General features: G+C 67.3%; 8 protein-coding genes and 2 long non-coding RNA genes across 23 annotated transcripts; 6 read left to right on the forward strand and 4 right to left on the reverse strand.

Moving 5' to 3' along the window:
* Window positions 1–3,395: 3,395 nt before the first annotated feature.
* On the forward strand, window positions 3,396–6,785 carry CXCL16 (C-X-C motif chemokine ligand 16). The gene is given in 5 exon segments (XM_050933635.1): window positions 3,396–3,520; window positions 4,197–4,337; window positions 6,125–6,207; window positions 6,446–6,580; window positions 6,583–6,785. Coding segments are annotated over 5 exon segments (618 nt in total). The 5' UTR covers window positions 3,396–3,464.
* Window positions 6,786–8,720: 1,935 nt separating this feature from the next.
* On the reverse strand, window positions 8,721–13,373 carry MED11 (mediator complex subunit 11). The gene is made up of 3 exons (XM_050933640.1): window positions 13,235–13,373; window positions 9,309–9,439; window positions 8,721–9,219 (listed from the first exon to the last, which is right to left on the reverse strand). Exons 1-3 carry the CDS (start codon window positions 13,317–13,319, stop codon window positions 9,082–9,084), a joined length of 354 nt encoding a protein of 117 aa, XP_050789597.1. The 5' UTR covers window positions 13,320–13,373; the 3' UTR covers window positions 8,721–9,081.
* A 56-nt stretch (window positions 13,374–13,429) lies between these two features.
* Window positions 13,430–19,174, forward strand: LOC127039762 (autophagy-related protein 16-like). Its single transcript, XM_050933619.1, has 9 exons — window positions 13,430–13,532; window positions 15,778–15,859; window positions 16,033–16,108; window positions 16,182–16,255; window positions 16,337–16,546; window positions 16,775–16,840; window positions 17,128–17,185; window positions 18,875–18,947; window positions 19,051–19,174. Exons 1-9 carry the CDS (start codon window positions 13,430–13,432, stop codon window positions 19,095–19,097), a joined length of 789 nt encoding a protein of 262 aa, XP_050789576.1. The 3' UTR covers window positions 19,098–19,174.
* A 1,091-nt stretch (window positions 19,175–20,265) lies between these two features.
* ARRB2 (arrestin beta 2) lies at window positions 20,266–32,554 on the reverse strand. Of its 3 annotated transcripts, XM_050933637.1 has the most exons (15): window positions 32,451–32,554; window positions 29,571–29,601; window positions 28,665–28,725; window positions 28,231–28,275; window positions 26,307–26,503; window positions 25,499–25,558; window positions 24,985–25,052; window positions 24,266–24,401; window positions 23,987–24,071; window positions 22,849–22,921; window positions 22,424–22,561; window positions 21,903–21,986; window positions 21,736–21,815; window positions 21,320–21,374; window positions 20,266–20,971 (listed from the first exon to the last, which is right to left on the reverse strand). In XM_050933637.1, the coding sequence occupies exons 1-15, from the start codon at window positions 32,471–32,473 to the stop codon at window positions 20,878–20,880; spliced, it is 1,230 nt and encodes a 409-aa protein (XP_050789594.1). In that variant the 5' UTR covers window positions 32,474–32,554; the 3' UTR covers window positions 20,266–20,877. The 3 variants fall into 3 exon arrangements, with proteins under 3 accessions (XP_050789594.1, XP_050789593.1, XP_050789596.1); XM_050933636.1 differs by lacking the exons at window positions 29,571–29,601; window positions 32,451–32,554 and adding an exon at window positions 28,869–29,517; XM_050933639.1 differs by lacking the exons at window positions 25,499–25,558; window positions 26,307–26,503; window positions 28,231–28,275; ... (1 more) ...; window positions 29,571–29,601; window positions 32,451–32,554 and having other exon boundaries at window positions 24,968–25,046.
* Window positions 32,555–34,457: 1,903 nt separating this feature from the next.
* Window positions 34,458–48,966, forward strand: PELP1 (proline, glutamate and leucine rich protein 1). Its single transcript, XM_050933641.1, has 17 exons — window positions 34,458–34,560; window positions 36,138–36,202; window positions 36,578–36,683; window positions 37,083–37,232; window positions 37,993–38,064; window positions 38,156–38,215; window positions 38,587–38,737; window positions 40,797–40,929; window positions 42,379–42,466; window positions 42,743–42,831; window positions 44,357–44,473; window positions 44,554–44,704; window positions 45,391–45,532; window positions 45,712–45,767; window positions 46,714–46,920; window positions 47,004–48,284; window positions 48,778–48,966. Exons 4-17 carry the CDS (start codon window positions 37,104–37,106, stop codon window positions 48,865–48,867), a joined length of 2,766 nt encoding a protein of 921 aa, XP_050789598.1. The 5' UTR covers window positions 34,458–34,560; window positions 36,138–36,202; window positions 36,578–36,683; window positions 37,083–37,103; the 3' UTR covers window positions 48,868–48,966.
* Window positions 48,967–50,006: 1,040 nt separating this feature from the next.
* On the reverse strand, window positions 50,007–51,962 carry LOC127039783 (uncharacterized). Its single transcript, XR_007771320.1, has 2 exons — window positions 51,420–51,962; window positions 50,007–51,357 (listed from the first exon to the last, which is right to left on the reverse strand). It is a non-coding gene; the product is annotated as an uncharacterized LOC127039783 (long non-coding RNA).
* A 30-nt stretch (window positions 51,963–51,992) lies between these two features.
* On the forward strand, window positions 51,993–55,496 carry RNASEK (ribonuclease K). The gene is made up of 3 exons (XM_050933645.1): window positions 51,993–52,070; window positions 53,809–53,888; window positions 55,276–55,496. Exons 1-3 carry the CDS (start codon window positions 51,993–51,995, stop codon window positions 55,412–55,414), a joined length of 297 nt encoding a protein of 98 aa, XP_050789602.1. The 3' UTR covers window positions 55,415–55,496.
* Window positions 55,497–57,676: 2,180 nt separating this feature from the next.
* Window positions 57,677–61,012, forward strand: C23H17orf49 (chromosome 23 C17orf49 homolog). 3 transcript variants are annotated; one of them, XM_050933642.1, is made up of 6 exons: window positions 57,677–57,791; window positions 58,332–58,426; window positions 58,630–58,731; window positions 58,824–59,029; window positions 60,192–60,296; window positions 60,802–61,012. In XM_050933642.1, the coding sequence occupies exons 1-6, from the start codon at window positions 57,771–57,773 to the stop codon at window positions 60,864–60,866; spliced, it is 594 nt and encodes a 197-aa protein (XP_050789599.1). In that variant the 5' UTR covers window positions 57,677–57,770; the 3' UTR covers window positions 60,867–61,012. The 3 variants fall into 3 exon arrangements, with proteins under 3 accessions (XP_050789599.1, XP_050789600.1, XP_050789601.1); XM_050933643.1 differs by having other exon boundaries at window positions 60,806–61,012; XM_050933644.1 differs by lacking the exon at window positions 58,630–58,731.
* A 10,226-nt stretch (window positions 61,013–71,238) lies between these two features.
* On the reverse strand, window positions 71,239–78,394 carry ACHE (acetylcholinesterase (Cartwright blood group)). Of its 2 annotated transcripts, none has more exons than XM_050933509.1 (3): window positions 76,739–78,394; window positions 75,394–75,560; window positions 71,239–71,663 (listed from the first exon to the last, which is right to left on the reverse strand). In XM_050933509.1, the coding sequence occupies exons 1-3, from the start codon at window positions 78,226–78,228 to the stop codon at window positions 71,542–71,544; spliced, it is 1,779 nt and encodes a 592-aa protein (XP_050789466.1). In that variant the 5' UTR covers window positions 78,229–78,394; the 3' UTR covers window positions 71,239–71,541. The 2 variants fall into 2 exon arrangements, with proteins under 2 accessions (XP_050789466.1, XP_050789467.1); XM_050933510.1 differs by lacking the exon at window positions 71,239–71,663 and adding an exon at window positions 74,562–75,092.
* Window positions 74,130–74,942, forward strand: LOC127039680 (uncharacterized). 9 transcript variants are annotated; one of them, XR_007771286.1, is made up of 5 exons: window positions 74,130–74,237; window positions 74,275–74,428; window positions 74,466–74,542; window positions 74,580–74,693; window positions 74,808–74,894. It is a non-coding gene; the product is annotated as an uncharacterized LOC127039680 (long non-coding RNA). The 9 variants fall into 9 exon arrangements; XR_007771287.1 differs by having other exon boundaries at window positions 74,617–74,693; XR_007771291.1 differs by lacking the exon at window positions 74,466–74,542 and adding an exon at window positions 74,543–74,579 and having other exon boundaries at window positions 74,617–74,693.
* Window positions 78,395–122,286: the final 43,892 nt, after the last annotated feature.

Genomic DNA, 122,286 nt, shown 5'->3' on the forward strand with positions numbered 1-122,286 from the left:
GTTGGGAGGGGTGGCAGGTACGGAGCTGGGGGAGGGTTGCAGGGAGCACTGGGGGGCAGGCAGGGAGCCGGGGGGGGTTGCAGGCGGCGGGGGGTGCAGGCAGTGGGGGGGAGGCAGGGAGCCGGGGGGTGCAGACAGCGGGGGGGGGGCAGGAGGGGGTGCAGGCAGTTGGGAGGGGTGGCAGGTACGGAGCTGGGGGAGGGTTGCAGGGAGCACTGGGGGGCAGGCAGGGAGCCAGGGGGGGTTGCAGGCGGCGGGGGGGGGGGAGAGGTGGGGGTGCAGGCAGTTGGGAGGGGTGGCAGGTACAGAGCTGGGGGAGGGTTGCAGGGAGCACTGGGGGGCAGGCAGGGAGCCGGCGGGGGTGCAGGCAGTGGGGGGGAGGCAGAGAGCCGGGGGGGAGCAGACAGCAGGGGGGGTTGCAGGCAGCGGGGGGGGGGGTGCAGGCAGTGGGGGGGAGGCAGGGAGCCGGGGGGTGCAGACAGCTGGGGGGCAGGCGGGGGTGCAGGCAGTTGGGAGGGGTGGCAGGTACGGAGCTGGGGGAGGGTTTCAGGGAGCACTGGGGGGCAGGCAGGGAGCCGGGGGAGGTTGCAGGCGGCGGGGGGTGCAGGCAGTGGGGGGGGGCAGGCAGGGAGCCGGGGGGGTGCAGACAGCGGGGGGGGGGCAGGCGGGGGTGTAGGCAGTTGGGAGGGGTGGCAGGTATGGAGCTGGGGGGAGGATTGCAGGGAGCACTGGGGGGGCAGGCAGGGAGCCGGGGGGGGTTGCAGGCGGCGGGGGGGTGCAGGCAGTGGGGGGGAGGCAGGGAGCCGGGGGGGTGCAGACAGCAGGGGGGGGCAGGCGGGGGGGCAGGCAGTTGGGAGCGGTGGCAGGTACGGAGCTGGGGGAGGGTTGCAGGGAGCACTGGGGGGCAGGCAGGGAGCCGGGGGGGCAGGCGGGGGTGCAGGCAGTGGGGGGGCAGGCAGAGAGCCGGGGGGGAGCAGACAGCAGGGCGGGCAGGCGGGGGTGCAGGCAGTTGGGAGGGGTGGCAGCACGGAGCTGGGGGAGGGTTGCAGGGAGTACACTGGGGGCAGGCAGGGAGCCGGGGGGTTGCAGGCAGCGGGGGGTGCAGGCAGTGGGGGGGGAGGCAGGGAGCCGGGGGGGGTGCAGACAGCCGGGGGGGCAGGCGGGGGTGCAGGCAGTTGGGAGGGGTGGCAGGCACGGAGCTGGGGGAGGGTTGCAGGGAGCACTGGGGGGCAGGCAGGGAGCCGGGGGGGGTGCAGACAGCAGGGGGGGCAGGCGGGGGGGCAGGCAGTTGGGAGGGGTGGCAGGTATGGAGCTGGGGGAGGGTTGCAGGGAGCACTGGGGGGCAGGCAGGGAGCCGACGGGGGTGCAGGCAGTGGGGGGGAGGCAGAGAGCCGGGGGGGTGCAGACAGCAGGGGGGGCAGGCGGGGGTGCAGGCAGTTGGGAGGGGTGGCAGGTACGGAGCTGGGGGAGGGTTGCAGGGAGCACTGGGGGGCAGGCAGGGAGCCAAGGGGGGTTGCAGGCGGCGGGGGGTGCAGGCAGTGGGGGGGCAGGCAGGGAGCCGGGGGGGTGCAGACAGCGGGGGGGGGCAGGCGGGGGGGCAGGCAGTTGGGAGGGGTGGCAGGTACGTAGCTGGGGAGGTTGCAGGAGCACTGGGGGGCAGGCAGGGAGCCAGGGGGGTTGCAGGCGGCGGGGGGTGCAGGCAGTGGGGGGGCAGAAGGCAGAGAGAGCCGGGGGTGGGCCAGACAGCAGGGGTGGGCAGGCGGGGGTGCAGGCAGTTGGAGGGGTGGCAGGTAGGGAGGGACTGGGGGAGGGTTGCAGGGAGCAATGGGGGGCAGGCAGGGAGCCGGGGGGCAGGAGTGGCGGGGGTGCAGGCAGTGGGGGGGCAGGAACGGCGGCGCCGGCCCTGGGGGGGTGCAGACGCAGGGGGGCAGGCGGAGTGCAGGGCAGTTGGGGGGGAGGCGGTGGCAGGTCACGGGGATGGGGAGGGGGGTTTGCAGGGAGCACTGGGGGGCAGGCAGGGAGCCGGGGGGGCAGGCGGGGGTGCAGGAAGTGGGGGGGCAGGCAGAGAGCCGGGGGGGAGCAGACAGCAGGGGGGGCAGGCGGGGGTGCAGGCAGTTGGGAGGGGTGGCAGGTACGGAGCTGGGGGAGGGTTGCAGGGAGCACTGGGGGGCAGGCAGGGAGCCGGGGGGGGTTGCAGGCGGCGGGGGGTGAGGCAGAGAGCCGGGGGGGTGCAGACAGCAGGGGGGGCAGGCTGGGGTGCAGGCAGTTGGGAGGGGTGGCAGGTACGGAGCTGGGGGAGGGTTGCAGGGAGCACTGGGGGGCAGGCAGGGAGCCGGGGGGGTTGCAGGCGGCGGGGGGTGCAGGCAGTGGGGGGGCAGGCAGAGAGCCGGGGGGGAGCAGACAGCAGGGGGGGCAGGCGGGGGTGCAGGCAGTTGGGAGGGGTGGAGGTACGGAGCTGGGGGAGGGTTGCAGGGAGCACTGGGGGCAGGCAGGGAGCCGGGGGGGTTGCAGGCGGCGGGGGGTGCAGGCAGGGGGGGGCAGGCAGAGAGCCGGGGGGGGTGCAGACAGCAGGGGGGGCAGGCGGGGGTGCAGGCAGTTGGGAGGGGTGGCAGGTACGGAGCTGGGGGAGGGTTGCAGGGAGCACTGGGGGCAGGCAGGGAGCCAAGGGGGGTTGCAGGCGGCGGGGGGTGCAGGCAGTGGGGGGGGAGGCAGAGAGCCGGGGGGGATTGGAGTCCGGGAGGGGGACTGCAGACAGCATGGAGGGGGACAGGCCGGGAGTGGACTGGAGTCGGAGGGGGGGGGCAGTTGCAGCAAGCCAGGGGGAGGTTGCAGGCAGTGCCGGGGGGGGCAGGCAGGGAGCCGGGGGGGTGCAGGCAGTTGGGAGGGGTGGCAGGTACGGAACTGGGAGAGGGTTGCAGGGAGCACTGGGGGGCAGGCAGGGAGCCGGGGGGGTGCAGACAGCGGGGGGGGGTGCAGGCAGTGGGGGGGAGGCAGAGTGTCGGGGGGGTGCAGACAGCGGGGGGGCAGGCGGGGGTGCAGGCAGTTGGGAGGGGTGGCAGGTACGGAGCTGGGGGAGGGTGCAGGGAGCACTGGGGGGCAGGCAGGGAGCCAGGGGGGTTGCAGGCGGCGGGGGGGTGCAGGCAGTGGGGGGGAGGCAGGGAGCCGGGGGGTGCAGACAGCGGGGGGGGGCAGGCGGGGGTGCAGGCAGTTGGGAGGGGTGGCAGGTACGGAGCTGGGGGAGGGTTGCAGGGAGCCCTGGGGGGCAGGCAGGGAGCCGGGGGGTTGCAGACAGCGGGGGGGGCAGGCAGTGGGGGGGCAGGCAGGGAGCCGTGGGGGTGGGTGGAGCCGGACGCACCGCCCCCTCTCCGGCCGGACCCGTCCCGGCCTCCCCGGAAAGTCCCGGGCGGCTGAAAACTTCCCGGTCCCGGGCGGGGCGGCGGCAGTTTCGGTTCGTGCCCGGCCCCATGGCAGCGCCCCCCCGCCTCGGAGCGACCCTCCTGCTGCTGCTCCTGCTGCGGGCCCCCCCCGCCGGGTAAGGGCCCCCCCGAGCCCAGCTGCGCCCCGCGTCCCCCAGCTCCGCCCCGAGACCCCCAGCTCCCAGCTGCGCCCCGAGACCCCCCAGTTCCCAGCTCCGCCCCGAGACCCCCAGCTGCGCCCCGAGACCCCCAGTTCCCAGCTGCGCCCCGCGCCCCCCAGCTCCGCCCCGAGACCCCCAGCTCCACCCCGAGACCCCCAGTTCCCAGCTGCGCCCCCCCAGTTCCCAGCTCCGCCCCGAGACCCCCAGATCCCAGCTGCGCCCCCCCAGTTCCCAGCTGCGCCCCGAGACCCCCCCGAGCCCGGCTCCCTCTCCCCCGGGGGGCACCAGGCTGAGACCCGCCCCCGCCCGCTGGAGGTTCTGGGCTAACCTCCCCCCCCACTGACCCCCCCCATAGCTCCTCGCTGCCAGTGGGGGGTGTGACCCCCACCCTGCGGCCCATCCCTTGCTCCAGCTGGGATCCCCAGGCCAGGCCCCCGGGGGGGCTGGGGCCCCCTCCGATCTCTCCCCTGGGGGGTTGGCTGGGACCCCCCCCCAGATCTCTCCCGGGGGGGCTGGGCTGGGACCCCCCCCAGATCTCTCCCGGGGGGGCTGGGCTGCGCGTTTCAGGGGTCAGACCCAACACACCCTATGCCCAGTGGCTGACCCCTAACCCCGGCTGTCCCCCCCCAGGCTCGGGGAATGAGGGGGGCGCACTTGGGCTCTGCAAATGCCAGAGGCTGAAGAGGGCCCCCGGGGGCCGGCTCCAGGACCTCGCCGACAAAGTGAAGGGCTACCAGGCCTGCGGGAGGCACCTCGTCCGGTACGTACCCCCGCCGCCCCGAACGCCCCCACCAGCCCATAATACCCCCCGGCGCCCTGAATTCCCCTCCACCAGCCCATAATACCCCTCGCTGCCCCCGCCACCCCGAATGCCCCCGCCAGCCCATAATACCCCTCGCTGCCCCCTGCCAGCCCATAATACCCCCCGCCGCCCCGAATGCCCCTGCCAACCCATAATACCCCTTGCTGCCCCCGCCACCCCGAATGCCCCCACCAGCCCATAATACCCCCCGCCAGCCCATAATACCCCCCGCCACCCCGAATGCCCCCGCCAGCCCATAATACCCCTCGCTGCCCCCTGCCAGCCCATAATACCCCCCCGCCGCCCCGAATGCCCCTGCCAACCCATAATACCCCTCGCTGCCCCCGCCACCCCGAATGGCCCCGCCAGCCCATAATACCCCTCGCTGCCCCCTGCCAGCCCATAATACCCCCCGTCGCCCCGAATGCCCCTGCCAACCCATAATACCCCTCGCTGCCCCCGCCACCCCGAATGCCCCTGCCAGCCCATAATACCCCTCACTGCCCCTGCCGCCCTGAATTCCCCTCCGCCAGCCCATAATACCCGCCACCCTGAATTCCCCTCCGCCAGCCGATAATACCCCTCGCTGCCCCCGCCAGCCTCAACACCCCCCCGCCAGCCCATAATACCCCCGCCGCCCTGAATTCCCCTCCGCCAGCCCATAATACCCCTCGCTGCCCCCGCCGCCCTGAATTCCCCTCCGCCAGCCCATAATACCCCTCGCTGCCCCCGCTGCCCCGAACGCCCCCACCAGCCCATAATACCCCCCGCCACCCTGAATTCCCCTCCGCCAGCCCATAATACCCCCCACCGCCCCGAATGCCCCTGCCAGCCCATAATACCCCTCGCTGCCCCCACCCGCCCATAATACCCCCCACTGCCCCCTGCCAGCCTCAACACCCCCCGCCAGCCCATAATACTCTCTGCTGCCCCCTCCCAGCCCCTAACACCCCCCGCTGCTCCCCCGCCAGCCCCTAACACCCCCTTCTTCCCCCCTGCCAGCTTATAACCCCCCTGCTGCCCCCTGCCAGCCCCTAACCCCCCGCTGCTCTCCTGCCAGCTTATAACCCCCCCCGCTGCCCCCTCCCAGCCCCTAACACCTCCCCGCTGCCCCCCGCCAGCCCCTAACACCCCCTTCTTCCCCCGCCAGCTTATAACCCCCCCGCTGCCCCCTGCCAGCCCATAACCCCCCCCGCTGCCCCCCGCCAGCCCCTAACACCCCCTGCTGCTCTCCTGCCAGCCCATAACCCCCTGCTGCCCCCTGCCAGCCCCTAACACCCCCACTTTCCCCCCACCAGCCCCTAACCCCCCCGCTGTCCCCTGCCAGCCCCTAACATCCCCACTTCCCCCCTGCCAGCCCATAACCCTCCTGCTGCCCCCTGCCAGCCCCTAACACCCCCGCTGCCCCCTGCCAGCCCCTAACACCCCCACTTCCCCCTGCCAGCCCATAACCCTCCTGCTGCCCCCTGCCAGCCCCTAACACCCCCTGCTCCCCCCCCCACCAGCCCATACTACGCCCCTCAGCCGGTGACAAAGTTCTCAAAAAATTCCAGACACCCCCATTTCCTAGTGCTGCAAATTCCAGTCCCGGAGACACCCCCGGACCCCCCAGCCAACCCCTCCATCCGCATCCTCCCCACCAAACCCTCCCCCTGCAAGCCCCCCTGACCCCCCCTTGGTCCCTGCCCCCCGCCAGCCTCCCCCACGCTATCCTTCCCCCCTCACTTCTGCCCCCTGCCCCCCAGGTTCGAGCTGCCCCGAATACAGATCTGTGGGCTGGCCAGCGCCGACTGGGTGACCGAGCTCCGGGGGCTCTGGGAGAAGAAAGGTGGGTGCGACCCCCAACCCCTCCCGCTGGGGGTGGGGACCCCAGATCCTACAGGTTGGGGGGGTGGGTCTCACAGGGGGGCACACGGGGGAAGAGGGGGAGGCCCTGCGCTGGGTGGGGCGGGCAGGGCAGCATGGCAGTGGGGTGCTGGGGGGTGGAGCTGACACTGCCGGGGGGCAGGGGGGCGAGGGCCCTCCCGTCTGGCCCAACCAGGTCACCAACTCACCATGTCCTGCAGAAGCCGGAAGGATTGATGCCCGCCAAGGGGGCGGGGGGCCGGCTCCGAACCCCCCCAATGCGCCCCTGGCCCCCAACGCCTACCCCCCCATGCCCAGCACAGCCCGACCCCTAGAATCCCATGGATCCACAGATGGACCCCCCCGGAGCCGCCTGCAGCCCCAGAGCCCCACGGCCAGACCCCCAGAGCCCCACGGACCCACGGCCAGCCCTATGGAGCCCCACGGACCCTCAGACGGACCCCCAGCGCCACACGGACCCACGGCCAGACCCCCAGATCCCCACGGACCCTCAGACAGACCGTCGGCACCGCACGGACCCACGGCCAGCCCCACGGATGAAGCCCTGACCACCGGTGAGCTCACAGCTGGGATCCCCCATGAGGGGGACTCTCTGTGGGGCTGGGATCCCCCAAGGGGGAAGGGATCCTTACCCCCCCGAGTTTCTAACCCCCTCTCCCTTTGTCTTGCAGACCCCGTTTGGGGGCCTGGCCTGGCGCCCCGGAAGGGGGAGGGAGCAGGCGATGGGCCCCCCCCCCCCACAGCCCCGTCACTACCTCACGGCCGTGCCGGTGCTGGTGGGCATCATCCTGGTGCTGGTGGGGGTCCTGACCTACATGCTCTGCCGGAGGCACCAGCGGGCCCCCCCGGGACCTGGCTCCCCCCACAGAGACTCAGGTGAGCAGGGCAGCAGGGTTGGGAGGCCCTGCTTCCATGGGGGGGACTGACTATTTACCCCGGTCTATGCCCCCTGCACCCCCCACAGCTGATCCACCCCCACCCCTGGTCTGTGCCCCCCTGCACCCCCCATAGCTGATCCACCCCGGTCTGTGCCCCCCTGCACCCCCCACCGCTGATCCATCCCCATCCCTGGTCTGGGCCCCCCTGCACCCCCCACAGCTGATCCACCCCCACCCCCAGTCTGTGACCCCCTGCACTCCCCACGGCCGATCCACACCCCCTTCCTGGTCTGTGCCCCCCACGTTCCCCCCCATGGCCGATCCACCCCCCTGTCTGTGTCCCCCACGTTCCTCCCCCAGATAATCTACCCCCACCTCCGATCTGTGCCCCCTGGCTAATCCACCCCCCATTCTTGATCTGTGCCCCCCACATTTCCCCCACAGCCGATCCACCCTCCTCCCTGGTCTGTGCTCCCCACATCCCCCCCACAGCTAATCCATCCCCCACCCCCAATCTGTGCCCCCCTGCACCTCCTATGGCCAATCCACCCCTATCCCTGGGCTCTGAGCCCCTCCAGGTCATTTTCCTAGACACTCCCCCGCTGTGCCCCATCTCTGCCCAGTCTCGTCCCCCCACCACTGGGCCCCCCGACTACTCCCCCAGACCCAGGGCGTGGGGGTTGTTTCTCCTCCCGATTTATCCCCTCCACCTTGCCCACTCTTCTGCTACCCGTGGGGAGCTCCTCAGAGTGGGCCCTGGCCGGGCTGGGTTGGGGGGGTCCTTGGTTTGCTCTTACCCCCCTGTTTTATTGCCCCCCCCCCCCAGGCACCGGGACGCTGTACTATCCATGCGAGCTGGGCTGATGGACCGCTACCCCCACGAACGGACCCCAGCACCGAATCCCCACTGATCTCCTTGGGGGTGGGGGGGTGATGGTATGCAGGGGAGGGGGTTTGGGGGTCTAACAACCAGCCTCCTACTTGATGAAGGACCCCGGCTCCGGGGGGGGGGCCCCCCGCAGAGCTGCCCCCCACACTAAGCTAATCTCTAACCACAGACGAGGTACACTGGCTCTGGGGAGATGCACGCGTCCTGCCCCCGCCCCGCAGAGCCCCCACTAATTTATTCCCCTTGTACAGAATGTCAGAGCTTTAATACAGAGGTTTGTAGGAGGCTGCGGCTGGTTATTCATGGGGGTGGGCACGGTTTTGGGGTGTCCCCCCCGGTGCCTCCCAGATCCCTGCATTTGTGCCAGGAGGGCTCTCCAAGGGTCTCTCTGGGGGGAGGGGGCGGCACCTGGAACTGGCCTGAACCCCCAGTGTGCAAGGGGGGCCCCCCTGAGACTGATGGGGGGGCAACTCTGGAGAGAGACCCCCCCCATCCCGCCTCCAGCTACCAGACACTTTCACTTCCTCTGTGCGGAGGCCGGAGCGGGGGCGGGATCGGTGTGGAACCCGGACGTGTGTGTGGGGGGGATGGGATTTACACTGGGGGGGAGACCCAAATGGGGGGCTCCCTGCTCCTGCACTTCTAGGCATGGGGCTGCCCCACTGCCAGCTCCTGCCCCATCCCCCCCCCCAGGTGCGCAGCATGGGACAATTTGGGTATTTTCCCCTTTTATTTAACACAGGCAGTAGAAAAAACAGCCCCCGCCTGCCCCCGAGCTGAGACTCGGTGACTGTGTGGGTCAGAGCATGTTCCCGGTACGCCCGGGGGGTGGGAGGACACCAGTCCATATGTTGGAGCGTGGCCCAGCCGCCGTGTTGATCCCACGCCACGCCACGCCTGAGATCCCGTCTCATCCCAGGGCTTGCCTGACCCCCAGCGCGTGCTGCGGCGTGTCCCGGGGCCTCTTCACGTGTCCGACGGGTCACAGCTGTGGCAAACGGCAGAGCCCAGCGGCGATCCCGTGTCCTTGGCGTGTCCTTGGCGTGTGCCAAGCTCCCGGCGGCGCCCCCTACTGCTCCAGCATGTGCTCGCAGGTGCGGGCCAGCTCCCCGAGCTTCACCCGGGCGTAGTCGACCCGGTTAAGCGCCATCTGGCAGCCCTCGCGGGCCGAGTAGCTGGAGCCTTCGTGGGGCTGCCCCGTGGCCACCTGTGTGGGGGGGAGACGGCAGAGAGAAGGGGTGAGCCTGAGCGCCCCCGCGCCGGCCCCGCCCCCCCGTGCTGGCCCCGCCCCCTCACCTGGGTGAGGTAGCGGATCTGGCCCGAGAGCTCCGACTCCACTTTCTGCACCGAGGCGGTGAACTGGGCGGCCTGACGCTCCAGCAGCCGCTCGTTCGGCTTCTCCTTCGACAGCTCCAGGATCACGATCCCTGGGGGGCGGGCGGGGGTGAGGGGGCGCCCCGATTAACCCCCCCTCCTGGACGGGGCGGGAGCCTAGTACCAAAGCGCCCCCCTGTTCCAGGCCTGACACGCTGGCTGGAACTGCCCTGGCACCCTGCCCCGCCCCAGGGGATCCCCCGGCTCCCCCTCCCCCCGGGGGAATTCCCCGGTTCCCCCCAGGGGATCCCGCACCCCCACCCCAGGGGAATTCCCTGGTTCCGCCCAGGGGATCCTCCAGCTCCCCCTCCTCCCGGGGGAATTCCCCAGTTCCCCCCAGGGGATCCCCAGCACCCCCACCCGCCCCAGGGGATCTCCCAGCTCCCCCTCCTCCCAGGGGAATTCCCCAGTTCCCCCCAGGGGATCCCCCAGCACCCCCACCCCAGGGGATCTCCCAGCTCCCCCTCCCCCCAGGGGAATTCCCCGGCTCCCCCTCCCCCCAGGAGAATTCCCCAGTTCTCCCCAGGGGGATCCCCCAGCACCCCCACCTGCCCGAGGGGATTCCCCCGCTCCCCCTCCTCCCAGGGGAATTCCCTGGTTCCGCCCAGGGGATCCCCCAGCACCCCCACCCCACCCCAGGGGATCTCCCAGCTCCCCCTCCCCTAGGGGAATTCCCCGGCTCCCCCTCTCCCCGGGGGAATTCCCCAGTTCTCCCCAGGGGGATCCCCCAGCACCCCCACCCGCCCCAGGGGATCCCCCAGCTCCCCCTCCCCCAGGGGGAATTCCCTGGTTCCCCCCAAGGGATTCCCCAGCACCCCCACCCGCCCCAGGGGATCCCCCGGCTCCGCCTCCCCCCAAGGGATTCCCCAGCACCCCATCCCTGCAGCCCCTGCCCTGCCCTTTAGCCACGCCCCCGCCCTCAGCGGCCCGGCCCCGCCCCTGCCCGCGCTCTGCGGCCCGGCCCCGCCCCCTGGAGCTGGCTCCGCCTCTCCCCACGCTCTGCGGCCAGGCCCCGCCCCCTGGAGCTGGCTCCGCCCTCCTCGCGCTCTGCAGCCCGGCCCCGCCCCCCGGCGCTGGCTCCGCCCCTCCTCGCGCTCTGCAGCCCGGTCCCGCCCCCTGGAGCTGGCTCCGCCCCTCCCCGTGCTCTGCAGCCCGGCCCCGCCCCCTGGAGCTGGCCCCGCCCCGGCCCCCTGGAGCTGGCTCCGGCCCTCCCCACGCTCTGCGGCCAGGCCCCGCCCCCTGGAGCTGGCTCCGCCCCGGCCCCCTGGAGCTGGCTCCGCACCTCCCCGCGCTCTGCGGCCCGGCCCCGCCCCCTGGAGCTGGCTCCGCCCCTCCCCCGTGCTCTGCAGCCCGGCCCCGCCCCCTGGAGCTGGCTCCGCCCCGGCCCCGCCCTCAGGCGCTGGCTCCGCACCTCCCCGCGCTCTGCGGCCCGGCCCCGCCCTCAGGCGCTGGCCCCGCCCCTACCCGCGCTCTGCGGCCCGGCCCCGCCCCCAGGCGCTGGCCCCGCCCCTACCGGCGATCTGCGGCCCGGCCCCGCCCCCGGCCCCGCCCCTACCCGCGCTCTGCAGCCCGGCCCGGCCCCCTGGGCGCTGGCTCCGCCCCTTCCCGCGCTCTGCAGCCCGGCCCCGCCCCCCGGCGCTGGCCCCGCCCCTACCCGCGCTCTGCAGCCCGGCCCCGCCCCGCCCCCCGGCGCTGGCCCCGCCCCTACCCGCGCTCTGCAGCCCGGCCCCGCCCCTACCCGCGCTCTGCAGCCCGGCCCCGCCCCGCCCCCCCCCCGGCGCTGGCCCCGCCCCTACCCGCGCTCTGCAGCCCGGCCCCGCCCCCTGGAGCTGGCCCCGCCCCTCCCCGCGCTCTGCGGCCCGGCCCCGCCCCCAGGCGCTGGCCCCGCCCCTCCCAGCGCTCTGCGGCCCGGCCCCGCCCCCCCGGCGCTGGCCCCGCCCCTACCCGCGCTCTGCGGCCCGGCCCCGCCCCCAGGCGCTGGCCCCGCCCCTACCCGCGCTCTGCGGCCCGGCCCCGCCCCCCGGGTTCTGGCAACGCCCCTCTCCGCGCTCTGCAGCCCGGCCCCGCCCCGCCCCCCGGCGCTGGCCCCGCCCCTACCCGCGCTCTGCAGCCCGGCCCCGCCCCGCCCCCTGGCGCTGGCCCCGCCCCTACCCGCGCTCTGCATCCCGGCCCCGCCCCGCCCCCCGGCGCTGGCCCCGCCCCTACCCGCGCTCTGCAGCCCGGCCCCGCCCCCGCCCCCGGCGCTGGCCCCGCCCCTACCCGCGCTCTGCAGCCCGGCCCCGCCCCGCCCCCGGCGCTGGCCCCGCCCCTACCCGCGCTCTGCAGCCCGGCCCCGCCCCGCCCCCCGGCGCTGGCCCCGCCCCTACCCGCGCTCTGCAGCCCGGCCCCGCCCCGCCCCCCGGCGCTAGCCCCGCCCCTACCCGCGCTCTGCAGCCAGGCCCCGCCCCCCGGCGCTGGCCCCGCCCCTACCCGCGCTCTGCAGCCCGGCCCCGCCCCCAGGCGCTGGCCCCGCCCCTACCCGCGCTCTGCAGCCCGGCCCCGCCCCCAGGCGCTGGCCCCGCCCCTACCCGCGCTCTGCAGCCCGGCCCCGCCCCCGGCGCTGGCCCCGCCCCTACCCGCGCTCTGCAGCCCGGCCCCGCCCCCTGGAGCTGGCCCCGCCCCTACCCGCGCTCTGCGGCCCGGCCCCGCCCCCTGGAGCTGGCCCCGCCCCTACCCGCGCTCTGCAGCCCGGCCCCGCCCCCGGCGCTGGCCCCGCCCCTCCCCGCGCTCTGCGGCCCGGCCCCGCCCCCAGGCGGCTGGCCCCGCCCCTCCCCGCGCTCTGCAGCCCGGCCCCGCCCCGCCCCCGGCGCTGGCCCCGCCCCTACCCGCGCTCTGCGGCCCGGCCCCGCCCCCAGGCGCTGGCCCCGCCCCTCTCCGCGCTCTGCAGCCCGGCCCCGCCCCGCCCCCCGGCGCTGGCCCCGCCCCTACCCGCGCTCTGCAGCCCGGCCCCGCCCCGCCCCCTGGCGCTGGCCCCGCCCCTACCCGCGCTCTGCATCCCGGCCCCGCCCCGCCCCCCGGCGCTGGCCCCGCCCCTACCCGCGCTCTGCAGCCCGGCCCCGCCCCGCCCCCGGCGCTGGCCCCGCCCCTACCCGCGCTCTGCAGCCCGGCCCCGCCCCGCCCCCGGCGCTGGCCCCGCCCCTACCCGCGCTCTGCAGCCCGGCCCCGCCCCGCCCCCCGGCGCTGGCCCCGCCCCTACCCGCGCTCTGCAGCCCGGCCCCGCCCCGCCCCCCGGCGCTAGCCCCGCCCCTACCCGCGCTCTGCAGCCAGGCCCCGCCCCCCGGCGCTGGCCCCGCCCCTACCCGCGCTCTGCAGCCCGGCCCCGCCCCCAGGCGCTGGCCCCGCCCCTACCCGCGCTCTGCAGCCCGGCCCCGCCCCCAGGCGCTGGCCCCGCCCCTACCCGCGCTCTGCAGCCCGGCCCCGCCCCCGGCGCTGGCCCCGCCCCTACCCGCGCTCTGCAGCCCGGCCCCGCCCCCTGGAGCTGGCCCCGCCCCTACCCGCGCTCTGCGGCCCGGCCCCGCCCCCTGGAGCTGGCCCCGCCCCTACCCGCGCTCTGCAGCCCGGCCCCGCCCCCGGCGCTGGCCCCGCCCCTCCCCGCGCTCTGCGGCCCGGCCCCGCCCCCAGGCGCTGGCCCCGCCCCTCCCCGCGCTCTGCAGCCCGGCCCCGCCCCGCCCCCGGCGCTGGCCCCGCCCCTACCCGCGCTCTGCAGCCCGGCCCCGCCCCGCCCCGCCCCCGGCGCTGGCCCCGCCCCTACCCGCGCTCTGCAGCCCGGCCCCGCCCCGCCCCGCCCCCGGCGCTGGCCCCGCCCCTACCCGCGCTCTGCAGCGAGGCGCCGATCTCGCGCTCCAGCTCCTCCAGGACCCGCAGCCGCTCGTTGGCGACGCTGTAAGTGGCCATGGCCCCGCGCGCCGGCCCCGCCCCGCCGCTCTCAGCGCATGCGCCGGCCGCGCTCCGCCCCTCCCCCCGGCGCTACATCTGCTTGGGCCGGCGCACGTGACCCGGAAGCGATGGACGGGGCGGGGCCTGGCGCGGCCTGGAGGAGCCACGTGCGCCGGGAGCTGGAGCGGCGCGAGCGCGAGACGCGGCGGCTGCGGGGCCTGGTGCAGAGCCGTGAGCGGGGGCGGGGCCAGAGCCGGGGGGCGGGGCCTGGTGCAGAGCCGTGAGCGGGGGCGGGGCCAGAACCGGGGGGCGGGGTCTGGTGCAGAGTGGGGGGCGGGGCCAGAGCCAGGGGGCGGGGCCTGGTGCAGAGCGGGGGGCGGGGCCAGAGCCGGGGGGCGGGACCTGGTGCAGAGCCGTGAGCGGGGGCGGGGCCATAGCCAGGGGCAGGGCCTGGTGCAGGGCGGGGTCAGAGCCGGGGGGCGGGGCCTGGTGCAGAGCCGTGAGCGGGGGCGGGGCCAGAGCCGGGGGGCGGGGCCTAGTGCAGAGCCCTGAGCGGGGGCGGGGCCAGAGCCGGGGGGCAGGGCCTGGTGCAGAGCCATGAGCGGGGGCGGGGCCAGAGCATGGGGGCGGGGCCTGGTGCAGAGCGGGGGGCGGGGCCAGAGCCGGGGGGGCGGGACCTGGTGCAGAGCCGTGAGCGGGGGCGGGGCCATAGCCAGGGGCAGGGCCTGGTGCAGGGCGGGGTCAGAGCCGGGGGGCGGAGCCTGGTGCAGAGCCGTGAGCGGGGGCGGGGCCAGAGCCGGGGGGCGGGGCCTAGTGCAGAGCCCTGAGCGGGGGCGGGGCCAGAGCCGGGGGGCAGGGCCTGGTGCAGAGCCATGAGCGGGGGCGGGGCCAGAGCATGGGGGCGGGGCCTGGTGCAGAGCGGGGGGCGAGGCCAGAGCCGGGGGGCGGGGCCTGGCGCAGAGCCGTCAGCGAAGGCGAGGCCATAGCCTGGGGGCGGGGCCTGGTGCAGAGCGTGGGGCGGGGCCAGAGCCGGGGGGCGGGGCCTGGTGCAGAGCGGGGGACGGGGCCTGGTGCAGAGCCGTGAGCGGGGGCGGGGCCATAGCCGGGGGCAGGGCCTGGTGCAGAGCGTGGGGGCGGGGCCAGAGCCAGGGGGCGCGGCCTGGTGCAGAGCGGGGGCCGGGGCCAGAGCCGGGGGGCGGGGCCTGGTGCAGAGCCGTGAGCGGGGGCGGGGCCAGAGCCTGGGGGCGGGGCCTGGTGAAGAGCGGGGGGCGGGGCCAGAGCCAGGGGCGGGGCCTGGTGCAGAGCCGTGAGCGGGGCCTCTTGCAGAGCGGGGGGCGGGACCAGAGCCGGGGGGCGGGGCCTGGTGCAGAGCCGTGAGCGGGGGCGGGGCCAGAGCCAGGGGGCGCGGCCTGGTGCAGAGCGGGGGGCGGGGCCAGAGCCGGGGGGCGGGGCCTGGTGCAGAGCCGTGAGCGGGGGCGGGGCCAGAGCCAGGGGGCGCGGCCTGGTGCAGAGCGGGGGGCGGGGCCAGAGCCTGGTGCAGAGCCCTGAGCGGGGGCGGGGCCAGAGCCTGGGGGCGGGGCCTGGTGAAGAGCGGGGGGCGGGGCCAGAGCCAGGGGCGGGGCCTGGTGCAGAGCCGTGAGCGGGGGGCCTCTTGCAGAGCAGGGGGCGGGGCCAGAGCCGGGGGCAGGGCCTGGTGCAGAGCGGGGGGCAGGGCCAGAGCCAGGGGGCGGGGCCTGGTGCAGAGCTGTGAGCGAAGGCGGGGCCATAGCCTGGGGGCGGGGCCTGGTGCAGAGCCGTGAGCGGGGGCGGGGCCATAGCCTGGGGGCGGGGCCTGAGCCTGGGGCGGTCTTGATGCAGAACCGTGAGTGAGGGGCGGGGCCTGGGCCATGAGTTGGGGGGCACAGCAGAGTCCTGACCCCCAGTCCCCCACGCTCTAACCCACCAGCCCCCACTCCCCTCCCAGAGCTGGGGAGAGAACCCAGGAGTCCTGACCCCCAGTCCCCCCCCGCTCTAACCCACCAGCCCCCACTCCCCTCCCAGAGCTGGGGAGAGAACCCAGGAGTCCTGGCTCCCAGCCCCCCCTGCTCTAACCACCAGCCCCCACTCCCCTCCCAGAGCTGGGGAGAGAACCCAGGAGTCCTGGCTCCCAGCCCCCCTGCTCTAACCACCAGCCCCCACTCCCCTCCCAGAGCCGGGGATAGAACCCAGGAGTCCTGGCTCCCAGCCCCCCGTGCTCTGACCCACCGGCCCCCATTCCCCTCCCAGAGCCGGGGAGAGAACCCAGGAGTCCTGGCTCCCAGCCCCCCGTGCTCTGACCCACCGGCCCCCATTCCCCTCCCAGAGCCGGGGAGAGAACCCAGGAGTCCTGGCTCCCAGCCCCCCGTGCTCTGACCCACCGGCCCCCATTCCCCTCCCAGAGCTGGGGAGAGAACCCAGGAGTCCTGGCTTCCAGCCCCTCGCCTTTCTTCACTTGCAGATGAGAAACTCCTGGAGCGCAGGGACCTGGAGCGGCTGCTGGCAGAGAAACTTCAGATGGAGTCGGGGACCCAGGAATCCAGGTGAAGCTGGGACCATAATTCTCTGCTCCCGGTGGCTGTGGGTTGGGAGTGAGGGGCACTGCAGAGCTGGGGGGGGGGGGCGGGCTGGGCTGGCAGGGGCTGCAGGTCGGGAGTGAGGGGCACTGCAGTACTGTGGGGGGGCTGTGACCCAGTCCTCCCTTTGTGCCCCCCAGGACCCCGCTGGAGCTGGCATCCCTGCAGCTGCAGCAGGCGGTGGAGCTGGCGGAGCTGCGGGGGGCCGAGGAGGAGGTGAGTCGGGGAGGCACCATGGGGGGGTGAAGCAGCGTCCGTGCGACTAACCCCCCCCGTCTCCCCCCTGTAGCTGGCCCAGAGCGTGTCCCATCTGAGCGACGCCCTGAAATGCAGCGAGGCCGAATGCCAGGAGCAGCGGGCCAGGTGAGCCCCCGATTTCCCCCCCCCATGTCCCCCATCTCCTGGCCCTGGGGGACTCTAACCCGCCGGCGTGTCTCCCCCCAGGGCGAGGCGCTGTGCCCGGGAGCTGGCGGGGCTCTCAGAGCGCTGCCAGGAGCTGCAGGCCCAGCTGTGGGAGCGGGGCCAGGAGGCCGAGGGGCTGCGGGCGGCGCTGGGGGCGGCGCTGCGGGCGCGGGACCAGCTCGAGGCCCGGTGGGTGCAGGAGAAGCAGCTGGAGGCACAGAGGGTGAACGAGGCCAACGCCCGGGAGGAAAGGTGAGTCCCCTGTCCCCCCCCAAGGGCACCAGGCCCCCCTGCATTGCCCTCCTAGGTAAAGCCCCCCATGACCCCCCCAGACCAGGCACAGCTACCCCACATGCCCTCCCTGCCTTGAGCAGTGACAGCCACTTCTCCGTCCCCCCCCCCTCACAGGGAAATGAGGGGTGAGCGCCTGTGCCCCCCCAGCTGGGCACCCCCCTACCTGTCTGTCTGTGCCCCCCACAGGTACCGGAACCAGGTGTCTCGGCTACACCAGAAGCTGGAGAGGCTGTGGCTGGGAGGAACAGCTGGGTAATGACCCCCCCATATCCTGGCATGCCCCCCCCCCGCTTCCATGCCCCTGCCCTGGCATGCCCCCCCTTTACCATGAACACCACACCTGTTCCTCAGATCCCGCCCCCATAACTTTCCCCTGCCCTGCCCAGCTGGGCTGGCAGCAGCCTGGACACCCCACCCCAGAGACAGCTGCAATTGGGGGCCTGGTGAGCAGTCCCCTCTCCTGTCCAGGCCCAGGCTGGGAGAGAGGGGCAGGAGGGGCTGGTTGTGTACCCCCAAATTAACACCCTTCCCCCACCCAGAACCTCCTGGCTGGGCGCGGAGCTGGTGATGAGTGAAAACACATCCTGCGAGGAGCTGGTGAGAGGGGAGTGGGGGCTGGTGGATCAGAGCGGGGGGGCTGGGAGCCAGGACTCCTGGGTTCTCTCCTCGGCTCTGGGAGGGGAGTGGGGCTGGTGGGTCAGAGCAGGGGGTATGGGAGCCAGGACTCCTGGGTTCTCTCCTGGGCTCTGGGGGGGTTCTGGGAGCCAGGACTCCTGGGTTCTCTCCCCGGCTCTGGAAGGGGAGCAGGGGCTGGTGGGATAGAGCAGGGGGGATGAGAGCCAGGACTCCTGGGTTCTCTCCCTGGCTCTGGAAGGGGAGTGGGGCTGGTGGGTCAGAGCAGGGGGTATGGGAGCCAGGACTCCTGGGTTCTCTCCTCGGCTCTGGGAGGGGAGTGGGGCTGGTGGGTCAGAGCAGGGGGTATGGGAGCCAGGACTCCTGGGTTCTCTCCTGGGCTCTGGGGGGGTTCTGGGAGCCAGGACTCCTGGGTTCTCTCCCCGGCTCTGGAAGGGGAGCAGGGGCTGGTGGGATAGAGCAGGGGGGATGAGAGCCAGGACTCCTGGGTTCTCTCCCTGGCTCTGGAAGGGGAGTGGGGCTGGTGGGTCAGAGCAGGGGGTATGGGAGCCAGGACTCCTGGGTTCTCTCCTTGGCTCTGGGAGGGGAGTAGGGGCTGGTGGGTCGGAGCAGGGGGTTCTGGGAGCCAGGACTCCTGGGTTCTCTCCTTGGCTCTGGGAGTGGGGGCTGGTGATGAGTGAAAACACATCCTGCGAGGAGCTGGTGAGAGGGGAGTGGGGGCTGGTGGGTCAGAGCGGGGGGGCTGGGAGCCAGGACTCCTGGGTTCTCTCCCCGGCTCTGGAAGGGGAGCAGGGGCTGGTGGGATAGAGCAGGGGGGATGAGAGCCAGGACTCCTGGGTTCTCTCCCTGGCTCTGGGAGGGAGTGGGGCTGGTGGGTCAGAGCAGGGGGTATGGGAGCCAGGACTCCTGGGTTCTCTCCCCAGCTCTGGGAGGGGAGTGGGGGCTGGTTGGTCAGAGCAGGGGGGCTGGGAGCCAGGACTCCTGGGTTCTCTCCCCAGCTCTGGGAGGGGAGTGGGGCCTGGTGGGTTAGAGCAGGGGGCGCTGGGAGCCAGGAGTCCTGGGTTCTCTCCCCAGGTCTGGGAGGGGAGTGGGGGCTGGTGGGTCAGAGCAGGGGGCTGGGAGCCAGGACTCCTGGGTTCTCTCCCCAGCTCGGGGAGGGGAGTGGGGGCTGGTGAGTTAGAGCAGGGGGGGCTGGGAGCCAGGACTCCTGGGTTCTCTCCCCGGCTCTGGGAGGGGAGTGGGGGCTGGTGGGTTAGAGCAGGGGGGGCCTGGGAGCCAGGACTCCTGGGTTCTCTCCCTGGCTCTGGGAGGGGAGTAGGGGCTGGTGGGTCGGAGCAGGGGGTTCTGGGAGCCAGGACTCCTGGGTTCTCTCCCCAGCTCTGGGAGGGGAGTGGGGGCGGGTGGGTCAGAGCAGGGGGAGCTGGGAGTCAGGACTCCTGGGTTCTCTCCCCGGCTCTGGGAGGGGAGTGGGGGCTGGTGGGTTAGAGCAGGGGGGCGCTGAGAGCCAGGACTCCTCGGTTCTCTCCCCAACTCTGGGAGGGGAGTGGGAGCTGGGGGGTGAGAGCAGGTGGGGTAGGAGCCAGGACTCCTGCGGTCTATGCCCAGTGTCAGGAGGATTGTGGGGTCCCACGGTTTGTCTTCCATCCCCCCCAGGCAGCAGTGGGGCTGGGTGCTGGGGGCAGCTCATCCCCTGCGAGAGGAGGAGAAACAAATGGCGAGGGACCAGGTAAGAGGCGGAGACCAGTGAGCCCCCTGTTCCCCCCCCACTGCCCCCTTTCTCCCAGCTGGGTTTTCACCCCAATTGTCCCCCCGCCCCTTTGTCGTTCCAGATCCGGTGCCCGGAGCCGCTGCTGAGCTGGACAGAGACGCCCCCTAAGCGGCTGCAGCGGGGACCCCCCCGTTCCTGGGAGCATTGGGGTGTCTGCGTGTGTTGGGCTCCAGCTCTGCCCTGCTTCCCCCATTCCCCCAGGGCTCATCCCCCCGCCCTTGTATGCAAACGCGGCCTCCCGCTCATGTCTAGCTTTGCATATGCATTGTGCTCATTTGCATAAAATCTCCCCTTCCCCTGGAGATGCTGCCTAGTGTGTGGGCCTCCCGCTGCCGCTCTAGCCCCCCCCCAGCCGCTCTCTATGGTTGTGGGGCAACTGGCTTTGGCCCAGACCCCCCCTCCAACCATAGAGCTGAGGCCTAGCCAGGTGCCTGCCTATGGCCAGGGAGGTGACGCTCTAGCCAATGTCTCTGTGGTTGGGGGGGGGGTGGCCTAGTGCAGTCCTCCAGGCCTGTTGCCATAGAGATGCAGGCCAGAGTGCCTCCTTGAGCACCATGTCCATGGTGATGAGACAGTTCTAGCCCTGGCTGAGTCCTCCTGGACCACCACCATAGAGTCCCACCACCCACAGCCGTTACCATAGAGATAGTGGGGGAGGGGCGCACATGAGCCATGTCTAGGCACAGTCTCTATGGCCAGTCCTAGAGTCCCTCTGGCCTCCACCCAGAGCATGGCAGCCTAGAGTGGGGGCTGAAGCCCAGGCCGCTCTAGACGCAGTTGTTAGGACTCTATGGTTAGCACCATAGAGAGGAAGACTTTGCATTTCAGGGAGGGGTACAGTCTAGGCAGGGGGTGGTTAGTCCTCCAGGACATAGAGATGAACTTAGAAACCCTCCCCCCCCCCACCTCTGTGGCTGAGATGCGCCCACCTCTGGGGCAGGGCGGCCGCTTATATGGGGACCCCTCGCCCGGCGCTGAGATGCGCCCACCTCTGGGGCAGGGCGGCCGCTTATATGGGGACCCCATGCCAGGCGCTGAGATTGGCCCACCTCTGGGGCAGGGCGGCCGCTTATATGGGGACCCCACGCCAGGCGCTGAGATGCGCCCACCTCTGGGGCGGGGCGGCCGTGGACCCGGGGACCCCTCGCCCGGCACCAAGATGCAGCCACCTCTGGGGCGGGGTGGCCATTTTCCAGGGACCCCTCACCCAGTGCAGAGATGCGGCCACCTCTGGGGCTGCTGGTGCCGAGGTCTGACACAGGAACCACACCCGGCCCCAGTTGATAGTTCCTTTACTTGTACCCTGTGCTCAGTGAGAGCCGCCCGCCCCCCGCCCACCCCACACACGGCTACAGCGCAACAGCCACAAATAAACAAAATCCCTGACCCACAGCATGAGCATCTGCAGCCCCTCCCAGGAGGGGGCCTAGGTCCTGACTCTACCCCCACCAGGCAGAGGCCCCTGGAGCAGACATGGGGGGCTGGGACACCCCCCGCTGAAAACCACTTTATAAATTCATGGCTAGATGAACAAGGGGCCACAGGCGCTGAAGCAGGAATAATGCCCAGAGAGGAATTCAGTGCTTTTCACTGGGGGGGTGAGCGGGAGCTGCCCCCCAGGAGCGGGGAGTTCCCCCTTCCAGAGCTCAGCAGGGGAGCCACAGTTAAAATTTCTGGGGGAGGAGGGAAGAGAAGGGACGCCCCCCCCCAAGTTAGACATTTAAAAGCCAGACCCCAGTTCTGGGGCCCACCCTGTACAGCAGTGAGATGGGGGGGCTTAGTGAGCCCCCCTCAGCGGGTAGGGGGCAGCATTAAAAAGCCCGGAGAGATACAGTTAAAATCCACCGCCCCACACCAGGGGCCAGGTCCCAGCTCCCTCCCCCCGCCCTCAGAAACCATCGTCATCCTGGTCGTCCTTGACTCCCCCCTTGAGCCGCAGGCGGGCGAAATCCTCGAAGACGATGTCGTCGTCCTGGCCGTAGCTGGGGTGGGGAGAGAGGGACAGATGTGGCATTAAGGGGGGGGGGGCTACTCCCTGCTGCCCCCCCACCAGCCTGTGGTAGACTGGTCCCTCTCCTAATCTAGGACCCTGCACTGGGGGGTGGGGGTGGGGAATCAGAAAGGAAAGCTCCCCGCCCCCCCCACAGCTTGTAACAGGAGACCCCCAGTCCCCTTCCCCCCCCCCCCGGAGAGTCTCTGGTAACCCACTCACCCCCCCCACAGATACAGCTAACTTAGTCCCTCCCCACGGGCCCCTCCCTGACACCGGTGTGTGGCGGGGCACAGCTAGGGGGCTTCCTGGGCACGGGGGAACATGGGGGGGCTCTTACTGGGTTTCAAATTCGATGAGGTTGGTGTCAACGGGGACGTCCGCTTCAGGGATAACTGGAGGGAGGGGAGAAAAAAGCATTAATCCTCCCAACCGGGCAACCTGCGACCCCTCGCCCCGTGCTGAGATGCGCCCACCTCTGGGGTGGGACGGCTGGTTACCCCTCGCCTGGTACTGAGATGCGGCCACCTCTGGGGCGGGGCGGGCGGTTACCCAGGGACCCCTCGCCTGCCGCTGAGATGCACCCACCTCTGGAGCGAGGTGGCTGGTTACACAGGGACCCCTTGCCCGGAGCTGAGATGCGCCCACCTCTGGAGCGAGGTGGCTGGTTACACAAGGACCCCTTGCCCAGAGCTGAGATGCGGCCACCTCTAGAGAGGGGCAGCCAGTGACCCAGGGGCTCTATTTAACTCTTACCTGACTGGGGCCGAGCCGGTGCAAACGCCTCGGGCGGCTTGGGGTGCATTAGCACAAAGGGCAGCTCCACAGACACGTCGCTGCGGGAAGAGTGAAGGGGATAGTGAGAGGGGGGTAGGGAAGGGGGAACCGGGTGGGGGGGGGAGAACATGTGACCAGGTACTTACCCTCCCCGCGATACAACCAGCTTCACCTTCACCCGGTACGAGACCAGAATCCCCAGCACCTCCTTGTTTGCCCCCTCCTTGACTCTGAAATAGAGCGCGGGGTCAGCATGCGCCTGCTTCTGGGGCGAGGCAGCTGGTTACAGGGACTCCTCGCCCAGCACTGAGATGCGCCCACCTCTGGGGCGGGGCGGCCGGTTACCCAGGGACTCCTGGCCCGGCGCTGAGATGTGCCCACCTCTGGGGTGGGAAGGCCAGTTACACGGGGACACCTCACCTGGCGCTGAGATGCGCCCACCTCTGGGGCGGGGCATCCGGTTACCCAGGGACCCCTGGCCCGGCGCTGAGATGCGCCCACCTCTGGGGCGGGGCGGCCGGTTACCCAGGGACCCCTCGCCCGGTGCTGAGATGTGCCCACCTCTGGGGTGGGAAGGCCGGTTACACGGGGACACCTCGCCCGGTGCTGAGATGCGCCCACCTCTGGGGCGGGGCGATGGGTATAAAGCCCCCCCGGCCCCGCTCACATGGTGCTGGAGGCCAGGTTGGTGTCCTCGTGTTTGAGTTTCCCGTCCAGCGCCAGGCCCCGCTTCTCCCGGTTCTGGCTCAGCAGCGGCGTCAGGGTGTAAACCCGGCAGAACGTGGAGCTGGGTGACACCTGGTCACTGGGCACAGAGCAGGTGGGGGGTCAGGGGCTGGGTCTCCTCCTAGCCCCCCAGCCAGGCACCCCCCCAAGCAAACCCAAGCCCCCTCCCTGCCCCCCCAGAGAACCTCCTTGCACCCCCCAGCCCCCTCCCTGTCCCCCTAGCCAGAGACCCCCCCATGCACCCCCAGCCCACTCCCTGCCGCGTCAGCCAGGGACCCCTCCCTTGCAATCCCACCCAGGGACCCCCCAGTGCACTCCCCGCCCCGCCCCCCGTGGATCTCTGACACCGGTGGGGGGGTCACTCACTCCTGCTCGGTCTGGGCCACCGGACACTTGTACTGGGCCGTGCTGAAGAGGCAGATGTCTGCGTATTGTCGCACTGCGGAGGGGATGGGGGGGGTCAGGCTTGGGGGGGGCATGGGCAGCCCCCCCCCCCCTCACTTGCCCCCCGGGGTCATTCGCATCCCCTGTGCTGGGGAGGTTACCCTCCCTGGGCACATGACCCCCCCAGCACGGCCCCCCCAACACACAGCTCCCCCGTACCATCCCCCCAGCACGACCCCCCCCAACACACAGCCCCCACTACTCCCCCCGTACAATCCCCCCAGCACGACCCCCCCAACACACAGCCCCCCTGTACCATCCCCCCAGCACACAGCCCCCAACACACAGCCCCCCTACTCCCCCGTACCATCCCCCCAGCACACAGCCCCCCGTACCATCCCCCCAGCACAACCCCCCAACACAGCCCCCCCGTACCATCCCCCCAGCACACAGCCCCCCGTACCATCCCCCCAGCACGACCCCCCCAACACAGCCCCCCGTACCATCCCCCCCAGCACGACCCCCCCAACACACAGCTCCCCCTACTCCCCCCGTACAATCCCCCCAGCACACAGCCCCCTCGTACCATCCCCCCAGCACGACCCCCCCAACACACAGCCCCCCCATACCATCCCCCCAGCACACAGCCCCCCCGTACCATCCCCCCAGCACGACCCCCCCAACACACAGCCCCCCCATACCATCCCCCCAGCACACAGCCCCCTCGTACCATCCCCCCAGCACGACCCCCCCAACACACAGCCCCCCCATACCATCCCCCCAGCACACAGCCCCCCCGTACCATCCCCCCAGCACGACCCCCACAACACACAGCTCCCCCTACTCGCCCCGTACAATCCCCCCAGCACGACCCCCCCAACACACAGCTCCCCCTACTCGCCCCGTACAATCCCCCCAGCACACAGCCCCTCGTACCATCCCCCCAGCACGACCCCCCCAACACACAGCCCCCCGTACCATCCCCCCAGCACACAGCCCCCCTACTCCCCCCGTACAATCCCCCCAGCACACAGCCCCCCCGTACCATCCCCCCAGCACGACCCCCCCAACACACAGCCCCCCTACTCCCCCCAGCACAGCCCCGCGCCCCTGGACCCACCTGAAACCTTGATCTTCTTCACGCTCTTGCTCGAGTTGTTCGTCACGTGGACGTTCACGCTGATGGGCTCCCCATGGTAATACAGCTGGGGGGGGGACACACACCGCGGGGGTCAGTGCGAGGCCCCCCCAGCCTCTTGCCCAATGACAGGACCCCCCAGCCTCCCCCTGGGCCCCCAGCTCCGCCCACCCACCCCTACCCCGGATCCAGCCCCGCCCCAAACCCCACGTCCACTCCCCCGAACCAAGCCCCCTTGGATCCACCCCCCAGCCCCCCCACCTCCTTGTCCAGCGAGGCCTCCAGGTGCAGGGACCGGTCCGACATGAGGAAGTGCCGGGTGGTCTCGGCCATGGGCTGGGGGCCCGGCTTCTCGGGCGCGTACTGCACCTTCCGGATCACCAGCCGTACCGAGTTCCTGGGGTGGGGGGCGGGAGTCAGAGCCCGCCGGACGCCTGGGTTCTCTCCCCAGCTCTGGGAGGGGAGTGGGGGCTGGTGGTTAGAGCAGGGGGGCTGGGAGCTAGGACTCCTGGGTTCTCTCCCCGGCTCTGGGAGGGGAGTGGGGGCTGGTGGGTCAGAGCAGGGGGGGCTGGGAGCCTGGACTCCTGGGTTCTCTCCCCGGCTCTGGGAGGGGAGTGGGGGCTGGTGGGTCAGAGCAGGGGGGGCTGGGAGCCTGGACTCCTGGGTTCTCTCCCCGGCTCTGGGAGGGGAGTGGGGGCTGGTGGGTTGGAGCAGGGGGGGCTGGGAGCCAGGACTCCTGGGTTCTCTCCCCGGCTCTGGGAGGGGAGTGGGGTCTGGTGGGTCAGAGCAGGGGGGGCTGGGAGCCAGGACTCCTGGGTTCTCTCCCCAGCTCTGGGAGGGGAGTAGGGGCTGGTGGGTCAGATCTGGGGGGGCTGGGAGCCAGGACTCCTGGGTTCTCTCCCAGCTCTGGGAGGGGAGGAGGTCTCGCTCGCTGCCTGTCTGCAGCCTGCGCTGGGGGCTCACCCTGGGGTCTCCGGTACCTTTTGTGAATCTTTTCTTCCAGGGATTTGGCACAGAAAGCTCGGATCTCAAAATCGACCCCACAAGCCTGAGATTGTGAGAAAAAACCCATTAGCCCGGTGCCCCTCACTCCCAACCCGCAGCCCCTGCGCCCCCCGCCCCAGCTCTGCCGGTGCCCCTCACTCGCAACCCACAGCCCCTGCTAGCCTAGCACTGCCGGTGCCCCTCGCTCCCGACCCACAGCTCTGTCCCCTCCCAGCTCTGCCGGTGCCCCTTGCTCCTGACCCCCAGCTCTGCCCCCCCCCCCCGGCTCTGCCTGTGCCCCTCACTCCTGATCTGCAGCCCCTGCCTCCCGCCCCATGTCTGCCAGTGCCCCTCGCTCCCGACCCGCAGCCCCTGCTAGCCCAGTCCTGCCCCCCCCCCAACTCTGCCGGTGCCCCTCACTGTCAACTTGCAGCCCCTGCGAGCCCAGCCCAGCCCCCCCCCCCCCCGCCCTGTCGGTGCCCCTCACTCCCGACCCCCCCCAGTCTGTACCTTGCCCGTGTCCTCTGGGCCGGGTTGTAGCGTCACGGAGCAGGGCAGGTTCTGTGGGATCTGAGACACAGGGTGCGTTACATGGGGTTCTCCTGGGGGGTGAGGGGTGTCTCTCTTGGAAGATGAAGGGGGGTGCTGGGGGGGGTTCCCGGGGCTGTCTCGCCATGAAGGCAAAGGGAGGGCATTGGGGGGGTTCCTGGGGCTGCCTTGCAATGAAGGCAATGGGGGAACGTTGGGGGGGTAGGGGATCGGGGGGACTCACTGTGAAGGCAAAGAGGGGGCATTTGGGGGGTTCCCGGGGCTGTCTCGCTGTGAAGGCGATGGGGGAACGTGGGGGGGGTAGGGGATTGGGGGACTCACTGTGAAGGCAAAGTGGGGGCATTGGGGGTGTTCCCGGGGCTGTCTCGCTGTGAAGGCGATGGGGGCACGTGGGGGGGGGTAGGGGATCGGGGGACTCACCGTGAAGGCAAAGTGGGGGCATTGGGGGTGTTCCCGGGGCTGTCTCGCTGTGAAGGTGATGGGGGAACGTTGGGGGGGTAGGGGATCAGGGGGGACTCACTGTGAAGGCAAAGTGGGGGCATTGGGGGGGTTCCCGGGGCTGTCTCGTTGTGAAGGCGATGGGGGAACGTGGGGGGGGGGTAGGGGATCAGGGGGGACTCACTGTGAAGGCGAAGGGGGGGCATTGGGGGCGTTCCCGGGGCTGTCTCGCTGTGAAGGCAAAGGGAGGGCGATGGGGGGGTTCCTGGGACTGTCTCGCTGTGAAGGCGATGGGGGAACGTGGGGGGGGTAGGGGATCGGGGGGACTCACCGTGAAGGCAAAGGGGTGGGCGTTGGCCCCCAGTTTGCGCAGCAGCCGCTCCTGCAGCCGGGTGGGGGGGTGCCGCTCCTCGGGCAGGGGGGGCACGGGCTGGCAGGTGGCCGAGAACAGGTCCTTACGGAACGACAGGCCCAGCACGTCCAGGTCCTCGCGCCCATAGCGGAAGGCGCAGGTCAGCATCACAAACACTGGGGGGGGGGGGGGGGGGAGAACAAGGTGGGGGTGAGGGGAGGGGCCTCAGCCAGATCCGCCCCCACCTCCCCAGTCTCTTCCATCTCTCCTAGGGAAGCCGTCCCAGGCCTTCCCTTGGTTTGGTTGCCCTGATTCCCGCGAGGGGGCGACCGGAGCTGCCCGCCGGATTTGAGGTGTGGGCGTCCCATGGATTTAGAGAGAGGGGATCGGATATTTCTACTCATGGGGGATATTGCCCTCCTGCACAGAGTTCACGTGCCCCACAGATTTCTTTGCTTCCCCGCAGCAAAATGACTTCCTGATGGGGAAGAACAGAAGAGCGGCCAGCCTGGGTCAGACCGAGGGTCCATCGAGCCCAGGGTCCTGTCTGCCGACCACGGCCAGTGCCAGGCGCCCCCGAGGGAACGAACAGAACAGGGAATCACCAAGCAACCCAGCCCGTCGCCCATTCCCAGCTCTGGCAAACAGAGGCCAGGGACCCCATCCCTGCCCCGCCTGGCTAATAGCCATCGATGGGCCCGTCCTCTGGGATCTTCTCTAGTTCTTCTTTGAACCCTGGTATGGTCTTGGCCTTCACAACATCCCCTGGCGAGGAGTTCCCCAGGTTCCTTGTGCATCATGTGAAGAAATACTTCCTTTCGAAGAAATACTGCACGTGACCCCCCCCCCCCAGCGGTATGTTTCGACAGGGCAGGTGGCAGAGAGGCAAACCACTGTGGGGCAGGAGACGGGACTAGGGAAGACTCAGCTGGTGGCTCCTACCTTGCGCCGGCTCAGCTGCTAGACACAGCTGGGCTGGGGACGATGGGACTTCCTCTTCCCTTGCACAGCATCCGGGGCTGGGTCAGACCCACCCCAGATTTGTCCCTCGGCTGCAGAAAGTTCTGCCAACTCCCCACCCCCCACTTCCTGCACCTGGCACTCCTCAGCTGCAGGGGGAGGGATCCCTGTGCAGGGAGCTGCTCCCCCAGCCACCAAACCCCCATCTATATAGCCAGACCCTCCCGGCGAGCCTCACCCCACACCTAGAACCCGCCCCCCCCGCACCTGGACCACCCCAATGAGCCACCCATACCCAGCTCCCGCCCCACTAAGCCCCCCACACTCAGAACCCCTGCTGAGCTCTGTCTCACCCCCCACATATCCCAGAATCCCCCCACAAAAAGCCCCTGTGCATCCAGATCCCCTCCACACCCGGATCCCCCACTGAGCCGCCCGCACCCAGACTGCCCCACACAGAACCCCCTCAACCCACACCTGGATCCTGCCTTGCTGAGCCTGCCTGCCCGCACCTGGTGCCCTTGGCACAGCGGGGCAGGGTCCTGGGGTGTTTCTGGGGCTGGCCCGGTCCTTGCGCCGAGTCAGGGTTGGAGCCTCCACGTTTATCTGGCAAATCAAATGTGCCGAATTTTGCAGCGTTTTAAACCATTGCGTGCCTGAGTGCTCTTGCGGCTTCCCTGGAAAGTCCTTTTTCTGCGGGGAAGCGAAGAACTGTGCGGAGGACAGAAATTCTGCGCACGCGCAGTGGTGCACTCTCACCCCAGGAGTACATGATGTTTTCCCATGGGCTCCTGGCTCCTTTCCCATGGGACGCTGACACCCCCCACCCGGGAGAACAAAAACACAAGGGGTGGGCCTGAATGCTCAGCTCTGCCCCTACCCCCAGCCAGTCAGGGTCAAAGCAGGGAGTGAAGCCTAGAATTCCCCCCACGCCTCCTCTCACCTTTCCGATCCTTCAGGTACTCAGGGTCCACCAGCACCACGCCATCTGCACGGGAACCGGGGTGGGGGTGAGACTGGGACAGGATCCCACTGCCCTGTAGTAATCCCCAACCACCACTGCCCACCCCCCACTTTCTCCCCACACCCCCAACCACCCCATAGCCATCCCTACCCCCCATGGAGCCATCCCCAGCACCAGCCCTCCACCGCCCCCAAAGTACCCCATAGCTATCCCAACCCTCCACAAGCCATCCCCACAGCCAACCCTCCAGAGCCACCCCAACCACCCCCATCCGCCCACAGCCACCTGCTCCCCTAAACCCCAGCCCCCCATTACTCCCCAGAGCCTCTCCCAGCGCCCTTCCTGTGAATCCTTTCCCCAATTCCCATGGCCAGCCCCCCCCCATCAGCCCTCCAACTCCTCCCCAAACTCACCCACGGGATCCACCCGGTCCAGGTGATCCACGAAGTCCCGCTTTCCCAGGTAGACGGTGAGCTGTGGGGACAGACGGACATGGGGGTGGGAGTAGCGGGGGGGACAGACGGCACCCCGGGGGGGGGGGTCTCCCAGGTCAAGGCTCCTCCGAAGCAGGTTGCCAGAGCCCACAATGAACCTCCCCAGGCCCCTGCCCCCGTTACCTGGGTCCCCAGCCGTTTCGTGAACACCCGGATGCCTCGGGGCACCTCGCAGCGAATCCTGTCCAGCTCGAGGGGCTCCATTCCCCCACACCCCACACCCCCTGCCTTCTTCCAGCGCCGGCGTCTGTTTATCTGCCGGCTCCCAACTCCCCCGGACTCTACGGGGAGGGGCCCCCAGGGATGGGGGAAGCCAATCAGGAGGTGGGGGGGGCAGGTGCGTGGAGACCCAACGTAAACAAACCATCGCTCTGCAGTGGGGCGGGGGGGAGTTTAACCCTTTGCTACCTGGAGGCGGCAGGGCCCATCTCCCCACACCAGACCCTGACACGACCCCACCCCCGCCAATACCATGGAGAAGAGCCCCCCCAGGACCTCCCCCCACACTCTCCTGGGCCCTGCCTCCACCCCACAGGCCACGCCTCCGCCACCCCCAGCCTCTCTGTGCACAAGCCCCCCGGCCAAGCCGTGCGAGGACTGGGCGCTCACTCGCGCGTGCAAAGACCCGTGCGATGGGAGGGGGACAGGATCCTCGTTGTCAGCGCACGAGGGAGGAAACCAGGCAGGGGAGGAATCACCACAGCAAACCAAAGTGGGGAGCGACCATTTCTCACACACAGCGCCTGAGGCTGGGGGGGCAGGGGCTGCGGGTCGGGAGTGAGGGGCAGCGGCAGAGCGGGGGGGGGGGGCTGGGCTGTCACTCACCTTGCAATTGGGACTTGATTTCTTGAAGACCCTGGGGGGGGAAGACAGGGGTCAGAATTGACTGGTAGAAACCCCCCCCCCAAAAAAAACTCAGCCTCTCCCCCCATCCATCTCTGGGTACCCCAGGCTGACCTTTGACCCCTCCCCCCCAAAGCTCAGGCTTAGCTGGTTGCTATGGAAACAGGATCCAGACCAGCTGCCCTGGTGAAACCATAGCAACGGGAACATGGGGGGGGAAGCCTACGGGATCCTTGTTCCCCTCCCGCCCGGATGGGGGGGCAGGAGTGACCCAGGTCCTGCCCCCACCTCACCCTGAAAGGGGCCCCCACAGAATCCCTTCCCCGGCCCCCCAGATACAGGCCTGACCCACATGGCCTATTTCCCGGGCGTGGGGCAGGGAATTCCCCCAGCTCCAGCCCAGGGGACGGCACCCCCCATTTCTCCCCCCCAATCTGCCTGGGAGGGGGATCCCCACGCCAGCCCGCTCTTAGCCGGGGGGGGGGTGTGGGGATGGACAGAACAGGACCCAGGACTCTCCCCCCACACTTGGTCCCATAGGGGGGATTCAGAGCTGGTCTCCCCAACCCGCCGGCAACCCCCAGGTTGCTATGGAAACTGCCCGGGGGGGACAAATGGGCTGACTTTGGGGGTCATGGCCCTCGCCCCCACCCCCCCAGGAGCTAAGATGGGGGGGAAGGGACCATGGGGCTGCCTCCCCTCCCCCCCGGAAGGCGCAGCAATTTGTAGTGCGGCCTCAGAGCCGTGGGGGGGGGGGCAGGGCTGCCAGGGGCTGCGGGTTGGGAGGGAGGGGCACTGGCAGAGCTGGGGTGGGGGGGGCCGGGCTGCCAGGGGCTGTAGGTCAGGAGTGAGGGGCCAGGGCTTGGTGGAGGGGGGGCTGGCACGAGCTGGGGACATGCCTCTGACAGGACGTGGCGTTTCCTGTTTTGTTTCCTAGGCAGGATATTGTGAGGAAGTCCCGGGGGGGGGGGACGCGGGTGACAGTTGTGGGGGGGTGAGGCACGTGACAGTTGGGGGGTCTCCCTGCACCCCAGGATTCTGCTACTGGACCCCGATCCTGAGCCCGCTCCACGGCGACACCTGGGGGATGTGACGGAGTCGGGCCCCCTCCCTCCCCCGAGACAGGCCCCTGTACAAACAGCCACCCCACCCCAGAGGTGGCTGCATCTCCAGTCTGGGAGCTGTTTGGGGTCGGAACTGAGCCTTTTTTTGAAGCCAACTGGGGAGGGAACAACTGGGATCCCCCCTCCCCATCACGGCCCCTTCCCCCCTCACTTCTACTCCACTCCCCGCCCCCGGGGCAGTTACTGACATCCGACCGCTGAGCTCTGCGGCTTTCACTTCCTCTTTCTGACCCACCCCGGAGCCAGGAGAGTCCCCACAGCTCCCAACGGCCCCAAAGCCCAGGGCTGGGGGAGCAGGGGCTGTGGGTCGGGAGTGAGGGGCACGGCCAGGGCTGGGGGGGGCAGGGCTCCTGACCTCCAACCCCTTATCACCGGGGCAATTAACCCCAGGCAACAAACGTCCTCACCAAACATCCCAGACAGGTGCCTCTCGGTGCCAGCCCCAGCCCTGGGGGTAGGGGGCACATACCATGGGCCGGGGCCCTGTATCCCCTGTATCCCTAAAGGACCCAGGTGTCCTGGACCTAAGTGACACTCGCCTAAGATGCCCTGAGGAACCCAGGCATCCGGGGCATGGCCGGCGCCAGGGGTCGATGTCACTGTAAATCCAGTTCTGCCCCGAGCGCCTGGCACAGCCGGATTAGCTGTGGGGTTGGGGGGAGGTATCTGGGTCTTCCCGGGCCTGACCCACATCCTGGAACGCCTGGGTTCTCTCCCCGGCTCTGGGAGGGGAATGGGGGCTGGTGGATTAGAGCAGGGGGGCTGGGAGCCCGGACTCCTGGGTTCTCCCCCCGGCTCTGGGAGGGGAGTGGGGGCTGGTGGGTCAGAGCAGGGGGGCTGGGAGCCAGGACTCCTGGGTTCTCTCCCTGGCTCTGGGAGGGGAGTGGGGGGCTGGTGGTTAGAGCAGGGGGGCTGGGAGCCAGGACTCCTGGGTTCTCCCCCCGGCTCTGGGAGGGGGGGGCGGGAGCCCGGACGCCTGGGTTCTCTCCCCGGCTCTGGGAGGGGAGTGGCGGCTGGTGGGTTAGGGCAGTGGGGGCTGGGAGCCTGGACTCCTGGGTTCTCTCCCCGGCTCTGGGAGGGGAGTGGGGGCTGGTGGGTTAGAGCAGGGGGGGCTGGGAGCCAGGACTCCTGGGTTCTCTCCCCGGCTCTGGGAGGAGAGTGGGGGCTGGTGGGTCAGAGCAGGGGGTCTGGGAGCCAGGACTCCTGGGTTCTCTCCCTGGCTCTGGGAAGGGAGTGGGGGCTGGTGGGTCAGAGCAGGGGGGGCTGGGAACCAGGACTCCTGGGTTGTCCCCCCGGCTCTGGGAGCGGGGGCGGGAGCCCGGACGCCTGGGTTCTCTCCCCGGCTCTGCGAGGGGAGTGGGGGCTGGTGGGTAGAGCAGGGGGGGGCTGGGAGCCAGGACTCCTGGGTTCTCTCCCTGGCTCTGGGAGGGGAGTGGGGGCTGGCGGATCAGAGCAGGGGGGCTGGGAGCCAGGACTCCTGGGTTCTCTCCCCGGCTCTGGGAGGGGAGTGGGGGCTGGTGGGTCAGAGCAGGGGGGGCTGGGGACCAGGACTCCTGGGTTCTCCCCCCGGCTCTGGGAGGGGAGTGGGGGCTGGTGGGTTGGAGCAGGGGAGGCGGGAGCCCGGACGCCTGGGTTCTCCCCCCGGCTCTGGGAGGGGGGGCGGGAGCCCGGACGCCTGGGTTCTCCGCCCGCCGGGGCAATGGGGGTGACCTCCCCCCGCCCCCCGGCCGGCCCCCACCTGGTCCCCGCCTTCTCCCCCATGGCGGCTCCGGGCGCCGCACGCGCCGCGCTGGGCTCGGGGCTCCGGGTGCGGGTGGCGCGCGGGAGCGGACCCGAGTGAAGCCATGGGCAGCCCCGGGGGCCCGGGTCACGTGGGGGGGAGGCGCAGCCAATCAGGGGGCGCGCCCGGGAGGAGGCGGATGGGGGAAGAGACGTCAGGGAGGGGCGTGTTGCTGCAGCCTTGTGGCGAGCGAGGGGAATGACCCCCCCCGGGACAAGCACTGCCCCCCCCGCCCTTCATGCACCCACCACGGGACAAGCACCGCCCCCCCTGCATGTACCGTGATCCCCCCCGGAACAAGCACCGCCCCCCCTGCATGCACCGTGACAAGCACCGCCCCCCCGCCCTTCATGCACCCACCCCGGGACAAGCACTGCCCCCCCCCAGCCTGCATGCACCGTGACCCCTCCTGTCCTGCGTGCCCAGTTAACCCCCCCCCCAGCCCTGCAGGCACCACGCACTTGCAGGGAGAGGCAGGCCGCAGGCAGCCCTGCAGCGAAGCATCCATTGTGCACCCTCCCCAAGCCAGCAACCCCCTCCCCAGCGTGCCATGCATGGATCTTGGCCCTGCCCCCTCCAATACCCCCCCCCAGCATGCCATGCATGGATCTTGGCCCTGCCCCCAGCAGCACCCCCCCCCCCCAGCATGCCATGCATGGACCTTGGCCCTGACCGCTCCATCACCCCCCCCCCGGGGCCGTGCATGGACCCCAGCCCTGCCCCATGCCTGGAAAGTGGCTAGCTGCAGCCTGTCCCCCTGAAAGTGACCCTACCGGCCATGAAAGCAAATACGAGAGCCAGGCTGGGGCGTCTGCTCAGGGCTTAGAGCTGGCCCCAGACTTACCAGACCTCTCTCCATCCCTGGGGCATGGGGGGGCAGGTGTGACTGGGCCCCCGGTGCTGCAAGACACACACCCCCAGGGGAAATTCTCCTTCTCTGGAGGCACCTAAGCTGGTAGAGCTCACTCAGGACCAGGGGGGCTCAATTTATGCCCCCCCAGGCATCCCCAGCTCCTGGCCGTGGGCAGTGGGGCGCTGCTCAGACCCATGGCTACCCCCTACCCATCAGTAAATGATTCTCAAGCCCCCACCCCCATCAGGAGAGATTTCCCCAGCCTCTGCTTCCCTTTAATCACCCAGCTGCTACCCTGGTGTGCAGGGCCCTTCCCCATGGGGCAGGAGGCACAGTGGTTTCTAGGCCCCTCTGATTGAGACAGATGGGCTGAACAGTTTCCTGGTTGTCACCGCCCTGCCATTCAGGCGGCTGGTCAGGGCAATTTCCAGTCCCCCTACCCCACTGGGATGGTCATGCATCCTGCTTTCCAGTCCTTCCATGGGGATGGTCACACATGGCAGTTTCCAGCCCCCCTCCATTGGGATGGTCACACATGGTGGTTTCCAGCCCCCACACGCATTGGGCTGGTCAGACAGGGCTGTTTCCAGGCCCCTCACGCATTGGGCTGGTCAGACAGGGTGGTTTCCAGCCCCCTCCCATTGGTACAGTCACACATGGTGGTTTCCAGCCCCCCCACCCCATTGGGATAGTCACACATGGCGGTTTCTAGTCCCCCCCATTCGGCCGGTAAGACATGGCGGTTTCCAGCCCCCCACCCCATTGGGACAGTCACACATGGCGGTTTCCAGCCCCCCCACCCCATTGGGACAGTCACACATGGTGGTTTCCAGCCCCCCCGCCATTGGGCCGGTCACACATGGTGGTTTCCAGCCCTCCCACCCCATTGGGCCGGTCAAACATGGCGGTTTCCAGCCCCCCCCCAATCCCGAAGGCGGCGCGATGACGCACGGCGAGCGGCGGGCGCGCGCCGTTCCCAGGGCCCCCAGTGGCCTGCGGATGACGTCAGGCGCGCGCGCGCGCGGGCGGTTGGTTTCCAGGGCCGCCGGGCGCGTGGCGATGACGCGGGGGGCGGGGCGGAGCGGCGCGGCGCGGGGCAGCATGGCGGCGGCGGCGGCGGCGGCCTCGGGCTGCCCGGGGCGGCTCGTGCTGGAGGCGCTGGGCGGGGCCCGGCCCCTGCCCGGCCTGGTGCGCGGCCTGCGGGACAGCGGCCAGGTGAGCGCCCCGGAGCCCCGCCCCTCCCGGGAGCCCCGCCCCCTCCTGCCCCCAGAGTCCCGCCCCTTCCTGGGAGCCCCGCCCCCTCCTGGAGCCCCACCCCCTCCCTGCCCCCAGAGCCCCGCCCCCTCCTGCCTCGGAGCCCCGCCCCCTCCTTCCCTCCCTGGAGTCCTGCCCTCGGGAGCCCCGCCCCCCTCCTGGAGCCCCACCCCCTCCCTGCCCCCAGAGCCCCGCCCCTTCCTGGAGCCCCACCCCCTCCCTGCCCCAGAGCCCCGCCCCTTCCTGGGAGCCCCGCCCCCTCCTTCCCTCCCTGGAGCCCTGCCCTCGGGAGCCCCGCCCTTCCTGGAGCCCCGCCCCCTCCTGCCCCCAGAGCCCCGCCCCTTCCTGGGAGCCCCGCCCCCTCCTTCCCTCCCAGGAGCCCTGCCCCCGGGAGCCCCGCCCCCTCCCGGAGCCCCACCCCCTCCCTGCCCCCAGAGCCCCGCCCCTTCCGGGGAGCCCCGCCCCTTCCTTCCCTCCCTGGAGCCCTGCCCTCGGGAGCCCCGCCCCTTCCTGGGAGCCCCGCCTTCTCCTTCCCTCCTTGGAGTCCTGCCCTCGGGAGCCCCGCCCCCTCCTGGAGCCCCACCCCCTCCCTGCCCCCAGAGCCCCGCCCCTTCCGGGGAGCCCCGCCCCTTCCTTCCCTCCCTGGAGCCCTGCCCTCGGGAGCCCCGCCCCTTCCTGGAGCCCCACCCCCTCCCTGCCCCCAGAGCCCCGCCCCTTCCTTCCCTCCCTGGAGCCCTGCCCTCGGGAGCCCCGCCCCCTCCTGGAGCCCCACCCCCTCCCTGCCCCCAGAGCCCCGCCCCTTCCGGGGAGCCCCGCCCCTTCCTTCCCTCCCTGGAGCCCTGCCCTCGGGAGCCCCGCCCCTTCCTGGGAGCCCCGCCCCCTCACCCCCGCCCCGCCCCCTCCCTGCCTGGGAGCCCCGCCCCTCCTTCCCTCCCGGGAGCCCCGCCCCCTCCCGGAGCCCCGCCCCCTCCCTGACCCCAGAGTCCCGCCCCTTCCTGGGAGCCGCGCCCCCTCCTTCCCTCCTGGAGTCCTGCCCTTGGGAGCCCCGCCCCCTCCCGGACCCCCACCCCCTCCCCGCCCCCAGAGTCCCGCCCCTTCCTGGGAGCCCCGCCCCTGTCTCCCACCACATGGAGATCCCTGCCCCCTCCTCCCCTGCCCCCGGATCCCCGCCCCCTCCTTCCCCAGAGTCTTGCCCACTCCCTGCTGGGCCCTGCCCCTTTAGCCCTGCCACAGGGAGGAGCCCCGCCCCCTCCTCCAAGGACCCCTTGGCCCATTCTCCCCCCTGGGTCTGACCCCCCTGGGCAGCAGGGCCCGATGAGGGGTGGGGTGGGGTTGTAGGGGAAGAGGGTCCGGGGGGCAGAGTGGGAGGCAGGGAGTGTGGGGAGGAGGGTCTAGGGGGCAGAGTAGCCTGGGGGGCTCCCCCCTTTCTGCAGAGGTCTCCAGAGCATGTGTGCCACACTGCCCCCCATCCCAGGGCTGGGGGCGGGGCAGTACTGTCCGGGGTTCGTTGGTAACCCCCCCCCACTTTGTGTTCCCAGAACCTGCAGGCCCTGGGAGGCCTGATCGGGGCCACCAATGCCCGGCTGGGCACCCTCAAGACACGGTGAGTCCCCCCACTGCACCCCACTGCTCTGGGGGCAGAGGGTTTGACCCATCCCCCTAAGGGGCTGGGAGTCCCCTGGAAACCCCTCCCTGGTTCCCTCTCTCTGCGCCCCACAGGAAAACCCTGCCCAGCTTCACTTATAGGGGATACCCGAGCCCCCTCTGGCTCCCCTGCAAACTCCCTCCCCCATTTCCCTTATAGGGTCAGGAGCCGCCTCTCCCCCATGGGCCCCATAGAGGCACCCCTGGAGCCATCTCCTCCCCTTGCTTTCCCAGCACGTGACACAACAGAGGGGGCTGTGGAGCAGAGGCTGGCTGACTCAGCCCCACCCCCAGCTGGGTGGGTGCCCCCCACTGATCTCCCTGTGCCCCCCAGGTTCGAGGGGCTGTGTCTGCTCTCCCTGCTGGTGAGTGAGAGCCCCACGGAGCCGTTCCAGCAGCACTGCCTGGCCTGGCTGCGTGCCCTGCAGCACCTGCTCCAGGTGAGGGGGGACTGTGCCTGAACGGGGGCAGCTGCAGAACGTAAAAGGGGGGGTGAGAAGGGAGGACAAAAGGGGTGTGTGAAAAAACGGAGACTCTGCATTGAGCTGCGGATAGGGGGTGGAGCGAGAGGTGGGGGGCAGGGAGGGGTGAATGAGTGGGGTGAGGTATGGGGGAGGAGGTACGGTGGGGCAGGCAGGGGGGAGCTGTGTGGTGGGGGAAGGGGGCAGGGAGGGGCAAGGGAGTGGGGTATGGAGGGGCAGCAGGGGTGGGGCAGGCAGGGGGGAGCTGTGTGGTGGGGGAAGGGGGCAGGGAGGGGCAAGGGAGTGGGGTACGGAGGGGCAGCAGGGGCGGGGCAGGCAGGAAGTGGGCGTGGCTGACACCTGTCTCCCACCCCCCAGTCCCAGGACCCTGCCCCCACCATGGCGCTGGGGGTGGCCGTGCTGCGGGACCTGCTGCTCTACTCCTGCCAGCTGCCCGAGCTGGCGCGGGACATCGCCACCAACCACATCCCCGGGCTGCTCACCTCCCTGCTGGCCCTCAAACCCGAGGTGAGTGCCCCCCCCCACAGCGCCGGCCCCTTTCCCCCCTGCCCCGGGCTGCTCACCTCCCTGCTGGCCCTCAAAACCGAGGTGAGTGCCCCCCCCCTCACATCCCCAGGCTGCTCACCTCCCTGCTGGCCCTCAAACCCGAGGTGAGTGCCCCCCCCCACATCCCCAGGCTGCTCACCTCCCTGCTGGCCCTCAAACCCGAGGTGAGTGCCCCCCCCCCTCACATCCCCAGGCTGCTCACCTCCCTGCTGGCCCTCAAACCCGAGGTGAGTGCCCCCCCCCACATCCCCAGGCTGCTCACCTCCCTGCTGGCCCTCAAACCCGAGGTGAGTGCCCCCCCACCCCACATACATCCCCGAGCTGGCGCGGGACATCGCCACCAACCACATCCCCGGGCTGCTCACCTCCCTGCTGGCCCTCAAACCCGAGGTCAGTGCCCCCCCCGCCAGGGCTGGCCCCGCTCCCCTCCCTCCCCACATCCCCAGGCTGCTCACCTCCCTGCTGGCCCTCAAACCCGAGGTCAGTGCCCCCCCTGCCAGGGCTGGCCCCGCTCCCCCCCCTCCCCACATCCCCAGGCTGCTCACCTCCCTGCTGGCCCTCAAACCCGAGGTGAGTGCCCCCCCCCCCACATCCCCAGGCTGCTCACCTCCCTGCTGGCCCTCAAACCCGAGGTGAGTGCCCCCCCAGAGCCAGCCAGTCCCCCCCCCCCCCCCCCCCGGGGCTGGATGGGAGCCTGACGGCGTCTCTGCTCTCTCCCCAGTGCCAGCTCTCGGCTCTGGAGGGCATCAAGGCCTGCATGACGTGTTACCCGCGGGCCTGCGGCTCCCTCCGGGTAAGTCTGTCAGCCCCCTGTGGGGCAGGGGAGGGGCGCGCCGTGGGGCTCAGTGCCCGGCTGCTCACCCACTTTCTCTCCTCACCCCCAGGGCAAACTAGCTGCCTATTTCCTGTCCCGAGTGGACGCTGAGTCGCCCCAACTGCAGCAGGTACTGGGGAGGCGCTGTGGGGGGGGAGCTCTGGGGGCTGGGAAAACCGCCCCCCATATAGTTCCCCAAACCCTTCAGATCGGTGTGGTTAAATCTGTCTGCTTTCCGGGGGAGCTGGGCCTGCGGGGATCCGCACAGTGGGGAAGATGGGTGGGGGTCTCCCCTGGGCTGGGAGTGGAGCTGTGGCCAGGGGGTTGCTCCCCCAGGACATGGGCAGGGAGGGGGGAACGGATGAGGGAGGGGCAGGGCAGGAGGGCAGCACTTGGGAGGAGCTGTCCTGCGACATGAGGGACTGGGGATCAGCCCCCAGGGCCCCCCTGATGGGCTCTCCCCTGGCCGGGGGGCGCTGACACCGTCTCTCCCCCCGGCAGCTGGCGTGCGAATGCTACGCACTGCTGCCCTCGCTGGGCGCGGGCTTCACCCACGGGCTGAAACACACGGAGTGCTGGGAGCAGGAGCTGCACGCGCTGCTGGCCACGCTGCACGGCCTGCTGGGAAACCTCTACGAGGGCGCCGAGACCGGTAAGGGGGGGCGGGGCTTACGGGAGGGGAACCCAGGCGTCCGGTGGGTCGGAGTCCCTGTCAGAGCTGTCGGGGGGGAGTGTGTGAACCCAGGCGTCCGGCGGATCGGAGCTCCCGGGGGGCAGACGCCAGTGGGTGTGTGTGTGTGAACCCAGGCTTCCGGCGGATCGGAGCCCCCATCAGAGCTCCCGGGGGGGCCGACGCCAGTGGGGGGGTGTGTGTGTGTGAACCCAGGCGTCCGGCAGATCGGAGCCCCCATCAGAGCTCCCGGGGGGCAGACGCCAGTGGGTGTGTGTGTGTGTGTGTGAACCCAGGCGTCCGGCGGATCGGAGCCCCCATCAGAGCTCACGGGGGGGCCGACGCCAGTGGGGGTGTGTGTGTGTGTATGTGTGTGTGAACCCAGGCGTCCGGCGGATCGGAGCCCCCATCAGAGCTCCTGGGGGGCAGACGCCAGTGGGGGTGTATGTGTGTGTGAACCCAGGTGTTCGGCGGATCGGAGCCCCCATCAGAGCTCGTGGGGGGCAGACCCCAGTGGGGGTGGTGTGCGTGTGAACCCAGGCGTCCGGCGGATCGGAGCCCCCATCAGAGCTCCCGGGGGGCAGACGCCAGTGGGTGTGTGTGTGTGTGTGAACCCAGGCGTCCGGCGGATCGGAGCCCCCATCAGAGCTCCCGGGGGGCAGACGCCAGTAGGGGTGTGTGTGTGTGAACCCAGGCGTCCGGCGGATCGGAGCCCCCATCAGAGCTCCTGGGGGGCAGACGCCAGTGGGGGTGTATGTGTGTGTGAACCCAGGCGTCCGGCGGATCGGAGCCCCCATCAGAGCTCCTGGGGGGCAGACGCCAGTGGGGGTGGTGTGTGTGTGAACCCAGGCGTTCGGCGGATCGGAGCCCCCATCAGAGCTCCTGGGGGGCAGACGCCAGTGGGGGTGTATGTGTGTGTGAACCCAGGCGTTCGGCGGATCGGAGCCCCCATCAGAGCTCGTGGGGGGCAGACACCAGTGTGTGTGGGGGTGTGAACCCAGGCGTCCGGCGGATCGGAGCTCCCGGGGGGCAGACGCCAGTGGGTGTGTGTGTGTGAACCCAGGCTTCCGGCGGATCGGAGCCCCCATCAGAGCTCCCGGGGGGGGCCGACGCCAGTGGGGGGGTGTGTGTGTGTGAACCCAGGCGTCCGGCAGATCGGAGCCCCCATCAGAGCTCCCGGGGGGCAGACGCCAGTGGGTGTGTGTGTGTGTGTGAACCCAGGCGTCCGGCGGATCGGAGCCCCCATCAGAGCTCACGGGGGGGCCGACGCCAGTGGGGGTGTGTGTGTGTGTATGTGTGTGTGAACCCAGGCGTCCGGCGGATCGGAGCCCCCATCAGAGCTCCTGGGGGGCAGACGCCAGTGGGGGTGTATGTGTGTGTGAACCCAGGCGTTCGGCGGATCGGAGCCCCCATCAGAGCTCGTGGGGGCAGACCCCAGTGGGGGTGGTGTGCGTGTGAACCCAGGCGTCCGGCGGATCGGAGCCCCCATCAGAGCTCCCGGGGGGCAGACGCCAGTGGGTGTGTGTGTGTGTGTGTGAACCCAGGCGTCCGGCGGATCGGAGCCCCCATCAGAGCTCCCGGGGGGCAGACGCCAGTAGGGGTGTGTGTGTGTGAACCCAGGCGTCCGGCGGATCGGAGCCCCCATCAGAGCTCCCGGGGGGCAGACGCCAGTAGGGGTGTGTGTGTGTGAACCCAGGCGTCCGGCGGATCGGAGCCCCCATCAGAGCTCCCGGGGGGCAGACGCCAGTAGGGGTGTGTGCGTGTGAACCCAGGCGTCCGGCGGATCGGAGCCCCCATCAGAGCTCCTGGGGGGCAGACGCCAGTGGGGGGTGTATGTGTGTGTGAACCCAGGCGTCCGGCGGATCGGAGCCCCCATCAGAGCTCCCAGGGGGCAGACACCAGTGTGTGTGGGGGTGTGAACAGGCCTCCATTACACTAGGATGCTGCTCCTGGGGTGGTGGTGGGGACCCCGGCTTCCTGCTCAGCCCAGTGGAGGGCCGGGGACCCCCCCCCACTGAGCCCCTCCTTGCCCCCCCCGCAGACCCCCTGCCCTACGAGGGCCCAGGCGTGGAGCTGCTGCTGCCTCCGGCGCCGCCCGATGGGGAGACCAACTTCATCCTGACCCTCTGCAACCGCTTCTCCGGTCTGGCCAAGTGCCTGCAGCTCCTGCTGAGGTACCCGCGTGCCCCCCCCGGGGCCCCCCCGGGACACTGCCGGGGTTCCCCGCCCCCCTTCCCTCCAGACTGCGCAGGGCTCTGCCGGGCTGCAATGGTCAGTGAACGCTGGGGTTGGGTTCAGCGTCTCTCCCCCGCCCCCCCCGTGTGCTCCCCACAGCGATTCCCTCTGGGTGGGGCCCCGGGGACCCCTCTGACCCCCCCCGGGACACTGCCGGGGTTCCCCGCCCACCCTCCCTCCAGACTGCGCAGGGCTCTGCCGGGCTGCAATGGTCACTGAACGCCGGGGCTGGGCTCAGCGTCTCTCCCCCGCCCCCCCGTGTGCTCCCCACAGCGATTCCCTCTGGGTGGGGCCCCTGGGGACCCCTCTGACGCCCCCCCGGGACACTGCCGGGGTTCCCTGCCCCCCTTCCCTCCAGACTGCGCAGGGCTCTGCCGGGCTGCAATGGTCAGTGAACGCCGGGGCTGGGTTCAGCGTCTCTCCTCCACCCCCCTGCGTGCTCCCCACAGCGATTCCCTCTGGGTGGGGCCCCTGGGGACCCCTCTGACCCCCCCCCCAGCAGCCGGGACACTGCCGGGGTTCCCAGCCCCCCTTCCCTCCAGACTGCGCAGGGCTCTGCCGGGCTGCAATGGTCAGTGAATGCCGGGGCTGGGCTCAGCGTCTCTCCCCCGCCCCCCCCGTGTGCTCCCCACAGCGATTCCCTCTGGGTGGGGCCCCTGGGACCCCTCTGACGCCCCCCCGGGACACTGCCGGGGTTCCCCGCCCCCTCTTCCCTCCAGACTGCGCAGGGCTCTGCCGGGCTGCAATGGTCAGTGAACGCCGGGGCTGGGTTCAGCGTCTCTCCCCTGCCCCCTGGCAAACTCCCCAGTCCCCCCCGTGTGCTCCCCACAGCGATTCCCTCTGGGTGGGGCCCCTGGGGACCCCTCTGACGCCCCCCCCGGCAGCCGGGACACAGCCGGGTTCTGAGCCGGGGGGAACGCTCGTGGGACCGAGGTCGTTAGCACCGGGAGCAGGGACCTGCCGCAACATCTCTCTGGGGGGGGGACCTGAGTCCCAAGCCAGCAGCCCAAGTTCAGGCCCCCCCCCAGCTACCCGCCCCCGCCCCCTCACCTCCCAGCTTCCTCTCTCTCCCAGGCAAACCTGGACACTTCGTTTGCTGCCCCTCCAGCCCATCGGGCTACGGCCCATGGGCCGGTCTCTGTGCCCCGTTAGCCTGTCGCTGTCACGCCTGCCCTGCACCAATCCTGCCTCCTAGATACGGGAGTGACACGTGGGGAAACTGAGGCACACACACAGTCCTCAGAGAACGTGCCAACTTGGTCACTGCCCCCGGCTGGGGTGCCTGCAGGACAGCGCCCCCTAGTGCTGTAGCAGGGGGAGTTGTGCTGACTCAAAGGGGAGAGCCCCCCCAGCTAATGCCCCCTCCTCCCCACTCCATCCCATTGCAGCAGTGAGTTTGTGGCTCCCGTGACGGTTCCAGTCCAGGACGTTCTGGATCTCGTGTGCCGGGCTCTGAACATCTCCATCAAGAACATCGTGAGTGGGGGGGCGGGGAGGGGGGATGTCCCGCCAGCCCCCCCGCATGGCTGGAAGGCCCATACAGCCCTGTAGGGCCCAGCCTGCCTGCTCTTAAAGGGCCAGCGCCCTGGCCCGCCCTTGGGGAGCCATACGGTGCCCCTCCCCCGTGCCCGGGTGTGCGGGGCTGGGGTCGCCCCCTTGTCCCCCAGAGGGGGGTGTGTTCTAGTCCCCCTCGAGCCCCAAGGTGGGGGCTGGTGCCTGTCTGACCCCCCTCCCCTCGTCTCCCTCCCCCAGAGCTGGTTCGGCGACGGGCCCCTGAAAATGCTGCTGCTGCCGTCTGTCCACCTGGAGATCCTGGATGTGCTGGCGGCCCTGATCCTGGCGTGAGTCCGCCGGGGGCGGGGCTCGGCTGGGAGCGCGCTGACTCCTCTCCCCCCAAGTGTGGGGTGCGCTGGGGCAGCATGGGGGGATACAAGGGGGTCCCTGCCTTGCCGCACTGAGCCCTCTCCCCCCAGGTGTGGGGCCCAGTGCGGGCACTGTGGGGGCATATGGGGGGTCCCTGCCTTGCCGCGCTGACCCCTCTCCCCCCCAAGTGTGCGGCCCAGCGGGGGCAGCACAGGGGATATAGGGAGGTCCCTGCCTCACTGCGCTGAGGCCTCTGCCCCCAGGTGTGGGGTGTGCTGGGGCAGTGTGGGGGCATATCGGGGGTCCCTGCTTTGCTGCGCTGACCCCTCTCCCCCCAGGTGCGGGGCCTAGCTGGCGCACTATGGCAGCGTGGGGGGATACGGGGGGGGTCCCTGCCTCACCGTGCTGACCTCTCTTCCCCCAGGTGTGGGGCCCAGCTGGGGCAGCGTAGGGGGATACGGGGGGGGGTCCCTGCCTCACCGTGCTGACATCACTTCCCCCAGGTGTGGGGCCCAGCTGGGGCAGCGTGGAGGGATATGGAGGGGTCCCTGCCTCATCGTGCTGACCCCTCACCCTCCAGGTGTGGGGCCCGGCTGGGGCAGCATGGGGGGATACGGGGGGGTCCCTGCCTCACCGTGCTGACCCCTGTCCCCCCAGGTGTGGGGCTCAGCTGGGGCAGCGTGGGGGGATACGGAGGGGTCCCTGCCTCATCGTGCTGACCCCTCTCCCCCGAGGTGTGGGGCCTGGCTGGCACGCTGGGGCACCATGGGGCGATACGGGGGGGGTCCCTACCTCACTGCGCTGACCTCTCTCCCCCCAGGTGTGGGGCCCGGCTGGTGTGCTGGGGCATCGTGGCGTGATACGGGGGGGGTCCCTGCCTCACCGCGCTGACCTCTCGCCTCCCAGGTGTGGGGCCCGGCTGGCGCGCTGGGGCACCGTGGGGCGATATGGGGGGGTCCCTGCCTCACCGCACTGACCTCTCTCCCCCCAGGTGTGGGGCCTGGCTGGCACGCTGGGGCACTGTGGGGCGATACGGAGGGGTCCCTGCCTCACCGCACTGACCTCTCTCCCCCCAGGTGTGGGGCCCGGCTGGCGCGCTGGGGCACCATGGGGCGATACAGGAGGGTCCCTGCCTCACTGCGCTGACCTCTCTCCCCCCAGGTGTGGGGCCCGGCTGGTGTGCTGGGGCATCGTGGCGTGATACGGGGGGGGGTCCCTGCCTCACCGCGCTGACCTCTCGCCTCCCAGGTGTGGGGCCCGGCTGGCGCGCTGGGGCACCGTGGGGCGATATGGGGGGGTCCCTGCCTCACCGCACTGACCTCTCTCCCCCCAGGTGTGGGGCCCAGCTGGCACGCTGGGGCACTGTGGGGCGATACGGAGGGGTCCCTGCCTCACCGCGCTGACCTCTCACCTCCCAGGTGTGGGGCCCGGCTGGCGCGCTGGGGCACTGTGGGGCGATACGGGCGGGTCCCTGCCTCACCGCGCTGACCTCTCTCCCCCCAGGTGTGGGGCCCGGCTGGCGCGCTGGGGCAGCGTTCTGGGCCGGCTCTTCCCTCAGGTGCTGGGTGCCTGGAGCAGCAGCAGGGACTCGGTGCCGCTGGGCCAGGAGAAGCCCTACAGGTCAGTGGGGGGCCGGGGGGGGGGTTAGCGAGGGGGGGTCCTGTTCTGCAGCCCTGCCCTGACCCCCCCTCTCTCTGCAGCGCCGTGCGCACCCGGCTGTACCAGGTCCTGGAGCTGTGGGTGCAGGTGGGCGGGGCCGGCGCGGGGGTGCTGCAGGGCCCCCCCCACCGCAGCGAGGCCCTGCTGGCCCACCTGTTGAGCGACATCGCACCCCCCACCGACAGCGTCAAGGTGAGCCCCCCGTGTCCCGGGGAGAGCGCCCCCTGCTGAGACCCCGCTCTGCTCCTTGCCCCACTGCGTGGGGCAGCCCTGCCTGCCGGGGGAGAGCGCCCCCTGCTGCGCCCCCACCCCGCTCCCTGCCCCACAGCGCCCCCTAGCGCCGCCCTGGGGCTAGCCCTGCCTGCTGGGGGAGAGCGCCCCCTGCTGAGCCCCCGCTCTGCTCCTTGCCCCACTGCGCCCCCTAGCACCACCCTGGGGCAGCCCTGCCTGCCGGGGGAGAGCGCCCCCTGCTGCGCCCCCACCCTGCTCTACAGCGACCCCTAGCGCCGCCCTGGGGCCAGCCCTGCCTGCCAGGGGAGAGCATTCCTTGCTGAGCCCCCCGCCCCACTGCCTGCCCCACCGCTCCTCCTAGTGCCGCCCTGGGGCCAGGCCTGCCTGCCCGGGGAGAGCGCCCCCTGCTGAGCCCCCGCTCTGCTCCTTGCCCCACAGCGCCCCCTCGCACCACCCTGGGGCAGTCCTGCATGCCGGGGGAGAGCGCCCCCTGCTGAGCCCCCGCTCCGCTCCTTGCCCCACAGCGCCCCCAGCACCATCCTGGGGCAGTCCTGCATGCTGGGGGAGAGCACCCCCTGCTGCGCCCCTGCCCCGCTCCCTGCCCCACAGTGCCCCCAGCACCTCGCTAAGTGCTCCTGCCCCCCCAGCTGAAAGTGGAGCGCCCCGGCTCGGAGGGGAAGCCCAGCGCCCCCAAGAAGCCGAAGCTGTCGGAGGGGGGTGACGCCCCCTCCCTGCACCGCAAGCAGGACCCCATGGCCAACAGCGACGTCTGTAAGGCGGCTCTGCAAGGTAAGGGGGCCCCCAGCGAGGACTCGGGGGAGGGGGGGCTGCATGGGGGGCACGGGTCCCTGTGGGATGTGGGGCCCCTCGGCTTTTGCCTTTTTCCCCCATCACCTTGGGGGCTCACCCCTTGTGGGGGGCTGGGGGTGACCAAGCTGCCCCCCTGAAATCCTCCCATCTCTCTGCAGTGCTAAGCCGGGCCATCCTGCTGGGAGGAAGCCTGGTCAAGGAGGAGACCCACAGGGTGAGTGATGTGGGGTGGCGCAGGGGGGGTTAGATGGGGCAGGCACACGTGGCGGTGGGGTTGGAGCACAGGGTGGTGGAGGCGGAAGGCAGAGAATGGGGGATTAAAGAGGTGGGGGGCTCCAGGTTACGGAGTGAGTGGGGGAGTTGCAGGGCGAGTCGGGGGGCTCCGGGTTGCAGGGTGAGTGATGGAGTTGCTGGGCAAGTGGGGGGCTCTGGGTTGTAGGGCGAGTGGGGGGGTTGCGGGTCGAATTGGGGGGCTCCGGGTTGTGGGGCGAATTGGAGGGCTCCAGGTTATGGGGCGAGTGGGGAAGTTGCAGAGTGAATGGGGGGCTGTGGGTTACGGGGCGAATTGGGGGAATTGCAGGGTGAATGGGGGGCTCTGGGTTCTGGGGCGAGTGGGGGAGTTGCAGGGTGAGTGGGGGGTTGTGGGGCGAGTGGGGGAATTGCAGGGTGAATGGGGGGCTCCGGGTTCTGGGGCGAGTGGGGGTTGTGGGGTGAATGCGGGGCTCCAGGTTCTGGGGCGAGTGGGGGGTTGTGGGGTGAATGGGGGGCTCTGGGTTCTGGGGCGAGTGGAGGACTCCGGGTTCTGGGGCAAGTGGGCGAGTGGGGGGTTGTGGGGTGAATGGGGGGCTCCGGGTTCTGGGGCGAGTGGGGGGTTGTGGGGTGAATGGGGGGCTCCGGGTTCTGGGGCGAGTGGGGGGTTGTGGGGTGAATGCGGGGCTCCAGGTTCTGGGGCGAGTGGGGGGTTGTGGGGTGAATGGGGGGCTCCGGGTTCTGGGGCAAGTGGAGGACTCCGGGTTCTGGGGTGAATGGGGGGCTCCGGGTTCTGGGGCGAGTGGAGGACTCTGGGTTCTGGGGCGAGTGAGGGAGTTGGGGGTTGTGGGGTGAATGGGGGGCTCCGGGTTATGGGGCGCCATCTCTAACCCCCCCGTTTCTCCCCTCAGAGGCTGCAGGAGCTAGTGGTGCCGCTGCTGCTCCGCCTGGCCCAGGGGGACGTCCCCCCCGGGAGCCCCTACGCCAGCCCGGCCTGTCGCCACCAGCTGTACCGCCTGCTGCTGGCCCTGCTCCTGGCACCTGCGCCCGCCTGCCCCCCACCCCTGCACTGCGCCCTGCGGGCCTTCACCCTGGGCCAGCGGGACCCCAGCCTGCAGGTGAGACCCCACAGGGACACCCCCGCCTTCTCCTTTCCCCCCCCCTTGGCTCCAGCTCTGCCCCTCTCTCTTATCCCCTGCAGGTGTCGTCCTTCTGCGCCGAAGCCCTGGTGACCTGCAGCGCCCTGGCGCGCCCTCGGGTGCCCTCCCTGCAGCTGCCCTTCCCCGGCCCCGCCCCCTTGGCCGGCCCCGCCCCTGCAGACCTGGGCACCTCTCCCTTCCGCCAGGCCCCGCCCTTCCCCGCCCCGCCGCCCGCCCGCCCCCCGTCCGCCAACCACCTGGGGCTGGCGCCGCCCCGGCTGCCCCCTTCCGCCGCCCCTGGCCTGGCACTGGCGGAGGAGCCCGGGGAGGCGGGCGACCCCCGGCTGCTGGCCCCGTCCTCGCCCGGGGGCGCGGAGGAAGGGGGAGCGGGGCTGGGGGGCAAGCCCCGGCGCCCCGTCTACGTGCACTACGAGAAGGAGGAGGAGTCGGACGTGGAGATCTCCCTGGAGAGCGACTCTGACGACAGCGTGGTCATCGTCCCCAAGGGGCTGCTGCCCAAGCCCCCCCCGCCGCCCCCGCCGCCTCCTGCACCCCCCTCCCCGCCCCCCGCCCAGCCCCCCGAGGAGCCGCCCGCCGCCCCGCTCCCGCCCCCCGCCGGCGAAGCGCTGCCCGGCCTGGGCGAGGAGAACCCGGCCGTGATCAACATCAACAGCAGCGAGGAGGAGGAGGAGGAGTTCCCGGAGGACGAGGAGGAGGAGGAGGAGGAGGACGAGGAGGAGGAGGAGGAGGAGTACTTTGACGAGGAAGACGAAGACTTCGACGAGGAGGAGGAGGAGGAAGAGGAGGAATTTGAGGAGGAGGAAGAGCTGGGGGAGGAGGAAGAGGAGGAGGAGTACGAGGAGGAGGAAGGCCTGTCGGAAGAAGAGGAGGAGGAGGAGGAGGAGGGGGCCCTGTCGGAGGAAGAGCGGGCGCCTCCCGCCCCCCAGGAGCTGCCGGCCGCGCCCGGGGAGCCGGACGATCTCATCATGGAGGTAGAGGAGAGCCAGGCCCCCGGTCCGCTGCCCCCCGAGGAGGTGGAGGAGGAGGAGGAGGAGGTGGTGGTGATGAAGGCTAGTCCCCCGCCCGCCCCGCAGCCACCGCCGCGGGAGGAGGAGGAGCTGCCGCCCACCCCACCCCAGCAAGCCAGCCCCCTCCAGGCCCCGCCTCCCGCCCCAGAAGAGATGGGGGAGGAGCCCCCGCTGCTGGAAGCCCCGCCCCCCATTCTGGAGGAGGAGCGGCCCCCCAAGGAGGAGGGGGCACCCCCGGCGGGGGAGCAGGGAGATGGCGATGGAGAGGGGGCGCAGCCCAGCCCCGAGCGGGAGCAGCCGGCTGTGAAGGCAGAGGTGAGATGGGGGATGGGGGTGGGGTCTGGGGTGGGAGGGCAGAGGTGAGATGGGGGGTGACGGTGGGGTGGGAGAGTGTGAAGGCAGAGGTGAGATGGGGGGTGAGGGTGGGGTCTGGGGTGGGAGGGCGTGAAGGCAGAGGTGAGATGGGGGGTGAGGGTGGGGTCTGGGGTGGGAGGGCGTGAAGGCAGAGGTGAGATGGGGGGTGAGGGTGGGGTGGGAGGGCGTGAAGGCAGAGGTGAGATGGGGGATGGGGGTGGGGTGGGAGGGTGTGAAGGCAGAGGTGAGATGGGGGGCCTATGGGGAGGGGTGCGAGCATGAGCAGCCGGCAGGTGAGACGGGGGTGAGGGGTGGGGCCCCAGGGAGGGGCAGGGGTGAGTCGGGGGCTGAGGGGAGAAGAAGAGATGAGGGGTGGAGATGGGGCCACGAGGGGGCGGGGGGGCTGCCCCACGGGCAAGGGCTGACATCCCCCCCGCCATCTTCCCCCCCCCAGGCAGAGGCAGACGAGACGGAGACTATGCTGGCTGACTTCATCGACTGTCCCCCGGACGACGAGAAGGAGCCCCCCGAACCCGGCCCCTAGAGGGTCACCCTGATTCACCTGCCCACACTGGGAATCCCCCCAACCAGCCCCCCCCCCACTGTGTGTCCTGGATGGTTCAATAAACACCCCCCCCCTCCAGCGCCAGGCTGTGCCGTCTGTATGGGGTGGGGAAAGGGGGGTGGGTTTACTGGGGGGGGCGACAGTTCAGGACAGTTGCACATGTATCCCCACCCCATGCTCAGCACGCCCCCCCACACTGTCCCCTCCCCCAGCGCCCCCCAGCCTTTCTTCATGGGTGGGTCCTACTTCCGGGGGGGGCGGTTCAGAGATTGGGGGAAGCCCCCCGCCCCACCAGGAGCCTGGGGATCCCCTGGCCTCATGCCCCAGAGAACCGCCAGCCGCCTGGAGTGGGGACACGCGACTGCCTGCACATACTGCGCCCCGTGGAGGGAGAGCCCTTTCCATATGGGGGAGTCTGACCCCCCCAGAGGATGGGGTAACCCCCCATTGCCTGACTGACCCAGCCACCCCCTCCTTACGTCCCCGCACAGGGCTCGCCTCCTGGATAAGCCCCCACCTCCAGTGCCCCCAAGGTGGGGCTTGTTCGCAGCAGCAGGGCTGGGGGGTGCCGGCCCATGTCGGGGGGTGACCCCGCACTGTGTATCAGGATAGCAGAGAGATGCTAGGGAGGAGCCACTAAGGGGGCATGCAGGTTAGTACGCCCCCCCCACCCCATCCCTCCCCCCAGACCCATCTCTGCTGGCCTGGCTCTTTCAGGGTGCCCTGGGGGCTCAGGCACCGCCCCAGATGAATCTGGGCAGGACTTGGGTGCAGCGTCTCCCCCCACAGGCCGAGGAACCTGCCCGAATTTGGTGCCCCCTGGGAGCACTCAGCCCCTTGGACCCCCCGTGAGCTCCCTGCAGCGAGTCCCCCTGGGCGCGGCCCCGGGGAGCCTGACCCCCGCCCAAGGGCCCTGCCCCCCACTCCGGTCACCTGGGCCCTCTGTTCCTCGGCCCTCTGGCCGGCTCCTGGCGGGGGACGGGCCCCGGCCTACAGAGTATGGGCCACTCTGTGCCCCGTTAGTCCATCGCCATCACACCTGTCCTGCACCGATCCCGCCCCCTAGAGCAGTGACACGTGGGGAAACCGAGGCGCGCACACAGTACTCAGAGACGACATTAAGAATGGTCCTGCTTCCGCACAAGAAGAATCGAGTGCAGAATAATGGAGAGACGTTTATGATGACGCTGCAAACTCCACACTGAACGCTCTCCGAGGGGGAACAAAGCTTTTCTGCCCTTTTCTCAGCGAACGCCGAAGTCTCGAGGAAAGCGCCATGACCGGGTTGAAAATACCATGCGCCGAGAGCCCGTCGTTTGGTTGCCAAAGGGACGGGCTTGAGAAGCGTCTCCCGAAGCTGGGGAAGCGAGTGCTGAGCACGGAGGCGGCGTCCGAAGCATGTTGTATAAAGGCCTCGCGCCAGCGCTGCGTTTTCAAGGGTTGAAGAGAAAGGCCGGCCAATTTTGAAGAGGACAAAGCCAAGCGGAAGTAGAAACTTCAAGAATTTGAGGGGGAAAACCCCCAAATCCCCAGGTCCTGCCATACTGTCTATGTCATGGAGCAGTATTGTCATGGACGAACCCGCATGGCGACATGAGTGAATTGGTTGGAAGCGGTCGCAGAAAAAGCCAAACTACACATTGGCGTCAGCTTTCAAAATGCTGCGTGTGAGGACCCGTCTCCAGCCTCCCTCAGCACTACGAAGCCCTTCATGGCCGCCAGGGAAGGCGAATAATACAAGTAGACAGTGAGGTAAGGTTCGCCCACGCTGGCTACGAAATATAATTAGCTTTGTCCTCGTTACTAGAAGCAGTCCTGTTGATAAATGGAGTTCGCTCTGAAATACACTCAAGCACCCAAAGAACCCACGTCAGTCGGGTTTAGAAATATGGGACAGGAACCAGGTTCTCTCCAGTCCCGGTCTCCGGGCAGCCGGCCCGGGTGGCGTCGTTCCAGTCCCCGTACGCAGGCAGCGCGCTTCCCCTGTGCCGCATTTCATATTAATACCATGCTATCGCAAGTGACCCATCGCTGCACCCCTGCCGAGCCGCTTGGCCCAGTCCCCTCGCTGGGTCGGTCCCTGCCTTGGCTGGGGATGTGGGGCCGGGCCGTGGACAGAACGAATCTGGCTCGATTTCGAGCCATTTCCTGTCGCCCTGGGGCAGATGCCGACGTCAGCGGGTGCCGGGGGTGATGGGAGGGCGGTGGGGAGCCGGCCCGGAAGGCGGGCTTCGGGGCGTTGGTGCGGATGAATGGAGGGGTGAGGTGTGGGGAATCCAGGGTCACAGGAGTGGGGTGTGGGCTGACGGGCGTGTGTCAGTCAAGGGGACCGCGGACGTGTCCTCCAGGCACCGGGGATGGCTACCCTGTCTTGCCTAGAGCCATGGCCCTGTCCCCATGTGGCCCTGGTCTGGTCCAGTCATGTGACCCTGTCCCCATGTGACCCTGACCTTGTGCAGTCATGTGACCCTGACCTTGTGCAGTCATGTGACCCTGTCCCCCCTGACCCTTGCCTTGTCCAGTCATGTGACCTGACCTTTTGCAGTCACGTGACCCTGTCCCCATGTGACCCTGGCCTTGTCCAGTCACGTGACCCTGTCCCCATGTGGCCCTGCCCTTCCTCAATAAGCCCTTGTCATGTGGCAGCCCCTCCCGCACCGAACCAGTTCTTTGGACTGTACCATTTGCGCCACGGGAGAGGTTGTTTTTATTTCCCTTATTTAACCTCCCCCTCCGGCAGCCTGTGGCGATTTTATCCCCTTTTCCTGAGGGAGATTTGGGGCTCTCGGAAAGCCGCGTCTATAAATAACTGGGATCCCGCCCGCCCCTGCCCTGGGAGAGAATGGAACGCTCCGGGGCCGCTCGACCAATCGGAAGGCGGAGCTGAAAACGTGGACGGTTCCATTGCGCCACGAAGGGGACGTGCCCTGCTTCCGTCCCCCCCACAGTCCTCGCAGGGTGGTTCCGGCCGGTCACCTGACTCCTCTCTCCCTCCCACGGCCGCGTTCAGTCTGCTGCGTCGGCCCGGCCAGCAGCAGCTCGAGGGGGGAGCTCCGTGCCGCCCGCCCGCTCGCTCGCCAGCCTCCCCCTGCTCCGGCCCGGCCATGTCTTCTCTGCTTTGCTGCGGGCCCAAGCTGGCCGCCTGCGGCATCGTGCTCAGCGCCTGGGGCGTCATCATGCTGGTGAGCGGGGCCCTGGCCGGCTGGGGGGGCACCAGGGCTGCGGGGGGAGGGGCAGGGTGGGGTGCGCGGGGGGAGGGGCAGGGTGGGGAGCTGCAGGGCTGCGGGGGGGAGGGGCAGGGTGGGGTGCGCGGGGGGAGGGGCAGGGTGGGGAGCTGCAGGGCTGCGGGGGGGACATGGGGGAGGGGCAGGGTGGGGAGCTGCAGGGCTGCGGGGGGGAGGGGCAGGGTGGGGTGCGCGGGGGGAGGGGCAGGGTGGGGAGCTGCAGGGCTGCGGGGGGGACATGGGGGGTGACCTGGGTGTGTATGGGGGTGGGGACTTGGGGGTAGAAGTGGGTGGAGGGGCATTTAAGGGGGCTGGGGTCTAGGGAGGCAGAGGAGGGCCCAGGGGAGAGGGCACTGTGTGATGGGAGGGCTGCCCCACAGTGGCTGGATCCAGCCTAGGCTGCAGTGGGGTGGGGGCACCTCGCCCACCAACTTCCTCAGTGACACTGACTTCCCCACATGAGCTGGAAAGGGTGACGGGGCAGCTCAGGCACCGGCTGTGCCACCGCTGGGGGTGGAGTGACGCTGGGGCCGTGTTGGGTGCCCCCTCTGAGTGAACCCCCCTTTCCTGGATCCCGGGGCTGTGTCCCGTGCCCCCTCAGCTTGTCCCCCCACTCCCGGGCTGGTGCCCCTTGCACTTAACAGTGTTGGGAACCCGAAAATATCCTGTTGCTTCTCAATAAATCCATGGTACCCCCACACCTTGAATACTGTGGGCAGATGTGGTCGCCCCATCTCAAAAAAGATCTATTGGACTTGAAAAAGGTTCAGAAAGGGGCAACACAACTGCTGGGGGGTCTGGAACGGCTGCCGTGTGAGGAGAGATTAATCAGACTGGACTTTTCAGCTTGGAAGAGAGACGGCTAAGGAGGGATATGATAGAGGTCTATAAAATCTTGGCTGGTGTGCAGAAAGTAGATAAAGGAGTGTTATTTACTCCTTCCCATCACACGGGAACTAGGGGTCACCCAATGAAATTAATAGGCAGCAGGTTTAAAACAAACACAAGGACGACAGTTAACCTGGGGAACTCCTCGCCAGGGGGTGTTGCAGAGGCCAAGACTATACCGAGGTTCAAAGAAGAATTAGAGAAGTTCCTGGAGGACAGGTCCATTGATGGCTACTAGCCAGACTGGGCAGGGATAGTGTACCTGGCCTTTGTTTGCCAGAGCTGGCAATGGGTGACAGGCTGGTCACTCGGTGATTCCCTGCTCTGTTCACTCCCCCTGGAGCGCCTGGCAGTGGCCGCAGTCGGCAGACAGGACGCTGGGCTGGATGGACCCTTGCTCTGACCCAGTCTGGCTGCTCTTATGATCTGTCCCGGGCGTTGGCTCTCCGCTCCTGGGAAGGTCATGTTCTCTCTCCTTGGCTGGTTCCATCCGACCCAGGGCTGGTAATGCCCAGGAGCCAGCTGGGCACGGCAGGGACACTAGGGTGTCTGGTGTTGTGGAAACAGGCTCTGGGCTAGATCCTGATTCCCTGCCAGGTCCCTCTGCCCTGCTGCAGCTGGCCCCGAAACTAGGACTTGGGGGCTGCGCCGTGGTGGGTGGGTCCTGCTGGGGGGCACCAGGTGTATGTGGCTGTGGTCTGGGCTGTGCCCTGCCCATGGAGGGGTGTTGCAGTGCTGGGATGGGGGGGGTGCTTTCCCCTGCCCTGCTCCCACCTACCCACCCCGGATCTCTGGTCTCTCCCTATAGATTCTCCTGGGGATTTTCTTCAACGTGCACTCTGCTATTCTCATCGAAGACGTTCCCTTCACGGAGGAAGATTTCAAGGAGTAAGTGTTGTACTTAAAGTACTGCCTGGGATCTCTTTGGGGCGGGGGGGGGGGGGGGGGCTGTCAGGCAAAGCACCACGTTTTTCGGTAGTACGTGTATCAATCCACTCTGTCATATGATATGACTGACACACACACTCACACTCTCTCACACTCTGTCGTCTTGTTACCAAGTAGTTGCTCCCCCTAACTGCACTGGCCAGGCGAGTTAGATGTGGGAGGGGGTGGAGCCGGGCTTCTGCCGATCCGGATCGATGCTCCCATGTTGACAAGACGAGACCCGGGGCCCTCTGCAAGACATCTCACCTTTATTGCAGCTTCCCTGTCATGCAAATCTCTGCCAGCTCCTAAATCTGGGTCTGGGTCTGCTGGCCATCTGTGCTGCTTCCTTCTGGGGGTTGCCTTCATTGATTTATTTTCCAAGAAGGTGTTTCTAGAAGAGGGTGCTGGCTTCTAACCCCCGAGGCCGTCGGTATGTCTGCTCTTCTTTAGTGAGACAAGTTTTACCGTTTTGGGGGCTGGCTTCCGCCCCCTCTCCGCAGGGTGCAGCTGGCTGGAGGTGCTGCCTTCCACGCCTTCCTCCTCCACCCCTCGCTCATTCACCAGGGCAGTCGATTAAACGGGGGAAGATCTTATTCTGCTCCAGGCGAAAAGAGATTTTCCTTCTGCCTTAACTATCCTTGGGGGCGATAACGTTCTACCCAGCTCAGCAGAGAGTTTCTGTCTAAGGAGTCGATTAAAAAGTTCTCATATCAAAGGACTTGACAGAAAGTTGCCTGAAAAGAGAGGTCACGTGGACAGACCCAGTACAAGGTTATAGGAAGAGGCACAATACCAAGTCAGATGAAAATGACAGTTATGCCCAAGTACTTAATGCAGAGATTGATCCACATTAGGACATGTCCCCTATAGGGAGCGCCAGCTTCCACCCGGACCCATTGGGATGCAGGGACTGGCTGGCTCAGGGGGGCGGGGAATGGGGCAGGGGCCTGTCCCCTCTAGGGAGCGCCGGCTCCCACCCGGCCCCAGGGCAGGGACTGGCTGGCTCAGGAGGGCGAGGAATGGGGCAGGGCCTGTCCCCTCTGGGGGGTGCGGTCTCCCACCCGGCCCCAGGGCAGGGACTGGCTGGCTCAGGGGGGCGGGGAATGGGGCAGGGGCCTGTCCCCTCTGGGGGGCGCCGGCTCCCACCTGGCCCCAGGGCAGGGACTGGCTGGCTCAGGGGGGCAGGGAATGGGGCAGGGGCCTGTCCCCTCTGGGGGGCGCCGGCTCCTACCCGGCCCCAGGGCAGGGACTGGCTGGCTGAGGGGGGCGGGAATGGGGCAGGGGCCTGTCCCCTCTAGGGGGTGCCACCTCCAGGACTGACCCCCTCACTCCCTCTGACCCACAGCGGCCCGGAGAGGATCTACCGTCTCTACGAGCAAGTCAGCTACAACTGCTTCATCGCGGCCGGGCTGTACCTGCTGCTCGGGGGCTTCTCCTTCTGCCAGGTCCGGCTGAACAAACGCAAGGAGTACATGGTGCGCTAGGACCCCGCCGGGGACAGCTGCCCCCTCCCCGGACCTGCCGGGCCCATCGGCTCATTCCAGCTCCTCCCCGGCGCCCCCTTTGCTCGGGACTCGCCCTGCCGGCGGGGGCCCCCCTGGGATGCTGCTGACCCCCGGGCTTAAGGGATTGTGAGGGGGTTGGGGGGGTTCTCCAGTTGTGCGGGGAGGGGGGGTCTGTCTCCCTATGGTACTGTTGGGGCACCAGGGGGTGGTTGCCTGTGGGGCTGGCTCCCCCCCTCCTTGCGTGTGGCAGGCTCTGGGCTGGGGGGTGTCATGTTCTGTGCTCCCCAGCACGGAGTCCTCCCGTCGTCTCACTTTCCAAACCCACCCCGTGGTGTCGTCTGTCCCCACATCCCTCCCCAGCAGTGAGGGATTGGGGGTAGGGGGCTTGCCCTGCCCTGCTGAGACCCCCACCCCACCCCGGGTCTTGATCTGTGTCCGTTTGTGTCGACTCTGGAATTGGTTCCTGTGAAATAAAACAGGTTGGATCCCCTGCCTGCAGCCACTGAGCCTTCCCTGCGGCACGGCCGGGGTGGGGGTGTTCGGGGCATGCGTGGGAGGGGGTGGTGGGTTGTGGGCAGTGGTGAGCTGGAGCCGGTTTGTTAAATTTATTTAGAACCGGTTGTAAAGGGCTTTTCAATTTAACAAAAGCTCCAGCAGCTCACCTGGCCCCAGCTCACCTGGCCCCAGCTCTGCCTCCTCCCACGAAGGCCCCCCCGCCGGGCTTCCCGCCAGTCAGCTGTTAGCGTGGGAAGCCTGGGAGGGCTGAGAAGGAAGCAGCAGCTTCCTGCAGGTGAGCTGGGGCGGGGGGTACGAGGGGGCTCTAGGCGCGTCTCCGACCCCGACTCTGGGCCTGGCCCCGGCCCCCGATTTCGGGCTGGCCAGCGGCTCTGGCCCGGCCCCCAACTCCGGCCCCAGCCACAGCTCTGAATGGCACGGCCCCCATCTCCAGGCAGCGCGGTAAGGGGGGCAGGGAGCAGCAAGGGGGTGTGGGATAGAGGGCGGGGGGTGGATTAGGGTCAGGACTCAGGGCGGTCAGAGGGCAGGGAACAGGAGAATTGAATGGGGCAGGGGTCCCAGGGGGGCAGTCAGGAAGGAGCAGGGGTTGGATGGGGCGGTGGGAGGCAGTCAGGGAAAGGGGTTCCAGGGGCAGACGGGACAGAGAGAAGGGGTGGTTGAATGGGGCAGGGGTCCCGGGGGGGCCATTAGGAATAAGGGGAGGGGTTGGATGGGGCGGCAGGGGGCAGTTAGGGGACCGGGAAGGGGAGGGGTTGGGGCAGGAGTCCTGGGGGTGGGTTGTCAAGGAACGTGGGAGGTTGGATGGGGCACGATCCCCCTCATGGGGTGAGGAGGAGGGAACCGGCTGTTAATATTTTGGCAGCTCATCACTGGTTGTGGGGGTGACTGCGGGCCAGGCGGCTTGGCAGAGGTGCAGGGTGGGCTGTGGGGGTGCCTGCGGGCAGGTGGAGTTGCAAGGTGGGGGATGCCTGTGGGGGGTGTGTGTGGAGGGTACCTGGGCAGCAGGTGGTTGGGGGGGCTGGGAGGGATGGAGGTTGGGGGGCAGGATGAGAGGGTTGGGCAGCAGGTGGATGTGTGGGGGAAATGCGGGGGGGCCTGCGGGGTGTGTGGGGACAGCAGGTGGCTGGAGGGAGGTGGGGGGCAGCAGGTGGTTGGGGGGGCTGGGAGGGGTGGGGCTTGGGGGGCAGCAGGTGGTTTGGGGGGGCAGGGTGGGGGTAAGGGGGGCCGGGCAGCAGGTGGGTGTGTGGGGGAAGTGCAGGGTGGCTGCAGAGAGGTGGGGGGCAGCAGGTGGTTGGGGGGGCTGGGAGGGGGTAAGGGGGGCTGGGCAGCAGGTGGGTGTGTGGGGGAAGTGCAGGGTGGCTGCAGAGAGGTGGGGGGCAGCAGGTGGTGGGGGGGCTGGGAGCGGATAAGGGGGGCTGGGCAGCAGGTGGGTGTGTGGGGGAAGTGCGGGGGGGGCAGGGCGAGAGGGTTTGGGGCAAGGGGGGGCTATGGGGCATGGGCAGCAGCGGGCTGGGGGGCAGGGCGGGGAGCCTGGGGGCGGAGCTCTGTGGGGGGCGGGGCCGAGCTGGCCCGCCGGCAGGGAAGGGGTTAAGACCATAGAGCGCTCGGTCCTCCCGCGTCCTAGCGCGGGGGCAGCCCCGCCCCCACCGGAAGCTGCCTCTGCTCTTCCCGGATTCCACTCGCCCCGCCCCCTTTTCCCACCATCCCCCGCGGCGCAGGCGCGCGCAGCCGGAGGGGGCGGGGCCAGCAGCTGGGGGCCGCGAGCGGCGGCGGCGGCCGGAGAAACCCCCCGGGGCGGGGCAGGAGCGGCCGGGGCGCCATGACGTCAGCGTCCACCAAGGTGCGGAGGGGGCGGGGCCCCGCGGGGGGGCGGGGCCGGGTCTGGGGGGATCCCGCGGGGGGAGGGGGACGTGGGGGGGCGGGGCCGGGTCTGGGGGGATCCCGTGGCGGGAGGGGGACCCGGGGGGGCGGGGCCGGGTTTGGGGGATCCCGCTGGGGGAGGGGGACGCGGGGGCCGGGGCCGGGTCTGGGGGGATCCCACGGAGGGGAGGGGCCGGGTTTGGGGGATCCCGCTGGGGGAGGGGGACGTGGGGGGGCGGGGCCGGGTCTGGGGGGATCCCGTGGCGGGAGGGGGACCCGGGGGGGCGGGGCCGGGTTTGGGGGATCCCACGGGGGGGAGGGGGACGCGGGGGGCGGGGCCGGGTCTGGGGGGATTCCGCGGGGGGAGGGGCCGGGTTTGGGGGGATCCCGTGGCGGGAGGGGGACCCGAGGGGGAGGGGCCGGGTTTGGGGGGATCCCGCGGGGGGAGGGGGACCCGGGGGGGCGGGGCCGGGGCGGGGGGCCCCGTGGGGGGGCTCCCTGACACTTCCCCCCCCCACAGGTGGGCGAGATTTTCTCCGCTGCCGGCGCCGCCTTCACCAAGCTGGGGGAACTGACGATGCAGCTGCACCCCGTGGCCGACTCGTCCCCCGCCGGGTGAGCGGGGGGGCCCCCCGGGCGGGGTGGGGGGCTGGGCCCTGGGGGGGTGACGGGGACCCAGCTGCCCCCCCCCGGGGTTATGGCGGGGCGGCCGTGGGGGTGTTTACAGTGTGGGTGTTATTGTAGGGTCTCCGGGGGGGCGGGGCAGAGCACGGGGGAGGGGCGGCCCTGACCCGTGTCCCCCCCCTCGCTTACCCCAGGGCCAAGTGGACGGAGACGGAGATCGAGATGCTGCGGGCGGCCGTCCGGCGCTTCGGGGACGACCTGAACCGGATCAGCGCCGTCATCAAGGAGCGGACGGTGTAAGGGGGGGGGTCTCTGCGGGGGGGGGACACGGGGGCAGTGAGGGGGGGCAGAGCCGCTCCCGGTGACACCCCCTTTTCTCTCCCCGCAGGGCGCAGATCAAAGCCACAGCCAAGCGCAAAGCCTACGAGGACAGCGGGGTGCCCCTGCCCGCCGACTCCCCCAAGAAGGGCCCCAAGAAGGTGCACGGCCTGGGGGGGGTGGCCCCCCCGGCCCTGCCCCCCCCTGCCCAGGCCGGGGGCCCCGCCGGGCTGCAGGACACGCCCGCCCCACCCATGAAGAAGCAGAAGGCGTCGGGTGAGCAGCACCGCTGGGCGGGGGCGGGGGGCCTGTCTGGGGGGGGGCTCATGTGCCTTGGGGGGGGCATGTCTGGGGGGGGCTCTGTGCCTTGGGGTGGGTCCAGGTCTGGTGAAGCTCATGTGCTCTGGGGGGGGGGCTGTGTCATGGGGGACGTCATGTACCCTGGGGGAGAACTGGGTCTGGGGGGGCTCGTACCCTGGGGGGGGCTATGTCGGGGAGGGAGCTGTGTGCCCTGTGGGGGAGCAGTGTCGGGGGGGGCTTATGTGCCCTGGGGGGGAAGCTGTGTCTGGGGGGGCTCATGTACTCTGGGGGGGCTCTGTTGGGGGTGTCGTGTGGCCTGTGGTTGGAGCTGGGTCTGGGGGTGGGGGGATCGTGTGCCCTGGGTGGGAGCTGTGTCTGGGGCGGGTTGCCTGCCATGGGGGGCTGTGTCTGGGGGGGTCATGTGCCCTGTGACAGGGCTGTGTCTGGGGGGGGCTGTGTGCCCTGGGGCAGGGCCGTGTGTAGGGGGGCGCTGTGTGCCCTGGGGTGGGAGCTTTGCCTGGGGGGGGTTGCCTGCCCAGGGGGCTGTGTCTGGGGGGGTCGTGTACCCTGGGGCAGGGCCGTGTCTAGGGGGGACGCTGTGCGCCCTGGGGTGGGAGCTGTGCCTGGGGGGGGTTGCCTGCGGGGGGGGCTGTGTCTGGGGGGGGCCGTGTACCCTGGGGCAGGGCCGTGTCTAGGGGGGACGCTGTGTGCCCTGGGGTGGGAGCTGTGTCTAGAGGGTGTTGCCTGCCCAGGGGGCTGTGTGTGTGGGGGTCATGTACCCTGGGGCAGGGCCGTGTCTGGGGGGGGGCTGTGTCTGAGGGGGTCGAGTACCCTGGGGCAGGGCCGTGTCTGGGGGGGGGGCGCTGTGTGCCCTGGGGTGGGAGCTGTGTCTGGGGGGGGTTGCCTGCCCAGGGGGCTGTGTCTGGGGGGGGTTGTGTACCCTGGGGCAGGGCCGTGTGTAGGGGGGCGCTGCGTGCCCTGGGGTGCGGGAGGGGCCCGTCTCTCAGTGGATAGGGTGGGGGCGGTCTCAGGTGGGGCTCTGTGAATTGGGGAGGCGTGTGGAGGCTTTGAGCTCTGGGGCGGGGGGGGGACCCCACACCCTGGGCTGACCCCTCCCTCTCTTCCCCCCCCCCGGCAGACGTCACGCTCAGCGCCTTGAACGACTCTGACGCCAACAGCGATCTGGTCGACATCGAGGGGCTGGGAGACGCCCCCCCCGCCAAGAAACTCAACTTCGACCAGGGTATGAGCCGGGGGGGGAGATGGACTCACACCCTGCGTGCTGGGGGGACAGGGGGCTGGCTGGGTGGACCCCCCAGGGAGACATGGGGGTTCGGGCCTGGCCGCGCCCTTTCCCCCTGTTTCATTGGCAAACATCCTCCCAACGAGTGGGGGGGTGTTGATGGGCTGTTCCCCCTCGAGGGCCCCCGGGGAGGGGGAAGTTCTCGGGAAAAGCCCCTCGCTGGGCGGCAGCAGCCAGGAAAACTCCGGTCCCCCCTGGCGGTCCCGTTAACCCGGGGAACTCCTCGCCGCAGGATGTTGTGGAGGCCCTGGCCATACCAGGGGCCGAAGAGGAACTAGGCCCGTCCCTGGAGTTCTGGTCCGTCGATGGCTACTAGCCAGGCTGGGCAGGGAGGGGGTCCCTAGCCCGCCCGCCCACTCCTTGTTTGTGTGAGGCCCCGCCCCCTGGGCACAGGCTCCGCCTCCCCCTCCCTCAGCCTCTCTTGTGATCTCTCTCCCTCTCTCAGACAGTCTGACCCTGGACCCCGGGCTCCTGATCACGCCTGGCGACCTGCCCCTGCTGTCCCGCTGAGCCCCCGGCCCCCCCGCCGCACACGGACCGACCCACGGCTGAGCCCTGGGTGCCACTGGGCAGCCCCCCCCATTGCCCTCCCCGCCTTCTGGCTATTTTCCCCGCCCTGTGTTTGTTTTTTATTTTAAATAAAAGTGACAACCCCCTCCTGCCCCTCAGGGGTGTCTAGTAATTGTCGGGAAGGCGCTGGGCGGAGCGGGGCGGGGGGCCCTGGCAGAGTGAGAGCTGCCCCCCAGGGCAGCCAGACCCCAAAGGCGGATGGCCCCAGGGCTCGGGATGGGATAGCGGCTGTGGGGCCAGGGTCCCTTCTCTGGTGGGGGATGGTTATTTTGGGGGGCTGGGTGCCCCTGTCCAGGGACTGGGTTATTTAGGGGGCTGGGTGATTTTGGGGTGCTGGGTGCCCCTCTCCAGGGGCTGGGATATTTTGGGGCGCTGGGTTATTTGGGGACCTGGGTGCCCCAGTCTAGGAGCTGGGATATTTGGGGGGGCTGGGTGCCCCTCTGTGGTGGGGGATGGTTATTTTGGGGGGCTGGGTGCCCCTGTCCAGGGGGTGGGTTATTTGGGGGGCTGGGTGCCCCAGTCTAGGGGCTGGGATATTTTGGGGGGCTGGGTTCCCCTCTCTGGTGCCAGACTCGGTTATTTTGGGGGCCTGGGTGCCCCTGTCCAGGGGCTGGGATATTTGGTGACCTGGGTGCCCCTGTCCGGGGCCAGGTTATTTTGGTGGTCTGGGTGCCCCTGTACAGGGGCTGGGATATTTTGGGGGGCTGGGTTATTTGGAGGCCTGGGTGCCCCTGTCCAGGGGTGGGTTATTTTGGGGGCCTGCACCCTGTCCAGGGACTGGGTTATTTGTGGGCCTGGGTGCCCCTGTCCAGGGACTGGGATATTTTGGGGGGCTGGGTGCCCGTCTCTGGTGCCAGACTGGGTTATTTTGGGGGACTGGGTGCCCCCGTCCAGGGGCTGGGTTATTTGGGGGACTGGGTGCCCCTGTCTAGGGGCTGGGATATTTTGGGGGGCTGGGTGCCCCTCTCTGGTGCCAGACTGGGTTATTTTGCGGGACTGGGTGCCCCTGTCCAGGGGCTGGGATATTTGGGGGACGGTGCCCCTGTCTAGGGGCTGGGATATTTTGGGGGGCTGGGTTACCCTCTGTGGTGGGGGATGGTTATTTTGGAGGACTAGGTGCCCCTGTCCAAGGGCTGGGATATTTTGGGGGGCTGGGTTATTTGGGGGACTGGGTGCCCCTGTCCAGGGGCTGGGATATTTTGGGGGGCTGGGTTATTTGGGGGACTGGGTGCCCCAGTCTAGGGGCTGGGATATTTTGGGGGGCTGGGTTATTTGGGGGACTGGGTGCCCCAGTTGGGGGACTGGGATATTTTGGGGGGCTGGGTTATTCTCTGCGGTAGGGGATGGTTATTTGGGGGGACTAGGTGCCCCTGTCCAAGGGCTGGGATATTTTGGGGGGTTGAGTCTCTGAGCCACGGCCGGGCTGGGGGGCTGCGCCCTGGTGTTGACACAGGCCCTGGGGGGCACCAGCCCCACTCTTCCTCCAGGGTCCAAGCCAAGTTCCCCAGGCCTGAGACACGCCAGGTTGGGCCCTGTGTCCGGGAGCCCCCCACTCAGCCCTGGCCTCCCCACACCCCGATTCCTCAGCGCCGGCAGCCCCCGTGAACCCCCTTTATCCCCTGCCACTCTCCGCCCAGCCGGTGCTCTCCAGCCACGTTGGGACGGGGGGGCTGATCACGGGGCGCCCCTTGTCTCTCTCGGGGGGGTGGCTGCGGCTTGCTCCTTCATTCCTGTCCTGCACTGCCCCCCAGGGGTGACTTGGAGAAACTGAGGCACCGGGTGGTGTGGTACAGATCTCGCCAGCTTTGTCATGGGAGCGGGTTTGAGGCACTGTTGGGGGTAAACTGAGGCAGGAGAGACCCCTCTAAGGCTCCCCACAACTGTGGGTCTAGGTGAGGGAAGTGGAGAGAGCCTGCAGGGGGGACGTCTCTACCAGGGAGTCTGACTGCTGGGGGCCCTTGGAGAAAGCCCAGCACAGTCATGCGGGTGCTGCTGGTAGAGAGATCCCTCCCCGGCATGCAGCACTGGCCACCCCACCCCAGAGGTGGCTGCATCTCAGCGCCGGGCGAGGGGTTCCTGGGTAACCGGCCACCCCACCCCACAGGTGGGCATATCAGCACCGGGCAAGAGGTACCCGGGTAACTGGCCGCCGCACCCCAGAGGTGGCTGCATCTCAGCGCCGGGCGAGGGGTCCCCGGGTAACCAGCCTCTCCACCCCTGAGGTGGGTGCATTTCAGCGCTGGGCGAGGGGTCCCTGGGTAACCAGCCGCCCCGCCCCAGAGGTGGCCGCATCTCAGCGCTGGGTGAGGGGTCCCCGGGTAACCGGCCGCCCCACCCCAGAGGTGGCTGCATCTTGGTGCCGGGTAAGGGATCCTTGTGTCATTGGCCACTCTGCCCCAGAGGTGGGCGCATCTCAGCGCTGGGCGAGGGGTCCCTGGGTAACCGGCCACCCCGCCCCAGAGGTAGGCGCATCTCAGCGCCAGGCGAGGGGTCCCTGGGTAACCAGCCGCCCACCCCAGAGGTGGGCGCATTGCAGGCTGTGGTGGAGGAAGTCGCACTCAGGCTTCTGTTGCTTTCCCCCTTGGTCGTGTCGCCGCCCCACCGGCTCCCGCCGCGTGGGGCCCGGCCCCACTGGGGCAGCACAAGGAAATACTGGCCAGCAGGTGGGACGCTGCCAATATTTTTGTGCTGCTGGAGCGGGACGGGCAGGGCTGGGCCCGATGCCGGGGTAGATGGGCTGGGGGGGCAGAGCCCGGCCGGAGTTCGTGGAGTGGGGGGGGGCGGCTGGGTTGCTCCGTGGCTGCGGTCCCAGCCCGCGCGGTAACACCACAAAATGGTTTGTGTGTCCAGACCCTCAGACAAACCATGATGTGCTGCTGGGGCGAAGGCCGGGGTCGGGGGGCATCCGGGGGGGCCCGTCTCCAGGCCTCGGGAGGGGGGGGTGTCTGCCCATCCGCGTAAGTGGGGGTCTGCAGCAGCGAGAGAAACGCAACCAGTTCCGGAGTGGGCGGGTTGGGGGGGGGAATCCGGAGTCAGACCAGATTTATTGGAGGGGGGTGTTTTGTCTACCACATAAGGGGAGCTGGGGGGGGGCAATTGCTAGAATGTGGGGGGGTGTCTTCATCTGGGTGCTGGCCCCCAGCCGCCTAAATGGGGATAGTCACTGGTGGGTCGTTACCGCCCCCCCCCCCGGCGGATCCCACCCAAACCAAAATGGAGACAGGCCCCAAGCAGAAAATGGAGTCTGTCTTTCCCAGCAGCCTCTGGGGCAGCAGCTGGCTCTTGACATAACGCCCCCCCCAGGAAAAAATACTGGTTAATTAGGTCAGCCCCCCCATTAAAATGAGCCCCGAATGCAACCCACGCCCGCCCCCCCATTGCTGCGTGGGGACCCCCCCCGAAACAAGGACAGAAACTCCCCCCCCCCCCACAAGCTGGAGAGGTTTGTGGGGTTAAATGGCTGAGGGGGGAGTCGAGCCCCATAATGCCTCCCCCCAACCCCTCCTGCCTCCATAAGTCGATTTGCCCCCCAGATCGCACCCCCACTGTCCGCTCCTCCCCAGCTGGTATAAAATTGGGGAGAGGGTCCCGGATGCCCCCACCCCAACATGCCCCCCCCCACAACTGGTTCACGGCCTGGCCCACTGGGTCTAGGGGTGTGTAGGGGAGGACCATCCCCACACCGACCCCCCAAACCTGGGGTGCCAGCGAGCCCCCCCAACCTCGGCACACGCGTGGGACCGACCCCCCCTCCGCGTACCCCCATGCGAAAACAACACACACAGTCCCCCCCACACACACACACATACCCCCGGCACATGCAGTCCTGACTCATTCAGCCCCACGGCCCAGCACCACCTGGCCCGGTGCCCCAAAGCCACGATTTCGGGGGGCCAGCTGAGCTGATGGGGGGGTGCAGCCCAGTGTAAAGCCCGGGGGGCTTTAGGCAGCAAGCTGCCCCCGCCTGCCCTGATCTGCCCCCCCGGGTGCAGGCTGGAGCTGCCGCGCCCTGGGGCAGGCCGGGGGGTGGCGTGGGGGTGACGCAGGCAGAAATGGCGAATTTGGACAAAGCCGCGGCCCCCCCCCACGCACCCCAGATTGTGTGTGTGTGGGGGTCAGTCGGTTCCAATCCTTCCTGAGCTTTTCGGGGCGATCTGGGCGGGGGTTTCGGGGGGCAGCATCTCTCATTTAACCTCCAGCCTCTGAAATCCGGGGGTCCCCCTACGCTCGGGGAGGGGGGCTTAGACGCGTCAGCGCCATATTTGGGGTGAGCAGGAGTCGTTCCAGAGGGGAACCAAATCGCATCCCCCCCGTCCGGGTGGGTTTTCGGGGTGCCTCGGACATTGCAGGGGGAGGCTGGGCAGGGGCTCAGGATGATTTGGGGCTCCCGGCTCTGATGGGGGGTTTTGCCCTGAATGATGGTGATTTTCCAGTCGCCATTCGGGGTGAGGCCGATTCCGGGGCCTCTCGGGGTGCTCCCGGCTGCTCTCTGCCCTCCCCTGGGCCCTTTTGGGGGGCGCCGATCCTGGGGGGGCCGGGGGTCCAGCTCCGGGAGGTTTCCCGAGGCTCGATTCTGGGTTTTCGCTGTCGTTTCGGGGGGCCGATCCTCCGTCTTTTCCAGCCATTCGCGTTGTGACGCCTCCGCCCCCCCCCCCCGCCCCGGCGCTTTGTTCGATTCCCGTTCGCCCCCCGCCAAAAAAATCGTTTTGTTGCCGACGACTTTCCCCACGGCTGGATTTTTTTTCACGTTTTTTCCCCCTCCCCTTGCAAATAAAATTAAAAAAAAAATACACCACCCAAAGCCCAGCGAGCGACGCAGCCGGGAACTCACTGGCACCCACCCTGCGAGCAGAGCAGGACGTTCCCCCGGCTTGGGCTGCACCAGGCGGGGACCCCCAGCCCCCCGCCGCCCCCTGCCCCCCCACTTACCTGCCGCCAGGCCAGGGCCTGGGTTTTCTGCAAGCTCCTTCCTTACCCCTGACAAATATTCGGGGAGCTGGAGGGTGCGGATTCGCCCGCTGGGCGCCCCGGGACAAAGAAATCCAATGCGAAAAAATATCGGTATCCGTCCGGGGGAAAAGCAGCCCCCCCGCCGGGTCCTACCCCAGCCTGGGTGCCATGGGGCAGGTCCCGTTCCCAAAGCCGCCCCCCCGGCGGGGCTGCATCCCTGCTTGGTGGAGGGGGGATCCCGGCCCCCCGCTTGGAAAAGGGGGGGATCCCTCCCTGGGTGCCCCCCCCCAAGAGCCGCGAGCCCTTTCGGTGCAATTGTGGAGAGGGAGGGGAAAAAAACCCGAGCCCGGGTGAGCAGCGAAGGTTCGGTCTTTTTCCCCCTGCACAAGTTTCTACACTTGAATAAACCCCCTTGGGCGGGCGGGAAAAATCCGCCAAAATTCCCGGGCGTGGCCCCGGGCCCCCCCTGGGCGTGTGTGAAGTTTGGGGGCGATCGGCCCGGCGGGGGGCGGGGGAAAAATTCCCCTTTCTAGGGCTCCGGCCCGCGCCAACACGAACGTCCCTGGCTGACTTTGTCACGGTGCCAACTCCGAGCCACTTGGCAGGCTTGGGCGCTTTGCAAACGGCCGCTTTGTCTCCCGCGCCCCACGGCCCCCCCTGCCCCGCTGGGCGCCCCCACGGCACGGCCTCCAGCCCCCCCACTGCCCCTGGGGGGCCCCCTCTCCCCAGCTCTCTGGGAGCCCCAGGGGGGCCGGGGGGGGGAGGGAAGGGTCTGATTTGTGCTGTTCACACTCTGGCTCACTCAGCCGCTGCGGCTTCGCACGCTCGAATCTGCTGGTGCCGACCCGCAGCCGGATTTACCAGGGCCCGGCGTGGCCCCCCCTCGCCGTGGGGACAGGGACCCCCCCGTTCTCACGTGCCCTGCCCCCCATCTCCTACTGTTTTCAGCTCCCCCGGGGTGGGATGTGTGCAGATGGGGAGGGGGAGCTAAGGGGAACCCCCCCCTGCAGGAAATCACAAGCCAGCCCCTTCCCCACCCCCGGGAACAGAGACTGCCCCCCCAATATCCATAGGACAGTTCTGGGGAGCAGCTGGCTGGGTAATGCCCCCCCCAGCAGGATCTTGGGGGCAGCTGTGGGGTTATCGGTAAATGAGCCTGTGAGATAAAAGGGAACAGGCAGTATGTAGGGGGAGGGCATGGAGAGAACCCAGGCGTCCTGGCTCTCGGCCCCCCCTGCTCTAATCCACCAGCCCCCACTCCCGTCCCAGAGCCGGGGAGAGAACCCAGGAGTCCTGGCTCCCAGCCCCCACTGCTCTAATCCACCAGCCCCCACTCCCCTCCCAGAGCCGGGGAGAGAACCCAGGAGTCCTGGTTCTCGGCCTCCCCTGCTCTGACCCACCAGCCCCCACTCCCCTCCCAGAGCTGGGGAGAGAACCCAGGAGTCCTGGCTCCCAGCCCCCCGGGCTCTAACCCACCAGCCCCCACTCCCCTCCCAGAGCCGGGGAGAGAACCCAGGAGTCCTGGTTCTCGGCCTCCCCTGCTCTAACCCACCAGCCCCCACTCTCCTCCCAGAGCCGGGGAGAGAACCCAGGAGTCCTGGCTCCCAGCCCCCCCTGCTCTAACCCACCAGCCCCCACACCCCTCCCAGAGCCGGGGAGAGAACCCAGGAGTCCTGGCTCCCAGCCCCCCTGCTTTAACCACCAGCCCCCACTCCCCTCCCAGAGCCGGGGAGAGAACCCAGGAGTCCTGGCCCCCAGCCCCCACTCCCCTCCCAGAGCCGGGGAGAGAACCCAGGAGTCCGGGCTTCCAGCCCCCCTGCTCTGACCCACCAGCCCCCACTCCCCTCCCAGAACTGGGGAGAGAACCCAGGAGTCCTGGCTCCCGGCCCCCCCTGCTCTGACCCACCAGCCCCCACTCCCCTCCCAGAGCCAGGGAGAGAACCCAGGAGTCCTGGCTCCCAGCCCCCCCTGCTCTAACCCACCAGCCCCCACTCCCCTCCCAGAGCCGGGGAGAGAACCCAGGAGTCCTGGCTCCCAGCCCCCCCTGCTCTGACCCACCAGCCCCCACTCCCCTCCCAGAGCCGGGGAGAGAACCCAGGAGTCCTGGCTCCCAGCCCCCCTTGCTCTAACCACCAGCCCCCACTCCCCTCCCAGAGCCGGGGAGAGAACCCAGGAGTCCTGGCTCCCAGCTCCCCCTGCTCTAACCCACCAGCCCCCACTCCCCTCCCAGAGCCAGGGAGAGAACCCAGGAGTCCTGGCTCCCGGCCCCCCCCCCCCCCCGCCCCGCTCTGCGCCAGTGGTGAATGCTGAACTGTCAATCAATTATCTTGATTCTCCCAATCAGCAAAGGTCAAAGGGCAGCTGTAACCCGACCCCTCAATGACCTGAGCTGGGAGCCAACCTGCAGCCCCCCCCCCGCCCCGCCGGTGCCCCTCACTCCCGACCTGCAGCCCCGGCCAGCCCCTGGGCTCGTTTCCTGCTTCTGGGGCTGGGGCTCCTGGTTCTGCCCCCGGCCCCGGGGGGTGGTCGGGGGAGTCCCTGCGGCCCTGGGGTCACCCAGCCTGCGTCTGTCGGGCTGGGAGCTTGTGGGAGCCGGGAGGGCGTTTCCCTGGGTCCACGCAGCACCCAGCGCCATGGGGAGTGGGGCGGAGGGCTGATCTCAGTTGGGGGGCGTCCATGCAGCGGGGAGACCCCCGGGGTTACTCTGCTGCCCAGAAACGGGGTCTGGGATAAGGGCCTGGGGAGAGCAGCCCCACAGGCTGAACAGGGGGCGGGGGGCCGTGGGGCTCCGGTGGGGGGGGGCTCCAGAACCCCATGGAGGATTTGGGGGGCTGCTCCCCCGTACAGAAGGACCCCTCTGCAAAAATGGGGATCGATTCCCCCCTACGTTTTGCAGGGCCCCACAACACACAAATGCTCAGAGATACGCCTACCCCTCCCCCCCAGTCTGGGCAGAGTTGGGGGTACAGGACTGTGAGGCGGGACCTGGATACCAGCTGCCCCCCCAAAACACGGTCCCTGATTCTGAGCAGCACCCTGATTCCTTCTGGCTCCTTGGGGTCCCAGCGGGCAGACACCCCCAAATATCCCTGTATCAGTGCATGGAGGGGTCCGGCTTCGGGTCCCAGGCCAGCCAGGGGGGAGGGGTCTGCAGTTGGTGAGGTGTGGGGAGAAGAGGGGAGAGTTAGAGGGGGTCTGAGCCCCCATACACCCCCCTGGAACAGAACCTCCCAGAACTGGGGACCCCCAGAGCGTCCTGGACCCCAAACTGCCCCCGTAGAGCCCCCCCAACACCTCTGAACCCCCAAACTGTCCTGCTGTTACATGTGGGGCTGGGGGCACCGAAGGGTCCTGAGACTCCGAGTGGCCGACTGGGACAGATGGACGGACCTGGCTGGGGCTAAATGTCACGGGGGGAGAACTGGGGGGGGCTCCCCGGACCCCAAGAACCTGCCTCACCCCCCACCTACCTGGGGAAGCGCCGGGCGAGGATCTGGGGGTCCTGCCCGAGCCAGGGGCAGTAACGGGGCACAGAGTCAGGGGTCTCCTGCCCCCCAGCTGCCCCCACCCCCACAGACCCCTGCCCCCCAGCCCATTCCCACCTCTCCGCCCACAGACTCTGCAGGCTGGGGGGGCAGCTAGACTTGCCCCTTGGCCCCCCAAATATCCCTGCTCCCCCCCCGCCCCCCGGGAGCCGCCCACCCGCGACCGCGGCACCCGCGCTGCAAAATGGAGCTGGACCGGAGCCCCCTGGTGGCCACTAGGGGAACTGCATGCCCCTCCCCCGCCCCACACGTGCTCCTCACTCCCGACCTGCAGCCCCACCAACTCTGCCTGGTGCCCCTCACTCCCGACCCACAGCCCAGCCCCCTCAGCCCTGCCGGTGCCCCTCACTCCCGACCCATAGCCCCTGCCAGCCCAGCCCTGCCCCCCCCCAAAGCCCTGCTGGTGCCCCTCACTCCCGACCCATAGCCCCTGCCAGCCCAGCCCTGCCCCACCGAGCCCTGCCGGTGCCCCTCACTCCTGACCCGCAGCCCCTGCCACCCCAGCCCTGCTGGAGCCCCTCACTCCCGACCCGCAGCCCCCCCCCAGCTCTGCCGGTGCCCCTCACTCCCGACCCGCAGCCCCCCATGCCAAGGCAGAGTCTGTGTCTTTAATTCCTTTATTGGACGGTTCACACGGCGGTCGGGCCCGGAGGGCTGCGCGCGGTGGCCATGCAGGTTGTTGGGGGGCCGCCCCCTACTTGTTGATGCAGCTTCCCGCTGGGGGGGGGGGTCGTGGGCTGCTGGGGGAGCCCTGACATGGGGCAAGGGTGGGATTGAGGGGAGCTGGGGCAGGAGACTTGGGGGACAATCGGGGGGAGCAGCTGTAGGACCCAGCTAATATAGATGGGGGGCTGCAGGAGGGAACATTGGGGGGATGACGGGGTGTTTGGTGAGTTGGGGGTCAGTATGGGGAGGAGTAGGGGGTCAGTAGGGGAGGGGTTGGGGCTGGGAGTTAGGGGTCAGTATGCGGAGGGCTGGGGGCTGGGAGTTGAGGGTCAGTGTGGGGAGGGGTTGGGGGCTGGGCATTCGGGGTCAGTATGGGAAGGGGTTGGGGGGCAGCACGGAGATGAGTTGGGGGCCAGTAGGGGGAGGGGTTTGGAGTTAGGGGTCAGTGTGGGGAGGGGCTGGGCATTGGGGGACAGAGCGGGAAGGAGTTGGGGCTGGGCATTGGGAACAGCATGGGGAGAGGTTGGGGGGCAGCGTGGGGCGGGGCTGGGCATTAGGGGTCAGTGTGGGGCAGGGTTGAGAGCTGGGCATTGGGGGTCAGTGTGGGGCGGGGTTGGGGGCTGGGCATTGGGGACAGCGTGGGGAGGGGCTGGGGGGCAGCGCGGGGCTCCCGGGCAGCGACTCGGGGTGCTGCGTATATAATATAGATATTTATCTATTTCTCACAAATCCCTTAAATAACCGTTATATACAGATACAGGGGTTGGGGTCACACACACACACCTTAGACTAGGGTGGGGGTCTCAGATTGCACAGTCCGGTTAACCCCTCCCTTTCCCCACGGCAGGGGGGCTGGGGACGAGAGTGGGGGAGAGTGGGGCTGAGGGGTTGGGGGGCCACCCCCTCACAGCAGCAGTGGGGGACTGTCAGGAGGAGGTATGGGGCTGTGGGGGGTTGGGAGGAGGTGGGGGGCTGTTGGGGGGCCACCCCCTCACAGCTCGGAGCAGCAGTGGGGGACTGTCAGGAGGAGGTGGGGGGCTGTTGGGGAGCCACCCCCTCACAGCTTGGAGCAGCAGTAGGGACTGTCAGGAGGAGGTGAGGGGCTGTGGGGGGTTGTTGGGGGGCCACCCCTCACAGCTCAGAGCAGCAGTAGGGGACTGTCAGGAGGAGGAGAGTGGCTGTGGGGGGTTGTTGGAGGCTGTTGGGGGACCACCCCCTCACAGCTCGGAGCAGCAGTGGGGGACTGTCAGGAGGAGGTGGGGGGCTGTTGGGGGGCCACCCCCTCACAGCTTGGAGCAGCAGTAGGGGACTGTCAGGAGGAGGTGAGGGGCTGTGGGGGGTTGTTGGAGGCTGTTGGGGGGCCACCCCCTCACAGCTCGGAGCAGCAGTAGGGGACTGTCAGGAGGAGGTGGGGACTGTGGGGGGCTGTTGGGGACTGTTGGGAGGCCGCCCCCTCACAGCTCGGAGCAGCGGTCCTGTCGGCTGTAGTGGTCAAACTGGCTTTTCCAGTGGCCCATGTACGCGCTCCAGCGGTGAAACTCCAGCCGCCACTGCCGCTCGGCCTCCTCGATGTTATCTGGGGGGGCGGGAAGAGAGCCCAAGCGGGGTGGTTAGTGTCCCTCAGAGCTGGGCCCAGAGCCCCCTGCCCTTCCCCTGAGCAGCCCCCCGCCCCCTTCCCTGAACAATTCCCCCAGGCCCGTTCACAAGCCGGGGGACCGAGCGCCGGTTGGGGCTGGATCCAGGCTGGCGTTTGCCCACCCCCGGCTGTGCCATTAACACCCGCACCCCAGCATGGCCAGTCTCCGGGCCCCGTGACCGGCGCGGCTCCGTAGCCCAGGCGAGCGAGGATCAGCTCTGGCGCCGGTGGGTTTCCTGGGCCGTCTGTCCAGCTCCCTCCGCCCCGCCGCTCGCCCGTGGGCTGCTGGGAACACGGCCGAGATCCCGTCTCGTTCGGCTGCCGTGACGCGGGGTCCCTGGGCTGTCGCTCCGGGGCACGTCGGGGTCTCGGTAACCCCGCCGCCCGCGCTGGCGTTTGAGTCGGTTGTTTCTGCGGCCCTGCAGCTGGTCTCCATCTGGGGGGTGTCGGTACCTACGCTGGCGAGTCCCCATCCTGGCCGCACCCCTGCGAACAGCTGCAGCAACGTCCATGTTGCGTGCGTCTACTGCACCTTGCGCCTCCGGCTGGACGAGCCGCGTCTCTCGGGCTCTGGCTGTGCCCGCCACGGCTGGACGCCGGCGAGTCCTTGCTCCAGGCCTGGGGGCCAGGTTGGGTTTTCCGGCCGATGCTTCGCAGCCAGGGGTCTCGTTTTCCGGAGGGGGCCGGTCACTCCTGGTCCTGCTCAGTCGGGCTGAATCTCTCTTCAGTTGGGGGTCGCGGTGCAGTTTGGATCTGTTCACCCCACCCCGGGGCCTTGAATTCTCTGCTCTGTCGTAACCCACCTGTCTCTGGGGCGGAGAGTGTGACCCCCGTGGTTGTCGGCAGTGACGCTGCAGGGCCACCCCCCCCCCCCCCGGCGTGGATCAGGTGTGGCACCGGGGCTGCTGGGGAGTGACGCAGAATCTAACCGGGGCCAAGCAAACACTCTTGGAGGGGCCACGTCGTGGAGACCCTGCATGTCCTGGACCGGCCACAGGGCCCGAGGACGCGCCCCAGACGTGATCCTCATCCAGTGCCGCCTGGCCAGGTACGGCGGAGCGGGGCTCACACGAGGTGTCTGCTGGGAGCCCGGACTCCGGGGTTCTCTACCCAGGTCTAGGAGGAGAGTGGGGGCTGGTGGGTCAGAGCAGGGGGGCCGGGAGCCAGGACTCCTGGGTTCTCTCCCCGGTTCTGGGAGGGGAGTGGGGGCTGGTGGGTTAGAGCAGGGGGGTTGGGAGCCAGGACTCCTGGGTTCTCTCCCTGGCTCTGGGAGGGCTGTGGGGGCTGGTGGGTTAGATGGGGCAGTGCCCAGGGGTTGAAGTGTGGGTGGGGGCTCCCATGGGTGGGGTAGGGTCTGGGGGTTTGCACAGCCGAGCAGCCCCTCCCCCTCATCTCACATCTGCAAAGCGGCGTCACCCTCAGGACCCAGCCATCCCCCCCAAACCTCATACCTCTGCTGCCCTCCCCCACCTTAGCATTAACCCCCTAAGCCCCCCACTACTGTGGGGCAGGGCCCCTCTCTGCCCCCTACCTCCACTCCCTGAGTGCCCCTGTCCCTCACCCCAAAGTCCCTCCCACCATACCTGATCACCCCCTTTATACTGACAGCCCCCCCACACCTCTCCGTGTCCCCTCCCCACCACAAGGGGCCCCACTCCACCCCCTATGTGCCCTAACTCTCCCCCTTCAACCCCCCAACGCACCCTACCCCCCTTCCCATGGTCACTTTATTGGGGGGGGCGTTTGAATTGCCAAAGACACGAACACGGCATGCAGAAGGAAACACCAAAAAATGTCTTTTATAAGAGGCCAGAACCCCCCCAGCTGTGGCCACTGGCCGGGCTCAGGGGGGTTGGGGGGTGACAGGCCCCCCCCCGTGGGGTGAAGGGGTGTCTGGGTCGCAGTGATGGGGAACCCCAGTGTGAGCCTGGCTGGGACATGTCCCCCCGCGGTTCCCCTCCCCCCCGCTAGCTGGCGCACGTCCGCCCCATGTGTGCCACCGCCCCGTGCGGTGTGTCCGTGTGCAGCGTTCACGCAGTGCGTGTGCAGTGTCCTTGGGCAGCATCTGGCCGCAGCGTGGTCAGGGGTTGTGACTGGTGTGCAGTGCGCGCCGTGTACGGGTGGAGCGAGTGTGCACCGCGTGGCAGCGTGCGCCCGCAGCGTGCGTCTGCGTGTGCACAGAGGTGCGGACGTGTGGTGCTTGTGCAGCAAGGCTCTGCCCTCTCCCTGCTGCCCTTGTTCCCCTGCCAGGGGGGGCCGGCAGCGGCGTCGGAGCAGCAGAGCTGCCATTGCTCTCGGCCGCGGCCTGAGCACTAAAATCCTGGCTAGGAAATGCCCCCTGGGGCGGGGCGCTGTCTCCCCGGCAACAGATCGGTGCCCCCCAGTGGCCCATTCAGTGAGCTCCGGATTGGTGCCCCCTAGTGGCCAATTCAGTGAGCTCCGACTCGGTGCCCCCTAGTGGCCAGGAGTTCCCCAGGCCCCAGCTGGGTGCCCCCTAGTGGCCCATTCATTGAGGTCCGGCTCGGTGCCCCCTAGTAGCCGATTCAGTGAGCTCCGGCTCGGTGCCCCCTAGTGGCCAGGAGTTCCCCAGGCCCCAGCTGGGTGCCCCCTAGTGGCCCATTCAGTGAGCTCCGGCTCGGTGCCCCCTAGTGGCCAGGAGTTCCCCAGGCCCCAGCTTGGTGCCCCCTAGTGGCCCATTCATTGAGGTCCGGCTCGGTGCCCCCTAGTGGCCAATTCAGTGAGCTCCGGCTCAGTGCCCCCTAGTGGCCAGGAGTTCCCCAGGCCCCAGCTGGGTGCCCCCTAGTGGCCCTTTCAGTGAGGTCCGGATCGGTGCCCCCTAGTGGCCCATTCATTGAGGTCCGGCTTGGTGCCCCCTAGTAGCCGATTCAGTGAGCTCCGGCTCGGTGCCATCTAGTGGCCAGGAGTTCCCCAGGCCCCAGCTCGGTGCCCCCTAGTGGCCCATTCATTGAGGTCCGGCTTGGTGCCCCCTAGTAGCCGATTCAGTGAGCTCCGGCTTGGTGACCCCTAGTGGCCAGGATTTCCCCAGGCCCCAGCTGGGTGCCCCCTAGTGGCCCATTCAGTGAGCTCCGGATCGGTGCCCCCTAGTGGCCCATTCAGTGAGCTCTGGATCGGTGCCCCCTAGTGGCCAGGAGTCCCACAGGCGCCGAACGCCCCCGCCTGGGGCAGGCTCCACCCTGAGCCGACCCCGTGAGGGCCAGGGCTGCCCCTGCCCCGCCCCCACCCAGCCGTCCGATGCATGCAGGATCCGCTCTCAGGGCCTGAGCCGCAGGGGGAGGAGGGGAAGGAGGGCGAGGAGGGGCAGTGGGGCTGGTGGGGGCCCGGGGCCCCAGTCGGTTGCAGCGCATGGCTCTACAGGGGAGAAAAAAAAAGAGGAGGGGAATTAAGCCATGGCCTGGACACTGGGGGGGCAGGGATACCAGGCTGGCTGGGCCGTGATGGCAGGGGAGGGGGAAATATTTGGTTTGCCCTGCCTCAGTTTCCCTCTGTGAGCTCCCCTCCCACTTCCCCCATCCATTTACCCCTCGCCCTCCCCGCACGAGGCAAAGATCCCCCCATGATGCCCCACGGCCCCTTCCCAATATAAAGCCCCCCCCCCGTGGTCTCCTGCCCTCCCCAGGTATGGCAGGGTCCTGCCCCTCGGGCGTCTCACCAGTGACGTTGAGCAGCTTGGGCAGGAAGTGGTTCCAGAAGGCGCAGACCTGGGCCCGGAGCCCCTGCCCCACAGCCAGGGGGCGCGGGTTCAGCTGTACGTACTGCTGCTGCCGCGGGGTGTAGGGGGGCCAGCGCACCCCCTGCTCCGACGCCTCGTTGGGGTCCCTGCCCAGGACGGGGACAGGGGTCACGCCCTGCTGGCTGAGGACCCCCAAACCCACCTACCTGCCCCTCAGTATGGAGACCAACCCCCCAAATCCATCCACCTACTCCCCAGTGTGGGGACCCCCCTCCACTGACTCACCCCTGGGCACCCCCAAACCCACCCACCTGCCCACTCAGTGTGGGACCTCCCCTCTGGGGATCCCAAAACCCACCCGCCTACTCCCAGTGTGGGGAGCCCCCCTCCAGGGATCCCAAAACCCACCCACCTACCCCAGAGTATGGGGACCCTCCCAGAGACCTCCAAACCCACCCAGCTACCCCCAGTGTGAGGACCCCCTCCACTGACTCACCCCCTGGACACCCCCAAACCCACCCAGCTACCTCCCAGTGTGGGACCTCCCCTCTGGGCACCCCCAAACCCACCCACCGGTGTGGGAACCCTCCCAAAGACCTCCAAACCCACCCAGCTACCCCCAGTGTGAGGACCCCTTCCACTGACTCACCCCCGGGGCACCCCCAAACCCACCCAGCTACCTCCCAGTGTGGGACCTCCCCTCTGGGCACCCCCAAACCCACCCACCGGTGTGGGAACCCTCCCAAAGACCTCCAAACCCACCCAGCTACCCCCAGTGTGAGGACCCCCTCCACTGACTCACCCCCTGGGCACCCCCAAACCCACCCCGCTACCTCCCAGTGTGGGACCTCCCCTCTGGGCACCCCCAAACCCACCCACCGGTGTGGGAACCCTCCCAAAGACCTCCAAACCCACCCAGCTACCCCCAGTGTGGGGACCCCTTCCACTGACTCACCCCATGGCCACCCCAAAACCCACCCACCTACCCCCCAGTTTGGGGACATCCCTCCACTGACTCACCCCTGGGCACCCCCAAACCCACCCAGCTACCCCCCCAGTGTGGGGATCCCCAAACCCATCCAGCTACCCCCCAGTGTGGGGACATCCCTCCACTGACTCACCCCTGGGCACCCCCAAACCCACCCAACTACCTCCCAGTCTGGGGACCCCCCCGAGACCTCCAAGGCCACCCACCTGTCCCTCAATATGGGGACCTCCATAAGCCACCCACCTTCCCCCTCAGTGTGGGGGACCCCCCCTCCAGGGACCAACCCCACCCACCTGCCCCCCACTCCAGGGGCTTCCCCAAGCCTCCCCCCAGTACCCGGTGCGGGCGAAGTTGGCCCAGTAGTGCATCATGCGACGGCTGAGCGCGGCCTCCTCGGCCGTGTAGTTGAGGCCGGGGTCGAGGGGCAGGCCGAAGACGAACTCGATCTCGTAGCCGTGGGGCACCCCCATCCAGGGGGGCCAGAGCATGTTGGAGGCGCGGTGGTCGAAGAAGTAGGTGTAGACGCGAGCGCCCCGCTCGGCCAGCCGCAGGGCGAAGTGGGTGACGGGGCAGATCACGTTGTGGTCGCCCACGATGTCGTCCATGGCCTCCCGGTTCTTCACCGGGTTGTCCTGGTCCAGCCAGTCGGTGTATTGCAGCACCACGGCCTCGGCCGCCAGCTCGTTGGCCTGGGGCACGCCCATGCGCACCCCGCCCAGGAAATCCTCCCGGCTGATGAGGCTCTCGTTGTCTTTGCTGAAGCCGGGCGCCCCGTAGATCAGGAAGTAGGTGCCCTCATCCCGCACCACCCCCAGCAGCGCCTGGGTCTCCTGGAAGCTGCCGGTGCCCGGCGTGGCCTCGGGCACCTCGCTGGAGAAGTCCCCGTCGGCCACCGGCACGAAGGAGAAGCGGAAGACGCTCTGGTGGGGCAGCACCTGCCACTCCTTGTCGATCAGCTCCTGCGGGGTCTTGTCCTGTAAACAGGTCACCAGCTCTGAGTCGTTGCCCGGCGGGCAGCCCACCAGCTTGGCCAGCTGGACGGCCCGGCGCCGGCCCTCGGCCGGGGGCACGGTGGCCCAGGGGGCGTTGGGCACCCCGCTCTGCAGGATGGCACGGCGGAAGAGCGGGCGGCTGCCGGGCGAGAGCAGGTGCATGCCCACCGAGGCGGCCCCGGCGCTCTCCCCGAAGATGGTCACCGCCTTGGGGTTCCCCCCGAAGAAGTGGATGTTGCTTTGCACCCACTGCAGGGTCAGGCGCTGGTCCAGCAGCCCCACGTTGCCCGGCGCCTCCTGGCCGACCGAGAGGGCCAGGAAGCCGAAGGCCCCCACCCGGTAGTTCATGGAGACCACCACCACCTGCTCGGCGTGGGCCAGGTAGCGCCCGTCGTAGACGTCCAGCGAGGCGGAGCCGCTGTAGAACCCGCCGCCGTAGATCCAGACCAGCACGGTGGCGTTTTTGGGGCGCGGGGAGGGCACCCACAGGTTGAGGTACAGGCAGTCCTCGCTCATCTCCCGGTTGGGGTTCCACATCTCCGTGCCGGGGAAGCCGGGGTACAGGGTGTCCACGTACTGGTGGCAGGCGTGGCGGTAGGCGCTGGCGTCCAGCAGCCCGCTCCAGGCCCGCTTGGGCTCCGGCCGGCGGAAACGCAGCCGGCCCACGGGCGGCTCGGCGTACGGGATGCCCAGGAACGCGGAGACCTGGCCCGAGAGGACGGGCACCCGCAGGCCCCGCACCCGCCCCGCCCGGGTGCTGGCCAGCAGCTCGTCGGCCCGGGCGGAGAGGGCCAGGGCGGCGCAGAGCAGGAGAGCGGGCAGGACCCCGGCCATGGCGCGTCTGCGGGGGGAGGGGAGAGACGGGGTTAGGGGGCAGCAGGAGACGTCCCCCCACCCCCGAGCTCCGCAGCCAGCGACAGCCCCCGAGCCCTGGGACTGCAGCTCGATGCAGCCAGGACCTCCGGTCCCCCGGCCGCCTGCCCCGATAAGGGACCCACGGGGCCTGTCCCCGCCTAGCAGCCCCAGGCGCCTTATCAGCAGCATGCAGAGACTGGGGCACCGGGAGGGGAGTGGGGGCTAGTAGTTAGAGCGGGGGGGATGGGAGCCCGGACTCCTGGGTTCTCACCCAGCTCTGGGAGGGGAGTGGGGGTTGGTGGGTGAGAGCAGAGGGGGGCTGGGAGCCAGGATTCCTGGGTTCTCACCCAGCTCTGGGAGGGGAGTGGGGGCTAGTAGTTAGAGCAGGGGGGGATGGGAGCCAGGACTCCTGGGTTCTCTCCCCGGCTCTGGGAGGGGAGTGGGGGCTGGTGGGTCAGAGCAGGGGGGCTGGGAGCCAGGACTCCTGGGTTCTCTCCCCGGCGCTGGGAGAGGAGTGGGGGCTGGTGGGTCAGAGCAGGGGGGCTGGGAGCCAGGACTCCTGGGTTCTCTCCCTGGCTCTGGGAGGGCAGTGGGGGCTGGTGGGTCAGAGTGAGGGGGCTGGGAGCCAGGACTCCTGGGTTCTCCCCTCAGCTATGGGGCCTAGTGCTCAGGGCAGTAGTCTCGGTATCTGGGAGCAATTCCTGGAGCCGGAGGGGCCTCTGGGGTGTGGTTAAAGGTGGGGCGCCCCTGGGCTGTAACCGGGGTAACCCGCCCTTAACACGACTCCCCACAGATCCTCCCCATCACGGCCCCTGAGGTCGCTCTCCCGCCCCTCCCAGCCAACCCCTGGCTCCTATGTACGAACCCCCTGACCCAGCCTGCAACCCCCCCCCGGTCACAACACACGCCTGGGAGACGCGTCCCCCCGACAACCCCGCCTGTCCCCCCATCCAGCGAACCAGCCTGTGTGCAATGCACAACCCCCACTGCCACACACAGCCGGAACACGCCCGTCCACAACACCCCCTCGCCTAAAGTCACAACACACCGCTCAGCCCAACAACACAACCGCCCCTCAAACCCAGTGTAACAATCAGCCAACCAACACACAGCCACATCCTCCTCTCACCGCACCCCCCAACAACAGCCATCAAACCAACACACACACAACACTCATAACACACCTGTACACGCTCCCTGACCCGCCCCGCAACCCACAACTGCCCCCGAAAGCACAGTACAACCATCAAACCAACCCACACACAACACTCATAACACACCTGCACATGCTCCCTGATCCACACCTCAGCCCCACAATCCACAACTGCCCCCAAAGCACAGTACAACCATCAAACCAACACCCACATACACAACCCCCTCTCACCGCACAGTCATACCACACCTGTACACAACACTGCCACCCAAAGTCACAACACACAGCTCATCCTGATGACACAACCGTCCCTTAAAACACAGTGCCAGAAAACCAACACCCAGCCACAACCACCTCACAACACCCCCCCAACAGCCATCAAACCAACACACACACAACACAACTCTCCTCTCACCACGCAGACACACACAGTTATACCACACCTGTACACATTCCCTGACCCACCCCTCAGCCCCACAGCACACAATCGTCCCCGGACCTGTCCCCGTGCCCAGGCAGAAATCACACACTCAGTCACCGCAACACCCCTCCCCCAGCCTGACACCCTGCTCCCAACCACAACTCCCCCCTGCCACAGCTTGCCCCTGGGGCAGTGACACGCCAGCCCACCACCCGCGCACACCCGCACACCACCCCTCTGCACAATCCCCCCTCCCAGCCAGCGCCCCCCGACACCCGCGTCACCACCTGCTGCCTGGCTCGGATCGCGACTGGGGTTGGAGTCCACGGGGCGGGGAGGGGGCGGCTGGAGCCAGAGGGAAACGGGCCCTCGATCCCAGCGCAAACAGGGTGGCACCGAAACCCCGGGGCCTTGGCAACGTCTCCTGGGGAAACCGGATCACCGGGCTCGGGGTGGGGACAGACACAGATCTCTGCCGGTGCCCCTCACTCCCGACCCACAGCTCCTCCTAGCCCTGCCCTTCCAGTGCCCCTCACTCCTGACCCACAGCCCCCGCTAGCCCAGCCCTTCCGGTGCCCCTCACTCCCGACCCGCAGCCCCTCCTAGCCCTGCCCTTCTGGTGCCCCTCACTCCTGACCCACAGCCCCTCCTAGCCCTGCCCTTCTGGTGCCCCTCACTCCTGACCCACAGCCCCTCCTAGCCCAGCCCTTCCGGTGCCCCTCACTCCCGACCCGCAGCCCCTCCTAGCCCTGCCCTTCTGGTGCCCCTCACTCCTGACCCACAGCCCCTCCTAGCCCAGCCCTTCCGGTGCCCCTCACTCCCGACCCGCAGCCCCTTCTAGCCCTGCCCTTCCGGTGCCCCTCACTCCCGACCCGCAGCCCCTCCTAGCCCTGCCCTTCTGGTGCCCCTCACTCCTGACCCACAGCCCCTCCTAGCCCAGCCCTTCCGGTGCCCCTCACTCCCGACCCGCAGCCCCTTCTAGCCCTGCCCTTCCGGTGCCCCTCACTCCCGACCCACAGCCCCTCCTAGTCCAGCCCTTCCGGTGCCCCTCACTCCCGACCCACAGCCCCTCCTAGTCCAGCCCTTCCGGTGCCCCTCACTCCCGACCCGCAGCCCCTCTTAGCCTGGCCCTGCCCCCCCCCAGCTCTGCCGGTGCCCCTCACTCCCGACCTGCAGCCCCACTGCCATCCCAGGCCTGTCTGGGTCAGACCAAAGGTCCATCCAGCCCAGCGTCCTGTCTTCTGACAGTGACCAGTGCCAGGCGCCCCAGAGGGAGTGAACAGAACAGGGAATCACCGAGTGACCCAGCCCCTGTCGCCCATTCTCAGCTTCTGGCTGTCAGGAGCTCAGGGACACCCAGGGCCTAGGGCTGCATCCCTGGTTAATAGCCACTGTTGGACCTGGCCTCTGTGAACACAGCTAATTCTCTTCTGAACTGTGTTGTACTTTTGGCCTTCACGACATCCGCTGGCGAGGAGTTCCCCAGGTTAATGGGGTGTTGGGTGATAACCCACTTCCTCTTGGTTGTGTTAAACCTGCTGCCTGTTAAACTCATCCGTTGACCTCTCGTCGTCCTGTTGTGCCAAAGGGTAAACAACACGTCTCGGTTCACTTGCCCCAACCCAGGTCTGCTTTCATAGACCTCGCGCGTATGCTCCCCGAGGCGTCTCTGTTCCAAGCCGAACAGCCCCGGTCTGATCAATCTCTCCTCACACGGCAGCCAGTCCAGACCCCTCATCAGTTTTGTTGCCCCTTTCTGAACCTTTGACAGTCCCACTAGATCCTTTCTGCGATGGGGCGACCACACCTGCCCACAGTATTCGAGGGGTGGGCGTCCCATGGATTTAGAGAGAGGCAACGGGATATTTTCTGTCTGATTCTCTCTTCCTTTCTTAATGATTCCCAACTTTCTGGTCGCATTTCCGGCTGCGGCTGCACATGGAGTGGCTGTTTGCAGAGACCTCCCCACAGGGACTCCAAGATCTCTCCTGAGCGGGAACAGCTCATTCAGCCCCCATCCCTGGAGATGCCGAGTTGGGATGATGTTTCCAATGTGAATCGCTTTGCATTGATCAACACTGAATCTCACCTGCCACGTTGTTGCCCCGTCACCCAGTCCTGGGAGATCCCTTTGTAGCTCTCCCCAGCCTGCCTGGGACTGAACTATCCTGAGCAGTTTTGTATCATCTGCAGATGTTGCCACCTCACTCTTCCCCCTTTATCCAGATGATTTATGACTCTGTTGAACATGACGGGGCCCGGCACAGACCCCTGGGGGCACCACGATTTCCCTCTCTCCACGCTGAAAACTGCCCATTTGTTCCTACCCTTTGTTTCCTGTCTGTTACCCAGTTACTGATCCAGGAGGGGACCTCCCCTCCTGTCCCATCACAGCTGACTTTGCCTAAGAGCCTTAGGGGAGGGGGCTGGGCAAAGGCTTTCTGGAAATCGAAATACCCTCTATCCACTGGGTCCCCCTGGGCCACGTGTCTGTTCAGCCCCTCCACGAATTCTAGTAGATTGGTGAGGCGCGATTTCCCTTTATTAAAACCACGGTGACTCTTCCCCAAGTTTTGTTCATCTCCCTGTCTGACAATTCTGTTCTTTACTAGAGTTTCAGCCAGTTTGCCCAGTACCTGAGTCAGGCTTACTGGCCTGTGATTGCCGGGATCACCTCTGGAGCCCTCTTTAAAAGTCGGCATCACTTTAGCTCTCCTCCAGCCCTGTGGTCCAGAAGCGGATTTAAATGATCGGTTCACATACCACAGTTAGTGGTTCTGTAATTTCACGTTTGAGTTCCTGCAGAACTCCTGGGTGAATCCCATCTGGCCCTGGTGACTTATTAATGTTTAATTGATCGATTTGTTCCCAAACCTCCTCTGATGACACCTCAATCTGGGACAATTCCTCCAATCTGTCACCTAAACAGAATGGCTCAGGAGTGGGAATCTCCCTCACAGCCTCAGCCGTGAAGACCGATGCAAAGAATTCATGGAGTTTTTCCGCAATGGCCTTGTCTTCCCTGCAGGGGCTCTCAGCAGCTCAATGGGCCACTGGCCCGCCCTGGTTGCTTGCCGGCCTCCCTGTTTCTGATGGACTCTGAAATGCTAAAGGGGGTTTGTGCCCCTTCAGCAAGCTGCCTGCTCCCTGCCCAGCTCCGTGCACGTCCCTGGCCCCGGGCTGGGCTCCGGTCTGGCTCCAGCTGGCCGGGCACCGCCCCAGGGTGCCTGTTGGTGCCGTTTGGCCCCCATTCCTCAGCCACTGAGCCGTGGGGTAGGCGTTCGGGTGCCCGGCGCCCTCACAGCCCGAGCCTCACTCAGGGCGATTTTAGGGACACTCCGTGCTGCTGGCAGGCACAGGACTGACGCCGTCCACCCCCCAAAGCGCTGGGGGGCACCGTGCGGCTGGAGCACTGGCTGTGGGGGAGCTCCTGGCGGGGGGCACTGTGGGGCAGGAGCACTGGATGTGGGGTGGCTCCTGGCAGGGGGTGCCGTGGGGCAGGAGCACTGCCTGCGGGAGGGGGGGCTCCCAGTGGGGGGTGCCATGGGGCAGAAGCACAGGGTTTGGGGGGGGGCTCCCAGCATGGAGCGCCGTGGGGTAGGAGCAATGGGTTTGGGAGGGGGGCTCCCAGCAGGGAGCACCGTGGGGAGGGGCAGCTTGCCAGCCAGTGCCCTGATCCCTTCTCTGCCCCCAGCCCTGCCCCCCCAGGCCCCACACCCCCAGCTCCTGGCTGGGCCCAGGATTTGCTGGGGGCGGTGCTTCTGGGGGGGGCAGAAGTGAGGCTTGAAGGGGATATGAAGGAGAGTGTGGGGGATGGGCGCTGCCCCCCATACCAGACCCCCCCGCAGGGCCCTGAGCCAGCCCCCTCCCCCCGCCGTGGGGAAGCAGGTGTGGGGCGGGCACCAGCCCCAGCTGTTAGCGACTAAAATACCCCGGACGGAAATAACCAGGCACTTGCTCTGGGGGCTGATGGGGGGAGGCTGCCGATGGGGGGCCTGATGGGGGGTGGGCAGGGAGGGGGGGCTGTTGTACCAGGGCCTGAACCTTGGGGACTCCCTGACATCTGTGTAACTGAAGGGACAGGGGAGGGGGTGGCCCCCCAATGTCTCTCCCTGGGCCTGGGGGGGCAGGGAAGGGGTGTCCCTGGGGAGGAGGGTCTTGGGGTCCCTCTGCCTCTAAGAGCCCCTGACACCCCCCTGGCCCACACGCAGAGGGATGATTTGGGGTACGGGGGGGCTGGGTTCCTCTTTAAGAGGCTGGATGGGGCCCTCGGAGCCCCCCCACCCCACAGCTCATCTGCTTGGTCCATGGCTCGGCCCGGGGAGCCGTGGGGGCAGAACTGACACCCGCTGGATGTGAGGGGGGGTCACTGGGAACTCAATCCCCCTCCCCGACTTGGCAGCCAACGGCTTCCGAATGCCGGAGCCCCCCAACCCCGGCTGCTGTAACCCGACCCCCCCAACTGACCTCCCCTCCAGACCCCCCCAGGCGCTCTAACCAGCCCCCCCCGCTAGCCCCTCCCCAGACCTAGCCCCGCCCGGCCCCTGTAACCAGGCCCCCGCTAGCCCCTCCCCAGATCTACCCCTGCCCCTGTAACCAGCCCCCCCGATAGTCCCTCCCCAGATCTATCCCCGCCCCTGTAACCAGCGCCCCTTTATAGCCCCCCCAGATCTATCCTCGCCCCTGTAACCAGCCCCCCCTTGATAGCCCCTCCCCAGTTCTATCCCCTGCCCCTGTAACCAGCCCCCCCTCGATAGCCCCTCCCCAGACCTACTCCCGCCCCTGTAACCAGCCCCCCCTCGATAGCCCCTCCCCAGATCTACCCCCACTCCTGTAAGCAGCCCCCCCGCTAGCCCCTCCCAGATCTACCCCCTGCCCCTGTAACCAGCCCCTCCTGCTAGCCCCTCCCCAGATCTATCCCCGCCCCTGTAACCAGCCCCCTGATAGCCCCTCCCAGATCTACCGCCGCCTGGCCCCTGTAACCAGCACCCCCGCTAGCCCCTCCCCAGATCTATCCCCGCCCCTGTAACCAGCCCCCTGATAGCCCCTCCCAGATCTACCGCCGCCTGGCCCCTGTAACCAGCACCCCCGCTAGCCCCTCCCCAGATCTACCCTCTGCCCGGCCCCTGTAACCAGCCCCCCCTCAATAGCTCCTCCCCAGACCTACCCCCGCCCGGCCCCTATAACCAGCCCCCTGATAGCCCCTCCCAGATCTACCCCTGCCTGGCCCCTGTAACCAGCACCCCCGCTAGCCCCTCCCCAGATCTACCCCCGCCCCTGTAACTAGCCCCCCCGATAGCCCCGCCCCAGACCTATCCCCTGCCCGGCCCTTGTAACCAGCCCCCTGATAGCCCCTCCCTAGACCTACCCCCGCCCGGCCCCTGTAACCAGCCCCCTCGCTACCCGCGTCCCCAGAGCTACCCCCCAGCCATGTAACCAGCCCCCTCCCGCCGACTCCCCCAGACCTACCCCCCCCGGGGTGGGGGGAGAGAGGCCATGGATTCAGGGCCCAGGAGCCCAGCAGGGACCCCTTGCCACGAACCTCCCCCCCCCATGGAGGCGGGGGCCAGAGACCTCCTATAGCCCCCCCCAGGGGGGGCAACTCAGGAGAGATGAGAGCTCATGGAAGATGTGCACCCCGTGCACGGCACACATCAGAGGGGACCCCCCCCCACGGAACAGGCACAGGTGCACTCACTGAACGTACAGACCTGCACACGCACTCCAGGCAGAGAACACGTGTGCAACACACCCCACTGCATGGACCATGCACATATGTATGTGCACACACCCACGTTCACACCCGCTGTGCACGGACACACACAGGTGCACTCACTGAATGTACAGACCTGCACACGCACTCCAGGCAGAGAACACATGTGCAACACACCCCACTGCATGGACCATGCACATATGTATGTGCACACACCCACGTTCACACCCGCTGTGCACGGACACGGACACACACAGGCATATGTGCACACACCCACGTTCACACCCGCTGTGCACGGACACGGACACACACAGGCATATGTGCACACACACGCATGTACACGCACACAATTGTGCACACATACACACGTGCACATGCACACTCATGTGCACACACACACTTTCTCTCTCTGCCTGAGGTCGCTCCTGTCACGGGCTCTTTCCAGCTGCCCCCAGGGCTGTGCTGTGCGGGACGGGGGGGGCCTCATCCTGCAGAGAGCCAGGGCCCGCCCCACTGGGGGTGGGGGGGGAAAAGCCTTTCCAAGGGTGCTTCCTGATTGGTCACAAAGATCCTCCAATCGCAACGGGTCTCCCCACTCCCCAACACCTCCGCCCCCCAGCTGTCAATGCCCCCTACCCTGGGCACAGCACCCCCTGCTGCCCCCCCAGCTGTCAATGCCCCCTACCCTGGGCACAGCGCCCCCCTGCTGCCCCCCCAGCTGTCAGTGCCCCCTGCCCTGGGCACAGTGCCCCCCTGCTGCCCCCCAGCTGTCAATGCCCCCTACCCTGGGCACAGCACCCCCCTGCTGCCCCCCCAGCTGTCAGTGCCCCCTGACCTGGGCACAGTGCCCCCCTGCTGCCCCCCCACCTGCCAGTGCCCCCTGCCCTGGGCACAGTGCCCCCCTGCTGCCCCCCACCTGCCAGTGCCCCCTGCCCTGGGCACAGCACCCCCCCTGCTGCCCCTCCACCTGCCAGTGCCCCCTGCCCTGGGCACAGCACCCCCTGCTGCCCCCCAGCTGTCAGAGGCCCCTGCCCTGGGTACAGCGCCCCCCTGCTGCCCCCCTGCCAGTGCCCCCTGCCCTGGGCACAGCACCCCCTGCTGCCCCCCCAGCTGCCAGTGCCCCCTGCCCTGGGCACAGCGCCCCCTGCTGCCCCCCAGCTGTCAGTGCCCCCTGCCCTGGGCACAGCACCCCCTGCTGCCCCCACATCTGTCAGAGCCCCCTGCGCTGGGTACAGCACCCCCCTGCTTCCCCCAGCTGTCAGTGCCCCCTGCCCTGGGCACAGCACCCCCCTGCTGCCCCCCCACCTGCCAGTGCCCCCTGCCCTGGGCACAGCGCCCCCTGCTGCCCCCCAGCTGTCAGTGCCCCCTGCCCTGGGCACAGCACCCCCCTGCTGAGACCCCGCCACCTGCCAGTGCCCCCCGCCCTGGGCACAGCGCCCCCCTGCTGCCCCCCCACCTGCCAGTGCCCCCCGCCCTGGGCACAGCGCCCCCTGCTGCCCCCCAGCTGTCAGTGCCCCCTGCCCTGGGCACAGCACCCCCCTGCTGAGACCCCCCCCATTCGGTCCCAGGAGGTGGGAGCCAGGGGCGTGGTTTTGCTCGGGAGTGTTTTTTGGGAATCCCCCGCCCCATTGAGCAGGGCTGTTAATAACCCAGCACTGATCCCTGCCCTCTGTTTGCAAACACAGCCGGGGTCTCCATGGGCACAGGCTGGGGGGGGGGTTTTACGGGCCTCTGGGTGCAGATACCCCCCCATCTGCCCCTCCTGCCTGACCTCCACCCCACCCCCTCTCCTGCCCCCTGCCTGCTTCCCTCCCCCCAGCCCCGCCCAGCCTGGCTCTCTGCCTCAGTGTCTCTCTCGGCTCCAGGCCCCCACCCCTGCCCCAGCTCATCCTCCCCCCCCAGTGTGTGGGGGGCAGGGATTGTCTCCTCCCAATGTCCGGGGGGGATCTCAGGCCAGGGGAGGGGCAGCTGCCAGCCAGTGCCCTGCCTCCTCCTCTGCCCCCAGCCCTGTCCCCTGCCCCCCCAGGCCCCATACCCCCAGATCCTGGCTTCCCTCTCTTCTGCCCCCCAGGGCCCATTCTCTGGCCCCAACCCCTGCCCTAGGTCCTGTGCTCCACCCCTCCCCTGCCCCATACCTCCCCACCCCGTGCCCTGCCCCTCGTCTGCCCCCTTCAGCTCCATAACCCGAGCCCTGTGCCCCCTGCCTCGCCACTTTCCCTGCCCCATCCTGTGCCCTGAACCCCCAGCCCTGTGCCCCCTGCCTCCCCCCTTCCCCTGCCCCGAACCCCCAGCCCTGTGCCCCCTGCCTCCCCGCTTCCCCTGCCCCAAACCCCCAGCCCTGTGCCCCCTGCCACCTCCCTTCCCCTGCCCTAAAGCCTCAGCTCTGTGCCCCCTGCCTCCCCCCTTCTCCTGCCCCATCCTCCACCCCGAACCCCCAGCCCTGTGTCCCCTGCCTCCCCACTTCCCCTGCCCCAAACCCCCAGTCCTGTGCCCCCTGCCTCCCCCTTCCCTTGCCTTGAACCCCCAGCCCTGCGCCCCCTGCCTCCCCCCTTCCCCTGCCCTAAAGCCTCAGCCCTGTGCCCCCTGCCTCCACCCTTCTCCTGCCCCAAACCCCCAGCCCTGTGCCCCCTGCCTCGCCACTTTCCCTGCCCCATCCTGTGCCCCGACCCCCAGCCCTATGCCCCCTGCCTCCCCCTTCCCCTGCCCTAAACGCCCAGCCCTGTGCCCCCTGCCTCCCCCCTTCCCCTGCCCCAAACCCCCAGCCCTGTGCCCCCTGCCTCCCCCCTTCCCCTGCCCTAAAGCCTCAGCGCTGTGCCCCCTGCCACCCCCTTCCCCTGTCCCAAATCCTCAGCCCTGTGTCCCCTGCCTCCCCCTTCCCCTGCCCCATCCTCTGCCCCGAACCCCCAGCCCTGTGCCCCCTGCCTCCCTGCTTCGCCTGCCCCAAACCCCCTGCCCTGTGCCTCCTGCCTCCCCCATTTCCCTGCCCTAAAGCCTCAGCGCTGTGCCCCCTGCCACCCCCCTTCCCCTGTCCCAAATCCTCAGCCCTGTGTCCCCTGCCTCCTCCTTCCCCTGCCCCATCCTCTACCCCGAACCCTCAGCACTGTGCGCCCTGCCTCCCCGCTTCCCCTGCCCCAAACCCCCAGCCCTGTGCCCCCTGCCACCTCCCTTCCCCTGCCCTGAACCCCCAGCCCTGTGCCCCCTGCCTCCCCCCTTCCCCTGCCCTAAAGCCTCAGCCCTGTGCCCCCTGCCTCCCCCCTTCTCCTGCCCCATCCTCCACCCGAACCCCCAGCCCTGTGCCCCCTGCCTCGCCACTTCCCCTGCCCTGAACCCCCAGCCCTGTGCCCCCTGCCTCCCCCCTTCCCCTGCCCTGAACCCCCAGCCCTGTGCCCCCTGCCTCCCCCTTCCCCTGCCCTAAAGCCTCAGCCCTGTGCCCCCTGCCTCCCCCCTTCCCCTGCCCCAAACCCCCAGCCTTGTGCCCCCTGCCTCCCCCCTGGCCCCACCCTCTCTTCTGCACACAGCCTGTCAAGGGATCAGGTGCTGCCCGCCACATAGCCACTGAGAGCCCCCCTCCCAGCCTGATGCACAGACCCCCCTGCTAGGGACCCCTACCCCCCCAGCCAGACGCCCCCTCCCCACAAATACCCCCCCTCACCTCTCCATTTGCTACTGCCTCATCTTTTCTGGCAACGCCCCACCCATCAGCGCCCAGAGCCTGGCCTTGCCCAGGGAACCCCCCACCCAACTCCGGGCCCAGCCCAGAATGGGGGGCACCCCCCACACCAAGCTCCACTGCCCTGGGCAGGGCCCAACCAGCCCCCCCACCCTGCTCAAACCATCCCCCTGCCCTGGGGAGCTCGAGGAAAGGGGGCAGGCTGTGGGGCTGGCTGGGTGGATGGGGATAGAGAGAGGGAGAGAAGGGGGTGTGGGGCGGAGGGATGGAGAGACAGAGGGATGTACGTGTCTGGGGAGGGGGTGGACAGCTGGAGGGGTGTGTACAGGGGTGGATGGATGGGGGGGATAGGTTGACAGAGGGGTGTGTATAGGGCTGGCTGGGAGGGGTCACTGGGGGGCTGGCTGGGGGGGTCACTGGAGGGGTCTCACTGGAGGTCTGGCTGGGGGGGCTCGCTGGGAGGGGTCACTGAGGGCCCGGCCGGGGAGGTCACTGGGGGGCCGGCTGGTGGGGGGGGATGTGCAGGTTTTTGCGCCCCCCCTCCTGCTGCTGCTTTGGCCAGAGCGTGGAAAACACCAGGCCGGGAGGGATTAAATCACACAGGGGAGCGGGAGGGGGGGCGGCGCAGGTCACATGGTCTCGGACCCCCCCCCCCCCGCCCCACAGCCGGGCTATTCCCAGCCTCCTGCCTGTCGCTGCTCCCCCCTGCCCCCGTGCCCGGCTCCATCACTCCTGAGGGCGGGGGCTCGGTGCTGCAGCCCCCACCCAGCTCCCGACACCCCCCCAGCTCTGGCTGCGGCCCCCGACTCCCCCCCCGCACCCTTCCCCTGGGCACGGGGGACTGAAGAGGAAGGAGGGACCCCCGCTGCGAAGCGGGTGGGGGAGACTGAGTACCAGCCCACAGCCCCCCCCCCCGCCCCGGCAGGTTGCTCCAGATGTGTCCAGATGCGCGCACCTGGCTGCTGCTGCAGACGCGGCCCGGGGGAACGTGCGGGCGGGGGGGGGTGAGATGCAGGGACCCCCCCCGTCCCGGTCCCGAGGGGGGGAGGGTCGCGCTCACCTGGGGGGGGCGCGGGGGCAGCCCCGGGTCCCTGGGTCCGGGCAGGCAAGACCCGCCGGCTGCAGCTGCTGGCTCCGGGCTCTGGACTGGAATAAGCGCCCCCCCCGCCCCGGCCCCCCCTCCGCAGCCAGATCTCGCGAGCCTGCAGAGCCCGGCGCTAGGCGGAGACGAGGGGGCTGTGGGGGGCTGGGGGTGGGGGATGGGCTGGAGAGGGGGGGGCTGCGCTGGATGTGGGGGGCGGAGTGGGGGGGGTCAGAGCATTGGCACAGGGGGACGGAGCCAGGAAAGCAGCGGCCGCAGCCGGATGATGGGGCAGGGTTGGGGGGCTGGGCCCGGCCCCTCCAGCCTGTTCTCCAGGGCCCCGGGTGCTGTGGAGCGGGGGCTGTGGGGTGCAGTGGGGCGGGGCTGTGGGGAGGTGCTGGGGGTGCAGTGGGGCGCTGTGGGGTGGGGCTGTGTGGGGGTGCAGTGAGGTGAGGCTGTGGGGTGCAGTGGGGCACTGTGGGGTGGGGCTGTGGGGATTTGCAGTGGAGTGAGGCTATGGGGTGCAGTGGGGCGCTGTGGGGTGGGGCTGTGGGGAAGTGCTACGGCGTGCAGTGAGGTGAGGCTGTGGGGTGCAGTGGGCACTGTGGGGTGGGGCTGTGGGGAAGTGCTATGGGGTGCAGTGGGGTGAGACTGGGATCAGTGGGGCACTGTGGGGTGGGGTTGTGGAGAGGTGCAGTGGGGTGGGGCTGTGTGGAGGTGCTGTGGGTGCAGTGGGGTACTGGGGTGGGGCTGTGGGGTGCAGTGGGGCTCTGTAGGATGGGGCTGTGGGGAAGTGCTATGGAGTGCAGTGGGGTGAGACTGGGATCAGTGGGGCACTGTGGGGTGGGGTTGTGGAGAGGTGCAGTGGGGTGGGACTGTGTGGAGGTGCTGTGGGTGCAGTGGGGCACTGGGGTGGGGCTGTGGGGTGCAGTGGGGCTCTGTGGGATGGGGCTGTGGGGAAGTGCTATGGGGTGCAGTGGAGTGAGGCTGTGGGGTGCAGTGGGGCACTGGGGTGGGGCTGTGGAGAGGTGCAGTGGGGTGGGGCTGTGAGAAGGTGCTGTGGGGTGCAGTGGGGTGAGGCTGTGGGGTGCAGTGGGGCACTGTGGGATGGGGCTGTGGGGAAGTGCTATGGGGTGCAGTGGGGTGAGGCTGTGGGATGCAGTGGGGCACTATGGGGGGCTGTGGGGAGGTGCTGTGGGTGCAGTGGGGCACTGTGGGGTGGGGCTGCGGGGAAGTGCTATGGGGTGCAGTGGGGTGAGACTGTGGGATGCAGTGGGGCACTGGGGTGGGGCTGTGGAGAGGTGCAGTGGGGTGGGGCTGTGTGGAGGTGCTGGGGGTGCAGTGGGGCCCTGGGGTGGGGCTGTGGGGTGCAGTGGGGTGAGGCTGTGGGGTGCAGTGGGGCACTGTGGGATGGGGCTGTGGGGAAGTGCTATGGGGTGCAGTGGAGTGAGGCTGTGGGGTGCAGTGGGGCACTGGGGTGGGGCTGTGGAGAGGTGCAGTGGAGCGGGTGCAGTGGGGCTGTGAGGAGGTGCTATGGGGTGCACTGGGGTAGGGGCTAGGCTGGGGTGGGGCCGGGCTGAGGGGAAGGGTTAACGTTAAGTGTGAAGTTAGTGGGGTTCGTACGTGTGCATGCGTGTGGCGTGTCACCAGTCTGGATTTGCACGTGTGTGTCACTGTGTGTGTGTGAGCGTGTGTGTCACTGTGTGTGTGTGTGTGTGTGTGTGTGTGTGTGTGTGTGTGTGTGTGTGGTGTCGCTGCGTGGCTGTGTGTGTGTGACTGTGTATGTGAGTGTCGTGTCGCTGCGTGGCTGTGTGTGTGTGTTGCTGTGCGTGTGTGTGTGTGTGTGTGTCAGGGCGTGTACATCAGTGCTTGTGACTTCCTCCGCCCGCCCGTCTGGGTCTCCCTGGCTCTGAGGAGCTGATCGGCGCCCGGGTAATTAGCCAGGACATTAATGACATTAATGCTGGGAGCAGAAACAGCAGGGAGCCCTGCTGCCCTGTGTGTGTTGTGTGTGTGAGTCTGTGTGTACATGTGTTTGCACGTGTGTGCATGTCTGTCTGTGCATGTGTCTGTGTGTGTGTGTGCATGTGTCTGTGTGCGTCTGTGCGTGTGCGTGTCTGTGGGTGTGTGTGTTTGTGAGTGCATGTGTCTGGGTGTGTGTGTGTCTGCATGTGCGTGTGGGCTGTGCCGAGAGATGGGGGTGCAGTGGGACATGGGGGGACCGGCTGGGGGAGGGGGGCTTGCATTGACTCCCCAGTAAAGGTCTCTGCCCCCCGTCCCCCCTCCTCGGCACGGGCAGGGTCCCGGCTCTGCCACCCCCTGGCATCCATGGGGGGGGGCCGGAACTGTCTCCAAATGCCAGGGGATATTTTGGGCTGGGAGATTTGAGGAATCTCCGGATGAGACTCGGTAGGGGGGTCCAGTTACAGCTGGGGCCGGTGGGCGAGCATGTGCGATCACACACATACACACACAGAGGCCTGTCTGATACACGCACGCGCGCACACACACACATACACAGACCCAGGCCTCTCTGACTCTCTCACACACACACACACACACACACACATGTCCGTCAGACCCAGGCCCCTCTCTCTCTCTCTCTCTCTCTCTCTCTCTCTCTCTCTCTCACACACACACACACACACACACACACACACACACACACACACACACACACACACACACACACACAGAGGCCCATCAGACACAGAGACCCAGGCCTGTCTGACTGACACACACACACACACACACACCCATCAGACACAGATGCAGAGATCCAGGCCTATCACACACACACACACACACACACACACACACACACACACACACACACACACACAGAGGCCTGTCTGATACACGCACGCGCGCACACACACACATACACAGACCCAGGCCTCTCTCTCTCTCTCTCACACACACACACACACAGACCCAGCCCCCCATCTCTCTCTCACACACACACACACAGGCCTGTCTGGTACACGCATGCACACACACACACACACACACACACACATACACAGACCCAGCCCCCCGTCTCTCTCTCTCTCTCTCTCTCTCACACACACACACACACACACACAGAGGCCTGTCTGATACACGCACGCGCGCACACACACATACACAGACCCAGGCCTGTCTCTCTCTCTCTCTCACACACACACACACACAGACCCAGCCCCCGCTCTCTCTACACACACACAGAGGCCTGTCTGATACACACACACACACACACACACACACACACACACACACACACACACACACAGAGCCCCCCGTCTCTCTCTCACACACACACAGGCCTGTCTGATACATGCACGCGCACACATACACATATACACAGACCCAGTCCCCCATCACTCTCTCTCACACACACACACAGGCCTGTCTGATACATGCACACACACACACACACATACACAGACCCAGGCCTGTCTCTCTCTCACTCTCACACACACACACACACAGCCCCCCGTCTCTCTCTCACACACACACACAGGCCTGTCTGATACGCGCACACACACACACACACATACACAGACCCAGGCCTGTCTCTCTCTCACTCTCTCTCACACACACACACACAGAGCCCCCCATCTCTCTCTCACACACACACACAGGCCTGTCTGGTACACGCATGCACACACACACACACATACACAGACCCAGCCCCCCGTCTCTCTCTCTCTCTCTGTCTGTCACACACACACACACACACACACACACACACATACACAGACCCAGGCCTCTCTCTCTCTCTCACACACACACACAGCCCCCCGTCTCTCTCTCACACACACACAGGCCTGTCTGATACACACACACACACACACACACACACACACACACACAGACCCAGCCCCCCGTCTCTCTCTCTCTCTCACACACACACACACACACAGCCCCCCGTCTCTCTCTCACACACACACAGGCCTGTCTGATACACGCATGCACACACACACACACACACACACACATACACAGCCCCAGCCCCGGTCTCTCTCTCTCTCTCTCTCTCACACACACACACACACACAGCCCCCCGTCTCTCTCTCACACACACACAGGCCTGTCTGATACACGCATGCACACACACACACATACACAGCCCCAGCCCCGGTCTCTCTCTCTCTCTCACACACACACACACACAGAGGCCTGTCTGATACACGCACATGCACACACACACACATATACACAGACCCAGGCCTGTCTCTCTCTCTCTCACACACACACACACACACAGACCCAGCCCCCGCTCTCTCTACACACACACACAGGCCTGTCTGATATACACACACACACACACACAGAGGCCTGTCTGATACACGCACGCACACACACACATACACAGACCCAGGCCTCTCTCTCTCTCTCTCTCTCTCTCTCTCTCTCACACACACACACACAGCCCCCCGTGTCTCTCTCACACACACACAGAGACAGCCCCCCGTCTCTCTCACACACACATAGGCCTGTCTGATACATGCACGCGCACACATACACATATACACAGACCCAGCCCCCCATCTCTCTCTCACACACACACACAGGCCTGTCTGATACGCACACACACACATACACAGACCCAGGCCTGTCTCTCTCTCACTCTCACACACACACAGCCCCCCCGTCTCTCTCTCACACACACACAGGCCTGTCTGATACGCACACACACACAGACATACACAGACCCAGCCCCCCCTGCCTGTCTCTCTCTCTCACACACAGACCCAGCCCCCCGTCTCTCTCACACACACACAGGCCTGTCTGATACACGCACACACACACACACACATACACAGACCCAGGCCTGTCTCTCTCTCTCACACACACACACATACAGCCCCCTGTCTCTCTCTCACACACACACAGGCCTGTCTGATACACGCACGCGCACACACACACACACACACACATACACAGACCCAGCCCCCCCCGCCTGTCTCTCTCTCTCTTTCTCCCCCCCCCGTCCCTCCCCACTCCCAGCTACAGCCAGCAGGGGGCAGCACTGCCCTACAGAAGCCCCGCTGCTGCTGTGGGGAGAAGAAGGGGGGCGGGAGTTGGCTTTACATGGAGCAGGAGGGGCCCCCCTTGTTCTCCCCTCCCTGCCCCCTGCACCCCACGCGTGCCAGGGATCAAACCCCAGACCACCCCCGAAAGGACTGATCCAGCCGCAGAGCTCTCCCCTTCCCGCAGGAGACTAAGACAGGGATAAATCCATGGGACGCCCACATAGACTCAGAGAAGATCAGGGTTGGACGGGACCTCGGGAGGTCGTCTGGTCCCACTCCCTGCTCAAAGCAGGACCCATTCCCAAGTGAATCATCCCAGCCAGGGCTTTGTCAAGCCTGACCTTAAACACCTCTAAGGGTGGAGATCCCACCACCTCCCTAGGGAACCCATCCCAGTGCTTCACCACCCTCCTAGGGAAATAGTGTTTCCTAATATCCAAGCTCGACCTGCCCCTCTGCAACGTGAGACCATTGCTCCTTGTCCTGTCATCTGCCACCACTGAGAACAGTCTAGATCCATCCTCTTTGGACCCCCCTTCAGGTAGTTGAAAGCAGCTATCAAATCCCCCCTCAATCTTCTCTTCTGCAGACTGAACAATCCCAGTTCCCTCAGCCTCTCCTCGTAAGTCATGTGCTCCAGCCCCCTGATCATTTTTGTTGCCCTCTGCTGGACTCTCTCCAATTTTTCCACATCCTTCTTGTAGTGGGGGGCCCAAAACTGGACCCAGTCTCCAGATGAGGCCTCACCAATGTCGAGTAGAGGGGAATGATCACGTCCCTCGATCTGCTGGCAATGCCCCTACTTATACAGCCCAAAATGCCGTTAGCCTTCTCGGCAACAAGGGCCCACTGCTGACTCAGATCCAGCTTCTCGTCCACTGTAACCCCAGGTCCTTTTCTGCAGAACTGCTGCCTAGTCACTCGGTCCCTAGTCCGTAGCAGTGAATGGGATTCTTCTGTCCTAAGTGCAGGACTCTGCATTTGTCTCTGTTGAACCTCATCATCAGGTTTCTTTTGGCCCAGTCCTCTAATTTGTCTAGGTCCCTCTGTATCCTATCCCTACCCTCCAGCGTATCTACCACTCCCCCCAGCTTAGTGTCATCTGCAAACTTGCTGAGGGTGCAGTCCACGCCATCCTCCAGATCATTAATGAAGATATTGAACAAAACCGGCCCCAGGACCGACCCTTGGGGCACTCCGCTTGAAACCGGCTGCCAACTAGACATGGAGCCGTTGATCACTACCCGTTGAGCCCGACGATCTAGCCAACTTTCTATCCGCCTCATAGTCCATTCATCCAGCCCAGACTTTTTTAACTTGCTGGCAAGAATACTGTCGGAGACCGTATCAAAAGCTTTGCTAAAGTCAAGGAATAACACGTCCGCTGCTTTCCCCTCATCCACAGACCCAGTTATCTCCTCATAGAAGACAATCAGGTTAGTCAGGCATGACTCGCCCTTGGTGAACCCATGCTGACTGTTCCTGGTCTCCTTCCTCTCCTCTAAGTGCTTCAGAATTGATTCCTGACGTCTCCCATGAGAACCAGGGCCTGCAATCTAGTAACTTCTGCTAGTTGCTGGAAGAAAGGCTCGTCCACCTCATCCCCCGGTCTGGTGTCTACAGCAGACTCCCACCAGGGCATCCCCCTTGTTGCTCACACTTCTAAACTTAATCCAGAGACTCTCAGGCTTTTCTGCAGTTTCACACCGGAGCGCTGAGCAGTCCTACTGCTCTCTGACATACAGTGCAACTCCCCCACCTTTCCTGCCCTGCCTGTCCTTCCATCCACGACAGTGCTCCAGCCACGTGAGTTACCCCACCAAGTCTCTGTCATTCCAGTCACATCATAGTGCCTTGGCTGGGCCAGGACTCCCACTTCTCCCTGCTCGTTTCCCAGGCTTCTTGCCTTTGTGAATACTGCGGGCAGATGCGGGCGCCCCATCTCAAAAGAGATCTATTGTACTTGGAAAGGGTCGGAAAAGGGCAACAAAAACGATGAGGGGTCTGGACGGCTGCCGTGTGAGGAGAGATTAATCAGGCTGGGACTATTCGGCTTGGGACAGAGGTGACTAAGGGAGGATGTGAATAGAGGGCTATAAAATCATGACGGGTGCAGAGAAAGTAGATAAAGGAGTGTTATTTACTCCTTACAACACAAGAACTGGGGGCCACCCAATGAAATTAATAGGCAGCAGGTTAAAAACAAACAAGGGTGTATTTCTTCACCCAATGCACTGTTAACCTGGGGAACTCCTCGCCAGGGGATGTTGTGAAGGCCAAGACCATACCAGGGCTCAAAGAAGAACTAGATCAGTTCCTGGAGGACAGGTCCATCGATGGCTACTAGCCAGACTGGGCAGGGAGGGGGTCCCTCGCCTCTGTTTGCCAGAGCTGGGAATTGGCGACAGGGGCTGGGTCACTCGGTGATTCCCTGTTCTGTTCATTCCCTCTGGGGCGCCTGGCAGTGGCCGCGGTCTGCAGACAGGACACTGGGCTAGATGGACCCTTGGTCTGACCCAGTCTGGCTGCTCTTATGTGGAGGGCAGGAGAGCAGCCCGAGTGGGTCTGGGACCCTAAGGAGACATGGATTATGGGGGGGGGAAGCTGCAGCGGGGAGGGGTTACCTATGGGGGTACAGGGCCTGGGACAGGTCTGGGAGGGGTGTGCATGGGGAGGGGACCCCTGGTGGGGTGGGGGGTCGCAGTGGAGAGGGTTTACCTGTGGGTGCAGGGCCCAGGGGGTGGAGGGGACCTGGGGGTATATGTGGCAGCCTTGGGGGCTGGATCCGTGGGGTGCAGGAGGGATGAAGCGGGGAGGAGCTGGGGTCAGAGGGTGAAGGGTAAAGCTGCCCCGGACCCTGCCCTCTGCACGGTTGAGCCCCTGGCACAGGTATGCAGCTTCCCCTTGGCCCCACCCCCTGTACAGGTGAGCCCCTAGCACAAGTATACAGCTCCCTAGGCCCTGCCCCCTGTACAGGTGAGCCCCTGGCACAGGTCTACAGCTCCCTAGGCCCCGCCCCCTGTACAGGTGAGCCCCTGGCACAGGTATACAGCTCCCTAGGCCCCGCCCCTCTGTACAGGTGAGCCCCTGGCACAGGTCTACAGCTCCCTAGGCCCCGCCCTCCTGTACAGGTGAGCCCCTGGCACAGGTCTACAACTCCCTAGGCCCCACCCCTTTACAGGTGAGCCACTGGCACAGGTCTACAGCTCCCTAGGCCCCGCCCCCTGTACAGGTGAGCCCCTGGCACAGGTCTACAGCTCCCTAGGCCCCGCCCCCCTGTACAGGTGAGCCCCTGGCACAGGTCTACAGCTCCCTAGGCCCCGCCCCCTGTACAGGTGAGCCCCTGGCACAGGTCTACAGCTCCCTAGGCCCCGCCCCCCTGTACACGTGAGCCCCTGGCACAGGTCTACAGCTCCCTAGGCCCCGCCCCTCTGTACAGGAGAGCCCCTGGCACAGGTATACAGCTCCCTAGGCCCCGCCCCCCTGTACAGGTGAGCCCCTGGCACAGGTCTACAGCTCCCTAGGCCCCGCCCCCCTGTACAGGTGAGCCCCTGGCACAGGTCTACAGCTCCCTAGGCCCCGCCCCCTGTACAGGTGAGCCCCTGGCACAGGTCTACAACTCCCTAGGCCCCACTCCCCTGTACAGGTGAACCCCTGGCACAGGTATACAGCTCCCTAGGCCCCACCCCCCTGTACAGGTGACCCCCTGGCACAGGTATACAGCTCCCTAGGCCCCACCCCCCTGTACAGGAGAGCCCCTGGCACAGTATACAGCTCCCTAGGCCCCGGCCCCCTGTACAGGTGAACCCCTGGCACAGGTCTACAGCTCCCTAGGCCCCACCCCCCTGTACAGGTGAGCCCCTGGCACAGGTATACAGCTCCCTAGGCCCCGCCCCCCTGTACAGGTGAGCCCCTGGCACAGGTCTACAGCTCCCTAGGCCCCACCCCTGTACAGGTAGATGGATGTGGGAACAGGTAGGTGGATGTGGGGCATCCCCCTCCCCACACCCTGGCTCCAACTGAGGCTGCCCATTGCCAAGCGCCCTCTCTGGTGTTATCCGTTGTCTGGCGATGTAGCCGGCTCTGGTTCCTGGAAGAGGCTCTGCCAGCCGCTGACACGGATGCGAGGAGCCGCTCACCCCGTCCCGTCCCTCTCACCTTCCCCCCCATGCCGCCGTGGCCCGGCCCTGTTTGACTTTCTCTCCAGTGTTTATCCGTGAGCAAATATTGGCACCTTGGCATTAGCCGGGCCGGTTGGGTGAGGCCTTGGCTTCACTGGGCTCTGGCGTTGCTGTGGGCCTGCCGCCCGGGACTGTGTGAGGGGGGAAGGGAGCGTGCAGCCTGCGCTGGACGATCCCCCCCCTGTCCTAAATCCTAGCCCCAGCCCCTGTCGCCAACCTGAGCCTGTCCCCTGGTCTCACCCACTCTCCCCTATTGAGGGGTATCTGCCCAAAGGGTTGTTGGCGCAGCTCCCTGCTCGGGGTGTCCCAAAACCTCTGCCAGCCCGGAGCTGGGGCAGGACGATGGGGGCTGGATCCCTTGGTGAGTCGCCCTGGTCTGTCTGCTCCCCGCAAAGCACCAGGGGACCGGGGGGGCTGTGAGGCTGGATCCAGGGTCCCCTGGGTCTGGCCATTGTTTGTAACCCCCTAACCCTGACCCCAGGCCTGGCACGATCACCGACCTCCAACTCGAACCCTAAATGTGTCCCCCAGCCAAGCCTTGCCCCATGGGTGACCCCCACCACTGACGCAAATCACAGCCCATAACCCCTCACCCAGACCTTAATTCCTGGCCCTACCCTGGAAATGAACCTTGATGGCTAATGGAAACCTTACCCCCTGCCCCTGAAGCTGGGCCTGGTTTTCTGCCAATGCTCCCCCAGCTCGACAACCTCCCCCCCTCAGTCCCCTGCTCCATTGACTGACCCCACCCCGACGCTGACCCCTTGCCCCGAACCCGGGCTGCGTCTCTGCCTGAGCGCTTTACGTCGGGCTGGCCCGTGGGCGGAGGGGCAGCTCCGGCCCTGTGCTCTGTGCACACAAATCTTATACCCATTACTGAGGGCAAAGTGGGGCAAGGCCCAGGGGAGAGAAAGGAGAAATAACAGTGACTCAACAACTCGGCCAGGTGTGGAACCCAGGTTCCCAGCCCCCCTGCTCTAACCACTAGACCCCACTCCTCTCCCAGAGCTGGGGAGAGAACCCAGGAGTCCTGGCTCCCAGCCCCCTCTGCTCTAACCACCAGCCCCCACTCCCCTCCCAGAGCTGGGGAGAGAACCCAGGAGTCCTGGCTCCCAGCCCCCCTGCTCTAACCACCAGCCCCCACTCCCCTCCCAGAGCTGGGGAAAGAACCCAGGAGTCCTGGCTCCCAGCCCTCCACCCTGTCCCCTCCCTGTTGCGTCACCGGCTGGGCGAGGCCTGGCTCAGATGCGCACGTCGCCCCCCGCCGGGGGTGAGTTTGTTTCTCAGGTGCCCAGGGTGACCTTTGATTTATTTGTTCTGTGGAATCTCAGCAGTTATTTATAGCTCCATGGAGCGTGCTCAGGGACTGGCCCCGGGCGCTGGCCCGGACATCCTGGCGGGTGGAGAGTTCTCCCACTCCATGCCCTGGGCTGTGCCCTGAGAACCCATCACCCCCTTGCTCCCTGCGCCCGGGTCCTGAGCACCTGCTCCCACCCGGCCCAGAACCGCCTGGGGCCAGTGCCGGAGGGGGCGGGGGAGAGACGAACTCCCCCAGCCTGGGGAGGCAGGTGATTCAACGCAGCATCACAGCAGCGCTGAGTGGTCCCACGTGTTGCCATGGCAGCCAATGCAGCGCCACGCGGTTCTGTGTACTGTGTGGTTCCGTGCGTCGCCATGGCAGTGCTGCGCAGTTCTGTGCAGTGTGCGGTTCCGTGCGTCGCCATGGCAGTGCTGCGCAGTTCTGTGTACTGTGTGGTTCCGTGCGTCGCCATGGCAGTGCTGCGCGGTTCCATGCGTCGCCATGGCAGCCAATGCAGCGCCACGCGGTTCTGTGCAGTGTGCGGTTCCGTGCGTCGCCATGGCAGTGCTGTGCGGTTCTGTGCAGTGTGCGGTTCCGTGCGTCGCCATGGCAGTGCTGCGCAGTTCTGTGCAGTGTGCGGTTCCGTCCGTCACCATGGCAGTGCTGCGCGGTTCTGTGCAGTGTGCGGTTCCGTGCGTCGCCATGGCAGTGCTGCGCGGTTCTGTGCAGTGTGCGGTTCCGTGCGTCGCCATGGCAGTGCTGCGCGGTTCTGTGCAGTGTGCGGTTCCGTGCGTCGCCATGGCAGTGCTGCGCGGTTCTGTGCAGTGTGCGGTTCCGTCCGTCACCATGGCAGTGCTGTGCGGTTCTGTGCAGTGTGCGGTTCCGTGCGTCGCCATGGCAGTGCTGCGCAGTTCTGTGTACTGTGTGGTTCCGTGCGTCGCCATGGCAGTGCTGCGCGGTTCTGTGCAGTGTGTGGTTCTGTGCGTCGCCATGGCAGTGCTGCACGGTTCTGTGTACTGTGTGGTTCCGTGTGTCGCCATGGCAGTGCTGCGCGGTTCTGTGCAGTGTGCGGTTCCATGTGTCGCCATGGCAGTGCTGCGCGGTTCTGTGCAGTGTGCGGTTCCGTGCGTCGCCATGGCAGTGCTGCGTGGCTCTGTGCAGTGTGCTGTTCCGTGCATCGCCATGGCAGTGCTGCGCGGTTCTGTGCAGTGTGTGGTTCCGTGTGTCGCCATGGCAGTGCTGCGCGGTTCTGTGCACTGTTCGATTCCGTGCGTCGCCATGGCAGTGCTGCGCGGTTCTGTGCACTGTGCAGTTCCATGCATCGCCATGGCAGTGCTGCACAGTTCTGTGTACTGTGCGGTTCCGTGCGTCGCCATGGCAGTGCTGCGTGGTTCTGTGCAGTGTGCGGTTCCGTGCGTCGCCATGGCAGCCCATGCAGTGCCACATGGTTCTGTGCAGTGTGCGATTCTGTGCGTCGCCATGGCAGTGCTGCGCAGTTCTGTGCACTGTGCGGCACCGCGTGTCACCATGGCAGTGCTGCGCGGTTCTGTGCACTGTGCGGTTCCGCGTGTCGCCATGGCAGCCCATGCAGTGCCACATGGTTCTGTGTACTGTGCTGTTCTGTGCGTCGCCATGGTAGCACGGCACGGTTCTGTGCACTGTGTGGCTCCATGTGTCACCATGGCAGCGCTGAATGGTTCTGTGCATCGCCAAGGCAGCCCATTCAGTGCCATGCGGTTCTGTTCACTGTGCGGTTCTGCGTGTCGCTATGGCAGCCCATGGCAGCACGGCACGGTTCTGTGCACTGTGCGATTCCATGTGTCGCCATGGCAGTCCATGCAGTGCCACTTGGTTCTGTGCACTGTATGGTTCCGTGCATCGCCAGGGCAGCACTGAGCGGTTCCGTGCACTGTGTGGCTCCACGTGTCACCATGGCAGCGCTGAACGGTTCCGTGCATCGCCATGGCAGCCCATGCAGTGCCATGCGGTTCTGTGCACTGTGTGGTTCCGTGCGTCGCCATGGCAGCGCTGAGTGGTTCTGTGCATCGCCATGGCAGCCCATGCAGTGCCATGCGGTTCTGTGCACTGTGTGGTTCCGTGCATCGCCATGGCAGCGCTGAGTGGTTCTGTGCATCGCCATGGCAGCCCATGCAGTGCCATGCGGTTCTGTGCACTGTGTGGCTCCGTGCGTCGCCATGGCAGTGCTGCGCGGTTCTGTACACTGTGCGGTTCCGTGTGTCGCCAAGGCAGTGCTGCACGGTTCTGTGCAGTGTGCGGTTCCATGCGTCACCATGGCAGTTCTGTGTGGTTCTGTGCACCGTACGGATCCGTGCGTCGCCATGGCAGTGCTGTGCGGTTCTGTGCACTGTGCAGTTCCGTGCGTCGCCATGGCAGCCCATGCAGTGCCTCATGGCTCTGTGCACTGTGCGGTTCTGTGCGTCGCCATGGCAGTGCTGCGTGGTTCTGTGCAGTGTGCGATTCCGTGCATCACCATGGCAGTGCTGCGCAGTTCTGTGCAGTGTTCGGTTCCGTGCGTCGCCATGGCAGTGCTGCGCGGTTCTGTGCACTGTGCGGTTCCGTGCGTCGCCATGGCAGTGCTGCGCAGTTCTGTGCAGTGTGCGGTTCCGTGCGTCGCCATGGCAGTGCTGTGCGGTTCTGTGCACTGTGCAGTTCCGTGCGTCGCCATGGCAGCCCATGCAGTGCCACATGGTTCTGTGCACTGTGCGGTTCTGTGCGTCGCCATGGCAGTGCTGAGCGGTTCCGTGCATCGCCATGGCAGCCCATGCAGTGCCATGTGGTTCTGTGCACTGTGTGGTTCCGTGCGTCGCCATGGCAGCGCTGAGTGGTTCTGTGCATCGCCATGGCAGCCCATGCAGTGCCATGCGGTTCTGTGCACTGTGTGGTTCCGTGCGTCGCCATGGCAGCGCTGAGTGGTTCTGTGCATCGCCATGGCAGCCCATGCAGTGCCATGCGGTTCTGTGCACTGTGTGGTTCTGTGCATTACCATGGCAGCCAATTTGGTGTCAGGCGGGTCCGTACATGGCCCTGGGAGCATGGCCCTGGGCAGGTGGTACCCTGGCTCCTTCCCCCCCAGGCTGGGCCCCCTGCCAGCCCCCCACTCCCGGCACCCTCCCGGTTTGCCGAGGGCTCGGGCTGGAGGAGGGGTAGGCCACCGTGGCTCCTGGTCGGGGTGGTACCCTACAGCAAACTGCTGGTCCCCTTTAAGGGGCCGGGCCTGTCCCATTCACTCATCGGGGCCAGCTGGGGTTCGTTAGAAAGGGCTGCCGGGCAGCTGCTTCCCCAGACAGTGGGGCCAGCTGGGCTCTGGGAGGCGGCCCAGGGCAGGGAGCCAAGAAAGGAGATGCTGGGGCAGGCCCAGCCCCCGAGAGGCTACCAGGGAACCCCAAAAGGTGCTGGGGCGTGCCCAGAGTTTTCTCGGAGTCCAGCCCAAGGGGGCTTCTCCTGGCCTGGGAACTGGCATCTGCTGCAGCCTGACCCCTCGATCCAGCCCCCCCAGCTGTTAGCTCTGCTCCTCCACCTTCCCCCCTTCTCCCGCGGCCTGGCAGGTAGCGCCCCCCGTTCCCCCTGAGATGAGCTACCCAGGTCAGTTCCCAGCAGAGAGGCCGGATGAGCCCTGGAAAATGAGTTCCCCTGGGGAAGAGGGGCGTGTGATTGGGGGGGTCTCTGTGTAAGAGGGAGGTTGTGATGGGGGTCCTGACCATGGGGGCTCTGCAGCCCCATCACAATGGGGGTCACAGTCTGGGGGGCTGTGTGCAGCGCCTGGCACAGTGGGGCCCTCGTCTCAGCCAGGCGTCCTTGTTGGTAGAATGGCTGAGTGGGCAGAGGCGTAACAGTGAAGCGGGCAGGACTGGGCGACGAGAGGAGGAAGTGAAAGGCCACTGAAGCAGAACCAGCTGATAAATCCACTGGAATGCACCCGGGCAACCTCCCCAGAACCTGCTCTCCGGGGCACGGGGACAGCGGGAGACACTGCCACCAGAAACTGCCTGAGGCTTGTGTCGCAGAAGTGGGGAAGTTAACCCAGAGGAGAATGGACTTGTCAGACAGGGAGGCAGTGGGGAGAACCCAGGAGTCCTGGCTCCCAACTCTGCTGCTCTGACCCACCAGCCCCCACTCCCCTCCCAGAGCTGGGGAAAGAACCCAGGAGTCCTGGCTCCCAACCCCCTGCTCTGACCCACCAGCCCCCACTCCCCTCCCAGAGCCAGGGAGAGAACCCAGGAGTCCTGGCTCCCAGCCCCCCCTGCTCTGACCCACCAGCCCCCTTCCCCTCCCAAAGCTGGGGAGAGAACCCAGGAGTCCTATTAGGAAAGGGAGAGATAATCAGACAGAAAATATCGTGTTGCTTCTCAATAAATCCATGGTACCCCCACACCTTGAATACTGTGGGCAGATGTGGTCGCCCCATCTCAAAAAAGATCTATTGGACTTGGAAAAGGTTCAGAAAAGGGGCAACACAACTGCTGGGGGGTCTGGACCGGCTACCGTGAGAGGAGAGTTAGTTCAGACTGGGACTGTTCAGCTTGGAACAGAGATGCCTAAGAGAGGGCATATGGCAGAAGTCTATACATTTATAGTTGTTTGAGAGAAAGTAAATAAGGGAGTGTTATTTACTCCTTCTCATAACACAAGAACTAGGGGTCACCCAATGAAATCAATAGGCAGCAGGTTTAAAACAAACACAAGGACATATTTCTGCACCCAACACACAGTTAACCTGTGGAACTCCTCGCCAGGGGGTGTTGTGAAGGCCAAGACCATAACAGGGTTCAAAGAAGAACTAGAGAAGATCCCAGAGGATGGGCCCATCGATGGCTACTAGCCAGGCTGGGCAGGGATGGTGTCCCTGGCCTCTGTTTGCCAGCACCTGGCAATGGGTGACAGGGGCTGGGTCACTCGGTGATTCCCTGTTCTGTTCGTTCCCTCGGGGGCGCCTGGCACTGGCCGTGGTCATCAGGCAGGACACTGGGCTGGATGGACCTTTAGTCTGACCCAGTAGGGCTGTTTTTATAGCACCCAGCCCCCCCTGCTGTAACCCACCAGCTCCCACTCCCCTCCCAGAGCTGGGGAGAGAACCCAGGAGTCCTGGCTCCCAGCCACCCCCCGCTCTACCCACCAGCCCCTACTCCCCTCCCAGAGCCGGGGAGAGAACCCAGGAGTCCTGGCTCCCAGCCCCCCCTGCTCTGACCCACCAACCCCCACTCCCCTCCCAGAGCCGGGGAGAGAACCCAGGAGTCCTGGCTCCCAGCCCCGCCCCCGCTCTGACCCACCAGTCCCCACTCCCCTCCCAGCGCCGGGGAGAGAACCCAGGAGTCCTGGCTCCCAGCTCCCCCCGCTCTAACCACCAGCCCCCACTCCGCTCCCAGAGCCGGGGAGAGAACCCAGGAGTCCCGGCTCCCAGGCCCCCCTCTGCTCTAACCACCAGCCCCAACTCCCCTCCCAGAGCCGGGGGGAGACCCCAGGAGTCCTGGCTCCCAGCTCCCCCCGCTCTGACCCACCAGTCCCCACTCCCCTCCCAGCGCCGGGCAGAGAACCCAGGGTGGGGTGGACAGGTAGGCTCTGCCCTTCAGATGCTATTTATATTTGGTGTTATGTTTACCGTAACGATAAACGGACTCCAAGGGCATGAGCGTTGGTAACGAGCTCCCTTTGAAGCACTGATTAAGCACTCGTCTCCTTAAGGAAGGAAACACCCTGTTTATAAAAGGCAAATTAGTTACCCTGCCCTGACGTCAATGCAGCATTATCAGGAACCGAGCTTGGGGGGGAGGGGGCATGTAAACAGCCAGTCACTTGGGCACACGGGGTCCCATGCGCCGCAGTATCATGGTTATGCCTGGCCACATGGCCCACCAGCTCACTCGCTCACTCCCACACATCCCGCCTGCTTGCACGTGGGCTGCATGCTGTCACCCCCGCACATCCCATCTGCTCGCACACAGGCTGGACGCTGTCACTTTCACACGTCCCTCTTGCTTGCACGGGGCTAAGTGCTGTCACTCACACACATCCCTCTTGCTTGCACGGGGCTAAGTGCTGTCACTCACAGACGTCCCGCCTGCTTGCACACGGGCTGCGTGCTGTCACTCCTGCATGTGCTACCTGCTTGCACGCAGCTAAGTACTGTCACTCCCGCACATCCCACCTGCACACACATGGGCTATACGCTGTAGCTCACACACGTCCCACCTGCTCGCACATGGGCTGCGTGTTATCACTCCCACACGTACCATCTGCTTGCACACTGGCTGTGCGCTGTCACTCCGACATGTACCCCCTGCTCGCACACTGCAAAGTCCTGTCACTCACGCACATCCCACTTTCTTGCACGTGGCTAAGTGCCGTCACTTACACATGTCCCACCTGCTCGCACGTGGGCTGCACACTGTCACTCACACACGTCCCACCTGCTCGCACGCGGGCTGTGCGCTGTCACTCACACAGCCACGCGCCCTCATTCTCCAGGGTAGCGAGGTGCTTGGGGATGCGGGTGGGAGTCACCCCTGCGCTCACAGGCCAGGTGTCGCAAACCGGGGCAGCTCACGTTAATTTCTGCAGCCAGGGGAAGGCCGGGCCGCTGGCTCAGCAAAAGACCCCGGGTCAAGTCCCTGCTGCCCGGGTGGGACCCTCTCCCCTGATATTCCTGGCCTGGCGAGGGGGGCAGGTGTGTGAGGATGCACCAGGAGAAGCCCAGAGGCCACGGGGATGGGGGTGCCCAGAGTGAGAAATCCTCTGCTTGGGCAACCGGCCCGGCTCTTTCAAGCTCCCTTGCACCGGGTTCTAGCAACAGGCTTTCTCCAAATATTTGCCCAGCTATTGAAGGAGTTGTCACCAGCAGCTCCCTGCTCCAAGCTTGGCACCGCCCGCTCTGCAGCCCCTCGCCCTGGCAGGGCAGCAGCCCCCCACCCAGCCCCCCAGGGCTCCGGGGTGCCGGCTGCCAGGCCCCACTAGCAGTGTGGGGTGTGGAGTGGGGCGCGGGCTCCCTTATCAGCCGGATCGCTGTGGTTTGGACCGACGCCTGGGGGCCCCTCCCACCTGTTCTCCTCCCTCTATGAAATCCAACATCCCCCTGGGCAGCACTTCAGCTCCCAGCAGGATCCTGGAGGCTACCCTGCTGCACCCTCCTCTCCAGAGCCCGGCACCGGCCCCTCCGGCACCTGCCTGTGCCCCCCGCCCATGAGGACCCATGACGGGAGCGTGGGGATGACGCCTGTGGTGCTCTGCCTCTGGGCAGCCCTGGTCCTGGCCTCCATGGGGGGTGAGTTCCCAGGGGAACACCTGGGGGAGGGCAAGCCATGGGGTGGGGAAGGGGCCCAGCTAAGCCCCTGGGACACAGGGGGCTAGAGAATTGACTGGCGGCCCCCTATCCACTGCAGCCCCCCATGGCTGCCTGGACACCCCTCAGCTCCCCTGTCCCTGGCATCCCAGCCCCCAGGATACATCCCCCAGCCCTCTGTGGCTGTCTGGACACACAGCCCAGGCCTTTGGCATCCCAGCCCTCCCCCCATGGCACCCTATAGTGTGTGAGTGTGGGGGCATGAATGGAGGAGGAGTGTGGGGAGAGAGGTGGAAGGGGTAATTGGAGGCAGTGTGGGGGGGTGGAGAGGTGTGGGCAGTGCAGGGAGATGGATTGATGGAGCAGTGTGGGGGGGATGGAGAGGTGTGGAGGGAATGGGGATGGATGGCTGGAGGTGGGGGAGATGGAGGGGTGGATGAAGGAGGGATGTGTGGGGATGAAGGAGGAGTGTGGGGGGAGGAAGGGGGTGGGGTGATGGATGAAGGAGGGGTTAGGGGGGATGGAGGGGTGTGGGCAGTACAGGGGGATGGATTGATGGAGCAGTGTGGGGGGGATGGAGGGGTGGATGCAAGAGGGGTTGGGGGAGGAGTGGTGGGGTGATGGATGAAGGAGGGATGTGTGGGAGATGGAGAGGTCTGGGGGCACAGGGGGAGGGATGAATGGAGCAATCTGGGGGATGGAGGGGTGGATGCAGGAGGGGTTAGGGGGAGGAGTGGTGGGGTGATGGATGAAGGAGGGGTGTGGGAGATGGAGAGGTCTGGGGGCACAGGGGGAGGGATGAATGGAGCAATCTGCGGGATGGAGGGGTGGATGCAGGAGGGGTTGGGGGAGGAGAGGTGGGGGTGGTGATGGGGGTGGATGGATGGACAAGGGGATGGAAGGACAGTGCAGAGACCTGCACTTAGGACAGAAGAATCCCAGGCACTGCTACAGACTAGGGACCGAGTGACTAGGCAGCAGGTCTGCAGAAAAGGACCTGGGGTTACAGTGGACGAGAAGCTGGATCTGAGTCAGCAGTGGGCCCTTGTTGCCGAGAAGGCTAACGGCATTTTGGGCTGTATAAGTAGGGGCATTGCCAGCAGATCGAGGGACATGATCATTCCCCTCTATTTGACATTGGTGAGGCCTCATCTGGAGACTGGGTCCAGTTTTGGGCCCCCCACTACAGAAGGGATTTGGACAAATTGGAGAGAGTCCAGCGGAGGGCAACAAAAATGATCAGGGGGCTGGAGCACATGACTTACGAGGAGAGGCTGAGGGAACAGGTGACCCCTTCTGCCTGGGAAACTGCACAAAGGCTGGAGGAGGAGCCGGGGTTGTGGCTGGGGGAGACGCTGGAGGGGGTTTCAGTTTGGAGCTGGCTGGGGAAACGGAGGGAGGCCCAGCACTGGGGTCTGAGCTCCCTACCCCTCAAGATGGACCTGGATGAGGGGTCCTGTTCTCTGTACCTACAAGCCCTGCTTGGGACTGTATTCCTGTCGACTAATAAACCTTCTGTGTTACTGGCTGGCTGAGAGTGCCGGTGAATCACAGGACTTGGGGGTGCAGGGCCCTGACTCCCCCACACTGCATGACAGCTGGTGGCAGCAGTGGGATCTACTGCACCCGTGGCTGGCGCTTCCTGCAGTAGGTGACTGGGGGGCAGTAAAACAAAGGGAGATTAACGAGGACCAGGCCTGCTGGAGGCTCAGAGAGGAGCGGTTTTGGGGGGCAGAGGAGCTACACTTAACCCCTGGGAGTGTGTGACCAGCGAGAAGGACGGTTGCAGTAACGGGGTCCCCCAAACTGAAACCCCTTCCCGCGTGTCTCCCAGCCACTCCCCCGGCTCCTCCTCCAGCCTTTGTCCAGTTTCCCAGGCAGAAGGGGTCACCGGGCCCCAGACCCCTCCTGAGCTCAGGGTACAGGCTCAGGTATCCTCCCTCAAATGACGTCACCTCCTGATATCCCACCACCATCCAGCACCAATGCAGAGAGTCCCAGTAAAACTGCCCCACAAAAGAGAGGATGGAGCTTGGCTGTTCTCGGTGGTGGCAGGTGACAGAACAAGGAGCAATGGTCTCACGTTGCAGAGGGGCAGGTCGAGGTTGGATATTAGGAAACACTATTTCCCTAGGAGGGTGGTGAAGCACTGGGATGGGTTCCCTAGGGAGGTGGTGAGATCTCCACCCTTAGAGGTTTTTAAGGTCAGGCTTGACAAAGCCCTGGCTGGGATGATTGAGTTGGGGTGGGTCCTGCTTTGAGCAGGGGGTTGGACTAGATCCCTCCTGAGGTCCCTTCCAACCCTGATAGTCTATGAGTCTGTGGAGGACGGGTGTGGGGGGGAACCGGGGGATGGATGGATGGAGGTGGGGGATGGAGAGGTGGATGAAGGAGTGGTTAGAGGGGAGGGATGGAGTGGTCTGGGGGGCACAGGGTGCTGGGAGGTTGGCTGGAGGAGGAGTGTGGGGGGATGAGGGGATGGATGGATGGAGCACTGTGTGGGGATGGGGGATGGAGGTGGAGATATGGAGGGAGGAGGGATTGGGGGATGAAGGGGTGTGGAGGAGGCACAGGGGGATGGATGGCTGGAGGTGGGGGATGGAGAGGTGGATGAAGGAGGGATTGGGGAGGAAGGGTGTGGAGGTATGGGGGGAGGAGGGCTGTGGGGGCACAGGGGGATGGATGGCTGGAGGTGGGGGATGGAGGGGTGGATGGAGGGATTGGGGGAGGAGGAGTGTGGGGGCACAGGGGGATGGACGGCTGGAGGTGGGGGATGGAGAGGTGAATGAAGGAGGGATTGGGGAGGAGGGGTGTGGAGGTATGGGGGAGGAGGGCTGTGGGGGCACAGGGGGATGGATGGTTGGAGGTGGGGGGATGGAGGAGGGGTTGGGGAGAGGAGTGGGGTGTGTGTGTGTGTGTGTGTGCAGGGGATGGGGAGGGGGGTATCACAGCTCCCCAAGGGTCCGGTCTATGTCCCGGTCTGTCACCAGTCCCACGGCCCCAGTGACTCATCCAGCACCTCCGACACCAGCCCCCTGCACCCCGGTGGCTCCCCCAGCCCTGCCAGGCTCCGGCTGGGCCTGCTGCCACGCGGTGGGGTGCGGGCGATCTGCAGCGCCGCTGGCCCAGATCGGTCCCTGCGCTGCCCAGACCGGTCCCTGCGCGGCCCAGAGGGGCAGGGCTGGGCTGAGCCAGAGCCACCAGCCGGCTCAGCTGGACTGGCTGGCTTCGGCGCCTCCTCTTGGCCCCAGCCCTAGGGGTGATCGGGGCCGCGCCTCTCCCCAACGGCTGCCCGGGTCCCAGCCCCCAGGTTTCTGACCCTTCAGGTGCGCCCTGGAGTCTCCAGGAACTAAAGATTAACCTTGAATGAGAGACGTGTCATGGCAGGAAACCTCCAGGAATGCGCCCGACCGCATTTGGCAACGCCGGGTCCACGCCCTTCCCCAGCCGCCGGCTCTGCCCTGGGGGTGCCCTCGGGGAGCTCTGTGCTGGGGGGCGGCTGCAGCTGGGTCTGCTAGGGCCCCGTTCGTGCCACCCCAGGCAGTGGTGTGTGTCCTTACCCTGCACTGGTCTCAGGCAGCGTTAACCCTCGGTATGCTGGGTAGTCAGGCAAAGTGCAGAGGGAAACTGAGGCAGACATAGAGATGTGACGGAAAATTCCCACTTCCTAGCCTCTCCCTAATTCTGGGGTGACTCGGCCAGCTGAGACTGCAGGGGTTAGTGTCCCCCTGGACGGGGCAGGGCTGGGGCTAGGGGCAACCCCCCCCAACAGGGCCACTCTGTGTGCTGGTGGGGCAGGAGTGAGACAAATCTAGCGTATTCCCTGCGGGAGGGAGAACTGGGAATCCCATTGCAGGGATGCTGCTGTTACGGGCTCTTCTGTGCTAGTCCCCCGTAGCCCCCCATAACCCGATCCCTCCTCCCTCCCGTGGGTCAGTGGGGCTGGGCCATGCTCGCGAAGGGCTGTATCGGGCGGGAGTCGGACGTCAATGCGGAGAGAACTTCCAGCTCTCCAGGGCGGGGAGGAGAAGGGAGGCGGCAGGGGAGAGAGGTGCTATTCCAGATGAAGGTTCTCCTCAGCTCTGGGAGGGGAGTGGGGGCTGCTGGGTTAGAGCAGGAGGGCTGGGAGCCAGGACTCCTGGGTTCTCTCCCCGGCTCTGGGAGGGGAGTGGGGGCTGGTGGTTAGAGCAGGGGGGCCGGGAGCCAGGACTCCTGGGTTCTCTCCTCAGCTCTGGGAGGGGAGGGGGGCTGGTGGGTTAGACCAGGGGGCCTGGGAGCCAGGACTCCTGGGTTCTCTCCCCGGCTCTGGGAGGGGAGCGGGGGCTGGTAGGTTAGAGCCAGGGGGTCTGGGATCCAGGACTTCTGGGTTCTCTCCCCGGCTCTGGGAGGGGAGTAGGGGCTGGTGGGTCAGAGCAGGGGGGTTTGGGAGCCAGGAATCCTGGGTTCTCTTCCTGGCTCTGGGAGGGGAGTGGAGGCTGGTGGGTTAGAGCCAGGGGGTCTGGGAGCCAGGACTCCTGGGTTCTCTCCCTGGCTCTGGGAGGGGAGTGGGGGCTGGTGGGTTTGAGCAGTGGGGGCTGGGAGCCAGGACTCCTGGGTTCTCTCCCCGGCTCTGGGAGGGGAGTGGGGGCTGGTGGGTCAGAGCAGGGGGATCTGGGAGCCAGGACTCCTGGGTTCTCCCCCTGGCTCTGGGAGGGGAGTGGGGGCTGGTGGTCAGAGCAGGGGGGTCTGGGAGCCAGGACTCCTGGGTTCTCTCTCTGGCTCTGGGAGGGGAATGGGGGCTGGTAGGTTAGAGCCACGGGGTCTGGGATCCAGGACTCCTGGGTTCTCTCCCCGGCTCTGGAATGGGATTTGGTTCATGCCAGGGTCTGGTTACAAGGGAAGCAGTTTGCATAATGGTCCATAATTGTCAGTAGCCCCCAGAGCTCTACCAGAGCTGGGGATAGAGCCCTTGGTTATCAGTGAGAAGGAGAGATGAGGGGGTTGCCCTGGTCACCCCAGAACCATCTGAATTTAGCCTTTGTGAGCTGGACGGTGGTTTCTGTGGGAATAGGGACTCAAGTAAAGCGGTGAGGAATGTGCATACGAGAGAGGCCAGGAAATTGGCAGGCAGGGAGAGAGGGCTCTCAAGGCGGAAAAACCAGAAATGTTGGTGCCAAAACCCCTGAGAAATGACCTTTGGGTGTAAAACAATCTTAGGTCCTGTTGCAAATTCCAGCTTGAAATGATAACACTGGAGATAAAATATTGAGCAGAAATATTGCTAACAGGGATAGCCACAAACACAACGGACACCTCCTCCTCTCCCAGCGAGAGCAGCTCCATGACCTCGGCCGAGTCCACCATGGGAACCTCCTCCTCGTCCAGTGAGAGCAGCCCCACGACCTCGGCCGTGTCCACCACGGGAACCTCCTCCTTCCCCAGCAAGAGAAGCTCCACGACCTTGACCAAGTCCACCACAGGCCCCTTCTCGTCGCCCAGTGAGAGCAGCCCCACGACCTGGACCGAGTCCACCACAGGAAACTCCTCCTCGTCCAGTGAGAGTAGCCCCACGACCTCGGCCGAGTCCACCACGGGAACCTCCTCCTCTCCCAGCGAGAGCAGCCCCATGACCTCGGCCGAGTCCACCACGGGCCCCTCCTCCTCTCCCAGCGAGAGCAACACCACGACCTCAACTGAGTCCACCACGGGCACCTCCTCCCCTCCCAGCGAGAGCAACACCACGACCTCAACTGAGTCCACCACGGGCCCCTCCTCCTCTCCCAGCGAGAGCAGCCCCACGACCTCGACCGAGTCCACCACGGGAACCTCCTCCTCGCTCAGTGAGAGCAGCCCCATGGCCTCGGCCGATACCACCACGGGAACCTCCTCCTCTCCCAGCGAGAGCAGCCCCACGACCTCAGCAGAGTCCACCACGGGAACCTCTACCTCTCCCAGCGAGAGCAGCCCCACGACCTCGGCTGAGCCCACCACGGGCCGCTCCTCCTCTCCCAGCGAGAGCAGCCCCATGACCTCGGCCGAGTCCACCACCGGCCCCTCCTCCTCTACTACTGAGAGCAGCTCTATGACCTCGACCGAGTCCACCACGAGTACTTCCTCCTCTCCCAGCGAGAGCAGGCCCACGACCTCGGCTGAGTCCGCCACGGGAACCTCCTCCTCGTCCAGTGAAAGCAGCCCCATGACCTCGGCCGAGTCCACCATAGGAACCTCCTCCTCGTCCAGTGAGAGCAGCCCCACGACCTCGGCTAAGTCCACCATGGGAACCTCCTCCTCTCCCAGTGAGAGCAGCTCCATGACCTCGGCCGAGTCCACCACGGGAACCTCTTCCTCTGCCAGCGAGAGCAACCCCACGACGTCGGCCGAGTCCTCCACGGGAACCTCATCCTCGTCTACTGAGAGCAGCCCCATGACCTCGGCCGAGTCCACCACGGGAACCTCCTCCTCGTCCAGTGAGAGCAGCTCCATGACCTCGGCCGAGTCCACCACGGGAACCTCCTCCTCGTCCAGCGAGAGCAGCTCCATGACCTCGGCCGAGTCCACCACGGGAACCTCCTCCTCGTCCAGTGAGAGCAGCTCCACGACCTTGACCGGGTCCACCACAGGCCCCTTCTCGTCGCCCAGTGAGAGCAGCCCCATGACATCGGCCGAGTCCAGCACAGGAACCTCCTCCTCGTCCAGTGAGAGCAGCACAACGACCTCGGCCAAGTCCACCACGGGAACCTCCTCCTCGCCCAGTGAGAGCAGCTCCATGACCTCGGCCGAGTCCACCACGGGAACCTCCTCCTCGCCCAGTGAGAGCAGCTCCATGACATCGGCCGAGTCCAGCACAGGAACCTCCTCCTCGTCCAGTGAGAGCAGCCTCACGACCTCGGCCGAGTCCACCACGGGAACCTCCTCCTCGTCCAGTGAGAGCAGCCCCATCACCTCAGCCGAGTCCACCACGGGAACCTCCTCCTTGTCCAGTGAAAGCAGCCTCATGACCTCGGCTGAGTCCACCACAGGAACCTCTTCCTCGTCCAGTGAGAGCAGCCTCATGACCTCAGCTGAGTCCACCACGGGAACCTCCTCCTCTCCCAGCGAGAGCAGAACCACGAGCTCGGCCGAGTCCACCACGGGAACCTCCTCCTCGTCCAGCGAGAACAGCACAACGACCTTGGCCGAGTCCACCATGGGCACCACCTCCTCTCCCAGCGAGAGCAGCCCCACGACCTCGGCCGAGTCCACCACAGGAACCTCCTCCTCTCCCAGTGAGAGCAGCTCCACGACCTCAGCCGAGCCCACCACGGGAACCTCCTCCTCTCCCAGTGAAAGTAGCCCCATGACCTCGGCCGAGTCCACCACGAAAACCTCCTCCTCGTCCAGTGAGACCAGCCCCATGACCTCAGCCGAGTCCACCACGGGAACCTCCTTCTCTCCCAGCGAGAGCAGCCCCATGACCTCGGCCGAGTCCACCACGGGCCCCTCCTCCTTGCCCAGCGAGAGCAGCTCCACGACCTTGGCCAAGCCCACCATGGGAACCTCCTCCTGGCCAAGCGAGATCAGGCCCACGATCTCGGCCGAGTCCACCACGGGTCCCTCCTCCTCTCCCAGCAAGAGCAGCTCCACGACCTTGACCGGGTCCACCGCAGTCCCCTTCTCGTCGCCCAGTGAGAGCAACTCCATGACCTCGGCCGAGTCCACCACGGGAACCTCCTCCTCGTCCAGTGAAAGCAGCCCCACGACCTTGACCAAGTCCACCATGGGCACCACCTCCTCTCCCAGTGAGAGCAGCCCCACGACCTCAGCCGAGCCCACTACAGGAACCTCCTCCTCGCCCAGCGAGAACAACACTACGAGCTCGACCGAGTCCACCACGGGCCCCTCCTCCTCTCCGAGCGAGAGCAGCCTCAAGACCTCAGCCGAGTCCACGATGGGCCCCTCCTCCTCCCCCAGCGAGAGCAGCCCCATGACCTCGGCCGAGTCCACCACGGGTACCTCCTCCTCTCCCAGTGAGAGCAGCCCCACGACCTTGGCCAAGCCCACCATGGGCCCCTCCTCCTCTCCCAGCGAGAGCAGCCCCACGACCTTGGCCAAGCCCACCACGGGAACCTCCTCCTGGCCAAGCGAGATCAGGCCCACGATCTCGGCCGAGTCCACCACGGGAACATCCTCCTCTCCCAGTGAGAGCAGCTCCATGACCTCGGCCGAGCCCACCATGGGCACCAACTCCTCTCCCAGCGAGAGCAGCCCCACGACCTTGGCCAAGCCCACCACGGGCCCCTCCTCCTCTCCCAGCGAGAGCAGCCCCACGACCTTGGCCAAGCCCACCACGGGCCCCTCCTCCTCTCCCAGCGAGAGCAGCTCCACGACCTCGGCCGAGTCCACCACGGGTACCTCCTCCTCTCCCAGCGAGAGCAGCCCCACGACCTTGGCCAAGCCCACCACGGGTACCTCCTCCTCTCCCAGCGAGAGCAGCCCCACGACCTCGGCCGAGTCCACCACGAGAACCTCCTCCTCTCCCAGCGAGAGCAGCTCCATGACCTCGGCCGAGTCCACCATGGGAACCTCCTCCTCTCCCAGCGACAGCAGCCCCACGGCCTCGGCCGAGTCCACGATGGGCACCACCTCCTCACTAAGAGAGAGCAGCTCCACAATTTCAGTAAAAACCACCATGGTCACCTCCTCCTCTCTCAATGAGAACATCTCGACGCCCTCAGCTGAGTCCACCACTGACTTCTCTTCCACTCACAGTGGGAGCAGCCACACAACCATAGCTGAGACCACAACCGGCACCTCCTCATCTCCCAGCGAGAGTAGCCACACGACCTCGGCCGGGGCCATCACGGGCACCTCCTCCTCTCCCAGCGAGAGCAGCCCCACGACCTCAGCCGAGTCCACCACGGGCCCCTCCTTCTCTCCCAGTGAGAGCAGCCCCACGACCTTGGCCAAGCCCACCATGGGCCCCTCCTCCTCTCCCAGCGAGAGCAGCCCCACGACCTTGGCCAAGCCCACCACGGGAACCTCCTCCTGGCCAAGCGAGATCAGGCCCACGATCTCGGCCGAGTCCACCACGGGAACATCCTCCTCTCCCAGTGAGAGCAGCTCCATGACCTCGGCCGAGCCCACCATGGGCACCAACTCCTCTCCCAGCGAGAGCAGCCCCACGACCTTGGCCAAGCCCACCACGGGCCCCTCCTCCTCTCCCAGCGAGAGCAGCCCCACGACCTTGGCCAAGCCCACCACGGGCCCCTCCTCCTCTCCCAGCGAGAGCAGCTCCACGACCTCGGCCGAGTCCACCACGGGTACCTCCTCCTCTCCCAGCGAGAGCAGCCCCACGACCTTGGCCAAGCCCACCACGGGTACCTCCTCCTCTCCCAGCGAGAGCAGCCCCACGACCTCGGCCGAGTCCACCACGAGAACCTCCTCCTCTCCCAGCGAGAGCAGCTCCATGACCTCGGCCGAGTCCACCATGGGAACCTCCTCCTCTCCCAGCGACAGCAGCCCCACGGCCTCGGCCGAGTCCACGATGGGCACCACCTCCTCACTAAGAGAGAGCAGCTCCACAATTTCAGTAAAAACCACCATGGTCACCTCCTCCTCTCTCAATGAGAACATCTCGACGCCCTCAGCTGAGTCCACCACTGACTTCTCTTCCACTCACAGTGGGAGCAGCCACACAACCATAGCTGAGACCACAACCGGCACCTCCTCATCTCCCAGCGAGAGTAGCCACACGACCTCGGCCGGGGCCATCACGGGCACCTCCTCCTCTCCCAGCGAGAGCAGCCCCACGACCTCAGCCGAGTCCACCACGGGCCCCTCCTTCTCTCCCAGCGAGAGCATATCCATGACGTCATTCGCACCCACTTCTGGCACCTCTTCCTCTGACAGTGAAAGCATCCGCACGACCTCGGCCGAGTCCACCACGGGAACGTCCTCATCGTCCAGTGAGAGCAGCTCCATGACATCGGCCGAGTCCACCACGGGAACCTCCTCCTCGTCCAGTGAGAGCAGCACAACGACCTCGGTCGAGTCCACCACGGGAACCTCCTCCTGGTCCAGTGAGAGCAGCCTCATGACCTTGGCCGAGTCCACCACGGGAACCTCCTTCTCGTCCAGCGAGAGCACCCTCATGACCTTGGCCGAGTCCACCACGGGAACCTCCTCCTCGTCCAGTGAGAGCAGCCCCATGACCTCAGCCAAGTCCACCACGGGAACCTCCTCCTCTCCCAGCGAGAGCAGCACCACGACCTCGGCCGAGTTAACCACAGGCACCACCTCCTCGCCCAGTGAGAGCAAGCCCATGACATCGGCCAAGCCCACCATGGGAACCTCCTCCTCTGCCAGCGAGAGCAGCCCCATGACCTCAGCCGAGTCCACCACGGGAACCTCCTTCTCTCCCAGCGAGAGCAGCCCCATGACCTCGGCCGAGTCCACCACGGGCCCCTCCTCCTCGCCCAGCGAGAGCAGCTCCACGACCTTGGCCAAGCCCACCATGGGAACCTCCTCCTGGCCAAGCGAGATCAGGCCCACGATCTCGGCCGAGTCCACCACGGGTCCCTCCTCCTCTCCCAGCAAGAGCAGCTCCACGACCTTGACCGGGTCCACCGCAGTCCCCTTCTCGTCGCCCAGTGAGAGCAACTCCATGACCTCGGCCGAGTCCACCACGGGAACCTCCTCCTCGTCCAGTGAAAGCAGCCCCACGACCTTGACCAAGTCCACCATGGGCACCACCTCCTCTCCCAGTGAGAGCAGCCCCACGACCTCAGCCGAGCCCACTACAGGAACCTCCTCCTCGCCCAGCGAGAACAACACTACGAGCTCGACCGAGTCCACCACGGGCCCCTCCTCCTCTCCGAGCGAGAGCAGCCTCAAGACCTCAGCCGAGTCCACGATGGGCCCCTCCTCCTCCCCCAGCGAGAGCAGCCCCACGACCTCGGCCGAGTCCACCACGGGTACCTCCTCCTCTCCCAGTGAGAGCAGCCCCACGACCTTGGCCAAGCCCACCATGGGCCCCTCCTCCTCTCCCAGCGAGAGCAGCCCCACGACCTTGGCCAAGCCCACCACGGGAACCTCCTCCTGGCCAAGCGAGATCAGGCCCAAGATCTCGGCCGAGTCCACCACGGGAACATCCTCCTCTCCCAGTGAGAGCAGCTCCATGACCTCGGCCGAGCCCACCATGGGCACCAACTCCTCTCCCAGCGAGAGCAGCCCCACGACCTTGGCCAAGCCCACCACGGGCCCCTCCTCCTCTCCCAGCGAGAGCAGCCCCACGACCTTGGCCAAGCCCACCACGGGAACCTCCTCCTGGCCAAGCGAGATCAGGCCCACGATCTCGGCCGAGTCCAGCACGGGAATCTCCTCCTCTCCCAGTAAGAGCAGCTCCATGACCTCGGCCGAGTCCACCATGGGAACCTCCTCCTCTCCCAGCGACAGCAGCCCCATGGCCTCGGCCGAGTCCACGATAGGCACCACCTCCTCACTAAGAGAGAGCAGCTCCACAATTTCAGTAAAAACCACCATGGTCACCTCCTCCTCTCTCAATGAGAACATCTCGACGCCCTCAGCTGAGTCCACCACTGACTTCTCTTCCACTCACAGTGGGAGCAGCCACACAACCATAGCTGAGACCACAACCGGCACCTCCTCATCTCCCAGCGAGAGTAGCCACACGACCTCGGCCGGGGCCATCACGGGCACCTCCTCCTCTCCCAGCGAGAGCAGCCCCACGACCTCAGCCGAGTCCACCACGGGCCCCTCCTTCTCTCCCAGCGAGAGCATATCCATGACGTCATTCGCACCCACTTCTGGCACCTCTTCCTCTGACAGTGAAAGCATCCGCACGACCTCGGCCGAGTCCACCACGGGAACGTCCTCATCGTCCAGTGAGAGCAGCTCCATGACATCGGCCGAGTCCACCACGGGAACCTCCTCCTCGTCCAGTGAGAGCAGCACAACGACCTCGGTCGAGTCCACCACGGGAACCTCCTCCTGGTCCAGTGAGAGCAGCCTCATGACCTTGGCCGAGTCCACCACGGGAACCTCCTTCTCGTCCAGCGAGAGCACCCTCATGACCTTGGCCGAGTCCACCACGGGAACCTCCTCCTCGTCCAGTGAGAGCAGCCCCATGACCTCAGCCAAGTCCACCACGGGAACCTCCTCCTCTCCCAGCGAGAGCAGCACCACGACCTCGGCCGAGTTAACCACAGGCACCACCTCCTCGCCCAGTGAGAGCAAGCCCATGACATCGGCCAAGCCCACCACGGGCCCCGCCTCCTCTGCCAGCGAGAGCAGCCCCACGACCTCGGCCGAGTCCACCATGGGAACTTCCTCCTCTCCCAGCGACAGAAGCACCACGACCTCGGCCGAGTCCACCACGGGAACTTCCTCCTCGCCCAGCGAGAGCAGCACAACGACCTCGGTCGAGTCCACCACGGGAACCTCCTCCTGGTCCAGTGAGAGCACCCTCATGACCTTGGCCGAGTCCACCACGGGAACCTCCTCTCCCAGCGAGAGCAGCACAACGACCTCGGCAGAGTCCACCATGGGCACCACCTCCTCTCCCAGCGAGAGCAGCCCCACGACCTCAGCCGAGTCCACCATGGACACCACGTCCTATCCCAGTGAGAGCAGCCCCACGACCTCGGATGAGTCCACCACGGGAACCTCCTTCTCTCCCAGTGAAAGTAGCCCCATGACCTTGGCCGAGTCCACCACCGTCCCCTCCTCCTCGCCCAGCAAGAGCAGCTCCACGACCTTGACCTGGTCCACCATAGTTCCCTTCTCGTCGCCCAGTGAGAGCAGCCCCATGACCTCGGCCGAGTCCACCACAGGAACCTCCTCCTCGTCCAGTGAGAGCAGCCCCACGACCTTGGCCAAGTCCACCATGGGCACCACCTCCTTTCCCAGTGAGAGCAGCCCCACGACCTCAGCCGAGCCCACTACGGGAACCTCCTCCTCGCCCAGCGAGAACAACACTACGAGCTCAACCGAGTCCACCACGGGCCCCTCCTCCTCTCCCAGTGAGAGCAGCCCCACGACCTCGACCGAATCCACCACGGGCCCCTCCTCCTCCCCCAGCGAGAGCAGCCCCACGACCTCGGCCGAGTCCACCACGGGAACCTCCTCCTCTCCCAGCGAGAGCAGCCCCATGACCTCAGCCGAGTCCCCGATGGGCCCCTCCTCCTCCCCCAGCGAGAGCAACCCCACGACCTCGACCCAATCCACAACGGGCCCCTCCTCCTCTCCCAGCGAGAGCAGCCCCGCGACCTCGGCCGAGTCCACCACGGGCCCCTCCTCCTCTCCCAGTGAGAGCAGCCCCAGTACCTCGGCCGAGTCCACCACGGGTACCTCCTCCTCTCCCAGTGAGAGCAGCCCCACGACCTTGGCCAAGCCCACCACGGGAACCTCCTCCTGGCCAAGCGAGATCAGGCCCACGATCTCGGCCGAGTCCACCACAGGCCCCTCCTCCTCTCCCAGCAAGAGCAGCTCCACGACCTTGACCGGGTCCACCACAGTTCCCTTCTCGTCGCCCAGTGAGAGCAGTCCCATGACCTCAGCCGAGTCTAGCACTGGCATCTCCTCCTCTACCCACGAGAGCAGCCCCATGACCTCAGCCAAGCCCACCACGGGAACTTCCTCCTCTCCCAGGGAGAGCAGCCCCATGACCTCGGCCGTGTCCACCACGGGAACCTCCTCCTCGTCCAGTGGGAGCAGCCCCACGACCTTGGCCAAGTCCACCATGGGCCCCTCCTCCTCTCCCAGCGAGAGCAGAACCACGACCTCGGCCGTGTCCACCACGGGAACCTCCTCCTCGTCCAGTGAGAGCAGCCCCACGACCTTGGCCAAGTCCACCATGGGCCCCTCCTCCTCTCCCAGCGAGAGCAGCTCCATGACCTCGGCCGAGTCCACCATGGGCCCCTCCTCCTCCCCCAGCGAGAACAGCACCACGACCTCGGCCGAGTCCACGACGGGAACCTCCTCCTCTCCCAGTGAGAGCAGCTCCATGACCTCGGCCGAGCCCACCATGGGCACTACCTCCTCTCCCAGCGAGAGCAGCCCCACGACCTCGGCCGAGTCCACCACGGGAACCTCCTCCTCTCCCAGCGACAGCAGCCCCATGGCCTCGGCCGAGTCCACGATGGGCACCACCTCTTCACTAAGAGAGAGCAGCCCCACAATTTCAGTAAAAACCACCATGGTCACCTCCTCCTCTCTCAATGAGAACATC

This window comes from Gopherus flavomarginatus, chromosome 23, assembly GCF_025201925.1.
Source record: "Gopherus flavomarginatus isolate rGopFla2 chromosome 23, rGopFla2.mat.asm, whole genome shotgun sequence".
Classification (NCBI taxonomy): Eukaryota; Metazoa; Chordata; order Testudines; family Testudinidae; genus Gopherus; species Gopherus flavomarginatus.

Coding starts and splice junctions, on each gene's coding strand:
- MED11 (XM_050933640.1), bottom strand. CDS start 13,319: ATGGCCACTTACAGCGTCGCCAACGAGCGGCTGCGGGTCCTGGAGGAG. Junction 9,440..13,234: donor CGCCTCGCTGCAGAGCGCGG/GTAGGGGCGGGG, acceptor CCCGCCCCCCAG/GGATCGTGATCCTGGAGCTG. Junction 9,220..9,308: donor AGATCCGCTACCTCACCCAG/GTGAGGGGGCGG, acceptor CCCCCCACACAG/GTGGCCACGGGGCAGCCCCA.
- LOC127039762 (XM_050933619.1), top strand. CDS start 13,430: ATGGACGGGGCGGGGCCTGGCGCGGCCTGGAGGAGCCACGTGCGCCGG. Junction 16,109..16,181: donor TGCGGGGGGCCGAGGAGGAG/GTGAGTCGGGGA, acceptor TCCCCCCTGTAG/CTGGCCCAGAGCGTGTCCCA. Junction 16,841..17,127: donor TGGCTGGGAGGAACAGCTGG/GTAATGACCCCC, acceptor TCCCCCACCCAG/AACCTCCTGGCTGGGCGCGG.
- ARRB2 (XM_050933636.1), bottom strand. CDS start 28,949: ATGGAGCCCCTCGAGCTGGACAGGATTCGCTGCGAGGTGCCCCGAGGC. Junction 28,276..28,664: donor GGACCGGGTGGATCCCGTGG/GTGAGTTTGGGG, acceptor GTTCCCGTGCAG/ATGGCGTGGTGCTGGTGGAC. Junction 21,987..22,423: donor AACCTGGCCTCCAGCACCAT/GTGAGCGGGGCC, acceptor GCTCTATTTCAG/AGTCAAGGAGGGGGCAAACA.
- PELP1 (XM_050933641.1), top strand. CDS start 37,104: ATGGCGCTGGGGGTGGCCGTGCTGCGGGACCTGCTGCTCTACTCCTGC. Junction 38,738..40,796: donor CTACGAGGGCGCCGAGACCG/GTAAGGGGGGGC, acceptor CCCCCCCCGCAG/ACCCCCTGCCCTACGAGGGC. Junction 48,285..48,777: donor AGCCGGCTGTGAAGGCAGAG/GTGAGATGGGGG, acceptor TCCCCCCCCCAG/GCAGAGGCAGACGAGACGGA.
- RNASEK (XM_050933645.1), top strand. CDS start 51,993: ATGTCTTCTCTGCTTTGCTGCGGGCCCAAGCTGGCCGCCTGCGGCATC. Junction 52,071..53,808: donor CCTGGGGCGTCATCATGCTG/GTGAGCGGGGCC, acceptor CTCTCCCTATAG/ATTCTCCTGGGGATTTTCTT. Junction 53,889..55,275: donor ACGGAGGAAGATTTCAAGGA/GTAAGTGTTGTA, acceptor TCTGACCCACAG/CGGCCCGGAGAGGATCTACC.
- C23H17orf49 (XM_050933642.1), top strand. CDS start 57,771: ATGACGTCAGCGTCCACCAAG. Junction 57,792..58,331: donor TGACGTCAGCGTCCACCAAG/GTGCGGAGGGGG, acceptor CCCCCCCCACAG/GTGGGCGAGATTTTCTCCGC. Junction 59,030..60,191: donor GAAGAAGCAGAAGGCGTCGG/GTGAGCAGCACC, acceptor CCCCCCCGGCAG/ACGTCACGCTCAGCGCCTTG.
- ACHE (XM_050933509.1), bottom strand. CDS start 78,228: ATGGCCGGGGTCCTGCCCGCTCTCCTGCTCTGCGCCGCCCTGGCCCTC. Junction 75,561..76,738: donor GCCAACTTCGCCCGCACCGG/GTACTGGGGGGA, acceptor CGTCCTGGGCAG/GGACCCCAACGAGGCGTCGG. Junction 71,664..75,393: donor CAAGCTGCTCAACGTCACTG/GTGAGACGCCCG, acceptor CCGCCCCCCCAG/ATAACATCGAGGAGGCCGAG.